This window comes from Urocitellus parryii, chromosome 11, assembly GCF_045843805.1.
Source record: "Urocitellus parryii isolate mUroPar1 chromosome 11, mUroPar1.hap1, whole genome shotgun sequence".
Lineage (NCBI taxonomy): Eukaryota > Metazoa > Chordata > Mammalia > Rodentia > Sciuridae > Urocitellus > Urocitellus parryii.
In genome coordinates, this window is record NC_135541.1 from 42,213,713 (window position 1) to 42,337,499 (window position 123,787).

Here is a 123,787-nt window from a genome sequence, read left to right on the forward strand (position 1 = left end):
TACAGAACAAAGAGAAAATATTAAAAGCTACAAGAGAAAGGAGGCAGATTACATTCAGGGGTAAACCAATTAGGTTAACAACGGATTTTTCATCACAGACGCTGAAAGCAAGAAGGTCATGGAACAATGTTTTTCAAACACTGAAAGACAATGGATGCCAACCAAGAATTCTGTATCCAGCAAAATTAAGCTTCAGGTATGACAACGAAATAAAAATCTTTCATGATAAACAAAAGTTAAAAGAATTTGCAACCAAAAAACCAGCATTGCAAAGCATTTTGAGCAAAACACTACACGAGGAAGAAATGAAAAACAATAACCAAAACCATCAGAGGGAAGTGCCTCGGTAAAGACAGAGGGCGAGGGGAAAGATAATCATGGAGAAACAAACTAAATTTTTTTTAAAAAGGATAAATAATCAAACATGGTTGGAAGTACAAACCATATATCAATAGTAACTCTGAATGTTAATGGCTTAAACTCTCCAATAAAGCGACATAGGCTGGTATCATGGATTAAAAAAACAAATCCAACAATATGCTGCCTCCAGGAGACACATCTGATTGGAAAAGACATACAAAGGCTGAAGGTGAAAGGATGGGAAAAAATATACCACGCACACGGTCCTCGTAAGCAAGCAGGGGTGGCCATCCTCATATCGAATAAAATCGACTTCAGACTAAGTTAATCAAAAGGGATAAAGAAGGACATTATATACTGTTAAAAGGAACCATTCACCAACAAGACATAACAATTATCAATATCTATGCACCAAATAATGGCGCTGCAGCATTCATAAAACAAATAGTCCTCAAGTTCAAGAATCAAATAGACCACAACACAATAATTATGGGTGACTTCAACACACCTCTCTCACCAATGGACAGATCCTCCAAACAAAAGTTGAATAAAGAAACTATAGAACTCAATACCACAATCAATAACCTAGACTTAACTGACATATATAGAGTATATCAACCATCATCAAATGGATATACTTTTTTCTCGGCAGCACATGGATCCTTCTCAAAAATAGACCATATATTATGCCATAGGGCAACCCTCAGTAAATATAAAGGGGTGGAGATAATACCATGCATTTTATCTGATCATAATGGAATGAAACTGGAAATCAATGATAAAAGAAGGAAGGAAAAATCCTACGTCACATGGAAAATGAACAATATGTTACTGAATGATCAATGGGTTACAGAAGACATAAAGGAGGAAATCAAAAAATTCTTAGAGATAAATGAAAATACAGACACAACATATCAAAATCTATGGGACACAATGAAAGCAGTTTTAAGAGGAAAATTCATCGCCTGGTGCTCATTCCTCAAAAAAAGAAAAAACCAACAAATAAATGAGCTCACACTTCATCTCAAAGCCCTAGAAAAGGAAGAGCAAAACAACAGCAAATGTAGCAGAAGGCAAGAAATAATTAAAATCAGAGCAGAAATCAATGAAATTGAAACAAAAGAAACTATTGAAAAAATTAACAAAACTAAAAGTTGGTTCTTCGAAAAAATAAATAAGATCGACAGACCTTTAGCCATGCTAACGAAGAGAAGAAGACAGAGAACTCAAATTACTAACATACGGGATGAAAAAGGCAATATCACAACAGATGCTACAGAAATACAGAAGACAATTAGAAATTATTTTGAAAACCTATATTCCAATAAAATAGAAGATAGTGAAGACATCGATAAATTTCTTAAGTCTTATGATTTGCCCAGACTGAGTCAGGAGGATACACACAATTTGAACAGACCAATATCAATGGATGAAATTGAAGAAGCCATCAAAAGACTACCAACCAAGAAAAGCCCAGGACCGGATGGGTATAAAGCGGAATTTTACAAAACCTTTAAAGAAGAATTAATACCAATACTTTTCAAGTTATTTCAGGAAATAGAAAAAGAGGGAGCTCTTCCAAATTCATTCTATGAGGCCAACATCACCCTGATTCCGAAACCAGACAAAGACACCTCAAAGAAAGAAAACTACAGACCAATATCTCTAATGAACCTAGATGCAAAAATCCTCAATAAAATTCTGGCAAATTGAATACAAAAACACATCAAAAAAATTGTGCACCATGATCAAGTAGGATTCATCCCTGGGATGCAAGGCTGGTTCAATATACGGAAATCAATAAATGTTATTCACCACATCAATAGACTTAAAGATAAGAACCATGTGATCATCTCGATAGATGCAGAGAAAGCATTCGACAAAGTACAGCATCCCTTTATGTTCAAAACATTAGAAAAACTAGGGATAACAGGAACTTACCTTGACATTGTAAAAGCTATCTATGCTAAGCCTCAGGCTAGCATCATTCTGAATGGACAAAAGTTCAAGGCATTCCCTATAAAATCTGGAACAAGACAGGGATGCCCTCTATCACCACTTCTATTCAATATAGTTCTCGAAATACTGGCCAGAGCAATTAGACAAAAGAAATTAAAGGCATAAAAATAGGAAAAGAAGAACTTAAATTATCACTATTTGCAGATGACATGATTCTATACCTAGAAAACCCAAAAGGGTCTACAAAGAAACTACTAGAACTAATAAATGAATTCAGCAAAGTGGCAGGATATAAAATCAACACCCATAAATCAAAGGCATTTCTGTATATCAGCGACAAAACTTCTGAAACGGAAATGAGGAAAAACACTCCATTCACAATATCCTCCAAAAAAATAAAATACTTGGGAATCAACCTAACAAAAGAGGTGAAAGATTTATAAAATGAAAACTACAGAACCCTAAAAAGAGAAATAGAAGAAGACCTTAGAAGATGGAAAAATATACCCTGTTCATGGATAGTAAGAACTAACATCATCAAAATGGCGATATTACCCAAGTTCTCTATAGGTTTAATGCAGCGCCAATCAAAATCCCAAGGGCATTTCTTGTAGAAATAGATAAAGCAATTATGAAATTCATATGGAAAAACAAAAGACCCAGAATAGCAAAAGCAATTCTAAGCAGGAAGTGTGAATCAGGTGATATAGCCATACCAGATTTCAAACTATATTACAGAGCAATAGTGACAAAAACAGCATGGTACTGGTACCAAAACAGGCGGGTGGACCAATGGTATAGAATAGAGGACACAGAGACTAATCCACAAAGTTACAACTATCTTATATTTGATAAAGGGGCTAAAAGCATGCAATGGAGGAAGGATAGCATCTTCAACAAATGGTGTTGGGAAAACTGGAAATCCATATGCAACAAAATGAAACTGAATCCCTTTCTCTCGCCATGCACAAAAGTTAACTCAAAGTGGATCAAGGAGCTTGATATCAAATCAGAGACTCTGCGCCTGATAGAAGAAAAAGTTGGCTCCGATCTACATATTGTGGGGTCAGGCTCCAAATTCCTTAATAGGACACCCATAGCACAAGAGTTAACAACAAGAATCAACAAATGGGACCTACTTAAACTAAAAAGTTTTTTCTCAGCAAGAGAAACAATAAGAGAGGTAAATAGGGAGCCTACATCCTGGGAACAAATCTTTACTCCTCACACTTCAGATAGAGCCCTAATATCCAGAGTATACAAAGAACTCAAAAAATTAGACAATAAGATAACAAATAACCCAATCAACAAATGGGCCAAGGACCTGAACAGACACTTCTCAGAGGAGGACATACAATCAATCAACAAGTACATGAAAAAATGCTCACCATCTCTAGCAGTCAGAGAAATGCAAATCAAAACCACCCTAAGATACCATCTCACTCCAGTAAGATTGGCAGCCACTATGAAGTCAAACAACAACAAGTGCTGGAGAGGATGTGGAGAAAAGGGTATTCTTGTACATTGCTGGTGGGACTGCAAATTGGTGCGGCCAATTCGGAAAGCAGTTTGGAGATTCCTGGGAAAGCTGGGAATGGAACCACCATTTGACCCTGCTATTGCCCTTCTTGGACTATTCCCTGAAGACCTTAAAAGAGCATGCTACAGGGATGCTGCCACATCGATGTTCATAGCAGCACAATTCACAATAGCTAGACTGTGGAACCAACCCAGATGCCCTTCAATAGATGAATGGATAAAAAAAAATGTGGCATCTATACACAATGGAGTACTATGCAGCAATAAAAAATGACAAAATCATAGAATTTGCAGGGAAATGGATGGCACTAGAGCAGATTATGCTTAGTGAAGCTAGTCAATACCTAAAAAACAAATACCAAATGTCTTCTTTGATATAATGAGAGCAACTATGAACAGAGAGGGAGGAAGAGCAGGAAGAAAAGATTAACATTAAACAGAGACATGAGATTGGAGGGAAAGGGAGAGAAAAGGGAAATTGCATGGAAATGAAGGGAGACCCTCATTGCTATACAAAATTACATATAAGAGGTTGTGAGGGGAATGGGAAAATAAACAAGGAGAGAAATGAATTACAGTAGATGGGGTAGAGAGAGAAGATGGGAGGGGAGGGGAGGGGGGATAGTAGGGGGATAGGAAAGGTAGCAGAATACAACAATTACTAATTGGGCATTATGTAAAATTGTGGATGTGTAACTGACGTGATTCTGCAATCTGCATTTGGGGTAAAATTGGGAGTTCATAACCCACTTCAATCCAATGTATGAAATATGATATGTCAAGAGCTTTGTAATGTTGTGAACAACCAATAAAAATTAAAAAAAGAAAGAAAAAAAAGAAAAACGTAAAGAAAACTATCCTAAGACATCATAACCAAATTTCTGAGGAGTAATATTAAAAATCTTTGAAACAACTATAAGACAAAAGACCTTCAATGAACAAAGGAACCAAGGGATAAATAACTGAAACTTTCATCAGAGATAATGAAAACCAGAAAACAATGGGAAACCATCTTCACAGTGCTAAAAAGAGGGGAGAAAAACTTGTTAAAATAGACTTTTATATCTGAATAAATTTTCAAAAATTAAGGCAATATAAGACATTTCAAAACAAAAGAAGCGGGAAAGGATAAAAAGGAAGAGGTGGAGGAGGAATTGGAAAAAATGTGGCTAGAATTCAAGGCACAATGTACTGAACTGGCTTATGAGGTAAGCAGGTTTGCAGAAGTCAACCTGGGGGACTTCATCAACACATGTCTCTCAGCCTCAAGACTGTTAGACTGTGATGGAAATGATGAAAAATGTTGTGGAACAATATATACTTAATTTTTTTCTTTTGGTATCATTCTCATGTAGAGACCATTAACACCAAATGATTTGTGTGTTTATAATCCCCGATTCCCCCTTCCACCAGTAATAACCTATGAGCTCTGAAAGGGAATGGCCCCATACTATTTATTTGATTTATAGTGTATCTTCAATAAATATTTGAACTGACCTGAGACTACTATTAAGGTGAGGTTTTGTTTCAAAAACAGCTTTATCTACTCTTTCAAGTAGAAGAAGTATGCTAAGTAAGGGTTGGTCTTTCTGCATTTAGGGTGACACAGCCAGCATGTTTGGGTATTGGGGAAAGTAAAGCAACTTCACCAAATGAAAAAAAAAGTTAACTTAGTAACCATATTGAAGGATGCTGTCATATGTTCAAATCTATTCACAATAAAACAGCATCTTCCATTACAAATATATAGAATTTTACTTTCAGATATTTAATGATCTCCCTTGAGATCTGAACACATACAAATGGTATCTGATCATGTGACCAACTTCAATAATAATCCTGTTTCTTCGGTTTAGTCAAAATTGATGTTTCCACTTATTTCCATCCAGGTATCCCCTCAGCATGCTCCCACTATAAATGCCCACTTGTTCAGGCTCTATTTAGAATGGAGCCTAGTTCTATTCTGAGGTCTTTTTCCTAATTTTTCTTGAATGAAATATTTCTGACACTTTTACTCCTCTTCAGCTCTTGTTTTCTTTGATAAGAAGGTCCTACTCACTTTCCACATATCTCCTATGAAATGGAGGAGAAGCTAACTTTTCCTTCTCCTGGCGAGAGGTTTCAAGCCTACAGGAATTCTTTGTTTTTGTAAAGTCTCTTGGTACCACAAATCAATGCCACATTGAGGCTTGAAACTTCCTGTAGGCAAGAGGCTGAGTAAGGCTGACAGTGATGGGCAAGAAGGGCGGACTGTCTTGAAGGAATACTGCACTGCCCCTCATGGTGTGGCATGGGTGTGGGATTTTATATGAATCTGAGAATGCCGACAGCTTGAGGTCCCAGCGGGGATCTGTTTGGAGGGATACTGTAACCTGAAGAGGAGCTGAACTGGCAAATTCCCAGAAGAGGGAAAGGGATGTCAAACTGAAGACAAGATACCTTCCACATCAAGGGCAATGCACATGGTGGGCCCTGGTGGCACTGCAGTGGGTGGGAGCGTGAAATGTTGGTGGAGTCACAAGGCAATAGCCCATGGTATGTAGAGAGTTCATTGAACCTCTGCCAGCCTGCCTGGAAACCTACCAATTATAGAGGAACATAGCTTGCAGTTTGAAATGTCTTGCTCAAAGTTACAGTAGGAGGTTGAGTGACCAACCTGCATGTCCTTGGGCACTGTTCCCCAGCATCCCCCACCTTTCCCTTTTGGTAGCTTAGCAACAAACAACACACACATGGGAAAACTGACTCAGTTTGCTTGGGCAAGCTTAAGAGAACAGCTGGGGGCTGGGGTTGTAGCTCAGTAGTGAACTGTGAGGCACTGGGTTTGATCCTCAGGGCCACATAAAAATAAATAAGTAAAGATTGTGTCCATCTACAACTAAAAACAATTTTAAAAGAAAAGATTAAACCAATCTAGTTGACAATGTTCTTTAGGAAGGAAGGGAGGGAGGGAGGAAAAGAAAGCAAGCAGCAGTTCACCAAAGCTTGAGCTATGGAGTCCCCTCCATTAGGTCAGGACAAGTCTCCAGGAGTTTTATATTTATTCCACAAGTAGTTGGTGTATGCCTACCCATCAAGAATTATGGGCAGTGTACAGCAGGGCAGGAATACAATACAGAAATGACTTCAACAGAGTCCCTTATAGTATAGATGAGGAAACTGAGAAATGTAAAGATTTCGACCAATTTCCCATGGATCTCCTACTTGATCTAACCAGAATAAGAAAGGGGAAAATAGATGGTAGACAGATCCCAGATGAGAGGAAGTAAAAGCCTGATTTGACTGGTCTTGGACTATCTCTTGCCCTGTTTTCTAGAGATTTGCCTTAAAAGGGCTTAAAAAGGAATTATGAGCAAGTGGCTTCTCTCTCCCATTCTTTCTTTACCAGGCAGGAGAGACTGAAGCCTCCTCCCCACATTGAAAATGCAACCATTTCTTCCAGATAGTCTCAGCTATCTTAGTCAAGCTCAAGCCAACACTGCCCCCTTCTGTCCCTTTCTCTGTTTCCTTTCTTCCTGGTGGCAGGAGAATGGACTTTTCCTGAATTCTTTTTTTTTTTAATTTTTTTTTTAATTTTTTTTTATTGATTGTTCAAAACATTACAGAGCTCATGATATATCATCTTTCATACATTTGACTCAATTGGGTTTTCAACTCCCTTTTTTACCCCAAATACAGATTGCAGAATCACATCTGTTACATACTCACATTTTTACATAATGGCATATTAGTGACTGTTGTATTCTGCTACCTTTCCTATCTCCTACTATCCCCACTCCCCTCCCCTCCCCTCCCTCTCTACCTCCTCTGCTGTTGTTCAATTCTCTCCCTTTTCCCCCCTCCCCCTTGCCCCTCATAACCTCTTATAATTTTGTGTATCATTGAAGGTCTCCTACCATTTCCATATGCTTTCCATTCTCTCTCCCTTTCTCTCCCCCCATTCGTCTTTGTTTACTGTTAGTCTTTTCCTCATGCTCTTCCTTCCTGTTCTGTTCTTAGTGGCTCTCTTTATATCAAAGAAGACATTTGGCATTTGTTTTTTAGGGATTGGCTAACTTCACTTAGCATAATCTGCTCTAATGCCATCCATTTCCCTGCAAATTCAATGATTTTGTGATTTCTTAGTGCTGCATAATACTCCATTGTGTATAGATGCCACATTTTTTTTATCCATTCATCTCTTGAAGGGCATCTAGGTTGATTCCACAGTCTAGCTATTGTGAATTGTGCCGCTATAATCATTGCTGTGGCCATATCCCTATAGTGTGCTCTTTTAAGGTTCTCAGGGAATAGTCCGAGGAGGGCGATAGCTGGGTCAAATGGTGGATCCATTCCCAGCTTTCCCAGGAATCTCCATACTGCTTTCCAAATTGGCCTCACCATTTTGCAGTCCCACCAGCAGTGTACCCTTTTCCCCACATCCTCGCCAACACTTATTGTTGTTTGACTTCATAATGGCTGCCAATCTTACTGGAGTGAGATGCTCACCATCTCTAGCAATCAGAGAAATGCAAATCAAAACCACCCTAAGATACCATCTCACTTTTCCTGCATTCTAAGCATCACGTGGGAAAAACCCAAGACCTCCTGGCTGTTTTGTTTGTGTCCCGAAAGGGGACGAAGACCAGCTTCTCTGGAAGGTTCTTTCTGCCCAGGGGAATCCAAGCCACCCTAAAACTACAATCTCAGATAATTAGCAAATAACAAAACACAAAAACTCAGAAATATATTTACACAAGATGAAGCCTCTGATAGATCTAGTCCACATGGGTTCTGGAACTAGACAAAGGGAAAATACCTCTGGTAGTTTATTTAAGGGGATACATCAAAGGCAGGGATGGAGTTTCAAGGGCTTAGTTTTGCTTCATGATGTCCTGCAGTCAGCAGGTTGATTGACATTTTGGCAGATAACACCCATCTCAGGTGCTGTGTGGGCCCCGCAGAGTGGGAAAGAAATTTACATTATCCCTGGGCAACTGACCAGAGTAAATGTCCACTGGCCATTCACAGATGTCTCTATCCATGAGGCTACCATGCCCTGTGACCCACATACAACCCACAAACAGCTGGTGACAGTTATGAGCTATTAAATTACCTAGATCTAGCCACTTTAAGAAATCTTTGGAGAAAGAAAGCGGGAGGGAGGGAGGGAGAGAGACGGAGAGAGAGGGAGAGAAAAAAGGAAGGAAAGGAGGAAGGTCAGACCTTTGGATGAAGTTAAGTCCAGTTTACCAGGCTGGTTGGTAGGTCTGCTCTGGGGTTGGGGCTAAAACTTCTTGGACAGTCTCTGATCCTCTATTTTGTGGCAGGATTCTGGCATTTCTGATATTCTGCTATAAAATGCTCTACCAGACTATAGGGTGGAATATTAGCCAACAAAAGCTTACAGTTAAATCCAATGTGAAACATTATGGGAATCAGTGTCTGATGGAGGACTCAAAACAGAGGTACTATAAGACAAACTCTTTTCACTTTTATTCTCCAAACCTGATTTCCAGGTTGAGTTCATTGTGGTCACACCCTATTGGGCCTCCTTCTAACGCCAAGGTGGTGCTCCCTTGTGCAAATCATAGAAACTGTTGCTTCCACTTCCTGTGAATAGACTCATCCCTTGGTCACTAGCCAGGGGACCTTTCTAAGACCAAAACAAGATAAAGCCGACACAAATGAGAGAGACTTTATAGTCTGTCTCCATGGTTGCCCCCAGAATTCCACTTTGAATCTCATTGCCTGTCTTGCACCACTTCAACCTGAGCTATGTCAACCAGCTAGAAGCAGATACATGGCCAAGGAAGGAGGCGGGAAGTAGGCAGGACTGTAGTCATTATTCTTAGGATATGTTTTTATGGTGTAGGAATCACTTAGAATCCATTGTTTCCTTTAATTCTTACAGGACCTTTTTTTTTTTTTTTTGAAGGGAAATCATTTTTCACCTCCTGGATGAGAAGGTAAATCAATGAACACACAAGTGATTTTTCCAGGGCTATAGGGGGAGATGGCAGAACCAGGGTTTGGATCCAGCTTCCTTTTAGTCCAGCTTCTTTCCTCTTTCCCTGGCATCACTTTCATTCTGTTCCAAACATCTGAGCAGGCACCAGCAGCTCCAAAGCACCTGCAGTTATTTTTTTTCCCCCTGTCTTTCCTTTTCCTTCTCCAACAGCATCATCCCCTAGGGATAGCGCAGATGTGGTGGCTGACAGGGGAGACAGTGAGGCCCATTCTGAACTCCAGGCTCAACTTCTCATTGTCTGGGGGCTTGAAGGTAAATTTTTGTAAAAGGGAAGTGAAAAAAATAAATAGCTCGGTCTTAGCCAACTGTTCTCCAAGGCATCCGCGTTTTCCTGAAAGACAAACACAGAAGAGGAGTTGTCTTCTCAGCTGACATGGTTCCAAACAGGGGCTACTTGCCTCTCCCTCCTGAGCAGACCTGGGCTTTATGCCCAGCACCTTTTTAAAGTCTGACCACGCTCTGGGTTCACCAAAGAACAGAATGCAGAGTCTAGGACCACATTTGCTTTGGGAGGAGGGAAACAGTTTTAGGCAGTTCTGGGGTGAAGGTGAACTGAAACTGACTTCCTCTGAAATGAAGGGCAACATCCTGATAACTTGATTTTCTGCAGCATTTGAAACAGATTGCCTTTTGAAATTAAAGCTCCAAATTCCTTTAGCTTCTGTATTTCCTCAGAATGAGAAAATGAAAACTACTGAGGAAACACTTCCAAGGAGCTGAAACTGATAGGTTCTCTGGATCACTAAATCTGCCTTTGTATTTTACTGTCTTGTGTTTCACTTTTCTTATAAACGTCTCTCTAATGAAAGCTTTCCTCACCCCTGAGCACCCAGAAGATGGAGAATTGAAACCAGAAAAAAACAAAAAACAGCCAAAAATATCAGGTTCCTTAAACCTGAAAAAATCTGTTCTCCTTATCATTCTGCCTCTTGAATTTTTTTCTGTGAATAAAGATGCATGTTAAAGCCATTCCCCCGGGTAACACAGAGTATGGGTAACTGTGGCCCAGGTTCATGTAGTTGCCACTCACTCAAGGGTAAGCTGTTGACACAAGGAAAAAGATTTGAAAAGAAAGCAAGCCAGTCAAGAAGATGGAGGCCATGCCAACAAGACCATCTCAACCCAGCCTAGGTGTAAGCAACTTTAATCCCCAGGGGAGGGGGGAAGAAAGACAGCCAAGGAAAGGGAAGGACTGACAACTGGGGACTTCTAGGTTCCACTCTGGTGGCCTGTAAGAGTTGGTGATTGGTGATCCTGATGTCTGTAATTTCAATAATATCTTAGTTACTCTTATCTTGTTGTCTTCAGCCTTGAAAGGGGAAGAGACAGATTAGGTAAAGTTAGGACTAATCAACTTTGCAACACTGATTCCAGACACACACTCCTTACCATATGACTCAACAGTAAATCTGACTCAATGGTTAAAGTAGCAAAGGAGGCAGATGCAATGTGAAGGCAGAGATGCATGCTTTTCTATCCCAAATTTCGTCACCCATCAGATATCTGCATGTCCAAAGGAAGAGTTCATACTTTTCACAAATGTGGCCTTTAAAGTCCTTGGAAAGCAGCCCAGACAACCAGAATCATCATGACCACCAGTCACAGGTGTTGTCTGCAGCAAAGCTAGTGGGAAACTGAAAATACATGGCTCAGCTGCGTGACCTCCAAAATGAGCATATTTTAAAGTCAACTGAAAGCAAGTGAAGCTGGAGGGTTTATTCAGGCTTTCCTTTGGTTACAACAAAGCAGAAGTGGGAGGACAGGGCTGGCCAAGAAAGCAGATGTCTAGCCTAAAAGGCTTTCAAAACCGATTTAACAAATAATGACAAAATCAGACAACAAAACCGTGTATTGATTTTCAGTTCTTAAAAGAAAGTCCAGAATATAACTAAATAAACTTCAGAGCATTTAAATCACCTTTCTCTTATGCCCAATGTCTCTCTAGAGGGTGGATGGCCCTCTATATAGGCACTGCCCATCACCCCTAGAGTGGGTCTTGATGAAGACCTTTGCTTTCAACATGGAGCCCAGGACTGGAAGCTCTTCTCTCCGTGGCTGACTCTGCACTGCCTTGGCCAGGTCCCACACCCTGTTATGTGTGGAGAAGCGGAGGCAGAAGGACGCAGATCAAGGTCAGTTCCTCTCACTTCCTAGCCATGTGATGGGACAAGTAATTTCTGCATGCAATAATGAAGATTTGCATGTGTGTTTAAGATAAAAACTTTATTTTACATAATTTGATTGGGCTATACACTGAATCCAAATAAGCCCAATATGTTGACAAACTATATAGCATAACAAAGTGTTGTAAAATGTCTCCTGGTTAATAATAAACACTATAGGTGTACAATAGTGCATCATTAAAGGAATCTGATTAATTCTCGAAACATAGTAGAATGCAATTTAAAAGTCAACTTTTAAGTAAAATTTTTTGGTGGTAGTGTTACTCAAGTAGTTTTCCATATAATTCTTTCCATATAATTCTTTTACTGTGATACTTATCATAATGTGCTTTTTATTTTGATATGTTTTTAAATGTATAGAAAACTTACAAAAAAAAACAAAAAGTTCTCCTGAATTTCTTGAAAGTAAATCATCCATATCACCCATGAAAAAATTTAGTGTGTAATTCTTATAAGCAAGAACATCCTCCAAAATAACTGTCAGTGGGGGCTGGGGATGTGACTCAGTGGTGAAAGTGCTTGCCTAGCATGTGTGAGGCCCTGAGTTCAATCCCAGCACCAGCAAACTGTCAGCGGCAGGAAATTAACACTGATGCATGACCATCACTTTAGCCTCAGATCCCATTCAGGTTTTTCCAATTGTTCCAATAATGTCCTTTATTGTAAAAGGGTCCAGTTCAACATCAGGTATTGCATTTTAATGTCCTGTGTGCTTAGAGTCCTTAAGTCTGGAATAACTCCTCAGTCTTTATGTAAGTGTCATGGCCTTGGCATTTTAAAGATTATAGACCCATTTTGGAAATGTCTCTCACGCTTCCTCATAAACAGATTCAGGTTGTGAAGTTCCGCAGTGTTGGTAGGAATATCAAAAAAGTGGTGCTATCTTCTCATTCCATCCTATCAGGTGGTACGTGATTTTGATTCCTGTCATTATTTGTGATAGCTTGATTAAGGTAGTATCTAATAATCTCCCCCTGTGAAATTACTTTTTTTCTTTATGGAGCTAAAAATATTTTGGGATTCCATGAATAAACCAGTCCTCATTAACTTTTCATTCATTAATTTCCATTGTCATATCTTGGCCAAATTATTTATCACAGGTGGCTGCCACATAATGACTTTAAAATTCTCTCATTCCTTCTACACTTACCAGCATTCAAATGCTTGTTATCCTCCCCATTTATTTATCCACTCATTTATTTATATCAGTATGGATTCATGGGTTCCTCTTTTTATTCAAAGGGTCATAATCTGTTGCTCATTGTTAACTCGTGTTGATGCTCAGAATATTCCTGATTTGGCCATCTGATGCCCATGCAAGTTGACATTTCCTGACTTTTTAGGACAACATCATGTTACAGGTTGATTTAATATTTACCCTTCCCCAGCCCTGGAATGAGCCATTCTTCCAGGTGTTCTGGTTGCTTTTACTGGATAATGATATGCAGAAATCAAAAATCAAGGTCTGGGCATTAGACATGCTTGTTGCTTTCTGGTTGTTGTTGTTCTAGGTCATCTCAGTGGACAGCGCAGGGGAATATATATGTGTATATAACATGAGTATTTACTGAATTATGTATATACACACCCATATTTCTGTCCATATCCATTTCTGTATCTATTTATCTACTGAATATCTGAGTTCATATAGGCAGCCTCCAATTCCAATCTAATGCCTGCTCTAGGCTTCTCCTGCTCACTTCCCTGAGTGAACATCCTCTTCAACACACTTAGGCTGCAATGCTCCAAACCAGTAGCTACCACCATCTTTTCTATGTGCACTTTTAATAGCTTACTTTCTTCCTAGTACATATTCATCCAAAAGCGCAATGAACACACACACACACAAATAAAAATACCAAGAAGATAATAAAGGGTGTTTGTAATACCATAAATCAAACCCTACCTCTGTTAACATTTTGATATTTCCTCTTTATCCTAGAGGCAATTCCACTGGGAGCCATAATGGGAATAATTCACTGCTGTTAATCCTATAAGCTGATTTTTACTACTTGTCTTTTTCCTTTGTAATTAAATTTTCTTGAAAATTTGTTAAATTTGTTAAGGCCTTTATTTTGTCCTCACTTACCAGAAAAATGCAGGTTATTGAGGAAATAAAATTAGATCACATGTGCAGAAGTGCTTAGTAAATGTAAATGGCCCCCAATTATGTCATTATTATATTATTTTGTGCCTATTTCCCTCCAGCCTGAGTCTAATTCGTCTCTCTTCCTCACATTTTATCTTACTACCTATCAGAAATAGTATGATTTGATAACAAATTAGTTGTATTATAAATTGCCAAGATTCTCCTAGAAGAATCCATGTATGTATCTTGATAAAATTGGACAATTAAAGAAAAAAACCACAGTTAAAGAACTGGTTCCATCAGCGACCACTGAGTGACTAAACAATCCATCCTCACAAAGCTAAACCTATCTCACTTGCAAAACATGTGAAACATTTGTCTCCTATGTCAAATAGCAGGGCAAAGGTCCCAGGTGGATAATAGGTATGAATTTGTTTTAAAAGGATGAAATCTAGGACTCTTTGATTTCATAGCTTAGATCTGTAGGATGGGTAATTTTGGTGATCAACCTGACTAGACTGAGAAACCTAAAAAGCTGGTGAAGCACAATTCTGGGTTGTATGTGAAATGTTTCCAGAGATATTTGGCACCTGGCTCAGTAAAATGAGAGGAGCAGACCTGCTTTGAATGTAGGTGGCACAGTCCCATGGCTGGGGGCCCAGAAGAAATAGATAGAGGAAGATGGGGAAAGCTTGCCTGAATTTGCCAGCTCAATTCTTCTTGAGCAGCTGGGAATTTTGCTGATACCATCACCTGCCGACACCAGACACCAGCTTCTACAGCCTTTGAAAGTGGACTCACACCAGAGACTCTCCAGAGGGCTTCTGGGCTTTCAGCCTCCTACAGGGGTTGGGTCATTGGTCCCTCCCATTGTAAGATTTTCGGCTTCTTGGACTGATTAGTTACTGATTTCCCCAGTTCTCCAACTTGCAAATGACTACTGTGAGACTATCCTCTGACCATGTAAGTGCATCTAATAAATCTTCTTTCCTAACTGATTCTATTTCTCTAGAGAGCCTTAATACAGATTTGGGTACCAGAAGGAGCTCCAAAGACACAGAACTGTAATGATGAATTTCTTTAATTGGTTTTATGGTATCTGGAAGTGGCTCTCTAATTTGTCTAAACCTAAAGTATCTAAAGACTCTCCTGAAGAAAGTACTGATAGTCTATGGTCTAAATTGTTTCATAAGACAAAAAGGAAACACATTCAATGTGACTGACAGGGAATCCAGCAATTCTATACATGATACTTATAAACATTTTTAAGAAAACCAAGGAATATAATGATGTTGGCTGGTTGTCCCTAGCATCACTGGACATAATAGTAAAGGAAAACAATGTGTTCAGAGATTCAATTTCCCAGTGCCAAATTTACATAAGTAACCTGAACTCTTCCAAGTATGCCCTGAAGGAGAATCTTTTCTCTGGCAGACATAAGGCTGAAGTTGCCAAAACCCAATCCCTCATCATGTAATTGGCTGGATTATAGTACAAATTGAAGTCTCAACTTGGAAGGGTATCTGCAGTTAAAATGAAAGCACTACATGGAAATAATGGCATACTAAAAATTGGAATGGGGACCTGTGGGCAGACTCTGATGAGGATGGGGACACTGAACTCCTAAGTTATGAGGAGTTTATTTTGCCAGAGGAAGTGGTGGCCTCCCCACCCTCAGTGACAGCAGCACCCCCAACTCTTCCCCTATGCTACTGGCCTTTCCACCTCTGCCTGAAGGGACTAATCCAGCATTGCCCAAGGAAACAGAAGTGACCTTCCCTGACACAGTTACTAAGAGGACAATGCTGGTATTCCTCAGGACCCAACCCAACCACCCATTTTTGCCTCTAGACTGGTAATCAGACTTCAGTATCAACAGACACCTAGAGGCAAGGGGCACTGTGTGACTCCTGGGGAGGTGCACTACAGTGCAAATGAACTTCTCAAATTTTCTAATTCATACAAGCAGAGGTCTAGAGCACATGTGTGAAAATGGATTTTAATGATGTGGGCTAATGGCGGAAGGAACATAAAGTTGGTTCAGGCTGAATTTATTGATATGAACCCATTAAGCAGAGCTTCTGCCCTTGATTTATTTGCAGAGTTTAAAAGGGGTGCTAATGGAGCTGGGGATGTGGCTCAAGTGGTAGGGCATTTGCCTAGCATGCGTGAAGCACTGGGTTCAATTCTCAGCTACATAAAAAAAATAAAGATATTGTGTCCACCTAAAATTAAAAAATAAATATTTTCAAAAAGGGGGATGCTAACAGTGTATTTGGTTGGTTGGCTGAAATATGGATCAAAAGATGGCTCATTGTGAATGAGCTAGAAATGTCTAAATTGACTTGGTTTAATGCTGATGCAGGGATTCAGAGGCTCAGAGACACTGGGATGCTGCAGTGGAGTTGCATTGTAAGACCTTCTCCTCCACACTGGGTGGGGAGGGGTCTAGAAGATGTGGCCTGCACTAGTAATTTAAGAATCAAACTTGGGAGTGGAGCACTAGCAATCTTCAGGAACTCCACATTGCTTTTCTCCATATGCCAGACATTACAGTTAGAGCCATGGTCACTCAACTCAGAAACTTAAATGCAATGAGAATGTTTCTCCTGGGCTGGGAAGCTAGGAATCTAGGAAGCATGCAATTTTTTGTTGTTGTTGTTTTTCTTTTTTACCTTTTTTTCAGTGGGTCACAGCTAATAGTTTGTATGAGTCTCAGAAAAGACGTTGGACTTGGCCTATCTAGCAATGCTAGAAAAGTTAATATTTGAGGGACTCTTAGATGAACTGAATGTACTTTGCATTGTGAGATGGACATGAGCTTTTGGAGGCCAGGGACAGAATGATAAGTGTAGATCTTACATGTCCTCTGAAGTCCATGTGCTAAAGGCTTGTCTGTCAGCCTCTGGTGCCATTGGGCGATGGTAGACACTTTAGAAGGTGTATCTACTGGGAGGTCATTGGAGGTGTGTGCCCTTGAAGGGAATATTGAGACCCTAAGCCCCTTCCTCTCTTGGTTCCCCAGCCACCATAAGGTGAGCAAGTTTTCTCTGCCAACTCACTTCCTCTATGGTGTTCAGCTCATTGCGAACTTAAACTCCTTCAGAGTGAGGAAAGAAAACTGTATGTCTAAGATGAAAGTCTGGTAGAAAAACCAGACAGATGAGTTTTAACCATGTTGATTCACTGGATATTTCTAGGTTTCTAGCTGCTGTTAAAGTCAACTGATCCTCATTCTGCCACATCTTCTGTGGGAATCCCCAGGCAAATTGCCTGCACTCTCTGAATTTTAGTCTTCTATCAAAAAGAGAGATGCTGAGAACAAAACACCTCCATTTCTCCCCTGCCTCAGTTCTACATTATTTACAGCATGACTTCATAGCTCATCTAATCAAAGTTCTAGCAATTCTTCGTTCTCTTTAACTGAGGCTGGCCTTGTGACTGGCATCAGCCATTAGAAAGTAGAGGGAGTCAAGGCTTGACAGTTTCCAGCCTGGACCTTAATGGGCCACAATGTGCTTCTATTCTCTCTGGGGACTAATCACCACCATGTGAAAAAACCAGGCTAGCTTGCTAGAGAATGAGAGAAAAGAACACTGTTGTCCCAGCTGAAATCAGTCTTCAGATACTTGACCTGCCAAACATATAAGACAGCCCAGTCAAGAACAGGAAAGCCACATACCTTATCTGTAGACCTGTGAGCAATAACACAACCTTATAAAGCCCCAGGAGTTTTAGATTGTTTGTTTTGCAGCAAAATACTAGCTGATACACGTGGTATAAACTCAATGACTCTTAAAATGGAAAAGTAAGTTACATTCTAGTTGTACTGGAGAGAGCACTAAATTAAAAGTATAAAAACTTGAGTCTTAGGTCCTAGCCTACCAATTTTGGGGCCATCTGATCTCGGAAAGAAACAACTCTCTCAGATTTAGTTTCCTGTGTAAGTATTAATAACTAGTTTGCTGTAAGGATTGCTTGAGATAATACACTTGCAAATGAAGCCTGTGATGAAGAGGGTGTAATATAATTCTCAGTAGCAAAGCACCAGAGAGTCACTGTGTGCTGCTCTTTTTATCCTTTTGCTAACACAGAAGGAAGACTGTTTTAAAACAGAAGAAGACATGAAACAACTATGAGTAAGAGGTTTTGGCAATATGAAGGGAAGGAATCTATCTGGGTATCAGAAGGTCAAGAGAATCCATCTTTCTCTTAAAGCCATCTCTATTATGATTCCTCTCATCACAGTTGCAGTAAACAGCAGGTGAAACAATTGTGTAATGCTAAAGGGTCAGATTTCTAGTATTGCAACATTTTATGAATCCAAGATGCAAGAAGCAAGAAGGATCACAGTAATTGAAACATACACTTGAAACTTTGTGCTGTAATACAAAGTTTGAAACTACAGCAGACAGGAAGACTGGCAGACATTCCTATATCTTATACCACCTTTTCACATTAGCGGTGACTTGTCCAATGTGAGCAAAGGTGAGGGTAGAACCAGATGAGCAAGACAAAGAAGTTCTAATCAGATCAACCCAGACACACCTAGGGCAGTGCAGCATAGTGGGAAAGAAAAGGAATTGGAAACTCAGGGCCATGAAAGAGAGTTCTTCCTTTCTAAGCTTTTACTGTTATCAGTAGTCAAAACATACTGTCTCATAAAGTCAATGCATATTTTAAATGAATAATAAGCAAATTATCATGTATTCTACAGTGTGTTTTCACTGTAGCATTTAGTTATTTTCAGAAGATGGTGTTAGGAGGAACATAAATTTTAACTTTTGATAAATCTGGTTGACATTTATTTAGCCTTAGGTCTGCTTCATGAGTTTTATGAATTCATTATCACATGTGTTTGGGCCTAAATTTCATACCTCTAAAGTGGTGATAAATTTGAACCTTCTAAGGTTGCAGTATGACTTATGCTCTCTGAGGGCATCTGTTTGTCTTCTGTTTCATTCATCATTATGAAATGGACTGAATATCTGACATAATTGAGATATTTATAAAATAAAGGAATTGAGAAATCATTTGAAATAATTTATGTAACATATCAAACTCATTATCTGGACTAAAACATGTAATTATTGATTTTACAAGGCTATAAGTTTGAAATATTCTTTGGGAACGGGCTGGCTAGAAAATAGGAGTGGGGGATGGGAGAGAGAGAGATGGGGGGTTTCATTGTTTCATTGTATCCACTTTACGGCTGCATATCATACAGATGTATTAACTACATTTTGAAAAGGAAACTAAACTTACAAAGGACAAAAGGACATTTTCAGGAAGCGCTTACAGAGCAGAGCCCAACCTAGCCAAGCTGGGAGCATTTAGAGTCACTGTCTACTACCCAGGACAGTGAATCAAGAGCTTCCCTCCTTTGCTGCCACCCCACCAGTACCAGATCTATTTCTTTGGGAGAGGAAAACACTTAAAAAGAAATTGTGACAATTAAAAACTTTATAAAAAGGGAAGATATCCAACTTTGTGACCAAGAGGCAAGGTCTGAGTCTCTGCCCTCAGCATTCTGGAAAACAGAACTAAGAGAGGCTGAAATCTCCACCAGCAGCCAGGAGGGCTTGGGAAGTAAAGACGGTCTGAGGCCAGGCCTGGACCAGAGGATGTTGAACTTTGAACAATAGTGAGATGGAGTCACCCTAGGCAGGACCCTCTGGAGACTCCCCAACAAGAGCAAAGGATTGCAGACAGGAGAGGAAGGAAGGGCTGAGGGAGGAACTCTGCCCTCCCCAACTCCTGTTCATCCAAACTCACCCATTGAGAAAGGCAGGAAGCATTCCTTTTTCTTAAACTGTCCATTCTCCAGAAAATGCTCAGGATTGAATGTGTCAGGGGTGGCCCACTCGTTGGGGTCCTTGTGCAAAGCAGTCAAATTGGTCAGGATCATGGTCCCCTAGAGAAGGCAGTGAAGAGTCAGGCAGGACTTGACCCACACCACACATCTAGGCAAAGGTAGGTAGTTCTCAGCGCCCCATGCTGGGGTCTGAGCACATTCTATAAGCTTCCCCACTCTCCCAACCCACCATCTGCTGAGCTCAACCTTCCAGGACCCATCTCTTTGTGTGGGAGAACTTAGAAGGATAAATTAGAATTGTCTTTTGAGAATTTTACCCGGGAGTTTTGGCTACTCTTGAATGCATAATGAAGCTACTCTGCAGGAAAAAAGTCAGTGTAGGTCTGGGGAAGGGACCTATAAGCATCCATGAGAGAATTATGTGACAGCTTCTGGGTCCACACAGTAATTAAATCAACCCAGCTAGTCAGTGAAGTGATAAGGAAGGCAGCTCTACAAAGGGGGGGAAATGCATCTTTCACCTCTGCTTCTGCATTCTCTTCCCTCCAGTGTGTTGAAGGCTGTGCCCAGTCCCAAAAGCTATTTGAGTAGTAGAAGCAGATATCCAGGGAAAAGAATCCCTGTCCATCAAGATATATGACAAGAAACCCTGGAGTCACTAGAGTGAGCCTCCTCTCACTACCTCATCCAACCCATCAGTCATGCTTGACACTTCTTTCAATGCCCCCTGATTCCCTCACCTCCATTAGGGAATGTCCACCACCACCTTAGTTCAAGCTTCCACCTTGGTCATCCAGATTCTTGTAATCACTTTCTACCTATGCCCCACATCCTCTGTTGCCCTTTTCAATTCGCTCCACACCCTGAAAGCAGAGTGTGCTTTGAATAGGGCTTAAATCTATGACAACCCCCACCCACTCAGACCTCAAACTTGGTATTCAATAGCTTCCCACACTCCTAGTCACAGATCCATTGCCTAACCTCTCAGGGCTTCTCCTTTTCTTCTTGAGCTCCCACTACAGTGACCTATAACACAGGTCAAGTTTCCATTCATTTCAATGACTTTTTAAATACTGCTCACCTTGCCTGGAAATGTTCTCTTCCCCCACTTTGCCATCAACCACTCCCAGCAATCCTTTAATCCTCAGCTCCAGCATTACTTCCTTCAGAGGCAAGCTTCCCCAGATCCTTCCAGCACCTGTTCCTCACGCCCCCTGGGAAATGCTGGAAGCATCTTTACAGAGGCAGTGAGTATTTTCCTTGGGACAGTTAGCATGGTTGGTATATTTTGTAAGCATGACTATTTTTCTCAGAGTTATTTTTCTAGATCTAAGTACTTCAGATACTTAATGAATATTTGCCAAATAACTGTTACTTTGAGTACGAGGCTCAGCATGTAGGGTCCCATTTTACTTCACGTGGATCCTATAGGGTGGGCTCAAATGCATTTTGCAGATGAAGAAATTGCAGCTGTGAGTGGTTAAATAATGTGCTCAGAGCCACGTGTTGGTGGGGAGAGGTAGAGTCATGTGAACTAGGTCTATCTGATGTCAAAGCCATGGCTCCTAGCCTCCATTGCATGTAATCAATTATATTTCTCAGAGCCCAGGAGGATTGTTAAAGTTGATGTGAAAAACCAGTGGTAGAATTCATCTAGTGAGATTGGCTGATTCTCTGGAGTGAAATGAATGGCTAGAAAAATGCAAACAGCACCTGGTTGGGAACTCAGGCCTCAGCCTTCATCCATGAGAAGTTTCATCAGGAAGAAAATAGTTCTTATAGCAGCTGCATTTCCTGGCTCTGCAGTGACAGTCACCAAGGAGTCACTGGGAATCTCTTCTATTCTAACTCTGAACAACTCTTGTTGTTCCCAAGTACAACAAATGTGGAGGGACTTGGACAAACTAGAATAGATCCAGTAGCAAGGAAGGAACTGTAAGTGTGCATCATAGAGAAAGAACCCTGGGGGACCCAGGAGAGCCCTCTGCAGAGATCTTAAAAGTGGTGGGTGGAGTGTGATCTGAATTCTGTTAGTGAAGCCAGGGGATTTAATAGAGACCTGTAGGGAAAAATTAAAAGGAGTTTTTTGTTTTTGTTTTTGTTTAAGTCAAAGCAAAACAGTCCTGTGGAGGGAGCATCAAGTCATACAAATAATTAGAACAGCTCTGGTTCTAGATCCAGCTATTGTCACTTCATAGTTGAGATGTCATGCAAGCTTAATTTCCCTGAGACTCAACTTCCCAATCTATAAGATGGGAATAATGGTTGTCCTGAGAACTAAGATATTTTGAAAGAGGCTAGTCCATGACATGTAATCATGCCTGAATAAATATTCGTTCCTTGCTCTCCCGTTCTAATCATGAACAATGTACAACTGGAGTAGCTTCTTTTATGAAATGGAGAGTTCCCCGTCATGGGGCTGTAGGTAAAAGCTGGAAAAATACCTGTGGGGACATGATATTAGAAACATCAGCATTAATGTGGTTTGGGACCAGGTAATCTCAAATGTCCTTCCACATTTTCCAAAGTCTGGAAGGTCCCTAGTTCTGAGAGATGCTCTCCAAGGTAAAGAACAGGACTGTGGCAAAATCTGACAGAGACTTTGCTGCCTGCTGTGTGCCATCATGAGCCACAGTGCACATCACAGAGTGAGAACACTGAGAAGTCCCACAACAAGCAAAACAAAACTAGTCTTGGCTTAAACACATTTGAGTTAGGAATCTTTCCTCCTCTATTCCCCTTAATACCTATATCTGGTAAAATCCATGGAAAAAAAGTTAGTATTATATCAAGTATAATGTATCTCCCCATCTAGGTGATTCTTTGGGATAGGAACATATTTGACTTTTCAAATATAAATGCAAGTTCTATGATGGTCTCAAAGACAGGCTTGAATTCTGGGGCTGGGTGTGCTTCATTACCTTTGGCAGGTAGTATCCAGCCAAAGTGGTATCAACCACCACTTCCCTGGGGACATTCAGAGGGATGATGTTGCCCATTCTCTGCACCTCATGGATGACAGCATTGATATAGGGCATGAACTCTCTGGCAGCCATGCTTGGCTGCTGCCACTGGCCAAGCACTCTGTCAATCTCAGCATGCACTTTTTCTGGAAGAGAAGAGGGAGATTCTATTATTTTTTGAACCTTTAATAGTTTCTTCCAATGATGTAGGGTTGTTCTATCAGATCTCACCTGTGGTATTTCAAATAGTGGCCAGGATGCAAAGAAATAAAATGTTCCTTAACCCTTCAAAGGGCTTAATCAGAAAATTGTCAACTCAGTCACTTTCCTTGAGTCTAAGGAATGAAATGCCCAGGATCAGTGTGGCTAAGCTCATAGTAGGGTCTTTTCTTATTCAGGCTTCTATGATAAAGTGCCATAAGTAGAGTGGCTTAAAAACAACAGAAATTTATTTCTCATAGATCTGGATCCTGGGCTGTCTAAGATCAAAGCACCAGCATATTTGGTTCCTGGGGAGGACCCACTTTCTGGTTCAGAGGTGGCACCTAGTTGCTGTGTCCTCACATGTTGCAAGGAACAAGGCAGCTTGCTGGGAATATTTCATAGGGGCACTAATGCCATACATGAAGGCTCATCACCTCCCAATACCACCACTCTGATAATTAGGTTTCCACACAGGGATTTATTGAGGAAGACACAAATATTTGGATCCTAGCAACTCTGAAGACTCTCACTTCTCAAGGGTAGCATGGGAGTAGATAGTGAATAGCAGACTCTTTCTCTACAACGTTATGGCTGCAAGGTACTCAGATCCTTTGAGCCTCATTTTTTTCATCTGATTAGTGAGGCTAAGTCAACTTTCATGTGAATTATGTTTTCAGAATTACATGAACTCATTTAGGTAAGTATTAAACAGGATCAGGATCAGCATGGCTCAGCTCATGGAAACTGCTAGCTGTCTTCAAATATATTTGCCTCCTTTTCTACAGTCATAGAGATTTGAGCTGGCTACCTGACTGTCCAGTTAAAGGTACTTTTCTGGGATCAAGTGTGGCTATATGTATGTATGTATGTGTGTGTGTATACACACACACACACACGCATACACACACATATAAAGCATGCATTTGTAAATTATTATGTGAGATAAGTAATGTTTTATTAACAAATATATCCTTAGTAGATGGCAAGCACTTCAGTCTGCTCTATTTTTATTTTGGGGGAGTAGGGACATTGACCTTGATCTACTCAATTGATCTTATGACTCATTAATAAATTGTAACCCACAGTTCGAGAAACCATGCCATGACTGTTTCCACCCTCCACCTGTCCAAACTTTTCTAGAACCTGGAGAAATAAAAATGTTGGGAATAGCCATTGAGTTGAAGAAATAACAGTCTGTGGGGGAATCTATATATATAATGTGCTCTAAGCATGGCAATAGAGGTGTCCTGATCATCTCTAGAAATGACCAGGAATGAAGAAACATCTTAGGTAGTAGTATTAGAAGAATTCTTTTAGAAGAGTTGGAGATTCACCATGTGGAGAAACTCAGAAAGCATATTCTTTACAGAAGGAAGACCAGATATGGTGACTTAGAGGCATCAAGAAAATGACACAGAATTCAGTGAAAACACCAATGCAGGATGGGTGTGGCTGAGGCAGGACAGGCAGAAAATGGCATATCAGAGGGCATTATTACCAGACTAATGAGTCTAGACAGGCTGGGGATATGGCTCTGTGGGGTGGCAGACAGCTTGCCTTGCATGCATGTGGCCCTGGGATTGAAGCTTAACACTGGAAAAAAGAAAAAGAAAACAGTACCAAAAATGTGTCTGGGCATTAACAGGGGGAAAGAGGAAGGGATTGCTTAAAAGAATGGAAGAATCAATTTTTTGAAAATGGCGGCGAATGGAGTGCATCACCCCCCGTGTACCGCGTCACTGCGCGGGTGAATGACAAGTTAGAACGGTCAAAAGCTATCTTGTTAGGCATTTCTAGCAAAATTGAGATGCTCCGAAACCTAGAAGAAGGATTTCCATCGCCCGAGGTTCAGTTACTGGGGCTCAAACGCGAGTGAACTGTCTGCCCGGAGATTCAAGCTGTTTATTCAGCGGCCCGCCCCACTGCTAGAGACTGCGGCATGCTGGGAAACGGAGTCCCTACAAACGGCGAGTTAGCAACGCAGAGAAATGGCGCTGCAGATTCTGTGGGCTCCTGCCGGCTGTCCCCTCACTGTGCCCCGGGCTGAGTTCTGGGTTTGAGACGGGGAAGGATGCAGTCCAGTTCTGTCATCCACACCAGTCAGCCCATCAAGGAAGCCAGCAGCCACCATCTTGGAGAGTCACCCTCACCAGTTTTCGACAGATTGCGGCTCATTCAGCGATAGAACAGGTCTGTGTCGTTTAGACCATCCCCCATATAGCGGGGAAGTCACATAAAATCTCTCCCCGGCTTTCTGGGAGCGCGAACAGAGGCATGGGGAAAGGTAAAGGCACCTGACCCCAACTCCCCCCTCCCACGAGCCGCGAAAACGAAACCTGTCTCCCCAGCTCTCGGAGGAGGGGCTATCGAAGTGAATCAAAACAATAAGGTGCCGGTTCCCAAAAGCCGCACTCCACGTCCAGGAAACTGCAGGCCCAGAGTGTAGCTTGAACTGCTGAGAGATATCACACTGGGAAAGGCCTGGCTGACAGGAAAAGCCAGGGGACTAGAAACCAGGAATAAACCTAAGCTAACAGGTTTTGAGAGGGGGGGGGGCTGGGGGGGTCAGAGGAGGGAGCGGCCTCACACGGATTGTTTCCTACAGCCAGAGGGCAAAATCTTGTCCCAGAAGGCACAGCACCACCTACTGGAAGCGAAGAAAATAGAAGCCTAACAGTGTCCCTTTATTCTTTTTTTTTAATTAATTTTTTTAACTTTTTAATTTTAATTTTTCTTTTCTATAATTATATTATTATTGTTTTAATGTAATTTTTATTTTACTGCATTTTATTATTGTTTTTTTATTATCATTTCTTGTTCTTTTCTATTCTTTTCTCTTTCTTTCCTCTCTCCCTCTCTCTTTCTTGGTTTGCTTCCTTACCTTTTCCCCATCATTCCTCTTAAGCATGACCACCCAGACTACATACAACTTACTAAATGCAAATAGATGAATACTACGAATCGGTCCATAGTCCGCCTAAGCCCTTAAATACCCCCAAGTACTCCTGTCTATTCTCTTGTTAATATCCGCCTGCATTTGAGCAACCCCCCAAAGAAGCTAACATATACTAACCGCCATGCCATCAAATCGCCTGACCTCAACATAAAATCCTAAGTTCAAACCTCAATTCTATACATGCCATCAAATTCTGTAGGCCTTTAATGAAACTAATGAATTTACCTTAAATCACAATTAAATCCAACATCTCTAAACATTGCCTCCCAACACAAAGGAGAGATATTGGAACTACAAAAACCAAAACAAATTTAAAGAAGAAAACAGAAACACAGCAGTCAAACAGAGTTGAAAAGTAACGTGAGCACCATGAAAAAACAAGGGAAAAAAAGGATTACAAACAATGCAGGACAATTAAATTCACAGGAGAACTTAGAGGCATCAGAAAAATGGACAGAGAAAGAACTCAAGGCATACCTAACTCAGATGGAACGGAATCTTAGAGAAGACATTAGACAGCAAGTCCAAATGATGAAAGTATACTTTGAAAATGAATTACATAGGCAAATTCAAATGGCAAAGAACGAGCTCTACCAGGAGATAGAGATTTAAAAAATAATCAAACAGTAATCCTAGAAATACAGGAAACCATAAACCAAATTAAAAACTCAAACGAGAATATTACAAATAGACTAGATCAAATAGAAGTCAGAACATTAGATAATGAAGACAAAGTTTATCAACTCAAAAAGCATATAGTCAACACAGAAAGGATGATAAGAAATCACCAGCAATCTATCCAAGAGATATGGGATGTCATAAAAAAAAACAAACTTGAGAGTCATCGGGATAGAAGAAGGTATAGAGGTTCAAATCAAAGGAATGAACAATCTATTGAATGAAATAATCCTAGAAAACTTCCCAGATATGAAAGATGGAATGGATTGCCAAATCCTGGAAGCCTACAGGACCCCAAACATACAAAACCATAATAGACCAACTCCAAGACACATAATTATGAAGATATCCAACATACAGAACAAGGAGAGAATATTAAAAGCTACGAGAGAAAGAAGGCAGATTACATTCATGGGTAAACCAATTAGGTTAACATCTGATTTTTCATCACAGATGTTGAAAGCGAGAAGATCCTAGAACATCGTATTTCAAACGCAGAAAAATAATGGATTCCAACCAAGAATACTGTATACAGCAAAATTAAGATTCAGATTTGACAATGAAATTAAAATAATTCATGATAAACAAAAGTTAAAAGAATTTGCAGCCAGAAAACCAGCACTGCAAGGCATTTTGAGCAAAACACTACAAGAAGAGGAATTGGAAAACAGCACCGAAAACTAACAGTGGGAAGTAACTCGGTAAAGGGAAGAAAAAAAAATAACCAAAAAGGAAAAACGAGCTATATTAAAATAAATAAATAAATAAGCATGACTGGAAGTACAAACAATATATTAATAATAACCTAAACGTTAATGGCTTAAATTCACCAATCAAGAGACAAAGGCTAGTAAACTGGATTAAAAAAATAAATCCAACAATATGCTGCCTTCAGGAGACTCATATGATAGGAAAAGACATACACAGATTGAAAGTGAAAGGTTGGGTAAAATCATACTACTCACATGGTCCTCGGAAGCAAGCAGGAGTGGCCATACTCATATCGAATAAAATCAACTTCAAACCTAAGTTAATCAAAAGGGATAAAGAAGGACACTATATACTGTTAAAAGGAACCATTCACCAACAAGACATAACAATTATCAATATGTATGCCCCAAAAAATGGTGCTACAATGTTCATAAAACAAACTCTCCTCAAGTTCAAGAATCAAATAGACCACAACACAATAATTATGGGTGACTTCAACACACCGCTCTCTCCATTGGATAGATCCACCAGACAAAAGCTGAATAAAGAAAATATAGAACTCAATAACATAATCAATAACCTAGACTTAACCGACATATATAGAATACATCAACCATCATCAAGTGGACACACGTTCTTCTCAGCAGCACATGGATCCTTCTCAAAGATAGACCATATATTATGCCATAGGGCAACTCTTAGTAAATATAAAGGTGTGGAGATAATACCATGCATCTTATCTGATCATAATGGAATGAAACTGGAAATCAATGATAAAAGAAGGAAGGAAAAATCCTGCATCACCTGGAAAATGAACAATATGTTACTGAATGATCAATGGGTTACAGAAGAAATAAAGGAGGAAATCAAAAAATTCTTAGAGATAAATGAAAATACAGACACAACATATCGAAATCTATGGGACACAATGAAAGCAGTTTTAAGAGGAAAATTCATTGCCTGGATTTCATTCTTCAATTAAAGAAAAAACCAACAAATAAATGAACTCACACTTCATCTCAAAAACATAGAAAAGGAAGAGCAAAACAACAGCAAATGTAGTAGAAGGCAAGAAATAATTAAAATCAGAGCAGAAATCAACGATATTGAAACAAAAAAAAATTGAAAAAATTGATAAAACTAAAAGTTGGTTCTTTGAAAAAATAAATAAGATCGACAGACCCTTAGCCATGCTAACGAAGAGAAGAAGAGAGATAACTCAAATTACTAACATACGGGATGAAAAAGGTAATATCACAACGGACACTTCAGAAATACAGAAGATAATTAGAAATTATTTTGAAACCCTATATTCCAATAAAATAGAAGATAGTGAAGATATTGAAATATTTCTTAAGTCATATGATTTGCCCAGATTGAGTCAGGAAGATACACACAATTTAAACAGACCTATAACAAAGCAGGAAATAGAAGAAGCCATCAAAAGACTACCAACTAAGAAAAGCCCTGGACCGGATGGATACAACAGAGTTTTACAAAACCTTCAAAGAAGAATTAATACCAATACTTTTCAAGTTATTTCAAGAAATAGAAAAAGAAGGAGATCTTCCAAATTCATTCTATGATCCCGAAACCAGACAAAGACACTTCAAAGAAAGAAAACTAGAGACCAATACCTCTAATGAACTTAGATGCAAAAATCCTCAATAAAATCCTGGCGAATCGAATACAAAAGCATATCAAAAAAAATTGTGCACCATGATCAAGTAGGATTCATCCCTGGGATGCAAGGCTGGTTCAATATACGGAAATCAATAAATGTTATTCACTACATCAATAGACTTAACGATAAGAACCACATGATCATCTCGATAGATGCAGAAAAAGCATTCGACAAAGTACAACATTCCTTTATGTTCAAAACACTAGAAAAACTAGGGATAACAGGAACTTACCTCAACATCGTAAAAGCTATATATGCTAAGCCTCAGGCTAGCATCATTCTGAATGGAGAAAAACTGAAGGCATTCCCTCTAAAATCTGGAACAAGACAGGGATGCCCTCTCTCACCACTTCTATTCAATTTAGTTCTTGAAATACTAGCCAGAGCAGTTAGACAGACAAAAGAAATTAAAGGCATAAAATAGGAAAAGAAGAACTTAAATTATCACTATTTGAGAATGATATGATACTATCTCTAACAGACCCAAAAGGGTCTACAAAGAAACTACTAGAACTAATAAATGAATTCAGCAAAGTGGCAGGATATAAAATCAACACCCATAAATCAAAGGCATTCCTGTATATCAGTGACAAAACTTCTGAAATGGAAATGAGGACAACCACCTCATTCACAATATCCTCAAAAAAATAAAATAAAATACTTGGGAATCAACCTAACAAAAGAGGTGAAAGATTTATAAAATGAAAACTACAGAACCCTAAAGAGAGAAATAGAAGAAGACCTTAGTAGATGGAAAAATATACCCTGTTCATGGATAGTAAGAACTAACATCATCAAAATGGCGATATTACCCAAGTTCTCTATAGGTTTAATGCAGCGCCAATCAAAATCCCAAGGACATTTCTTGTAGAAATAGATAAAGCAATTATGAAATTCATATGGAAAAACAAAAGACCCAGAATAGCAAAAGCAATTCTAAGCAGGAAGTGTGAATCAGGTGGTATAGTGATACCAGATTTCAAACTATACTACAGAGCAATAGTAACAAAAACAGCATGGTACTGGTACCAAAACAGGTGGGTGGAACAATGGTACAGAATAGAGGACACAGAGACCAATCCACAAAATTACAACTTTCTTATATTTGATAAAGGGGCTAAAAGCATGCAATGGAGGAAGGATAGTATCTTCAACAAATTGTGCTGGAAAATTGGAAATCCATATGCAACAAAATGAAACTGAATCCCTTTCTCTCGCCATGCACAAAAGTTAACTCAAAATGGATCAAAGAGCTTGATATCAAATCAGAGACTCTGTGTCTGATAGAAGAAAAGGTTGGCTCCGATCTACATATTGTTGGGTCGGGCCCCAAATTCCTTAATAGGATGCCCTTAGCACAAGAGTTAATAACAAGAATAAACAAATGGGACTTACTCAAATTAAAAAGTTTTTTCTCAGCAAGAGAAACAATAAGAGAGGTAAATAGGGAGACTACATCCTGGGAACAAATTTTTACTCCTCATAATTCAGATAGAGCCCTAATATCCAGGGTATACAAAGAACTCAAAAAATTAAACAATAAGAAAACAAATAACCCAATCAACAAATGGGCCAAAGACCTGAACAGACACTTCTCAGAGGAGGACATACAATCAATCAACAAGTACATGAAAAAATGCTCACCATCTCTAGCAGTCAGAGAAATGCAAATCAAAACCACCCTAAGATACCATCTCACTCCAGTAAGATTGGCAGTCATTATGAAGTCAAACAACAACAAGTGCTGGCGAGGATGTGGGGAAAAGGGTACTCTTGTACATTGCTAGTGGGACTGCAAATTGGTGCGGCCAATTTGGAAAGCAGTATGGAGATTCCTGGGAAAGCTGGGAATGGAACCACCATGTGACCCAGCTATTGCCCTTCTCGGACTATTTCCTGAAGACCTTAAAAGAGCGTACTACAGGGATACTGCCACATGGATGTTCATAGCAGCACAATTCACAATAGCTAGACTGTGGAACCAACCCAGATGCCCTTCAATAGATGAAAGGATAAAAAAATATGGCATTTATACACAATGGAGTATTAAGCAGCACTAAAAAATGACAAAATCATGGAATTTGCAGGGAAATGGATGGTATTAGAGCAGATTATACTAAGTGAAGCAAGCCAATCCCTAAAAAACAAATGCCAAATGTCTTCTTTGATATAATGAGAGCAACTAAGAACAGAGTAGGGAGGAAAAGCAGGAGGAAAAGATTAACATTAAAGAGACACAGGAGGTGGGAGGGAAAGGGAGAGAAAAGGGAATGGAAATGTAAGGAGACCCTCATTGTTATACAAAATTACATATAAGAAGTTGTGAGGGGAATGGGGAAAAAAACAAGGAGAGAAATGAATTACAGTACATGGGGTAGAGAGAGAAGATGAGAGGGGAGGGGAGGGGGATAGTAGAGGATAGGAAAGGTAGCAGAATACAATAGTCATTAATATGGCATCATATAAAAGTGTGGATGTGTAACCGATGTGATTCTGCAATCTTTATTTGGGGTAAAAATGGGAGTTCATAACCCCCTTGAATATAATGTATGAAATATGATATGTCAAGAGCTTTGTAATGTTTTGAACAACCAATAAAAAAAAAGAATGGAAGAATAAATACACATATGACATTGTAACTCTTTGCTGGACCCCATTACAAAATCAGTTGGCCTCATTGTTTTCCCCTAGACCTAGAGCTTCATGCACACATGGAGTTTAACACTTATCCTACCTGTACTCCTCATATTCCTCTCTAAAAAGTAACAAATGTGTGCATGCTCAAGACTGAACCACCTCCCAGCGATTTCTATCTTTCCCTGCTCACCCAGCCAGCTTCTCCTCAACCCTGAGCCATGTGGCCAGGAGGCACCATGTGTCCTGGGCCAGGCACACTAGCTGCCATTCTCACCTTGGACTTCTGGGTAGAGGGCCATGTAAAGCAGACCCCAGCGCAGTGTTGTAGAAGTTGTCTCAGTTCCAGCAAAGAAGAGGTCCAGGGTACTGCAGATGAGGTTCTCTTCATCGAAACTTGAAGCATTCTTGTCTGTGTACTAGAAGGACAGTTATTTGTTGATTTATTCAGAGGACTTGTGGTTGCCAAAAAACACTGGGGTTTCATTCAAAGGAAAGAATTGGAAGGAAAAGTCCTCAGAAGAAATGACTTTCTCCTAAGGGGAAAGTCCCTCCTTAGAGGGCCGCAGTATCATTAACATTGTCTGCAATGGGGCCTGAGAGAAGGGGTAGGTACCTGGAAGTGCTGGAAACTTTTTAGATAGTAGTGGATAAAAATCAAAACAACCACATTTTTTATGCCTGTAATTCAAGAGAAGCTATTAGTACAGTGGAAAGAGAATGGCTATGAATGAGACAGACTTGGCTTCCAATATCAACCCCATCACTCATTAGATCACTTATTAGCTATATGACCTAGGATAAGTTATTTAACATCTCTGTACTTCCGTTTCCTGCTTTATCAAATGGGAGTAAGAAGCATGCCTTAAGATGGCATAATAATTATGTGGTATGCAAAAGGGATATAGCAAATACTCAATGAATGTTTGTGCCGATACCAGAAAGTATAAACTGAATTGCACATTTATCATATCTTGACATTCGGCTTTTGTAGTTTAAACCTCATAGATTCCATCAACTGTTCCTTATAACACTCCATCATCTTTTCTACCTTCTTCTTGAAAGCTTGTTTTTCAACATTGCTGTTAATGTCAATGGTCACACACCTGTACACCATCTAGCAGATAAAGTCTCCTCCTCTACGGAAGAGATGGGGTACATCTCTTTTATTTGTTTATGCTTAAGCTGAGGAGTCATCCTTGACTTTTCCTTTCTCTCTAGCCACTCTGGCAGGCATTCAAATTTTAATTCCAAAATTAAAATTAATATTAATTTTATGAATATTTTCCCAATAAGGTGAAATAAGAGCTAAGATGGAAAGAAATTCACCATTCTGCCCCCTCCAGATATAGGAATACATGATCTGATTAGTCAAAGATTATAACATTGATTCAGTGATGTACATTAGCCACAGGACCACCACGTTCAAGGCCTGTATCCACTTAGGGTTTTTTTCCTGATTCTTGTCAGAAAAGTTGGAAAGTGGGTGAGAAGAGGAGGGAGTAGGAGCCCCACTCAGACCTTAAGGTTAAAATCTGGTATCCAGTTCAGCTTTACTTGTATTCTCTGCAGAGACAGCTGAGAGGAGGAGTAGGTTACTGGCCAGATCATCTAAAACAGAGCTTTGAAGCTCAATTTCTCTTTTCCCTTGTGTATATAGCTCCTTCAGGTACAGGTAGGGGAAGGTGATGGGGATGAAAAGGGAGTATTGGGGCATTTTCAGGGCCTAAAACCAAACGCCATTAAACTTCTGTCTTTATTTCAAAGTGCGTCATCATCCTGAGTAATTTTTACTCACCTATGATGAGGTCACAGGGACCAACTGTGTAGGGCTTATAGGCCAGAGAAATTATGCCAGATTTTATCAAGGATAGTGGAAAGCCATTGAAGGATTGAAAGGTAAGGAATCAAACTGTTAAATGATACCCCAGCAGCTCTGTGGAAAATAGGCTGGGAATAGGGTTAAGAGTGGAATAGGGTTAAGATTAAATGATACCCCAGGGATTAATCAAGGATTAATGCATCCATATAAAATTGAACCATCATTGAACCATTATTGAACCATGATTGAATCATGATCCCAAAAGATGACAACATATAGCAAAAGGGACTTTGCAGATGTGATTTAACCTAAGGGTTTTGAGTTAGGAATATTGTCCTGTATTACCCTTACACGATGGAGAGAAGAAGATCAAAGTCAGAGAGAGAAAGTGTAAAGATAGAAGCAGGGAGACAAGAGAGGAGAGATGATGCTACCCTGGTGCTAAACATGCAGGAAGGAAGCACAAACCAAAGCCTCTGGAAGCTGGGCAAGCCATGGAAAACAAGTCTTAGAGACTACATAGGATCTAAGCTGGCCAACACCTTGACTTTAGCCCAGTGAAACTGCAGTTTGACTTCTGTCATTCAGAACTGGACTTTTAGCATTCAGAACAGTAAGAAAACAAACAACACATCTGTACCATCTTAAGCCACTGAATTTGTGGTAACTTCTTATAGCTGCTATTGGAAACTAATATACAGTTATTTGTTCTTTAAGAAAAAAAATCAAAGGAGACAAATTCGTTTTCCTCACCTTCACAATTTCCTTGAGGTAAGCATCGATAAAGTCTCTTGACTCATCAGGATTCCAGTCTTTCCTGTGTTTTTCAACTTCATGAGAAACAAACAATTTCAGCTTTTCCCAGTTCCTGAAGACAGTTTGATGAGGTCCAGGGAGGAATTTCATTATCCATGGAAAGACATTGTAGAGCTAATGGCAAAAAAACAGAATGATCATGGAGACAGCATGGGGCCACTTTTGCACTTTTGGGGACAGTCTTCTCTTTCCATCTCTTTTATTTGCTTATGCTTAAGCTGAGGAGTCATCCTTGTCTTCTCCTTTCTCTCTAGCCAGTCTGGTAGGCATTCAACCCTCCACACACTTTTCATCAGTCCAAGTACTTGCCATCCCACAAGAAACCACCACTGTTCTCCTACCCAAATGCTGCCATAGCTTTCAGCAATTTCCTTATTCCACTCTTAACCCTGTTCCCAGACTATTTTTCACAGAGCTGCTAGAGTATCATTTAACAGTTGGATTCCTTACCTTTCAATCCTCCAATGGCTTTCCACTATCCTTGATAAAGTCTGGCATAATTTCTCTGGCCTATAAGCCCTACACAGTTGGTCCCTGCGACCTCACCACCTCCTTTCTATCCCTCCCTGCCACTTTCTACTGGACAGTCCAACCACAGAGGATTAATGCATCCATACAAAATGCTTCCAGAGAAAAGGAAAAAGTAGTTTTGAAGAAATAGCAAACACATTTCTAGCTGACTCTCCCTGGCACCAGTGCAAACCTAGAGGATGCTGAAATAATATTTTGAGTATATAAAGAGAAAAGAGTCAAACTTCTTTAAATATTTAATTTAAGAAAAATAAAGTATCATAAGTTTGTTTAATACACTTGCTGCCTTGGCACTCATTCAATTTGACATGAGTCACATAAAACCTCATTTTACCACAGCCTTTGGCCTAGTTAAACTTCTCCTTCCTTTGTGATAATAATACATTTTGCTTATTCTTCATATCACTGGTCCCATGGCAACACATCCCATAGCTGCTGACCATGAAATAAACATAATGGTTAATACTGGAGTCATTTAAAATGCTTCCATCTAGAGCCTAAGAGTGTTTTCTTTAAGCTAGCAATTGACCACCCCCAGGAAAGCTTGAGAGACCACCAAGGCCTTTAATGAAGGCTTGGTCTCACAGGTTCTGTCTCTGTCTCTCTCTCTATCTCTCCACCCACTGGTTGAGACCCTCCCATTCCCAGAGCTCCCATCTGTCTTTGTGGGCCCTCTCACTCTCAGGATTTAGGAGTAGTATCTTGCTTCTTTTATTTCATGAGCCTGCTATACTTTGTCTTACCTGATCAGCCCTAAACCTAACTCTCCTGCTGGTCAGGGTTCTCCTAGGAAAGGGTTGTCTTGGCTCATGGTCATTCTCTTGATAGAAATCTCAAGACCAAGATAGAGGAAATCACAGTGTAAAGATCTTTTTGAATCCAAAAGAATTTACCATCAATTGATCTCCACTAAATGAAATACAGGAGGGGGCTTTAAATCCAAGATAGGATGATAAAAATAGAAACTGATAAATATATAGGTAAATATAAGCAGACATTGCATGAAACAATAATGATCATGTACTCTCCAGTTAAAAAAAGAACAAACTAAAATACATGATGACAGTGACCTAAAGGAGTGACAAGAGGTGTGTTCTGAAGATCATGTATTATTTCGGCAGAGCACAAAGATATTAATCTCAGATGCAGGCAGTTAATTGTGCTTATTAAAAATTTTAGGGTAATGAGTAATATAATAATATTAAAAATTTTAAGGCAAAGACTAAAGAAATAGAAAAAATCTTAATCTTCTAAATGAATATAGGAAAAAGTAAAATATATTTAATAATAATGAGTCAAAACAGAAGAAAAATAGAAGCCATAAAGAGATGAATTAGTTTTCATTTGACAATAAATTTGAAAAAAGAAACTAAGTGCTTCAATAAAAAGAAAAATATTGTCGAATTGGGTACAAAATTTATATTCATTGTTATGCTGTTTAAAAAGAAAACATCTAAAATATAAGGGCCTAGAGAAGTAGAATATACTATATAGTATATACTGTATACTATATATATATATATATATATATATATAGTATCCATATATATAGTATATATATATATATACTATATATATATATATATATATATATATATATATATATATATAGTATCAAGTGCTGATGGTTATGTAAATAGTGTGAAATCTTTAGTTATCTTTTATGCCCAGATACATATTCAAGACAAATGAGTGAGTGTGTCCACATGAACACTAGTAAAAGAATATTGGTTGCAGCTCTATTCATAATATGAAAGTTGGAAAATGCTCAAATTTGTTCAAAAATAGCAAATAGATTAACAAACAGGGGCACATTCAATACAAGGCAAAGCTAGTCTGCATTAAAAAAAAAAAAAAGAAGAAGAAGAAGAAGAAAAAGAAAAGCAACCAAATCAGGCGAATCTTAAAACAACACACCAGGAGAGAAACTGCACTCAGAAGGGTGCTTGAGGCAGGAAGGAAATGGATATTTTGGAAGTAACATGGACAGGAGAGATTCAAAGGCAAGGGCAATGGCAATGTGTTCTCTTGAAAAAGAACAACATAGGTGCGTAAGTGTGTGTCTTGTATAATTTTGAACTCTGCAGGAATCTTAGAAATGTTTCTTGCATTTAGTAAATTTTCAACATTATTAAAGACACTAAAGCCAAAAAGCTGATTTCAAATAAATCAAATAAATTTTTGTTAAATTAATTTTAAAATGTTACATTTCAATTAAAAAACAAAAAGAAGAAGAATCTATGTGTATACGAGATCAGCCCCAATGGCCTTAACCAGCATATAGAAGATGACTGCTTACTTGACAGAATCTCGAAGCTTCCAGAAACGTGACCTCATCCAGTAACTTCAGCAGCTCCTGGAACTGAGCATTCTGGTACTCAAAGCGCTCCCCAAAGGTGATAGAGCAAATGATGTTTGAAACTGCATTGTTGATCTTGAAGTGAGGGTTGAAAGGCTGTCCTGGAGGTAGAGAAAGGTAGAGAGTTCTTCAAAATCATTGGTTTCTTCCTGTTTTCTACAGGAGTCTATTCTAGCTGACACAGATATACCTACTAGAGAATCCTAGAGGAGGTGCTGGCCACAGCCCCCTATATGGGGTCTGTGACACAGCAAGGATACAGTCAATGCCAGGAGGGTTGAACTGATAACCAGGACTTAAATACCATTATATGTTTAATGCTTGTCTTTGCGCACTGAATTCTAGCACTCCTTGAAAGAAGTGTCTTGGTATTTGTTTCCTATTGTATCCTCAGAGCCTAGGACAGTGCTGGTCATAGGGCAAGCATTTAGGCACTTAAAAAGTATCTATCCAGTGAATGCATAGGCCACAGGCTCCTGTAATGCTCTTGTGAAATGCTCACCATTCTCCTCTTTGATTGCCTCAACAAGGTGGTAGGCCTCCTCCTGGATACGTTCCTCCAGGCTCTTCCTTCCTAAACCAAAGTTCCTTAATGTTGTCAGAGTGAACCTTCTTTGTTCCTTCCATATTTGGCCATTAGACATGATCAATCCTAGGGGAAAAAAGCCAATATTATGGTATTCTGATTCTACTATGCAAATATCTGGCAAATTGTATGGAAATGTGTATCAGATGGAAAAGAGGAGGGACATTAAGACACCTGAATATTATTCAGAGAAATAAGACCTAAAGTAATGAACACAATGGCTAACATTTATTGATTACTTACAACATCAGGTACTTTAGTGTTTTTATGTATTAGTAATTTAACACTCATAGAAGCTCTATGGGTTAGATACAATTATTGCCCTCCCCTCCTCTGCCCTCCCCTGAATTTTTCTGAATGGGAATAAGGGATAAAGTCAATTTTGCAAGGTCATATAGTAATCAGTTAACCAGGTTCTCAAATTCAAGTCTCCCTGATTCTAAAACTCATGCTTTAATCAGTAGCCACATAAGTACAGTTCAGTAGTTATGGCAAGCTAAGTACCAAGAATGCACTCAGAGATAAGTCAAAGTCCATAATTATTAGAAGGCAAAGAAAGGAAGTGTGACCTTAAAAGATGAAGGAATCATTCAACAAAGCAAGAGACCAGTGAGTATTCCACACAGAAAGAACAGCATAGGAGAAGGGGCAAAAACATCCTGTTGTGTGCAAAAGACCACCATCCATTTCACTATACAGGCAATGCCATGCGCCCTTCCACTTCCCCATGGCTACTCCTCAACTTCTTGTGATACCTGGCTTTGGCTCTGTTGTGGGAAACAAGACTGGTGGAGAAGCAGCAAGCAATACTCAGAGAGGAGAACTCCAAACTCTATTTTATGTTGGTGTGTCCAGAGGAAAACAAAACTCCAAATTCTGAGCCCTGATCCACAGTTTCTCATAACATTTATTCATGATTTCATGTCTTCTTAGACCTATCCTATCATTGGGGCTTTTTTCTCTTAAAATTTTTCCTAATCTACTCTGCTAAAGGACCTGTGCAGGGTTTCTAACATGCTCACAGAAACAGGTAGGAAAAAAGGGCTCTTTTGATAGGGGGTAGTCAGATCCCTAGGGCAGTTATTTACAATTCAAAAGGTTAATCAACCCATGGTGAATTAGGCTTCCAAGAGAAAGGCTGAGAGAGGGGAGAGCAACTGACCCTTCCCCAGTCATAGTTTTCTTACCATAACATTTTAAAAAATATATTTTAGATGTGTAGACCTTTATTATTTTATTCATTTACTTATACGTAGTGCTGAGAATTGAACCCAGTGCCTCACACATTCTGAGCCACAGCCTCAGCCCCTCTTAGCATAACATTTTTATAATTAAGTTCACAACCAGGTCTGGTTTTGCCATCACAGCTTCACCAACCTAATGAAATGTCCATCCTTGCCGTCAGTCCAGGACTATTTTTCAACCTCATTTCACTTGATCTTTTAGCAGCATGAGATGCTTATTTAATTGCACACTCATTTCTGGTGGAGTCCAGGGTATACGCTTCCATATTTTCTTCTTAATACCCTTCAAGAAACTTCTTATATCTTTTTCTGTTTCATCTTCTATCAAATCTTTTTTTTTAATTTATTTATTTATTTATTTATTTATTTTATTTTTTTTTATTGTTGGTCGTTCAAAACATTACATAGTTCTTAATACATCATATTTCACAATTTGATTCAAGTGGGTTATGAACTCCCAATTATACCCCATATACAGATTGCTGAATCACATCAGTTACCCTTCCATTGATTGACAAATTGCCTTTCTAGTGTCTGATGTATTCTGCTGTCTGTCCTATTCTCTACTATCCCCCCTCCCCTCCCCTCCCCTCCCCTCCCTTCCCCTCCCCTTTTCTCTCTCTACCCCTTCTACTGTAAATCATTTCTTCGACTTGTATTATCTTGTCTTACCCCTCCTTTCCTCTTATATGTCCTTATGTATAACCCTGAGGATCGCCTTCCATTTCCATGCGATTTCCCTTCTCAATCCCTTTCCCTCCCACCTCTCATCCTTGTTTAATGTACAACTTCTTCTCAAGCTCTTCGTCCCTACCCTGTCCTTGTTTACTCCCCTTATATCAAAGGGGTCATTTGGTATTTGTTTTTAAAAGATTGACTAGCTTCACTTAGCATAATCTGCTCTAATGCCATCCATTTCCCTCCAAATTCTATGATTTTGTCATTTTTTAATGCAGAGTAATACTCCATTGTGTATAAATGCCACATTTTTTTTTATCCATTCATCTATTGAAGGGCATCTAGGCTGATTCCACAATCTTGCTATCGTGAATTGTGCTGCTATGAACATCGATGTAGCAGTGTCCCTGTAGCATGCTCTTATTAGGTCTTTAGGGAATAGACCGAGAAGGGGAATAAGAGAATAAGAGCTAGGTCAAATGGTGGTTCCATTCCCAGCTTTCCGAGAAATCTCCATACTGCTTTCCAAATTGGCTGCACCAATTTGCAGTCCCACCAGCAATGAACAAGAGTGCCCTTTTCCCCGCATCCTCTCCAGCACTTATTGTTGTTTGACTTCCTAATGGCTGCCAATCTTACTGGAGTGAGATGGTATCTTAGGGTAGTTTTGATTTGCATTTCTCTGACTGCTAGAGATGGTGAGCATTTTTTCATGTACTTATTGATTGATTGCATGTCCTCCTCTGAGAAGTGTCTGTTCAGGTCCTTGGCCCATTTATTGATTGGGTTATTTGTAATCTTATTGTCTAATTTTTTGAGTTCTTTGTATATTCTGGTTATTAGGGCTCTATCTGAAGTGTGTGGAGTAAAGATTTGTTCCCAGGATGTAGGCTCCCTGTTTATCTCTCTTATTGTTTCTTTTGCTGAGAAAAAACTTTTTAGTTTGAGTAAGTCCCATTTGTTGATTCTAGTTGTTAACTCTTGCGCTATGGGTGTCCTATTGAGGAATTTGGGGCCCGATCCCACAGTATGTAGATCATAACCAACTTTTTTTTCTATCAGATGCCGTGTCTCTGATGTAATATCAAGCTCCTTGATCCATTTTGAGTTAACTTTTGTGCATGGTGAGAGATAGGGATTCAGCTTCTTTTTGATGCAAATGGATTTCCAGTTTTCCCAGCACCATTTGTTGAAGATGCTATCCTTCCTCCATTGCCTGCTTTTAGCCCCTTTATCAAATATAAGATAGTTGTAGTTTTGTGGATTGGTTACTGTGTCCTCTATTCTGTACCATTGGTCCACCCGCCTGTTTTGGTACCAGTACCATGCTGTTTTTGTAACTATTGCTCTGTAGTATAGTTTGAAGTCTGGAATCGCTATACTGCCCGATTCACACTTCCTGCTTAGCATTGTTTTTGCTATTCTGGGTCTTTTATTATTCCATATGAATTTCATGATTCTTTTATCTATTTCTACAAGAAATGCTGTTGGGATTTTGATTGGCATTGCATTGAACTTATAGAGAACTTTTGGTAATATCGCCATTTTGATGATGTTGGTTCTGCCTATCCATGAGCAGGGTATATTTTTCCATCTTCTAAGGTCTTCTTCTATATCTTTCTTTAGTGTTCTGTAATTTTCATTGTATAAATCTTTCACCCCTTTTGTTAGGTTGATTCCCAAGTATTTTATTTTTGGGGGGGATATTGTGAACGGAGTAGTTTTCCTCATTTCCGTTTCAGAGGATTTGTCGCTGATATACAAAAATGCCTTTGATTTATGTGTGTTGATTTTATATCCTGCCACTTTGCTGAATTCATTTATTAGCTCTAATAGCTTCTTTGTAGACCCTTTTGCGTCTGCTAGGTATAGAATCATATCATCTGCAAACAGTGATAATTTAAGTTCTTCTTTTCCTATTTTTATGCCTTTAATTTCTTTCGTCTGTCTAATTGCTCTGGCCAGTGTTTCGAGGACTATGTTGAACAGAAGTGGTGAGAGAGGGCATCCCTGTCTTGTACCAGATCTTAGAGGGAATGCCTTCAATTTTTCTCCATTCAGAATGATGCTGGCCTGTGGCTTATCATAGATTGCTTTTACAATGTTGAGGTATGATCCTGTTATCCCTAATTTTTCTAGAGTTTTGAACATAAGGGGATGCTGTACTTTGTCGAATGCTTTTTCTGCATCTATTGAGATGATCATATGGTTTTTATTTTTAAGTCTATTGATGTGGTGAATAACATTTATTATTTTCCGTATATTGAACCAGCCTTGCATCCCAGGGATGAATCCTACTTGATCATGGTGTATAATTTTTTTGATATGTATTTGAATCCGATTCGCCAGAATTTTGTTGAGGATTTTTGCGTCAAGGTTCATTAGAGATATTGGTCTGTAGTTTTCTTTCTTTGAAGTGTCTTTGTCTGGTTTCGGAATCAAGGTGATGTTGGCCTCATAGAATGAATTTAGAAGTTCTCCCTCTTTTTCTATTTCCTGAAATAGCTTGAAAAGTATTGGTGTTAGTTCCTCTTTAAAGGTTTTGTAAAACTCTGCTGTATACCCATCCGGTCCTGGGCTTTTCTTAGTTGGTAGTCTTTTGATGGTTTCTTCTATTTCCTCTATTGTTATTGGTCTGTTTAGGTTGTCAATATCCTCCTGACTCAATCTGGGCAGATCATAAGACTTAAGGAATTTATCTATGCCTTCACTATCTTCTATTTTATTGGAGTATAAGGATTCAAAATAATTTCTGATTATCTTCTGTATTTCTGAAGTGTCTGTTGTGATATTGCATTTTTCATCCCGTATGCTAGTAATTTGGGTTCTCTCTCTTCTTCTCTTCGTTAGCATGGCTAAGGGTCTGTCAATTTTATTTATTTTTTCAAAGAATCAGCTTTTAGTTTTGTCAATTTTTTCAATTGTTTCTTTTGTTTCAATTTCATTAATTTCAGCTCTGATTTTAATTATTTCTTGCCTTCTACTTCTTTTGCTGTTGTTTTGCTCTTCTTTTTCTAGGATTTTGAGATGAAGTATGAGATCATTTATTTGTTGGTTTTTTCTTTTTTTGAGGAATGAACTCCAAGCAATGAATTTTCCTCTTAGAACTGCTTTCAATGTGTCCCATAGATTCCGATATGTTGTGTCTGTGTTTTCATTTAACTCCAGGAAGTTTTTAATTTCCTCCTTAATGTCTTCTAAAACCCATTGATCACTCAGCAACCTATTGTTCATTCTCCAAGTGATGCTTGATTTTTCCTTCCTTCTTGTATCATTGATTTTCAGTTTCATTCCATTATGATCAGATAAGATGCATGGTATTATCTCTACCCCTTTATATTGTCTAAGAGTTGCCCTGTGACATAATATATGGTCTATTTTTGAGAAGGTTCCATGTGCTGCTGAGAAAAAAGTGTAACTACTTGATGTTGGGTGGTATAGTCTATATATGTCAATTAAGTCTAGGTTGTTAATTGTGTTATTGAGTTCTATAGTTTCCTTATTTAACTTTTGTTTGGAAGATCTGTCCAGTGGTGAGAGAGGTGTGTTGAAGTCTCCCATGATTATTGTATGGTGGTCTATTAGACTCTTGAACTTGAGAAGAGTTTGCTTGATGAACACAGCTGCACCATTATTTGGGGCATATATATTTATGATTGTTATGTCTTGTTGGTGTATGGTTCCCTTGAGCAGTATGAAGTGTCCTTCTTTGTCCCTTTTGATTAACTTTGGCTTGAAATCTATTTTAGTAGATATGAGTATGGACACTCCTGCTTGTTTCCGCAGTCCATATGAGTGATATGATTTTTCCCAACCTTTCACCTTCAGTCTATGAATATCTTTTCCTATCAGATGCGTCTCCTGTAGACAGCATATTGTTGGGTCTTGTTTTGTGATCCATTCTACTAGCCTGTGTCTCTTAATTGGTGAGTTTAAGCAATTAACATTTAGGGTTATTATTGAGATATGGTTTGTTCTTCTATCCATATTTGTTTATTGATGTTACTAAACCTGATTTGTTATCCTCTTTGACTACTTTCCCCCCTTTACTGTCCTACCTCCCATTGTTGGTTTTCAATGTTATTTTCCATTTCCTCTTCCTGTAATGTTTTGCCAAGGATTTTTTGAAGAGATGGTTTTCTAGCTGCGAATTCTTTTAACTTTTGTTTATCGTGGAAGGTTTTAATTTCATCTTCTAATCTGAAGCTTAATTTCGCCGGATACACGATTCTTGGTTGGAACCCATTTTCTTTCAGTGTTTGAAATATGTTATTCCAGGATCTTCTAGCTTTCAGAGTCTGTGTTGAGAGATCAGCTGTTATCCTGATTGGTTTACCCCTAAATGTAATCTGCTTTCTTTCTCTTGCAGCTTTTAAAATTCTCTCCTTATTCTGTATGTTGGACATTTTCATTATAATGTGTCTAGGTGTGGATCTCTTATGATTTTGCACATTCGGCGTCCTGTAGGCTTCTAGGATTTGGGAATCTGTCTCATTCTTCAAGTCTGGGAAGTTTTCTCGTATTATTTCACTGAATAGACTTTTTATTCCTTTGGTTTGGAGCTCTGTGCCTTCCTGTATCCCAATGACTCTTAAATTTGGTCTTTTGATATTATCCCATAATTCTTGGATGTTCTGCTCATGGTTTCTTAGCAGACTTGCTGAGCTGTCTATGTTCTTTTCCAGTTGAAATACTTTGTCTTCATTGTCTGATGTTCTCTCTTCTAAGTGATCTACTCTGCTGGTAGTATTCTCAATTGAGTTTTTAAGTTGGTTTATTGTTTCCTGCATTTCTAGAATTTCTATTTGTTTGTTTTTTATTACCTCTATCTCCCTGTGAAATTGATCTTTTACTTCCTGGATTTGTTTGTCAATGTGATCTTTCATTGTCTGATTTTGCTGTCTCATGTCTTCCTTGAGACTCCAGATCATCTGAAGCATATAAATCCTGATCTCTTTATCTGACATTCCATCTGTTGCAGCTATTACCTCTTCTAAAGTTGAGTTGACCTGCATTGCTTGTGGTCCATTCTTTCCTTGTCTTTTCATACTGCTCGCGTTTCTTTCTGCTTGGTGCAACTGTTGTGTTTTTGAAATTTACCCCCTATTTCTTTATGTTGCTCTTGTATAGTTGGGAAGTCTCCCTTGCAGGGCGGGTATTGGCTGTGCTCCTCCTCTAATTATGGTGGTCTGTCTACCCCGCTGATCGGTCGCAGGTCTGCCCCCACTGCGGGCACGGGTGGTGGCTTTGCTCTGCTCCCACTCCAATTGTGGTAACGTAACTACCATGCCCTGGGGTCGTTGGTCCTGATCTGGATGTGGGTGGTGGCTCTGCTGGGCCCCCACTCCAATTGGTGTGACGAGTCTACCGTGCTGGCAGACCTCTAGGCCGGTGGGTCGTAGTTCTGCACAGCCCCCACTCCCAATGGGGGTACCTGACTACCTCTCCAACGGGTCGCTGAGCCCCCTCCGGACCCGGGCGGCGACCCTGCTCCACCCCCACTCCAACCAGTGTGACGCGACTGCCTCAGTGTTACGTGTCCACCACGCTGGCAAGCTACCTGGCCTGTCTTGCCAGTTGGCGGCAGGTCTGCCTGCCCTGCTTGCTCGGATGTCAGCTCTGCACAGCCTCTACTCCAAATGAGGTTACTTGGCTACCGCGCCGCGGAATCGCTGGTCCTATTCTAGGCGTGGGCGGCTGCTCTCTTCAGCCCCAGCTGCGTTTGGGGTGTCATGGTACCATGCCGGCGGGTCACTTGGCCTGCTCTGGGCGCAGGTGAAAGCTCCACTCTGCCCCTCCAGCACCCCGCCGGACCCTGATTGAGAAACAGTCACTGCCGGTTCCCTAGCCTTGGGCCAAAGCATCTTAGGTAGCCGGAACCCTGCCTCTCCGATCCTGATACACTCTCCGCTGGGAGCTGGCTCCAGGGAGCGACCCCACGGGTTCACCAGCCCCAGGCCAAAACTGTTCCGGGAGTCAGAACCCAGTCGCCCCAAGCTCAGCGCACGCTCCACTTGGAGCTGGCCTCCAATGGCAGTCTCCGCAGTTTCCTCAGACCTGGGCCAGGTTAGCCCCGGGAACCAGAAACCAGCTGCTCAGTGCCCGGCGCATGCCTTGCCCAGCACGCGCCTCTAGGAGTATTCTCCACAAGAACCCCCGCCCCGAGCCTGAGCAAGAAATCTGTCTGCTAGACGCAGGCAAATACCAGCCTGATATCACCTGTTCCGTAGTTGAATGGGCTGAGATCAGTAGAACACGGGGATGATTACATCATCTCTCCAAAATGGCTGTCCTCCACTGTGGTCCGACCGGTGTCTGGAACCAAACTGGGCCGCTTCTCTCCTCTGTTTCAAAGCCGGAACTCAGCACTAAGGGCTCCGATGTACCACTAGCGGGAGCCCCCCGGATCCGTATCGCTGTTCCCCCGCTCCGGCACCCTGCCGCTCCCCGGCACGCGCCACAGACTCCAGCCTGTCAGGCTATGCGACCCTCCGTGCGGGGAAATGGAGCTCTCAGAGCCGAACTTCTCACGATAGAAATCTGTCCACTAGATCCTGGAGCACCTCAATTTCACTGGAACTTCCCAAAGATATCCTTCAGCTGTTTTGCATCGTCTTTCTCCCACTTAGTGACGCGGCGCCCTGGGATGATGCACTCCCTTCGCTGCCATCTTCCTATTCTCCTTGAGTTATCTGTGCTCCACAGGAAGGAAGATCACTTTGATTTTTTCTGCTTGCTCCTCCCCCAGCGCTGGCTAGCCAGGTTTCGTTTTGGCTGCTACTGGGAGGAGGGATTGGAAGTCAGGTGTCTCTAGTTTCCCCCTAGTCTTTATGGAGGCTCAGCTTGATACTCCCTCTCCCGGCAAGCCTAGGAGAGATTTTATGCGAATTCCCGATGTCTGGGGGGTGAGCTGATTGACACAAACCTGTTTTGATGCTGCACTCTGTGGGAGAGTGGCGGTGTATCCTTCCGCTTTACCGGATGGTGGCCGCTGACTGCCTCGGTGGAGTGTCCGCTGTGGGGGATGGGATTGTACCGCTTCCTTCCCCTTCTGAGATCCTGTGCTCAGCCCAAGGATCAGTGTGGGCTTGGCTGGCGGGATTCCACCTAATGGCAGTCTCTAATCTCCCTGCTTGCTAATTAATCACTTCTCTGCGGCGCCACGCCTTCTGTAGCCTCGGGGCAGGCCGCACGAGTCAGTCGGCCTGGATCTCCAGGGTCCTGCTGCTGGCTGTTGGGATCCCCGGCACCCATCTTCTATCAAATCTTGAAATGGCAGAGTTCTTTCAAGATTAGGTCTGAAGCTTTTTCACACACTGCCTCCTCCTCTGCTATAAATAGATGATATGGTTACTTCATTATCAAAGCATCCAGAGTTTGTGCAGAACATGTGGTTTCTCCAAAATCTCTATCAGGACCCATCAAGACAAATCTTTAAAAGGAGATGTTTTCAACCAGGAAATGTGGGCATTTGGCTTCTTATAAGGGCAGGCATTTCATAATGAGGTTAATTTCTGGGAGTGTCAGAAAATTATAGGTATAGAGGCATGGTGAAGAGACCATAGCATTTCAAATGCACACCTTACAGTCATCAATAAACTTACCATTTTTCCTAAAGATACGTTCTCGGAGAGGCGTTACAGGGCGGTGCACGAAGGACTGGTCTGTCTGGGAAAGAACTTCTTTGATTAAGGGCAGTCCAGTTATGAGCACTGAAGACAGGTTACCAAAATCCAGGCTAAGAACATTCCCATATTTCTTCACCAACTGAAAAACAGTTATAGTCACAGTTGAACATGCACTTGTCTGTGTGTCTGGGGACACAGGCATGTGTGAAGCTAAAGGGCTCACATTGAGGGAAGCGTGTGTGTGGACACACACCTTGGTCTGATAGGAAGAGTTTGAACTTTTTCTCCTCAACTAAACTCAAATTTAGTTCACGGAGGGATTGGAAGTTTCCTTATGAACATATATTCATATATTCAACCAGTATGAATAGAGTGAGTATCTACCATGTGTCACTAAAAGAAGGCATAAAATAAACAAGGTTCCTAACCTGAGGCATCCTAGAGTTTAGTGAAAGCAGAAAATGCAGCACATTTGAAAATTTGCTGGATATGTTTTTTTTTTCTTTTTTCTTTTTCTTATGGGGAGAGGAAATCTTGTTGTTTTAAAATATGATTTTATGGGTTATCAGTATCCATTTTCAGTTTAGTGGGTTTTAATTTAGAATTTTAACAACTTTTATTAATTTATATAAATAATCTTTCTCTATCTAAAGATATTAAATAGCCCTTAAGATTTTGTTTTTCCTATATACATTTTTTGTGTCTTCATATTATATTATTTTGTCTTTCAGTTTTATGTTGGGTATGTTTAATGTAAGTCTGGTGTAGCAAATATGGAATTTAGAAAGTTAAATTTTTTTTTTCTTTTGTTAGGTTGTAGCTGGCAATGAGCAGTAAAATGCAGGCAAGGTCACAGGTGTTCTTTAACTTATGTTAGTGTCTTCTTTAAACTATTTCAAAAGTAAAGAAGAAAGAAAAGTGTGATAATTTGTAGGGAAAAAAAACAGAAACAAAAGGAGCTAATCAAGAAATATGTCAAGAGAAAAGAATTAATGAGACTAACTCTTGATAGGGTCCTTTGATGTTGACCTGAAGCTATGAATTATGGCTAAAAGTATCTCCTAAAAGTACCTCCATTTATCTAGGGAGGAAGATTCCTTTTTTAGTGCAGGCGCACTAAGGTACTTCTGACCACCAATTGACCCAAGTGCCGACATTAACATGGGATTGTGAAAGATTGAACAAGATTTGTTGTAGCTGGAGAAAATGCCCGTTTATTGAAGAACAGCTCTGCATATTTATAGAGCCGGGGGTGGTTTGCCAGTTATGTCAGTTTAAAGGTTGAACAGTTTGACAGTTGGCATGAGGTGCTTTCTGATTGGTGGGTAAGATCATGTGAGCCAGCAGGGCTAGTCTGATTGGTGGGTAAGGATCATGTGAGCCAGCAGGGCTCACCATTGGATGGCTCTTCTCGGGGGAAGACAGAGGGTTTGAGAAGCCAGGACATCCTGCAGCTAATTTTGTTTGCCATGCCCTGCACACCAGCCTGTCCTGCCCCTAACACCCTCAATTCCACTCTTCATTCCTAGTCCAATCTAGCTCCCTCCCCCTCTCTATTAAGGCTGCTCTTCAAACTCTCTCCTACCTGGGTGTCTCTGAAACCAGCTTGCTTCTCTCTTTACCTTTCTTGAAATATCCCAGCTTTCCAAACCAGCTTGCTTCTCTCACTTATCACTGTTCCCAGCTTTCCCTAGTCACATCCAAGAAAGTACGGGCTTTGAAATAAAGAAGGCAGCTTCTCCCACACTGAATGAAGGCGGCCATGGGAGGATGATGGCCCATTGTTACCAGATTCCCCTTTGAGAGCAGTCAGATCTCTCCAGGTTTTATGTGAAACACCTCAAGCTTAAATACTGACATTTGAAATTCTTACGAAACTGGGACGGTAAACAAAACACACATATTCCTCCTTAGGCCCAGAAGGCAACTGATGAAGTGGTCTCTTATGATCACACTTATTCAGGGGTCACCATGCTCTGGACACCTAAGTTGTTTGTTAGAAGGACAACACACAATGGTCCCACTACCAGCCAGATCCAAGCAAGTAGGGGGTCTGTGAGGAGGAGAAGGGGGTCTGGCTGGAGGGGGCCCTTAGGGTCACTTGCTTTGAATCTCCAGACACAGGGAGAAGAGAAGACCCAAGAGGGGCCAGAAATGAGGGGGGGTGGGAATTGACAAGAGTACTTAATGACAGGTGACGATCTTGGCTCTCCTGATGAAGGGGTAGGAGCGCTGGGCTTAAGCCTGGAAATATAAATCCACTGGGTAAGTTGGTTATTAGATAGCTTGAGTTTGGCCACCAAGGGAGTGCACATAATCACCTGAGCAGCACCCTCCCATTTTGGTTTTAGAGGGGGCTTTTACCCCGGTGGGCAATAGTAAACTAGTTGACCAGGTGTTAAGGAGGTAGGGTTTTGAAAGAGACTGGGGTCAGGAAGGAGCCAGTCTTGATAGCGCCAGAGTTCAGAGCATAGATGGAAGAGGAGGGGCAGGGCATCTGTAGGCAATATGGGAGGAACGAGGGGATGGCCATACATGACTTCGAAAGGTGAGAGATTAGAAGGCTTCTTTGGCAAGGTCCTAATGTGCAATAAAGCCAAGGGAGCACCTTTACCCTGTCCAGGCTTAAATCCATGGTGAGCTTGGTGAGGGTCTCTTTAAGGGACCAATTGGTCCTTTCAACCTTTCCAGAAGCCTGGGGGTGGCAAGGGCAATGGAAATGCCAAGGGAGTGATAGCGCATGAGCCAGTCCCTGAGTTATCTTCGAGGTGAATTCTGGGCCATTGTCTGATTGGATAGAAGTGGCCTCAAAAGAGGCCCGTTTGTTAGAAGTGGGAAAGGCTTTAACCCATCCCCCAAAAAGTATATGACCGTGGGCCTGATGAGAAGGGAAAAGTTTAGGTTTTATTGGTTCTCTGGCAGATCTAACAAGTGGAAGTGATCTGTTGTAGGAGGGTTTTATCACGTGGGGAAAGGGTGAAAAAGGAGTGAAGGAAAGTAGTGAGACCCTGTGGACTAGAATGGAATAGAGAGTAAAGAAACTGGAAGAGTTGTTGGGGATCTTTGGGCCGATCCCCGGTGGTAACGAAGAGTAGCCGAGAGGAGGTAAAGCTCTGGAGGGCGGCTGATCAAGCCGCTTGATTGGCCTTGGGATTCCCCATAGTAGTAAGGGAGGAGTCAGTTTGGTGGGCCTTGCAATGGATTATTCCCAGTTAGGAAGGCAGCCTGGAGGCTTGTAGTAGACCAGAAATAAATGTGGAATTAATGACTGCTCTCCCTCTGGTGGTCAATACCCCCTTTCTTCCCAAATGGCTGCGTGGGAGATCAGGATATGGAAGTCGTATTATATAGGGAGAGGGCTTTTCCCTCCGCTAGCTCGAATGCTCTTATGGCAGCTATGAATTCAGCTTGTTGGTTGGTGGTATTGGGTGGGAAAGGTTTTGCCTCTATGATGGATGAGATGGAAATGACAGCATACCCTGCCACTTTAACCCCTTTGTGTATAAAGGAGCTACCATCTGAGAACCAGAGGGAGTCTGAAGAGAACAGGTGGTAGGGCAGGGTAAAATTGTACCTTCCAGCATTTGTGGATGGGATCTTGCGGGGGAGAAGATGGGAGGAGGGAGGCAGGGTTTAATGGAGAGCAGGGCTGAAAAGAGATGGAGGGATTTTCAAGGAGAGACAAAGAGGGATAGAACCCTGGAAGGAGGAAGTGACTGTAGCCCCTTGTAAGTGAGGAAATCCTTTAGATGGTGAGGAGATGAGATGGTTAGCAGGGAGCCAAAGGTAAGCTTGTGTGCTTCTTTCTGGAGGTCATGGGCTGCTGCTAGGGCTCTGAGGCATGGGGGCCAGCCCTGACGGTGAGGTTGGATAGGTAGGCCACTGGTGCAAATGTGGGGCCATATTCCTGACCCAGAAAGCCCAGACTTTGTCCCTGTTTCTCATATTCATAGAGGGTGAAGGGTCGGGAGAGGTCAGGGAGATGCAGGGCGGGTGCCTGGAGGAGGGCCTTTTTAAAGGGCTTTCCTACCACTGAGGGGGGAAGGGGGCCCTTGGCCAGATTATATAGCGGCCTGGAGAGGAGGGAGAATCCAGGCCCTGAAGTACCCAGCCAAACCCAAGAAGGAGGAGAGTATGTCATCTTTGGTCTTTGGTGTAGGTATAGACACAATAAGCTGTTTTCTGTCTACTGAAATGGCCTTTTTCCCTTGAGAGATATGTGACCCCTTAACATGCTATTTGGGCCTTTTGTAAAGAGGCCTGATATCCCTTTAAGGCCAAGAAAGTAGGAGAACTGTGTCATCTGATGAGCGCCCTTTGGACGGGCTAGAAGAATTTGTAGAGGTTTGCAAGAGATGCAGAGAGCAGGATTGGATCGGAGCAAGGAGAAAGCCTGGACATAAGCGATCTCTACCCATTTTTTTTTTGAACGCTCACAGTAATTGTAGAGATCCCTTGGAGGGATCCAGGGACCCAAAAAGGGGCCATCAACTTTGGTTGTCTAAGGGATAAGTTGGCCAGGCCTGGGTGCTATATTTGATCCAAGAGGCATTGTAGGGGAGAGTTGACCGGCAGAGAGGACGCATTACCCATGTAAGGAGGAGGGAAGAGGACGCAGAGAAGGAGGAAACTGATTTATTGGCAAAAGGGGCGTCCCTGCTAGAGCCAAAAAATCAGGAGTGCCTAAGTGGCAGGTTCAAGCTGCAGAGATTGGTCATCACCAAATCCTGACAGTCGAAGCTTTCATCTTGGATGGAGCTGGAGCCATGGGAGACCTTGGCCAAGGCTTTTTGGGACCCCTCCTGGAGAGGCCGGATACTCCCAGGGCCAAAAGAGGAGAGAGGCGGGACAAGAGAGTGGAAGGGAAGGGTAAACGTCTCTCTAACGGCCGAGTCTTAAAAGTGAGAGGACCAGGACTTTAGAAATCTGCCCAAGGAAGGAGTCCCTGAGGGCCACCGTAGCCTTAAAGGCTGTGGTGGAGTGCTATCTTCCCCGCAGGTGAGTAAAGAGATTTGCCGGACGGTAATCAACATATTGCAAAAGGAGGTTAGGGGCACTGAGGGTGAAAAGATTGGAGGTCGGAGGTCAAGGTTTGTCCAAAGAGGTGTGGACTATCTCGAAATCCCTGAGGAAGGACAGTCCAGGTTAGTTGTGGAGAATGTCTGGTGGTGGGATCTGTCCAGGTAAAGGCAAAAAGATCTTGTGATTCGGGAGCAAGGGGAATGGAGAAGAAAGCATCCTTTAAATCTATGACCGAGAAGTGGGTGGCAGTGTGGGGGATCTGAGACAGCAGGGTGAATGGCTTGGGAACCAAAGGATGTATGGGCCTAACGGAGGTGTTGATGAGTCGTAGGTCTTGAACTAAGTGATAGGACCCGTTGGGCTTTTTTACCGCTAGTATTGTAAGGGGAATGAGCAGGACAGAGGTACCCCTTGCTAAGAAGGTCCTGAATAATAGGTTGTAGGCCCAGAAGAGCTTTTGTGGACAGGAGGTTGAGCCTGATTGGGATCTTTACTAGTGGGCAGGAAATGGTGGAGGGGGTGTGGGTATCCCATACATTCGGGTCAACCAGGTTCGTAGGTAAGGGGTAGTGATCCTTTTTAGTATGGTGTTCTGCCAAAAGGGCCAGAAAAGATGAACAGGCCAATTCTGGGGCCTGACTGATGACAGGAGCCCAGATGTTGATTGTTGTATTGAATTTAGAGAGAATATCTCAGTCGAGCAAAGGAACTGGACATTGGGGCATAACTAGGAATATCTGAGAGAATGGGAAGTTGTCTACAGAACAGAGTAATAGGGGAGTCTTTCTTGGATAGATGGTCTTTCCTCCTACCCCAACAACAGGAGAGGTGGACAGCACTGTTTGCCCCCAGAATTCTGTCAGAACAGAGAAGGTAGCCCCGGTGTCAAGAAGAAAATCAACCTTGTGTCCATCCACCTGAATCCGCACCCTGGGTTGCTGTCTATTGATAGTTTCAGCTAGGGAAAAGGACCCAAGGCACTGTCAATTGATTGCCATGCCCAGAAGGTTGGAGGGTTCCCTGGCCATAGGCCTCCTATGGGATCTAGGACAGTCAGAGCCCCAATGACATTGTTGTTGACATTTAGGGCATGGGATACACGGAGTGTGTGGTACAGGGCATGCCCTGGCCCACCTGGCCCAATGTCCCTCCTTGCCACACTTGAAGCAGGTGTGGGGGTGGGGGGGCGGGTTTCGGTGATGGGCGGCAACACATGGAAGCACCCTGCAGGGCCTGGGCGAGCATCTGAAATTTCTCAGTCTGGGGGGTGGCAGGACCTTGCTCGAGCTTTTTTAATTTGGCCCGGAGGTCGGGGTAGCTCTGTGAGAGGAAATATGTCATAAGGACATGATGGCCATCTGGGGTTTTGGGATCTAGGTTACTGCTGAAGGGCTTTCATAAGCCGATCCAGAAATTCCAATGGGGTCTCTTGTAATTTTTGGAAATTGACAGCTTTACATGCCGCTTTTTTGAGCCCAGCAATAATATATGCAGAGAATCGGTCCCTACTCTGTATGCCAGTTTGTGTATAATCCCAGTTGGGAGTTTAATCTGGGGCAGCAAGTGGCCCCAGAGTGTGATTGGGAATAACTCAGTGAGTTTCATCGTCATGGGCTCTGGCAAGTTCCCAGACTCTGGTATGTTCCTCAAGAAGGAGAGTATTAGCCAATAACATATAATTGAGGCTATAAGCCTGGAGGACCCATTGAAACTCTCTTCTGTTGTGAATGAGCCCAACCTTTGCTCGAGTTGTGTAAGGTCATTCATAGAGAATGGGACATGTACCGGATAATGCCCTCAGGTCCAGCAACCTCTCTTAAGGTGGCCATGGTTTGTGGGACTAGGGAGCGGGATCTAGTTTGGGGGAAACTAAAGGTGTTGGCTGAGTCAGGGGGAGCACCTGAGGGACTGGACAGAGCCCTCAGGGGAGGTCGGTAGGAGGGGGTTCATCTGCCAGATAGGTCAGAGTGAGAGCAAAGAAGAGAAAAAGCCTCAACATAGGGGATCTCCTTCCACATTTTCAAGCGCTTACAGAAGTTAAACAGATCTCTGAGAATTGTGGGATCTAGGGATCCTCCTGGGGGCCATTGTCTTTGATTGTCTAATTGATAGTAAGACCAATCTTGTGTGCAGAATTTAATAAGGGGGAGTCTGTAGGGAGGGAAGAAGAGGCCCCCCATAGGTCAGGAGAGGGACAAGGGTGATTGAGAAAGAGAGAGAGAGAGAGAGAGAGAGAGAGAGAGAGAGAGAGAGAGAGAGGAGTGCCTGTTCTTCCACCCCTCAGGACCTCCTGCTCATGAACCAGGTTCCAGAGAGTCCACCATGACTGTGAAGGTCGTGGTGGGGTGTGTTCTCTCCTCCAGATTGGGCGTCAGAGGTTGGCCAGACGATCAAGGTCAAAGCCCCTGCATATAGCCCGTCTGAAGTTGGATACCTGATAGGGGAACTCACCTACTGAAGAGCCAGTGTTGTGTGAGTAGTAGCAGTGCTCGAAACAGTGGACGAGGACGGCAAGCCTTGAGAGAAGGGGCCTACGAGCAGCGAGGCATTCCTCCTCCCTGGTTTGGGCACCAATGAAAGAACGAACAAGGCGTGTCATCCTCGGAGAAAATGCCCATTTATTGAAGAACAGCTCTGCATATTTGTAGAGCCGGGGGTGGTTTGACAGTTATGACAGTTTAATGGTTGAAGGGTTTGAGAGTTGGCATGGGTGCTTTCTGATTGGTGGGTAAGGATCATGTGAGCCAGCAGGGCTAGTCTCATGGGTGGGTGAGGATCATGTGAGCCAGCAGGTCTAATCTGATTGGTGGGTAAGCATCATGTGAGCCAGCAGGGCTGACCATTAAACAGCTCTTCTCCGGGGATGGGGAAGTTAGTCTTTGAAGCCGGGGCGACTCTCAACATTGACTGACTTATAGATGAAGCCCCCCTAAATAGAATAGCCACCATGACAATTCTGGAGAGGACCAACTAAGGTCTAAAACTCCTCCACCTGACGTGAAGGAAGAGTTGAACTCCTAATTGGCAAAGAGTACAGAAGGTGGTCCTCAGGTCTCCTGGTAAACATCAAATAGGAATGAAATTGGGGGTAGCATTGTTTACTTTGTCATTCTCTGCTTGGAGATGACCCATTCTCTCCATTGAGAATGCTTTTTGCTAATCCCTCACTTTCTTTTTTTTTTGGTTTTTTTTTTTTCTTTTCACCTCACTTTCTCTTCTAATAAAGTTCTCTTGTCTGACTTTTGGTGTCTGCCTTTAAATATTCTTTCATCAGAACACAAGAACTGAAGTTTGGAGTTTCAGCTCCCTGCTTTCCTGTGACACTTTTATTAAGATAAATCAAAATATCAGTAACCAGAGGAGAAAGCCTCTTCCTCACCATCTGCCAGATAACAAGAAGTGCTTTACAGGGTGCAGGCCACATATGGAGAGACTGTTCCAGCTCTGGAGCTATGGGAGGATCTTGGCTCTGGGGTTCACCAACTGTGGGCTCTTGGGAAAGTTTCTTCATTTTTTTGAGCCTCAGCTTCCCTATTATAAAAGAGAAAATTAACTCTCCCCCCTAAAGTTCTGTGAGGAAGAATGAGAGCAGCGAGATGAAAAGCACTTTGTTTTCTGGTTCCAGGCACACAGCCACCCAGAGAGTCTCCATGGAATGAATGAGTTCTGTGTTCAAAGGAATGTGGATGCACCCACAGGGTGACAGTGAGGACAGGAGCACACTAAAATGCAGGAGGAAGGTGCTTGTGGTCAGAAACAGCTGTGTTCCCTGGGTGCCATGGTGGGCATCTTTCATGCTTTATCTCACTAATCTAATGGTCACTCTGTGTAGTAAGGACTTTACTCATCTAGTAGCAGAGAAAAATGGTGGTAGCTGAAGTGATATAGCAAGGTGACAAAGCTATTTAGTAGTAGAGGGAACATGCCAAACATTTTGTAAGATTTGAGGCTACAGATGTGAATTTGGGATGGCTCTAGGAACTTAAAGTTTAGTGAGAATAAGAAAGTGAAAGTGAGAAGGAAAGGGAGGGTGAGAGACATGGTGTAAGGGAAAGAGATATTAGATTGGGATGAATATGCACAAGTGTGCAAGTTTGTGCCAATATGAGTTGGAAAATAGCATATGATCATTAATCAAAATTCCTTTCAACCTTTCTATTCAAGAATGATCCCTAAGTAGACCTTCCCTCTGTTTTTTGTCTGCCTGGATCTGGTCCAGCTGTAGCAGTTGTACCAGACAGAAAGGCTCAATTCCTGCAATTATCTGTGGCCTCCCTCCCCAGCTCCATCCCCACACACTTAACATTCCACCATGATGCTCTTAGAGCCCTGGACCTAACATTGGTTCCATCAGAGCAGACTCAATGAATGCATTCTCATCCCACCATCCTGTATTCATCTTAAAGACAAAGCCTGAGCTTAGTTCTTCCATTTTTCTTTCGATCCAGAGTCCTGGGTTAATCTCCATTCATTTTTAGGAGTCTACCCTGTCTTGCTAGCAAGGGAAAAGCCAAAACTTACAAGTCATTTCTTCTAAGAAATGGTAGTAATGGTCCACACATGTAAAATTTGTTTTCTTCTTGATGAAAGCCTGGATAACATTTTTAACCCTTACAAGAATTCACTGGATAATTTAGAACTTCAATTAAGAGTTTTTTTTTTAATTTAGCTGAAAATCTCAAGTTAAGTGACTCGTAATGGGGAATGCATATAATCTAGAATCTAACTTTTATTTGGAAGGATTCAGACCTTCAACACTATTTACTGAAATGAACTACAATATTCCATCTTTACGTGTTCTCTGCCCATGTGTATTTTTGTTCATCAGAACTGAATCAAAACCTTTTATGGAATTATTAAGTATGTAAACATGGATAGGTTAAATGACCTCCTAGAGCTGTAGAAGTGATCATTGCAGCGTTCAGCAATTCTTAAATGAACCTGGTCTCTCAGCCAATTCAATATATGGATTGAATGATCCAGAGTGCATCAGAGATTTCATAAGGCAGAGAAAACTTTTCAATAGATAACATCAAACAAGTCATTTAAAAAAATTTAAACAGAGAGTAAAGGAAGAAAAGAGGTTAAAATTTATGAGATAGTTCAGAAGGCTAAAATAGGCTTAAGATGAGAAATGAAAATAAAAAAAGAAAAAAGATTGACATAGAAGTTATAAAAGGCAAACAAAAAGAAATGGGGATGGCAAATTCAATAGTGGGAATAAAAACTCCAACTGTAGGATTAAGCATTTGAAAAACAAGGTGTAATTAAATGAATGTTTAGAATAAATAAAATTAAAGTGAAAGGTTAGTGAGACAAGAGATTGAATTACTATGACCAAAAGATTCTAATTTAATCTAAGTTCTTATAAGAGACAGCAGAACAAAGACACTAAAAGAGAGGAAAAGAAAGAAAAGGACCAGGGTACCAATTCACACTTCATGGTAAGAGGTTTTGTTTTTCAGTTGTCACTAGCACTAAACCATACATGTGTGCATGTGTGTGTGTGTGTGTGTGTGTGTGTGTATCATCCAAAAATTCATGCTGCTTTTGTTTTTTTTTCTCAGATTTAACATTTTTCCTTCTATCTACATGTTGTATTTTTCAATCACCTGTTTATGTCTTTCAAACATTTTTGTATGGGGTGTTCAACATTTTTCCTATTGATACACAGAACCCCTAGTAAAAAGTCACTAATATAATTTTATCTTTATTATGGACAAATCTAGAAATATATACTAATGTCCTATAGAGGTATTGATGAGTGTCTGTGTGAGTGTATGTGAATGTGTGTGTGTATGTGAAGAGGTGGCAGGGTAGGCACAAGGAGAGGTAAGATTCTCTCTCCTGCTAAGTGGATCAAGGACCTAGGAATTAAACAAGAGACTCTATGTCTAATAGAAGAAAAAGTAGGCCCAAATATCCATCATATAGGATTAGGCCCCTACTTCCTTAATAAGACTCCTATAGCTCAAGAATTAAAATCAAGAATTAATAAATGGAATGGATTCAAACTAAAAAGCTTCCTTTCAGCAAAAGAAACAATTAGGGAGGTGAATAGAGAGCCTACAGCTTGGGAGCAAATTTTTACAATAGGCACATCAGATAGACCACTAATCTCTAGCGTATATAAAGAACTCAAAAAACTAAACACCAAAAAAACAAATAACCCAATCAATAAATGGGCCAAGGTCCTGAACAGACATTTCTCAGAAGGTAATATACAATCAATCAACAAATATATATATATATATATATATATATATATAGTACAACATCTCTAGCAATTAGAGAAATGCAAATCAAAACTACTCTTAAGATTTCTTCTTACTCCAGTAAGAATGGAAGCTATTAAGAATACAAATAACAATAAGTGTTGGCAAAGGATGTGGGCGAAAAGGCACACTCTTACATTGCTGGTGGGACTGCAAAATGGTGCAGCCAATATGGAAAGCAGTATGCTGATTCCTTGGGAAACCGGGAATGGAACCACCTTTGACCCAGCTATCCCACTCCTTGGTCTATACTCAAAGAACTTAAAAACCGCATACTATAGGGACATGGCCACATCAATGTTTATTGCAGCACAATTCACAATAGCTAAACTGTGAAACCAACCTAGATGCCCTTCAGTAGATGAATGGATAAACAAAATGTGGAATAGATACACAATGGAATATTACTCAGCAATACAATAGAACAAAATCATGACATTTGCAGGTAAATGGATGGAGTTGGAGAATATAATGCTAAGTGAAGTTAGCCAATCCCAAAACACCAAATGCCAAATGTTTTCTCTGATATAAGGAGGCTGATTCATAGTGGGGTTGGGAGGGGAAGCATGGAAAGATTAGACAAACTCTAGATAGGGAAAAGGGGAGGGAGGGGCAAGTGGTGTAAAAAATATGGAGGAATGAGATGGACATCATTATCCTAAGTACATGTATGAAGACACACACAAATACATACACACAATATTCTCTCAATGTGTATGTGTTGCTTTTATAATTAAAAAGCATTTTTATCCCACAAAGAAAAAGAAATGAAGTTTTATAACAGTGGTTCTTATCTTTTTGAGTATGGAATCTTTGAAAATCTAGTATATGTCATGGATCTGCTCTCCAGTAAAACCTTATACAACTAAATACAGTTGTGCATGACTGTATATACTCTTGCTAAGCATAATGGTCTCACTGGTCACCTCTTGAGAAAGAGCAACTGTACATAAAAAAAGTGCAATGCATAGCACATGACATATGCTGTAATGCTGGCAGAAAGGGGTATAAAGTATTGCAGGAGGAGATGAATTTCCACCACAGATATGAGAGAATACTTGAGCCAGATATTGAAAATTGTATTTGAGCCAGATCTTAAATGAAGGCAAGGATATCAGCAAAAGGGCATTCATTATGAAGACAGAGACACTTTGTGGGCACTGCACATACAAATGCAAAGGCAGAAAATGTGGGTGTCTGGGAAAAAAGGACTCACTCTAACTGGAGTGAAAGGTTCATTGAAGAACATGACCTATGCTGAAGGTCTAGGCCCAGGTCTGGGGGATTCAATAAATCCTTAAATTCAAGAAGCTCACAACCTAACGGAGCATACAGATAAGTTCTTATTGTTACTATTCCATCCTTAAGTTGTTTGATGTGGGAAAGTATAGAAGCACACAGAGAAAAGAGTTTCTTCTCAGGTGCCAAGGAAGATGGGTGACAGTGCTGATGTGGTAATCTTTAGACACAGGAGTGAAATATTTGGATCTTACTTCGTAACAGATAATAGAGCCTGGAAATATCTGAGTAGGAGAGGTGAAGTGTGCTAATAGTCTGGACTTAGGAGTCACACAACCTGTCTGAATTCAGGTCTGCTTCTTACTTCATGTGTAATTTAGCAATAAATTATTTATTTTTGGTTTTGGTTTCAGTTTCTAATTTTGGTTTTGGTTTCTAATTCTATAAAATAGGGAATATTACTAGTTCCTATTTTAGGATTATTGTGATAAGTAACCATAATAATAAAATTAATAATGAAACTATTACCACTAATATTTCAGGGGGTATAATTTAGGAAGAGGGCTCTGATAATGGCAGCATCTAAGGAATGCAGGGACAGAGACCAGAGAGGGGGCTGATGGGACTCATCCAGCAACCAGGACACATAAAAGATGCCCAGCCTGTAACCAACAACTAGCTTTTCTATAAGCTGTTACAGAAAAGGGAAGAATAAAAAATATAGAAATATAGAAATAAGCACATCTACATGCTAGGCATCCTGGCAATCACTTGATATTCATAAACTTATATTATACTTATAATAATCCCACAAAGTATACCTAGTTTTCAGAAAAAAGAGGCACAGAGATTTAGCACATAGCTAGTGGAAATAAAGTTTGGGCTCTTTACAGTCCCCTCTATAGGTCTCATCCTTCATTGAAGGGATAAAGATATTTTCTTTCTGTTCCTCTGAGTGATGGAGCTGCCTAGGTTTTAGCTGGCATCATAATTATATCTCCCAGCCTCTCTAGGTGTAACCAGTGGGATGTGAGTAGTGGTTATGTGTGCATCTTCTGGGTAAAAGCCTTAAATGAAAGCTGATTGCTCACCACCCCCATTTCCCCTTCTCATGAGCCAGAACCCACACATAATGGTGTTGGTGAAGGACCAGAGCAATATCATAAGGAACTGGAGAATTTGGATGACACTGTGGTACAGAACAGCCTCTCTATCCTGGACTTCCTGCCTATATCTGAACTGTTTTGTCAGAGAGAAAGAAATTTCAATACAGTTGACACCATTGTATTTTGGGTCTCTTTGTTATAAGCAGCTTGCTGTGCATGCTAACTAATAAATTGACCCATCTTATGTACAGTTCTTCCACTTAGCCCAATAAGACTTTCTTTCATTTAAATACAGGTTACTATAATAAGCCATCTAGCAGTGATGGGGAAAGTTTACAAAGTCTGAGGGGGAGGGAAAGCAAAGTCTCCCACATGCCACCCACACAAGCCAGTTTCTTTCTGGTCTCTTCACTGTGTTTTAGTTCATGCCACATCCCCATTTAAAATATCCTATCATAAAAAATCCATTCACCTGCCTGAAATTCCTTTAAAATTCAATCCAATTAATTCCAACATTCCACAAAAGGTTATCTTCAGGATTTCCCATCCATTGTGATCCCATTTCCTAGTATCCATTTGGGTTATGGGAGTTTGTAAAACTCTCTTCATCAGGCACTGTCTTGGGCAGTGCCTGGCATGGTAAGTACTTAATAAATGTTTGTTGAAGAAATACATATACAAATAAATAGCTCATAACTATGTCATGAAAAATCAATTATTCTCTACTAACATCATGCAGAGTCAAGTAGTATAGGAGACAATAAATTTTAAGTCAAATATTCTTGGATTCAAGACCTTGCTTTGCCATTATCCTCTGAATAACCTGGGAAAATCACAATACATTTGTTCTCAGTTTTCTCAGTGGTAAAATGGAAATGCCACTAGATGATACCTAAAATTTGTACCTATCATAAAGGTTAAACAAGAGGAACATAAAAATTCTGATACAAGACCTATCAGGTTCTATTATATATACAACTATATAATCTATCAATAAAAAATGTGGAAAAAAGACCTTAATATTTAATGTTTCCCAAGTGCATGAAGATAAATTTGATAGTATTATTACTAAATTATGCCATTTAATTTTATTTCCTTTACATCAGAAATATAAAAATGCAAACCTAAATAAAATAAAAACTAAATTGAGATTTAAAAAATCTTTGGACTGGGAATAAGATCCTAGTCTCAATTTCATCAACTGGCTAGAGTTTTGGTTTGGTTTTGGTTTGGTTTTGTGAGTCACAGAGGAATTATACCACTGTGACACATCTCCATCCCTTTTTATATTTTATTTTGAGACAGAGTCTCACTAAAGTTGCCCAGGTTGGCCTCAAACTTGCAATCCTTCTGCCTCAGACTTATGAGTAGGTGGGATTACAGCTCATAATTAGCCAGCTTTGTGACATTAGGATAATCATTAACTTCTCTAGTCCCATTTATCCTAATAGAAAAAGAGGGACATAGATCATACTTCTTAATCTAGACCAATTATCACAGACAAAACTCCAAGAAAATCCTACTAATTTTAGCCAAAAGACTAGAAAAAGAGGAGCCCAACAGGACAGAAACATTTGAGTCTTCTAATTCTGTGTCCTGGAGGCAAACATCATGAAGATGTGGCCTTCCTTTCCCCTGAAGAGTGCAGCTGCAGTGGAAAGTATGGTACAACCTCATCTTTCACCTTCTCCTTATGTCCTATCTCTGCAGAATTGTGACTTTCACCCCTGAACTGCGCTAAAGACTCCCTAGAGGACATAGTACTAATCTCCACCTTCTCATTCAATGACAAGGAATTATTCTTCCCTATGGTACAGATGTGGGAAGTCCTCTGATTTCTACCTTTGAAGAAAGGCAGAAGTTATCTTATTCCTGGGGTACCTCCCTTCTGCTTCTATTTTCCAAGAAACCTGTTCCTCCAAGAAACTCTCAACCTAGAATTCTAGGTCCAAAGAAAATAGACTTCAGAAAGAAAGGTGAAATAAACATATTTTGAGATGAAGGAAAGTTAAGAGAATTATTTGCCAGCAACCCAGCTCTGAAAGAATAGCTAAGGAAAGTTCTTCACATCATAAAGGAAATTATAAGCTTGGAACCAGGGAAATGAAGAAAAAGCAACAAATTGTGTAAATAAATGGATAAGTACAATAGACAGTTCTTGCTTTTTGTAAATTGCATCTGACATTTAAAAGCAAAATTATAGTATTGTGGTTCTAAGTGCATTAGATATAATGTTTAAAACATTTATAAAGTGTGAAGGTCAAGGGTCCTAAATTGTTATGTCTATCTTTCACGAAGTGGAAATTTCTTGCACTGGTGGACTCCGTTAAACTACTAATATAGCTCATAATATTTAGAGCAACCACATTTAAAAAGAGATATGCTTCAAAACACTACAGATGAATAAAAATTGACTTATAAGAGAAGTGTCCAAGTAGTTCCCAGAAACACAGGAAAGGGAAACAGGAATGAAAAACAGAGCAACAAACAAACAACCGAGGGAAAGAATAATAAATGGTAGACTTAAACACTAACACAGCAATGAATACATTAAGTAGAAATGTCCTACCTTCACCTATTTAAGGACAGAGATAGGCATAATTTTTAAAAAATCAACCAAGTATATGTTGTTTACAAGAATTCATTTCAAAGATGATTATAAAAGTGGGTTAAATGTAAGACAATAAAGAAGCAAATACTACTCACATAATAATCAAAAGACAGTGATATTGCTATATTATATCAAATAAAGTTAGGTCAAAGAAAATTACCAGGGATAAAGAAGGACATTACAAGAAAAAAAGAATCTCAATAATGTTTAAGAAGAAAACAAATGAGTTAAGAATGGTAACCTAGGTAGCACACTTAAAAAGTAAACATTTAAATCTGCTGCGCCACTAGAAAGGGCAGGTAGGTAGAATGATGCCACATGTCTGGTAAGGTAAACAAAGCTCAAAGTGGGACTTAGCAGGTTAGCAGCATGAGCTGCCCAGCCACCCATCCTCTTGCCCAGGGTCCCCAGAAAGTCCCTTGTCCTGCAAGTCAGGGTTAGCATATGGACGCAGTCAAGCACCTTCGCCCCTTCCTACCTTTTGAACATCCAAGTGTGAATTCTCAAAGTTCACTTGAAAGAAGTTGCCAAACAAGGGTAGAGGCCAGGGCCCTGGTGGGTAATTCTTTGGGCGCCGCCTTTTGAAGTCAGCAAACAACAGAAAAACGACAGCACCCACCAGCAAAGTCCTGGCATGGAGCCCTGCCCAGAAGGCGGTCGCCAGAGAGACCACCTCTGTTAGCATGGCTCTGAAAGCAGCTGGCTTTCTAGAAAACAAACAAACTCTTCTGCTCCAGTCCTCTCCTGCTGTCACTGTAGACGGCCCCGCCCCTATGTCCGCCCCGCGCCCTCCCCTATGCCCGCCCCGCCCCTATGTCCGCCCCGCGCCCCGCCCATATGTCCGCCTCCGCGCCCTCCCCTATGCCCGCCCCGCGCCCCGCTCACGCTCCGCCCTACGCCCCGCCTCTCTGCCTTCCGCCAGGCCCCTCCTTCCCAGGGCCCCTCCTTCTGGCTCTTCTCCAGACCTAAGTCAAGCCATGGTCCATAATTCCCTCAGCCTCTTACCCAGCCCTGTTCTTGGCAATGAAAATGTGAGCTAAGATTCTTGAGATGCAACCTAATTGACAAATACTTGGCTAGGACCGGTTTCTTTTCGATTTAGAAAGTCCTCCTTTCTCCGATACCGTTGAGATTCTTAGGTTATGATTCTCTCAGGTTATGCATCTCAGAGAGCGCCACAAACATTGGAGCTGCTGTTTTCCAAACACCCTCTCACCCTGTGACCAGAACCATGTCTAGTAAACAGAAGTGACAGCAGCATCCAACATTTCTTGGCTTCTTAATACACGCCATAAAGCACACTTAACTCTTTACATAAATCACTTTGCTTCGACAGATCTTGTTAGTTCTATCTTGCAGTTGAGGAAACAGGTTAAGTACTAAGAACATGGGGTGAATAAGACAATCTATAGGTCTAAAACACATCTAAGAAGGTCCTGTATTTGAAAGTGTTCTAAAGATTCAAAAGCATTACATCAAAGCTCTTAGCACTGAGTATCATCCACAGTAGGAGCTTAATTAACATTTGTTTAGAAATGTCTTAGTCCTGATTCTTTTTGGTCTACCCTGTGAAGATCCCTCAGAAGCCCCAAGAGTGTTAGGATTCCAGGAACCAACCTTCCATGTCATCCAATGGTGCCTACCTGTGTCTCACCATTTGTGAGATATTCAAAACCTGCAGCATGATTCTGGAATACTAATCGTGTACTAAATGTAAAAATACACATTCTATTTTTTTTCTTAAAAAATAAAGGAGAATTTCCTATCTTTCCAATATGGAGGAGATGGGCTGGTAGTTAGAGCTTACTTTGTATCCTCCCAGTCCAAGATTTCCTGTTTTAATACAGTTACTATATATCCATATGTTGTTTCTATATTTACATATGTTGGAAGAAATTTTCTAAAACTGTTTTTAAAAATTAAGCTCTGTATTATGTATGTATTATTATCCTGAATGCTTAACATTTGAAATTAATTCATTCAAAAGAATCCAAAGAATCAATAAAATAAATACACAAGAGTTTTCAGATACTGGAAAAGTGGAACTGCAGGACTGTGATTCCCAAAAGAAAGGACAAATGAAGTGAACTCCACCATCTCTGACTTTCTCCCTGGAGGCATTTACTGGACCCCATTACAAGAAGGAGAGGGGACAATCAGATCACAGTAGTCTTTATTAGATGAGAAAATATAGTTTGGAGTGACTGACATGACTGGAATTTGTAAGGCAGAGAAAGGAACAAGCTCTGCCAAGAAGGAGCTCCATAAATCTTCAAGGAGAATAGCTGAACTCTGTAGGTATGTCAAGACTCCAAGAGGCTGGGCAAAGAGCATCTAGTGGGGACAAAATAACTAACTGCCAAAAAGCTATAAGCTTAATGGTTGCCATAGCTTTTACTGGGTGGGAATTATTAAACACTGAGCAAAGTAGAGAAACCACATTAAACATCTCAGGTGATCAGTAGGGACCCCAGAAAAGTCACCTCAAGGACTCCCAGAATGCAGGCTACTTTAGACCCACTTTAACAAAGTTTTTAAACTCAAAAAACAAAACAAAGGTGTTTTACAGGTAAATTAACTGCCTACCTAAACAAAGCTCAACACTCTTTAGAAGGAGACAAAAGATAATCCAAACACTCAAGAATGAAAAATATGTATCTAATTAATAATTACTGGACATTTGAAGAAGCAAGAATATGTGACCTATAATCAGAAGAAAAATCAGTAGAACAAATGCTAGAAATATGGAATTATCAGTGGATAGTATAGAGGATTTAAAGAAAAACATGCAAATAATTGAGAAATAAACTATAAACTTAGAAGAATCAATTCATTCCAGAGTGGAAAAATAAAATGTATTATGTTAAAAAATTAATGAGTTGCTTAATGGCAAATGAGACCCTGATGAAGAAAAAAAAATGAACTTTAAAACTGAGCTGTAGAAACTATCCCAACTGAGCACACAGAGAAATAAAAGTGAAAAAAAAAAAATAACAGAACTTCAGTAACCAGTCAGTCAACATTAATAGGTCTAACATTTATATGACTCAATTCCAGAAATATGGAGCAGGAGGTCAGTTCAGAAAAGCAACATTTGAAGAAATAATAACCAAAGTTTTTCCAAATTTTCTTAAAGTGATAACCTCACAGATTTAAGGAACTCAACTTTAATCAAGAAAAATATAAAGAAAACCATACTAAGAAACATTATAACCAAATTGCTGAGGACTAATATTAAAAATCTTTAAAACAACCATAAGACAAAAGACCTTCAATGAACAAAGGAACCAAGGGATAAATAACTGAAATTTCATCAGAGATAATGAAAACCAGAAAACAATGGGAAACCATCTTCACAGTGCTAAAAAGAGGGGAGAAAAACTTGTTAAAATAGACTTTTATATCTGAACAATTTTTCAAAAATTAAGGCAATATAAGACATTTCAAAAAAAAGAAGAGGGAAAGGAGATAAAGGAGGAAGAGGTGGAGGAGGAATTGGAAAAAATGTGGCTAGAATTCAAGGCACAATGTACTGCACTGGCTTATGAGGTAAGCAGCTGGGGAGAAGTCAACACACATTGGGACTTCATCAACAAATGTCTTTCAGCCTCAAGACTGTTAGACTGTGATGGAAATGATGAAAAATGTTATGAAACTATATATACTTAATTTTTTTCTTTTGGTATCCATTCTCATGTAGAGACAATTAACACCAAATGATTTGTGTATTTATAATCCCCCATTCCCCCTTCCACCAGTAATAACCTATGAGCTCTGAAATGGAATGGCCCCATACTATTTATTTGATTTATAGTGTATCTTCAATAAATATTTGAACTGACCTGAGACTACTATTAAGGTGAGGTTTTGTTTCAAAAACAGCTTTATCTACTCTTTCAAGTAGAAATATGCTAAGGTTTGGTCTTTCTGCATTTAGGGTGACACAGCCAGCATGTTTGGGTATTGGGGAAAGTAAAGCAACTTCACCAAATGAAAAAAAAAGTTAACTTAGTAACCATATTGAAGGATGCTGTCATATGTTCAAATCTATTCACAATAAAACAGCATCTTCCATTACAAATATATAGAATTTTACTTTCAGATATTCAATGATCTCCCTTGAGATCTGAACACATACAAATGGTATCTGATCATGTGACCAACTTCAATAATAATCCTGTTTCTTCGGTTTAGTCAAAATTGATGTTTCCACTTATTTCCATCCAGGTATCCCCTCAGCATGCTCCCACTATAAATGCCCACTTGTTCAGGCTGTATTTAGAATGGAGCCTAGTTCTATTCTGAGGTCTTTTTCCTAATTTTTCTTGAATGAAATATTTCTGACACTTTTACTCCTCTTCAGCTCTTGTTTTCTTTGATAAGAAGGTCCTCCTCACTTTCCACATATCTCCTATGAAATGGAGGAGAAGCTAACTTTTCCTTCTCCTGGCGAGAGGTTTCAAGCCTACAGGAATTATTTGTTTTTGTAAAGTCTCTTGGTACCACAAATCAATGCCACATTGAGGCTTGAAACTTCCTGTAGGCAAGAGGCTGAGTAAGGCTGACAGTGATGGGCAAGAAGGGCGGACTGTCTTGAAGGAATACTGCACTGCCCCTCATGGTGTGGCATGGGTGTGGGATTTTATATGAATCTGAGAATGCCGACAGCTTGAGGTCCCAGCGGGGATCTGTTTGGAGGGATACTGTAACCTGAAGAGGAGCTGAACTGGCAAATTCCCAGAAGAGGGAAAGGGATGTCAAACTGAAGACAAGATACCTTCCACATCAAGGGCAATGCACATGGTGGGCCCTGGTGGCACTGCAGTGGGTGGGAGCGTGAAATGTTGGTGGAGTCACAAGGCAATAGCCCATGGTATGTAGAGAGTTCATTGAACCTCTGCCAGCCTGCCTGGAAACCTACCAATTATAGAGGAACATAGCTTGCAGTTTGAAATGTCTTGCTCAAAGTTACAGTAGGAGGTTGAGTGACCAACCTGCATGTCCTTGGGCACTGTTCCCCAGCATCCCCCACCTTTCCCTTTTGGTAGCTTAGCAACAAACACCACACACATGGGAAAACTGATTCAGTTTGCTTGGGCAAGCTTAAGAGAACAGCTGGGGGCTGGGGTTGTAGCTCAGTAGTGAACTGTGAGGCACTGGGTTTGATCCTCAGGGCCACATAAAAATAAATAAGTAAAGATTGTGTCCATCTACAACTAAAAACAATTTAAAAAGAAAAGATTAAACCAATCTAGTTGACAGTGTTCTTTAGGAAGGAAGGGAGGGAGGGAGGAAAAGAAAGCAAGCAGCAGTTCACCAAAGCTTGAGCTATGGAGTCCCCTGTTCTAGCACAGTTCCTTGCTTACTCAGGTGGTCATCCATGCTACTTAGGCACCTGGCCAGCCCTTGCTTCCTGTCTGAACATTTAGGGCAGTGAGGGACCTCCCCCTGGTGCTTGCAGTCTTGCTATGCCTGACCCAGGTCCATTGCCACCAGACTCTTCTCTGCTGTAAGTCCCTTGACCTCCAGCCTGATTTTACATTTATAATTCACTGCCCATGTTTGCATCTCTTTGTAGCAGAGTTGTGGAGAGAAGATTCACACCCTTGGCTGACTTTGGTTGCCTCATCCACAATGTGGCAGATAATATCAGATTACTGGCACACTAGGTTTCAGGTACAAAGGAAGGGAGTAAGTAGTCCTGAAGTTTCCCAAATAAAGGAGAAATAGGAGACTTACAAGAGTACATTTAACAAAATCCTTGTGTGATGCTTGGATGGGAAGAGGACTCGTGTATTTTAATGTCTCCACAAATTTTGAGCAAAAAGATGACACACTTTTTATGCACATGTAAAATTCAATTAGTAGTCACAGTCATCTCTTCTCCAATGTTTCTGATTCATTGTGGTGACACTTCACTGGCCCTGGGTCCCAATGCATCCATTAGGTCAGGACGAGTCTTCAGGAGTTTTATATTTATTCCACAAGTAGTTGGTGTATGCCTACCCATCAAGAATTATGGGCAGTGTACTGCAGGGCAGGAATACAATACAGAAATGACTTCAACAGAGTCCCTTATAGTATAGATGAGGAAACTGAGAAATGTAAAGATTTCGACCAATTTCCCATGGATCTCCTACTTGATCTAACCAGAATAAGAAAGGGGAAAATAGATGGTAGACAGATCCCAGATGAGAGGAAGTAAAAGCCTGATTTGACTGGTCTTGGACTATCTCTTGCCCTGTTTTCTAGAGATTTGCCTTAAAGGGGTTTACAAAGGAATTATGAACAACTGGCTTCTCTCTCCCATTCTTTCTTTACCAGGCAGGGGAGACTGAAGCCTCCTCCCCACATTGAAAATGCAACCATTTCTTCCAGATAGTCTCAGCTGTCTTAGTCTAGCTCAAGCCAACACTGCCCCCTTCTGTCCCTTTCTCTGTTTCCTTTCTTCCTGGTGGCAGTAGAATGGGCTTTTCTCTGAATTCTAAGCCTCAGGTGGGAAAAACCCAAGGCCTTCTGGCAGTTTTGTTTGTGTCCCGAAAGGGGACAAAGGCCAGCATCTCTGCAGGGTTCTTTCTGCCCAGGGGAATCCAAGCCACCCTAAAACTACAATCTCAGATAATTAGCAAATAACAAAACACAAAAACTCAGAAATATATTTACACAAGATGAAGCCTCTGATAGATCTAGTCCACATGGGTTCTGGAACTAGACAAAGGGAAAATACCTCTGGTGGTTTATTTAAGGGGATACATCAAAGGCAGGGATGAAGTTTCAAGGGCTTAGTCTTGCTTCATGATGTCCTGCAGTCAGCAGGTTGATTGACATTTTGGCAGGTAACATCCATCTCAGGTGCTATGTGGGCCCAGCAGAGTGGGAAAGAAATTTACATTATCCCTGGGCAACTGACCAGAGTAAATGTCCACTGGCCATTCACAGATGTCTCTATCCATGAGGCTACCATGCCCTGTGACCCACATATAACCCACAAACAGCTGGTGACAGTTATGAGCTACTAAATTACCTAGATCTAGCCACTTTAAGAAAAGAAATCTTTGGAGAAAGAAAGAGGGAGGGAGGGACAAAGTGAGAAAGAGAGGAAGGAAGAAAGGAAGGAAAGGAGGAAGGACAGACCTTTGGATGAGGTTAAGTCCAGTTACCAGGCTGGTTGGTAGGTCTGCTCTGGGGTTGGGGCTAAAACTTCTTGGACAGTCTCTGGTCCTCTATTTTGTGGCAGGATTCTGGCATTTCTGATATTCTGCTATAAAATGCTCTACCAGACTATAGGGTGGAATATTAGCCAACAAAAGCTTACAGTTAAATCCAATGTGAAACATTATGGGAATCAGTGTCTGATGGAGGACTCAAAACAGAGGTACTATAAGACAAACTCTTTTCACTTTTATTCTCCAAACCTGATTTCCAGGTTGGGTTCACTGTGATCACACCCTATTGGGCCTCCTTCTAAGGCCAAGGTAGTGCTCCCTTGTGCAAATCATAGAAACTGTTGCTTCCACTTCCTGTGAATAGATTCATCCCTTGGTCACTAGCCAGGGGACCATTCTAAGGTCAAAACAGATAAAGCCGACACAAATGAGAGAGACTTCATAGTCTGTCTCCATGGTTGCCCCCAGGATTCCACTTTGAATCTCATTGCCTGTCTTGCACCACTTCAACCTGAGCTATGTCAACCAGCTAGAAGCAGATACATGGCCAAGGAAGTAGGCAGGACTATAGTCATTATTCTTAGGATATGTTTTTATGGTGTAGGAATCACTTAAAATCCATTGTTTCCTTTAATTCTTACAGGAACTATTTTTTTTGAAGGGAAATCATTTTTCACCTCCTGGATGAGAAGGTAAATCAATGAACACACAAGTGATTTTTCCAGGGCTATAGGGGGAGATGGCAGAACCAGGGTTTGGATCCAGCTTCCTTTTAGTCCAGCTTCTTTCCTCTTTCCCTGGCATCACTTTCATTCTGTTCCAAACATCTGAGCAGGCACCAGCAGCTCCAAAGCACCTGCAGTTATTTTTTTTTCCCGTCTTTCCTTTTCCTTCTCCAACAGCATCATCCCCTAGGGATAGCGCAGATGTGGTGGCTGACAGGGGAGACAGTGAGGCCCATTCTGAACTTCAAGCTCAACTTCTCATTGTCTGGGGGCTTGAAGGTAAATTTTTGTAAAAGGGAAGTGAAAAAAATAAATAGCTCGGTCTTAGCCAACTGTTCTCCAAGGCATCCGCGTTTTCCTGAAAGACAAACACAGAAGAGGAGTTATCTTCTCAGCTGACATGGTTCCAAACAGGGGCTACTTGCCTCTCCCTCCTGAGCAGACCTGGGCTTTATGCCCAGCACCTTTTTAAAGTCTGACCACGCTCTGGGTTCACCAAAGAACAGAATGCAGAGTCTAGGACCACATTTGCTTTGGGTAGAGGAGGGCAGTGTCAGGCAGTTCTGGGGTGAAGGTGAAGTGAAACTGACTTCCTCTGAAATGAAGGGCAACATCCTGATAACTTGCTTTTATGCAGGATTTGAAACAGATTGCCTTTTGAAATTAAAGCTACAAATTCCTTTAGTTTCTGAATTTCCTCAGAATGAGAATAAAAACTACTGAGGAAACACTTCCAAGGAGCTGAGACTGGTAGGTTCTCTGAATCACTAAATCTGTGTTTGTATTTTTACTTATAAACGTCTCTCTAATGAAAGCTTTCCTCACGCCTGAGTACCCAAAAGACGGAGAAATGAAACCAGAAAAAAACAAAAAACAGCCAAAATTACCAGGTTCCTTAAACCTGAAAAAAATCTGTTCTCCTTATCATTCTGCCTCTTGAATTTTTTTCTGTGAATAAGGATGCATGTTAAAGCCATTCCCCAGGGTAACACAGAATATGGGTAACTGTACCCAGGTTCATGTAGTTGCCACTCACTCAAGGGTGAGCTGTTGACACAAGGAAAAAGATTTGGAAAGAAAGCAAGCCAGTCAAGAAGATGGAGGCCATGCCAACAAGACCATCTCAACCCAGCCTAGGTGTAAGCAACTTTAATCCCCAGGGGAGGGGGAAAGAAAGACAGCCAAGGAAAGGGAAGGACTGACAACTGGGGACTTAGGTTCCACTCTGGTGGCCTGTAAGAGTTGGTGATTGGTGATCCTGATGTCTGTAATTTCAATAATATCTTAGTTACTCTTATCTTGTTGTCTTTAGCCTTGAAAGGGGAAGAGACAGATTAGGTAAAGTTGGGACTAATCAACTTTGCAACACTGATTCCAGACACACACTCCTTACCATATGACTCAACAGTAAATCTGACTCAATGGTTAAGGTAGCAAAGGAGGCAGATGCAATGTGAAGGCAGAGATGCCAAGTTTTTCTAACCCAAATTCCGTCACCCATCAGAGTTCAACATCAAGCATTGCATTTGCCCTGTGTACTTAGAGTCCTTAAGTCTGGAAAAACTCCTCAGTCTTTACATAAGTGTCATGGCCTTGGCATTTTAAAGATTATAGACCCATTTTGGAAATGTCTCTCATGTTTCCTCATGAACAGATTCAGGTTGTGAAGTTCCGCAGGTTTGGTAGGAGTATCAATGAAGTGGTGCTGTCTTCTCATTCCATCCTATCAGGTGGTACATGATTTTGATTCCTGTCATTATTTCTAATAGCTTGATTAAGGTGGTATCTAATAAATCACCTCCTGTTAAATTATTTTTTATGTTGCTAAAAATACTTAGGGATTCCATGAATAAACCAGTCCTCATTAACTTTTCATTCATTACTTTGCATTGTCATTTCTTGGCCAAATTATTTATCACAGGTGGCTGCCACATAATGACTTTAAAATTCTCTCATTCCTTCTACACTTACCAGCATTCAAATGCTTGTTATCCTCCCCATTTATTTATCCAATCATTTATTTATATCAGTATGGATTCATGTGTTCCTCTTTTTATTCAAAGGGTTATAATCTGTTGCTCATTGTTAACTCATGTTGATGCTCAGAATATTCCTGATTTGGCCATATGATGCCCATGCAAGTTGACATTTCCTGACTTTTTAGGACAACATCATGTTCCAAGTTGATATAATACTTACCCTTCCCCAGCCCTGGAATGAGCCATTCTTCTAGGTGTTCTGGTTGCTTTTACTGGATAATGATATGCAGAAATCAAGAATCAAGGTCTGGGCATTAGACATGCTTGTTGCTTTCTGGTTGTTATTGTTCTAGGTCATCTCAGTGGACAGTGCAGGGGAATATATATGTGTATATAACATGAGTATTTACTGAATTATGTGTATACACACCCATACTTATGTCCATATCCATGTCTGTATCTATTTACCTACTGAATATCTGAGTTCATTTAGGCAGCCTCCAATTCCAGTCTAATACGTGCTCTAGGCTTCTCCTGCTCACTTCTCTGAGTTAACATCCTCTTCAACACACTTAGGCTGCAATGCCCCAAACCAGTTGTTACCACCTCTTTCTTATGTGCACTTTTAATAGCTTACTTTATTCCTAATACATATTAACCCAAAAGGGGAAAGAATACATACACACACAAATAAAAATTCAAAAAAGAAAATAAAGGGTGTGTGTAATACCATAAATCAAACCCTACCTTTGTTAACCTTTTTGATATTTCTTCTCTATCCTAGAGGCAATTCCACTGGGAGCCATAATGGGAATAATTCACTGTTGTTAATCCTATAAGCTGATTTTTACTACTTGGATTTTTCCTTTGTAATTAAATTTTCTTGGAAATCTGTTAAGGCATGTATGCCTCTATTTTGTCCTCACTTACAGGACAAATACAGGTTATTGAGGAAATAAAATTAGATCACATGTGCAGAAGTGCTTAGTAAATGTAAATGGCCCCCAATTATATCATTATTATATTATTTTGTGCCTGTTTCCCTCCAGCCTGTGTCTAATTCATCTCTCTTCCCCTCATTTTTATCTTATTACCTATCAGAAATAGTATGATTTGATACCAAAACAGTTGTATTATAAATTGCCAAGATTCTCCTAGAAGAATCCATGTATCTTGACAAAATTGGGCAAATAAAGTGGAAAATCAGGGTTAAAGAACTGACCACTGAGTGACTAAACGATCCATTCTCACAAAGCTAAACCTATCTCACTTGCAAAACATATGAAACATTTGTCTCCTGTGTCAAAGGGCAGGACAAAGGTCCCAGGTGGATAACAGGTATGAATTTGTTTTAAAAGGATGAAATCTAGGACTGTTTTCATAGCTTAGGTCTGTGTGATGGGTAATTTTGGTGATCAACCTGACTAGACTGAGAAACCTAAAAAGCTGGTGAAGCACAATTCTGGGTTGTATGTGAAATGTTTCCAGAGATATTTGGCACAGGGCTCAGTAAAATGAGAGGAGCAGACCTGCTTTGAATGTAGGTGGCACAGTCCCATGGCTGGGGGCCCAGAAGAAATAGATAGAGGAAGATGGGGAAAATTGCCTGAATTTGCCAGCTCAATTCTTCTTGAGCAGCTGGGAATTTTGCTGATACCATCACCTGCCGACACCAGACACCAGCTTCTACAGTCTTTGAAAGTCGACTCACACCAGAGACTCTCCAGAGGGCTTCTGGGCCTTCAGTCTCCTACAGGGGTTGGGTCATTGGTCCCTCCCATTGTGAGATTTTCGGCTTCTTGGACTGATTAGTTACTGATTTCCCCAGTTCTCCACCTTGCAAATGACTACTGTGAGACTATCCTCTGACCATGTAAGCCCATCTAATAAATCTTCTTTCCTAACTGATTCTGTTTCTCTAGAGAGCCTTAATACAGATTTGGGTACCAGAAGGAGCTCTAAAGACACAGAACTGTAATGATGAATTTCTTCAATTGGTTTTATGGTATCTGGAAGTGGCTCTCTAATTTGTCTAAACCTAAAGTATCTAAAGACTCTCCTGAAGAAGGTACTGATAGTCTATGGTCTAAATTGTTTCATAAGACAAAAAGGAAACACATTCAATGTGCCTGACAGCGAGTCCAGCAATTCTATACATGATACTTATAAACATTTTTAAGAAAACCAAGGAATATAATGATGTTGGCTGGTTGTCCCTAGCATCACTGGACATAATAGTAAAGGAAAACAATGTGTTCAGAGATTCAATTTCCCAGTGCCAAATTTACATAAGTAACCTGAACTCTTCCAAGTATGCCCTGAAGGAGAATCTTTTCTCTGGCAGACATAAGGCTGAAGTTGCCAAAACCCAACCCCTCATCATGCAATTGGCTGGATTATAGTACAAATTTAAGCCTTAACCTGGACGGGTGTCTGCAGTTAAAATGAAAGCGCTACATAGGAAATAATGGCATACTAAAAATTGGAGTGGGGACCTGTGGGCAGACTCTGATGAGGATGGGGACATTGAACTCCTAAGTTATGATAAGTTTATTTTGTGAGAGGAAGTGGCCTCCCCACCCTCAGTGGCAGCAGCACCCCCAACTCTTCCCCTGTGCTCCTGGCCTTTCTACCTTTGCCTGAAGGGACTAATCCTGCCCAAGGAAACAGCAGTGACCATTCCTGCCACAGTTACTAAGTGGACAATGCTGCTACTCCTCAGGACCCACCCCCTCAACCACCATTTTTGCCTCTAGACTGGTAATCAGACTTCAGTATCAACAGACACCTAGAGGCAAAGGGACACTGGGTGACTCCTGGGGAGGTGCACTACAGTGCAAAGGAACTTCTCAAATTTTCTAATTCATACAAGCAGAGGTCTAGAGCACATGTGTGAAAATGGATTTTAATGATGTGGGCTAATGGTGGAAGGAACATAAAGTTGGTTCAGGCTAAATTTATTGATATGAACCCATTAAGCAGAGCTTCTGCCCTTGATTTATTTGCAGAGTTTAAAAGGGGTGCTAATGGAGCTGGGGATGTGGCTCAAGTGGTAGCGCGTTCGCCTAGCATGCGTGAAGCACTGGGTTCGATTCTCAGCACCACGTAAAAAAAAAATAAAGATGTTGTGTCCACCTAAAACTAAAAAAATAAATATTTTAAAAGGGGGGGTGCTAACAGCATATTTGGTTGGTTGGCTGAAATATGGATCAAAAGATGCCTCATTGTGAATGAGCTGGAAATGTCTAAATTGACTTGGTTTAATGTTGATGCAGGGATTCAGAGGCTCAGAGAGACTGGGATGCTGCAGTGGAGTTGCATTGTAAGACCTTCTCCTCCACATTGGTTGGGAGGGGTCTAGAAGATGTGGCCTGCACCAGTACTTTAAGAATCAAACTTGGGAGTAGAGCACTAGCAATCTTCAGGAGCTCCACATTGCTTTTCTACATATGCCAGGCATTACAGTGAGAGCCATGGTCACTCAACTGAGAAACTTAAATGCAATGGGAATATTTATCCTGGTCTAGGAAGCTAGGAATCTAGGAAGCATGCAATTTGTTTTGTTGTTGTTTTTGTTTTTTACTTTTCCTCAGTGGCTCAGAGCTAAGAGTTTGTATGAGTCTCAGAAAAGGCATTGGACTTGGACTATCTAGCAATGCAAGAACAGTTAATATTTGAGAGACTCTTAGAGATGAACTGAATGTACTTTGCATTGTGAGATGGACATGAGCTTTTGGAGGCCAGGGACAGAATGTTAAGTGTAGATTTTAAATGTCCCCTGAAGGCCATGTGCTAAAGGCTTGTCTGTCAGCCTCTGGTGCCATTGGGCGATGGTAGAAACTTTAGAAGGTGTATCTACTGGGAGGTCATTGGAGGTGTGTGTCCTTGAAGGTACTATTGAGACCCTGAGTCCCTTCCTCTCTTGGTTCCCCAGCCACCATAAGGTGAGCAAGTGTTTTCTGCCAACTCACTTCCTCTATGGTGTTCAGCTCATTGCAAGCTTAAATTCCTTCAGAGTGAGGAAAGAAAACTGTATGTCTAAGATGAAAATCTGGTAGAAAAACCAGACAGATGAGTTTTCACCATTATGACTCACTGGATATTTCTAGGTTTCTAGCTCCTGTTAAATTCAACTGATCCTCATTCTGCCACATCTTCTGTGGGAATCCCCAGGCAAATTGCCTGTACTCTCTGAATTTCAGTCTTCTATCAAAAAGAGAGATGCTGAGAACAAAACACCTCCATTTCTCCCCTGCCTCAGTTCTACATTATTTACAGCATGACTTCATAGCTCATCTAATCAAAGTTCTAGCAATTCTTCGTTCTCTTTAACTGAGGCTGGCCTTGTGACTGGCATCAGCCATTAGAAAGTAGAGGGAGTCAAGGCTTGACAGTTTCCAGCCTGGACCTTAATGGGCCACAATGTGCTTCTATTCTCTCTGGGGACTAATCACCACCATGTGAAAAAACCAGGCTAGCTTGCTAGAGAATGAGAGAAAAGAACACTGTTGTCCCAGCTGAAATCAGTCTTCAGATACTTGACCTGCCAAACATATAAGACAGCCCAGTCAAGAACAGGAAAGCCACATACCTTATCTGTAGACCTGTGAGCAATAACACAAGCTTATAAAGCCCCAGGAGTTTTAGATTGTTTGTTTTGCAGCAAAATACTAGCTGATACATGTGGTATAAACGCAATGACCCTTAAAATGGAAAAGTAAGTTACATTCTAGTTGTACTGGAGAGAGCACTAAATTGAAAGTATAAAAACTTGAGTCTTAGGCCCTAGCCTACCAATTTGGGGGCCATATGATCTCGGAAAGAAACAACTCTATCAGTTTTAGTTTGCTTATATTAAGAAATAAGATACCAGTCCATTTCCTGTGTAAGTATTAATAACTAGTTTGCTGTAAGAATTGCTTGATATAATACAGTTGCAAATGAAGCCTGTGATTAAGAGGGTGTAATATAATTCTCGGTAGCAAAGCACCAGAGAGTCACTGTGTGCTGCTCTTTTTATCCTTTTGCTAACACAGAAGGAAGACTGTTTTAAAACAGAAGAAGACATGAAACAACTACGAGTTAGAGACTTTTGCAATATGAAGAGAAGGAATCTATCTGGGTATCAGAAGGCCAAGAGAATCCATCTTCCTCTTAAAGCCATCTCTATTATGATTCCTCTCATCACAGTTGCAGTAAACAGCATGTGAAGCAAATGTGTAATGCTAAATGTTCAGATTTCTAGCATTGCAACATTTTATGCATCCAAGATGCCAGAAGCAAGAAATGTCACAGTAATTGAAACATACACTTGAAACTTTGTGCTGTAATGCAAAATTTGAAACTACAGCAGACAGGAAGACTGGCAGACATTCCTACATCTTATACCACCTCTTCACATGAGAGGTGACTTGTCCAATGTGAGCAAAGGTGAGGGTAGAACGAGATGAGCAAAGACAAAGAAGTTCTAATCAGATCAACCCAGACACACCTAGGGCAGTGCCACATAGTGGGAAAGCAAAGGAACTGGAAACTCAGGGCCATGAAAGAAAGAGAGTTCTTCCCTTTCTAAGCTTTTACTGTTATCAGTAGTCAAAACATACTGTTTCATAAAGTCAATGCATATTTTAAGTGAATGATAAGCAATTATCATGTATTCTACAGTGTGTTTTCTCTATAGCATTTAGTTATTTTCAGAAGATGTTGTTAGGAGGAACAAAAGTTTTAGCTTTTGATAAATCTGATTGATATTTTGCCTTAGCTCTGCAACATGAGTTTCATGACTTCATTACCACATGTGTTTGGGTCTCAGTTTCATAACCCTGCAATGGTGATAAATTTGAACTTTCTAAGGTTGCAGTATGACATATGCTCTCTGAGGGCAGCTTTTTTGTCTTCTGTTTCATTCATCATTATGAAATGGACTGAATATCTGACACAATTGATTCTTGGTCAATATTTATGAAACAAAGGAATTGAGAAATTATTTGAAATAATTTATGTAACATATCAAACTCATTATCTGGACTAAGACATTTTATTATCGATTTTACAAGGCTATAAGTTTGAAATATTCTTTTGGAACTGGCTGGCTAGAAAACACAGGAGTGGGGGAGGAGAGAAAAAGAGATAGAGGGAGGGATTCATTGCTTCATTGTATCCACTTTTTCCAGCTGCATATCATACACATGTACTAACTATATTTTAAAAAGGAAACTAAATTTGCAAAAGGCAAAAGGACCTTTTCAGGAAGAGCTTACAGAGCAAGCCCAACCTAGCCAAGCTGGGAGCATTTAGAGTAACTGTCTGCTACCCAGGACAGTGAATCAAGAGCTTCCCTCCTTTGCTGCCGCCCCATCAGTACCAGATCTATTTATTAGGGAGAGGAAAACACTTAAAAAGAAATTGTGACAATTAAAAACTTTATAAAGAAGGAAGATATCCAACTTTGTGACCAAGAGGCAAGGTCTGAGTCTCTGTCCTCAGCATTCTGGAAAACAGAACTAAGAGAGGCTGAAATCTCCACCAGCAGCCAGGAGGGCTTGGGAAGTAAAGATGGTCTGAGGCCAGGCCTGGACCAGAGGATGTTGAACTTCAAACAATAGTGAGATGGAGTCACCCTAGGCAGGACCCTCTGGAGGCTTCCCAACTAGAGCAAAGGATTGCAGACAGGAGAGGAGGGAAGGGCTGAGGGAGGAACTCTGCCCTCCCCGACTCCTGTTCATCCAAACTCACCCATTGAGAAAGGCAGGAAGCATTCCTTTTTCTTAAACTGTCCATTCTCCAGAAAATGCTCAGGGTTGAATGTGTCAGGGGTGGCCCACTCATTGGGATCCTTGTGCAAAGCAGTCAAATTGGTCAGGATCATGGTCCCCTAGAGAAGGCAGTGAAGAGTCAGGCAGGACTTGACCTACACCACACATCTAGGCAAAGATAGGTGGTGCTCAGAGCCCCATGCTGGGGTCTGACCACATTCTGAGCTTCCCCACTCTCCCAACCCACCACCTGCTGAGCTCAACCTTCTAGGACCCTTCTCTTTGAGTGGGACAACTTAGAAGGATGAATTGGAATTGTATTCTGAGAATTTTACCCGGGATTTTGGCTACTCTTGACTGCATAATAAAGCCTCTCTGGAGGAAAAAAGTCAGTGTAGGACTGGGGAAGGGACCTGTAAGCATCCATGAGAGAATTATGTGACAGCAGGTTGGTCCACACAGTAATTAAATCAACCCAGCTAGTCAGTAAAGTGATAAGGAGGGCAGCTCTACAAAGTGGGGGAAATACATCTTTCACCTCTGCTTCTGCATTCTCTTCCCTCCAGTGTGTCGAAGGCTGTGCCCAGTCCCAAAAGCTATTTGAGTAGCAGAAGCAGATATCCAGGGAAAAGAATCCCTGTCCATCAAGATATATGACAAAAAACCCTGGAGTCACTAGAGTGAGCCTTTCTCTCACTACCTCATCCAACCCATCAGTCATGCTTGACACTTCTTTCAATGCCCCCTGATCCCCTCACCTCCATTAGGGAATGTCCACCACCACCTTAGTTCAAGCTTCCACCTTGCTCATCCAGATTTTGCTTTCACACCCTGAAAGCAGAGTGTGCTTTGAATAGGGCTTAAATCTATGACAGCCCCCACCCACTCAGACCTCAAACTTGGTATTCAATGGCTTCCCACACACCTAGTCACAGATCCATTGCCTAATCTCTCAGGGCTTCTCCTATTCTTCTTGAGCTCCCACTACAGTGACCTGTAACACAGGTCAAGTTTCCATTCATTTCAATGACTTTTTAAATACTGCTCACCTTGCCAGGAAATGTTCTCTTCCCCCACTTTGCCATCAACCACTCCCAGCAATCCTTTAATCCTCAGCTCCAGCATTACTTCCTTCAGAGGCAAGCCTCCCCAGATCCTTCCAGCACCTGTTCCTCACTCCCCCTGGGAGATACTGGAAGCATCTTTAGAGCAGCAGTGAGTATTTTCCTTGGGACAGTTAGTATGGTTGGTATATTTTGTAAGCATGACTATTTTGCTCAGGGTTCTTTTTCTAGATCTAAGTACTTCAGATACTTAATGAATATTTGCCGAATAACTGTTACTTTGAGTACGAGGATCAGCATATAGGGTCCCATTTTACTTCACATGGATCTTGTAGGGTGGGCTCAAATGCATTTTGCAGATGAAGAAATTGCAGCTGTGAGTGGTTAAATAATGTGCTCAGAGCCACGAGGTGGTGGGGAGAGGTAGAGTCACGTGAAATAGGTCTATCTGATGTCATAGCCATGGCTCCTAGTCTCCGTTGCATGTAATCAATTATATTTCTCAGAGCCCAGGAGGATTATTAAAGTTGATGTGAAAAACCAGTGGTAGAATTCATATAGTGAGATTGGCTGATTGTCTGGAGTTAAATGAACGGCTAGAAAAATGCAAACAGCACCTGGTGGGGAACTCAGGCCTCAGCCTTCATCCATGAGAAGTTTCATCAGGAAGAAAATAGTTCTTATAGCAGCTGCATTTCCTGGCTCTGCAGTGACAGTCACCAAGGAGTCACTGGGATTCTCTTCTATTCTAACTCTGGAGATTGTTCCCATATACAACATATGTGTAGGAACTTGGAGAAACTAGAATAGATCCAGGTAGCAAGGAAGGAACTATAAGTATGCATCATAGAGAAAGAACCCTGGGGGACCCAGGAGAGCCCTCTGCAGAGATCTGAAAAGTGGTGGGTGGAGTGTGATCTGAATTCTGTTAGTGAAGCCAGGGGATTTAACAGAGACCAGTAGGGAAAAATTAAAAGGAGTTTTTTGGTTTTGTTTTTGTTTAAGTCAAAGCAAACAAGTCCTATGGAGGGAGCATCACATCATACAAATAATTAGAATAGCTCTGGTTCTAGATCCAGCTATTGTCACTTCGTAGTTGAGATCTCATGCAAACTTAATTTCCTGGAGACTCAACTTCCCAATCTGTAAGGTGGGAATAATACTTATCCTGAGAACTAAGATATTTTGAAAGAGGCTAGTCCATGACATGTAATCATGGCTGAGTAAATATTCATTCCTTGTTATCCCGTTCTAATCATGAACATTGCACAACCGGAGTGGCTTCTTTTATGAAATGGAGAGTTCCCCATCATGGGGCTGTAGGTAAAAGCTGGAAAAATACCTGTGGGGACATGATATTAGAAACATCGTTATTAATGTGGTTTGGGACCAGGTAATCTCAAATGTCCTTCCACATTTTCCAAAGTCTGGAAGGTCCCTGGTTCTGAGAGATGCTCTCCAAGGTAAAGAACAGGACTCTGTGGCAAAATCTGACAGGGACTTTGCTGCCTGCTGTGTGCCATCATGAGCCATAGTGCACATCACAGAGTGAGAACACTGAGAAGTCCCACAGTAAGCAAAACAAAACTAGTCTTGGCTTAAACACATTTGAGTTAGGAATCTTTCCTCCTCTATTCCCCTTAATACCTATATCTGGTAAAATCCATGGAAAAAAAGTTAGTATTATATCAAGTATAATGTATCTCCCATCTAGGTGATTCTTTGGGATAGGAATATATGTGACTTTTCAAATACAAATGCAAGTTCTCTGATGGTCTCAAAGACAGGCTTGAAGTCTGGGGCTGGGTGTGCTTCATTACCTTTGGCAGGTAGTATCCAGCCAAAGTGGTATCAACCACCACTTCCCTGGGGACATTCAGGGGGATGATGTTGCCCATTCTCTGCACCTCATGGATGACAGCATTGGTGTAGGGCATGAACTCTCTGGCGGCCATGCTTGGCTGCTGCCACTGGCCAAGCACTCTGTCAATCTCAGCATGCACTTTTTCTGGAAGAGAAGAGGGAGATTCTATTATTTTTTGAAACTTTTATACTTTCTTGTAATTATGTAGGGTTGTTCTATCAGATCTCACCTGTGGTATTTCAAATAGTGGCCGGGATGCAAAGAAATAAAATGTTTCTTAACCCTTCAAAGGGCTTAATCAGAAAATTGTCAACTCAGTCACTTTCCTTGAGTCTAATTAGGCCAAGGAATGGAATACCAAGGATCAATGTGGCGAAGCTTCTAGTAGGGTCTTTTCTTATTCAGGCTTCTATGATAAAGTGCCATAAGTAGAGTGGCTTAAAAACAACAGAAATTTATTTCTCATAGATCTGGAGCCTGGGCTGTCTAAGACCAAAGCACCAGCATATCTGGTTCCTGGGGAGGACCCAATTTCTGGTTCAGAGGTGGCTCCTAGTTGCTGTGTCCTCACATGTTACAAGGAACAAGGCAGCTTGCTGGGAATGTTTCATAGGGGCACTAATGCCATACATGAAGACTCATCAATTCCCAATACCACCACTCTGATAATTAGGTTTCCACACAGGGATTTGGTGAGGAAGACACAAATATTTGGATCCTAGCAGATCTGAAGACTCTCATTTCTCAAGGGTGGCATGGGAGTAGAAAGTGAATAGCAGACTCCTGATCTATAACATTATGGCTGCAAGGTACTCAGATCCTTTGAGCCTCACTTTTTTCATGTGATTAGTGAAGCTAAGTCAACTTTCATGTGAAAGATGTTCTGAGAATTACATGAACTCATTTAGGTAAGCATTAAACATGGCTCAGCTCATGGAAACTGCTAGCTGTCTTCAAATATATTTGCCTCCTTTTCTACAGTCATAGAGATTTGAGCTGGCTACCTGACTGTCCAGCTAAAGCTACTTTTCCTAGATTCTTCTGGGACCAAATGTGGCTGTATGTATGTATGTATGTATGTACACACACACACACACACACACACACATAAAGCCTGCATTTGTAAATTAATATGTGAGAGAAGTAAAGTTTTATTATCAAATATATCCTTAGTAGATGGCAAGAACTTCAGTCTTCTCTATTTTTATTTTGGGGGAGTGGGGGCATTGACCTTGATCTACTCAATTGATCTTATGCCTCATTAATAAATTGTTACGCACAGTTCGAGAAACGGTTCCATGACTGTTTCCACACTCCACCTGCCCAAACTGTTCTAGAACCTGGAGAAAAATGTTGGGAATAGCCATTGTTCTTGAAAGGATGGCAGTCTGTGGGGAATCCATATATAATGTGCACAGCAATAGAGGTGCCCTGGGGATCTCTGGAGGAAGGAAATGGCAAACAGTTCTAAGCTAGCAATTTTGTGCAGGAATGAAGACACATCTTAGGTAGTAACTTTGGAAGAATTCTTTTAGAAGAATTGGGGATTCAGCATGTGGAGAAACTCAGAAAGCATGTTCTTGACAGAGGGAAGACCAAATATTGTGATTCAGACACTTAGGACAGTGTCAAGAAAATGACACAGAATTCAGTGAAATCACCAATGCAGGATGGGTGAAGCTGAGGCAGGACAGGCAGAAAATGGCACATCAGAGGGCATTATTACCAGACTAAGGAGTCTAGAAAGGGATGGGGATGTGGCTCTGTGGGGTGGCAGACAGCTTGCCTTGCAAGCATGAGGCCCTGGGTTTGAGGCTCAACACTGGAAAAAAAGAAAAAGGAAACAGTAACAAATATGTGTCTGGGCATTATCAGGGGGAAAGAGGAAGGGATTGCTGATAAGAATGGAAGAATAAATACTCATATATATGAGATTGTAACTCTTTGCTGGACCCCATTACAAAGTCAGTTGGCCTCATTGATTTCTCCTAGACCTTGAGCTTCGCGCCCACAGGGAGTTTAACACTTATCCTACCTGGACCCCTCACATTCCTGTCTATAAAGTGATGGATGTGTGCACGCTCAAGACTGCACCACCTCCTGACTATTGTGTCTTTCCCTACTCACCCAGCCAGCTTCTGCCCAACCTTGAGCCATATGGCCAGGAGGTGCCATGTGGCCAGGAGGTACCATGTGTCCTGGGCCAGGCACATTCGCTGTGACTCTCACCTTGGACTTCTGGGTAGAGGGCCATGTAAAGCAGACCCCAGCGCAGTGTTGTAGAAGTTGTCTCAGTTCCAGCAAAGAAGAGGTCCAGGGTGCTGCAGATAAGGTTCTCTTCATTGAAACTTGAAGCAAATCTTGTCTGTGTACTAGAAGGACAGTTATTTGTTGATTTATTCAGAGGACTTGTGGTTGCCAAAAAAAAAAAAAAAAAAAAAAAAAAAAAAAACCACTGGGGTTTCATTCAAAGGAAAGAACTTGGAAGGAAAAGTCCTCAGAAGAAATGACTTTCTCCTAAGGGGAAAGTCCCTCCTTAGAGGGCAGCGATATCATTAACATTGTCTGTAATGGGGCCTGAGAAAAGGGGTAGGTAACAGGAAGTGCTGGAAACTTTTTAGATCGTAGTGGATAAAAATCAAAACAACCACTTTTTTTTTTATGCCTGTAATTCAGGAGAAGCTATTAGTACAGTGGAAAGAGAATGGCTATGAATGAGATAACTTGGCTTCCAATATCAACCCCATCATTCATTAGATCAACTTAGCTATATGACCTAGGATAAGTTATTTAACATCTCTGTAATTCCATTTCCTGCTTTATCAAATGGGAGTAAGAAGCATGCCTTAAGATGGCATAATAATTTATGTGGTATGCAAAAGGGATATAGCAAATACTCAATGAATGTTTGTGCCGATACCAGAAAGTATAAACTGAAATGCACATTTATCATATCTCCCCATACAGCTTTTGTAGTTTAAACCTCATAGATTCCATCAACTATTCCTCATAACACTCCATCATCTTTTCTACCTTCTTGAAAGCTTGTTTTTCAACATTGCTATTAATGTCAATGGTCACACACCTGTACACCATCTAGCAAATAAAGTCTCCTCCTCTAAGTAGAAAATTAATATTAATTTTATGAATATTTTGCCAATAAGGTGAAATAAGAGCTAACATGAAAAGATATTCACCATTCTGCCCCCTCCAGATATAGGAAAACATGACTGATGAGTCAAAGATTATAACATTGATTCAGTGATGTACATTAGCCACAGGACCACCACGTTCAAGGCCTGTATCCACTTAGGGTTTTTTTCCTGATTCTTGTCAGAAAAGTTGGAAAGTGGGTGAGAAGAGGAGGGAGTAGGAGCCCCACTCAGACCTTAAGGTTAAAATCTGGTATCCAGTTCAGCTTTACTTGTATTCTCTGCAGTGACAGCTGAGAGGAGGAGTAGGTTACTGGCCAGATCATCTAAAACAGAGCTTTGAAGCTCAATTTCTCTTTTCCCTTGTGTATATAGCTTCTTCAGGTACAGGTAGGTAGGAGAAGGTGATGGGGATGAAAAGGGAGTATTGGGGCATTTTCAGGGCCTAAAACCAAATGCCATTAAACTTTTGTCTTTATTTCAAAGTGCCTCAGCATCCTGAGTAATTTTTAGTCACCTATAGGAATTGAACCATTATCTAAAAAGATGACCACACGCAAACCCCTGGAACCCATGTAAGTTAAGTTATATAGCAAAAGAGACTTTGCAGATGTGATTAAACCTAAGGGTTTTGAGTTAGGAATATTGTCCTGTATTACCCTTACAAGATAGAGGGAAGAAGATCAAAGTCAGAGAGAGAAAGTGTAAAGATGAAAGCAGGGAGACAAGAGAAGAGAGATGATGCTACCCTGGTGCTAAAGATGGAGGAAGAACCACAAACCAAAGCCTCTGGAAGCTGGGCAAGCCATGGAAAACAAGTCTTAGAGACTTCATAGGATCTAAGCTGGCCAACACCTTGACTTTAGCCCAGTGAAACTGCAGTTTGACTTCTGTCATTCAGAACTGGACTTTTGTCATTCAGAACAGTAAGAAAACAAACAACACATCTGTACCATCTTAAGCCAATGAATTTGTGGTAACTTGTTACAGCTGCTATTGGAAACTAATATACAGCTATTTGTTCTTTAAGAAAAAACAACAAAGGAGACAAATTCGTTTTCCTCACCTTCACAATTTCCTTGAGGTAAGCATCAATAAAGTCTCTTGACTCATCAGGATTCCAGTCTTTCCTGTGTTTTTCAACTTCATGAGAAACAAACAATTTCAGCTTTTCCCAGTTCCTGAAGACAGTTTGATGAGGTCCAGGGAGGAATTTCATTATCCATGGAAAGACATTGTAGAGCTAATGGCAAAAAAACAGAATGATCATGGAGACAGCATGGGGCCACTTTTGCACTTTTGGGGACAGTCTTCTCTTTCCATCTCTTTTATTTGCTTATGCTTAAGCTGAGGAGTCATCCTTGTCTTCTCCTTTCTCTCTAGCCACTCTGGCAGGCATTCAACCCTCCACATACTTCTCATCAGTCCAAGTACTTGCCATCCCACAAGAAACCACCACTGTCTCCTACCCAAATGCTGCCATAGCTTTCAGCAATTTCCTTATTCCACTCTTAACCCTGTTCCCAGACTATTTTCCACAGAGCTGCTGGAGTATCATTTAACAGTTTGATTCCTTACCTTTCAATCCTCCAATGGCTTTCCACTATCCTTGATAAAGTCTGGCATAATTTCTCTGACCTATAAGCCCTACAGAGTTGGTCCCTTCAACCTCACCACCTCCTTTCTATCCCTCCCTGCCACATTCCACTGGACAGTCCAACCACAGAGGATTAATGCATCCATATAAAATGCTTCCAGAGAAAAGGAAAAAGTAGTTTTGATGAAATAGCAGTCACATTTCTAGCTGACTCTCTCTGGCACCAGTGCAAACCTAGAGGATGCTGAAAGAATATTTTCATTATGCAAAAGAGAAGAGTCAAATTTTTTTAATATTTATTTTTCAGGGGCTGTGGATGTGGCTCAAGCAGTAACACGCTCACCGGGAATGCATGGGACACTGGGTTCGATCCTCAGCACCACATAAAATAAAGATGTTGTGTCCACTGAAAAATAAATATTAAAAAATTCTCTCTCTCTCTCTCTCTCTCTCTTTAAAAAGTATTTATTTTTCAGTTTTAGGTGGATACAATCTCTCTCTCTTTTTTAAAAATTTTTATGTGGTGCTGAGAATTGAACCCCATGCCTCACGCATGCTAGGCCAGCGCACTACCACTTGAGCCATATCCCCAGCCCAAGTCAAAATTTTTTAAATATTTAATTTAAGCAAAATAAAGTATCGTAAGTTTGTTTAATACACTTGCTGCCTTGGCACCCATTCAATTTGACGTGAGTCACGTAAAAACTCATTGTACCATAGACTTTGGTCTAGTTAAACTTCTCCTTCCTTTGTGATAATAATACAGTTTGCTTATCCTTCATATTACCGGCCCCATGGCAACACATCCCACAGATGCTGACCATGAAATACACATAATGGTTAATAGTGGAGTCATTTGAACATGTTTCCATCTTAAGCCCAAGAGTGTTTTCTTTAAGCTAGCAATTGACCACCCCCAGGGAAAGCCTGAGAGACCACCATGGCCTTTAATGAAGGCTTGGACTCACAGGTTCTGTCCCTCTGCCTCTCTCTCTCTCCACCCATTGGTTGAGACCCTCCCATTCCCAGATCTCCCATTGGTCCTTGTGGGCCTCTCACTCTCAGGATTTAGGAGTAGTATCTTGCTTGGGTTATTTCATGAGCTTCTATACTGTGTTTTACCTAATCAGCCCTAATCCTAACCCTCCTGCTGGTCAGGGCTCTCCTAGGAAATGGTTAACTTGGCTCATGGTCATTCTCTTGATAGAAATCTCTAGACAGATTTCCTGTGTTAGAGTAAATCACAGTGTAAAGATCTTTTTGAATTCAAAAGAATTTACCATCAATTGATCTCCACTAAATGAAATTCAGGAGGGGGCTTTAACATCCAAGATAGGATGATAAAAATAGAAACTGATAAATATATAGGTAAATATAAGCAGACATTGGATGAAACAATAATGATCACGTACTCTCCAGTTAAAAAAAAGAACAAACTAAAATACGTGATGACAGTGACCTAAAGGAGTGACAAGAGGTGTGTTCTGAAGATCATGTATTATTTCGGCAGACCACAAAGGTATTAATCTCAGATGCAGGCAGTTAATTGTGCATATTAAAAAATTTAGGGTAAAGACTAATATAATAATAATAATAATAATTTTAAGGCAAAGACTAAAGAAATAGAAAAATCTTAATCTTCTAAATGAATATAGGAAAAAATAAAATAAATTTAATAATAATGAGTCAAAACATAGTAAAAATAGAAGCCACAAAGTGATCATGAATTAGTTTTCATTTGTCAGTAAATTTGATAGAAGAAACTAAGTGCTCCAATAAAAAGAAAAATAATGTCAAATTTGGTACAAAGTTTATATTCATTTTAATGCTGTTTACAAAGAAAACATCTAAAATATAAGGGCCTAGAGAAGTAGAATATAGTATATAGTATATGGTACATACTATATATATATATAGTATCAAGTGCTGATGGTTATGTAAATAGTGTAACTAGTTCTGAAATCTTTAGTTATGTTTTATGCCCAGATATATATTCAAGACAAATGACTGTGTCCACATGAATACTAGTAAAAGAATATTGGTGGCAGCTCTATTCATAACATAAAAGCTGGATAAGCTTTTGTCCAAAAATTTGTCCAAAATTTTTCCAAAAATAGCAAATAGGTTAACAAAGAGGGGCATGTTCATACAAGACAAAGCTAGTCTGCATTAAAAAAAAAAAAAAAAAAAAGAAGAAGAGCAACCAAAACAGGCGAATCTTAAAACAACATACCAGGAGAGAAATTGCACTCAGAAGGGTGTTTGAGACAGGAAGGAAATGGATATTTTAAAAGTAACATGTAGAGGAGAGATTCAAAGGCAAGGGCAATGGCAATATGTTCTTTTGAAAAAGAACAACACAGGTACGTAAGTGTATGTCTTGTATAATTTTGTACTCTATAGGAATCTTAGAAATGTTTTTTGCATTTGGTAAATTTTCAACATTATTAAAAACACTAAAGTCAAAAAGCTGATTTCAAGTAAGTTTTTGTTAAATTAATTTAAAAATATTACATTTCAATTAAAAGAAGCAGCAGCAGCAGCAGCTATGTGTATATGAGATCAGCCCCAATGGCCTTAACCAGCATATAGAAGATGACTGCTTACTTGACAGAATCTCGAAGCTTCCAGAAATGTGACCTCATCCAGTAACTTCAGCAGCTCCTGGAACTGAGCATCCTGGTACTCAAAGCGCTCCCCAAAGGTGATAGAGCAAATAATGTTTGAAACTGCATTGTTGATCTTGAAGTGAGGGTTGAAAGGCTGTCCTGGAGGTAGAGAAAGGTAGAGAATTCTTCAAAACATATGGGGTCTGTGATACAGCAAGGATACAGTCAATGCCAGGAGGGTTGAATTGATAGCCAGGACTTAAATACCATAATATGTTTAATGCTTGTCTTTGTGCACTGAATTCTAGTACTCCTTGAGAGAAGTGTCATGGTATTTGTTTCCTATTGTATCCTCAGAGCCTAGGACAGTGCTGGTCATAGGGCAAGCATTTAGGCACTTAAAAAGAATCTATCCAGTGAATGCATAGGCCACAGGCTCCTGTAATGCTTTTGTGAAATACTCACCATTCTCCTCTTTGATTGCCTCAACAAGGTGGTAGGCCTCCTCCTGGATACGTTCCTCCAGGCTCTTCCTTCCTAAACCAAAGTTCCTTAATGTTGTCAGAGTGAACCTTCTTTGTTCCTTCCATATTTGGCCATTAGACATGATCAATCCTAGGGGGAAAAAGCCAATATTATGGTATTCTGATTCTACTATGCAAATATCTGGCAAATTGTATGGAAATGTGTATCAGATGGAAAAGAGGAGGGACATTAAGGCACCTGAATATTATTCAGAGAAATACGACCTAAAACAATGAACACAATGGCTAACATTTATTGATTACTTACAACATCAGGTACTTTAGTGTTTTTTATGTATTATGTAATTTAACACTCATAGAAGCTCTATGGGATAGATACAATTATTGCCCTCCCCTCCTCTGCCCTCCCCTGAATTTTACTGAATGGGAATAAGGGATAAAGTCAATTTTGCAAGGTCATATAGTAATCAGTTAACCAGGTTCTCAAATTCAAGTCTCCCTGATTCCAAAACTCATGCTTTAATCAGTAGCCACATAAGTACAGTTCAGTAGTTATGGCAAACTAAGTACCAAGAATGCACTCAGAGATAAGTCAAAGTCCATCATTATTAGAAGGCAAAGAAAGGAAGTGTGACCTTAAAAGATGAAGGAATCATTCAACAAAGCAAGAGACCAGTGAGTATTCCACAACAGAAAGAACAGCATAGGAGAAGGAGGGGAAACATCCTGTTGTGTGCAAAAGACCACCATCCATTTCACTACACAGGCAATGCCATGCGCCCTTCCACTTCCCCATGGCTACTCCTCAACTTCTTGTGATACCTGGCTTTGGCTCTGTTGTGGGAAACAAGACTGGTGGAGAAGCAGCAAGCAATACTCAGAGAGGAGAACTCCAAACTCTTATTTTATGCTGGTGCGCCTGGAGGAAAACAAAACTCCAAATTCTGAGCCCTGATCCACAGTTTCTCACAACATTTATTCATGATTTCATGTCATCTTAGACCTGTCCTATCATTGGGGCTTTTTTCTCTTAAAATTATTCCTAATCTACTCTGCTAAAGGCCCTGTGCAGGGTCTCTAACATGCTCACAGAAACAGGTAGGAAAAAAGGGCTCTTTCAAGAGGGGGGTGGGTAGTCAGATCCCTAGAGCAGTTATTTACAATTCAAAAGGTTATTCAACCCATGGTTAATTAAGCTTCCAAGAGAAAGTCTGAGAGAGGGGAGGACAACTGAACCTTCCCCAGACATAGTTTTCTTACCATAACATTTTTTAAAAATATGTTTTAGATAGATGTGTGATGAGAATTAAGCACAGTGCCTCACATGTGGTAGCAAGCACTCTACCACTGGGCCACAGCCTCAGTCCCTCTTACCATAACATTTTTATAATTAAGTTCACAACCAGGTCTGGTTTTGCCATCACAGCTCCACCAACCCAGTGAAATGTCCCTCCTTGCAGTCAGTCCAGGGGTATCTTTCAACCTCGTTTCACTTGGTCTTTTAGCAGCAGCATGAGATGCATTTTTCTTGCACACTCATTTCTGGTGGAATTCAGGGTATTCACTTCCATATTTTCTTCTTAATCCCTTCCAGAAACTTCTTATATCCTTTTCTGTTTCATCTGCTGTCAAATCTTGAAATGGCAGAGTTCTTTGAAGATTAGGTCTGAAGCTTCATCACACACTGTCTCGTCCTCTGTTATAATTAGGTGATGTGGTTACTTCATTATCAAAGCATCCAGAGTTTGTGCAGGACATGTGGTTTCTCCAAAATCTCTATCAGGAACCACTCAGACAAATGTTTAGAAGGAGATGTTTTCAACCAGGAAATGTGGGCATTTGGCTTCTTATAATGGAAGGCATTTATTTCATAATGAGGTTAACTTCTGGAAGTGTCAGAAAATTATAGGCATAGAGACATGGTGAAGAGACCATAGCATTTCAATGCACACCTTATTGTCATCAATAAACTTACCATTTTCCCTAAAGACACATTCTCGGACAGGCGTTACAGGGCGGTGCATGAAGGACTGGTCTGTCTGAGAAAGAACTTCTTTGATTAAGGGCAGTCCAGTTACGAGCACTGAAGACACGTTACCAAAATGCAGGCCAAAAACATTCCCATATTTCTTCACCAACTGAAAAACAGTTTTAGTCACAGTTGAACATGCACTTGTCTGTGTGTCTGGGGACACAAAGCATGTGTGAAGCTAAAGGGGCTCACACTGAGGGAAGTGTGTGTGATAGGAATAGTTCTGAACTTTTTCTCCTCAACTAAACTCAAATTTAGTTCCCGGAGGTTTGGAAGTTTCCTTATGAATATATATTCATATATTCAACCAGTATGAATAGAGTGAGCATCTACCATGTGTCACTAAAAGAAGGCATAAAGATATAACCAACTAAAATAAACAAGGTCCCTAACCTGAGGCATCCTAGAGTTTAGTGAAAGCAGAAAATACAACACATCTGAACTCCAAAATTTGCTGGGTATGCTTTTTTTTTCTTTTTCTTTTTCTTATGGGGAGGGGGAATCTTATTTTTTTAATATGATTTTCTGGGTTATCAATATCCATTTTCAATATAGTTGACTTTTAATTTTAGAATTTAACAACTTTCATTAATTTATATAAATAATCTTTATCTAAAGATATTAGATAAAACAAAGCCCTTAAGAATTTGTTTTTCTTATAAATATTTTTCTGTCTTCATATTATATTATTTTGTCTATAAGGTTTATGTTGAGTATGTTTAATGTAAGTCTGGTGTAGCAAATATGGAATTTAAGAAGTTAAATCTGTTTTTTTCTTTTGTTAGGTTGTAGCTTTAACTTACGTTAGTGTCTTCTTTATTTCAAAAGTAAAGAAGACAATAAAATGTGATAATTTGTAGAAAAATACAGAAGTGAAATGAGCTTATCAGGAAATATGTCAAGAGAAAAGGATTAAAGGTACTAACTCTAGATACAGTCCATTGATGTTGACATGAAGCTAGGAATTATGGCTAAAAGTATCTCCTAAAAGTACCTCCATTTATCTAGGGAGGAAGATCCCTTTAGTAGTGCAGGTGCACTAAGGTAACTTCTGACCACCAATTGACCCCAGTGCTGACATTAACTTATAGATTGATTGATTGACTTATAGATGACATTAACGTATAGATTGATTGATTGACTTATAGTTGATTGAATTATAGATGAAGCCCACCATGACAGTTCTGGAGAGGACCAACTAAGGTCTAAAACTCCACCGCCTGATGTTAAGGAAGAGTTGAACACCTGATTGGCTAAGTGTACAGAAGGTGGTCCTCAGTTCTCCTGGTAAACATCAAATAGGAATGAAATTGGGGGTAGCATTGTTTCCTTTGTCATTCTTTATTGGAGATGGCCCATTCTCTCCCTTGAGAGTGCTTTTTGCTTATCCATCACTTTTCTTTTACTTTTTTTTTTCTTTTCACCGCACTTTCACTTCTAATAAATTTCTCTTATCTGACTTTAAATCTTCTTTCATCAGAACACAAGAACCAAAGTTTGGAGTTTCAGCTCCCTGCTTTCCTGTGGCACTTTTATTAAGATAAATCAAAATATCAGTAACCAGAGGAGAAAGCCTCTTCCTCACCATCTGCCAGATAACAAGAAGTGCTTTACAGGGTGCAGGCCACATATGGAGAGACTATTCCAGCTCTGGAGCTATGGGAGGATCTTGGCTCTGGGGTTCACCAACTGTGGGCTCTAGGGAAAGTTCCTTCATTTTTTTGAGCCTCAGCTTCCCCATTATAAAAGAGAAAATTAACTCTCCCCCCTAAAGTTCTGTGAGGAAGAATGAGAGCAGCGAGATGAAAAGCACTTTGTTTTCTGGTTCCAGGCACACAGCCACCCAGAGAGTCTCCATGAAATGAATGAGTTCTGTGTGCAAAGGAATGTGGATGCACCCACAGGGTGACAGTGAGGATAGGAGCACACTAAAATGCAGGAGGAAGGTGCTAGTGGTCAGAAACAGCTGTGTTCCCTGGGTGCCATGGTGGGCATTTTTCATGCTTTATCTCACTAATCTAATGGTCACTCTGTGTAGTAAGGACTTTACTCATCTAGTAGCAGAAAAAAAATGGTGGTAGCTGAAGTGATATAACACAGTGACAAAGCTATTTAGTAGTAGAGGGAACTTGCCAAACATTTTGTAAGATTTGAGGCTAGAGATGTGAATTTGGGATGGCTCTAGGAACTTAAAGTTTACTGGGAATAAGAAAGTGAAAGTGAGAAGGAAAGGGAGGGTGAGAGACATGGTGTAAGGGATGATAGGGAAAGAGATATTAGATTGGGATGAATTGTGCAACTATGGATTGGACAATAGCATATGAGTATTATTCAAAATTCTTTTCAACCTTTCTATTCAAGAATGATCCCTAAGTAGACCCGCCCTCTGCTTTTTGTCTGCATGGATAGGGTCAAGCTGTAGCAGTTGTACCAGACAGAAAGGCTTAATTCCTGCAATTATCTGTGGCCTCCCTCCCCAGCTCCATCCCCACACACTTAACATTCCACCATGATGCTCTTAGAGCCCTGGACCTAACATTGGTTCCATCAGAGCAGACTCAATGGATGCAGTCTCATCCCACCATCCTGTATTCACCTTAAAGACAAAGCCTGAGCTTAGTTCTTCCATTTTTCTTTTGATCCAGAATCCTGGGTTAATCTCAATTCATTTCTAGAAGTCTACCCTGTCTTGCTAGCAAGGGAAAAGCCAAAACTTACAAGTCATTTCTTCTAAGAAATGGTAGTAATGGTCCACACATGTAAAATTTGTTATTTCATCTTGATGAAAGCCTGTACAACGTTTTTAAGCCTTATAAGAATTCACTGACTAATTTAGAACTTCAATTAAGAGGTTTTTTTTTTTTATTTAGCTGAAAATCTCAAGTTAAGTGACTCGTAATGGGGAATGCATATAATCTAGAATCTAACTTTTTTTGGAAGGATTCAGACCTTCAACACTATTTACTGAAATGATCTACAATATTCCATCTTTATGAGTTCTCTGCCCATGTGTATTTTTGTTCATCAGAACTGGATCAAAACCTTTTATGGAATTATCAAGTATGTAAACATGGATAGGTTAAATAACCTCCTGGAGCTCTAGAACTGATTATTGCAGTGTTCAGTAATTGTTAAATGTACCCAGTCTCTCAACCAATTCAATATTGATTGAATGATCCAGAGTGCATGAGATTTCATAAGGCAGAGCAAACTTTTCAATAGATATCATCAAACAAGTCATTTTTTAAAAAATTTAAACAGAGAGTAAAGGAAGAAAAGAGGTTAAAATTTATGAGATGGTTCAGAAGGCTAAAATAGGCTTAAGATGAGTAATGAAAATAGAAAAAGGATTGAAATAGAAGTTACAAAAGGCAAACAAAAAGAAATGGGGACAGGAAATTCAATAGTGGGAATAAAAACTCCAACTGTAGGATTAAGCTTACAAAACAAAGTGTAGTTAAATGAATGTTTCGAATAAACAAAATTAAAGTGAAACGTTAGTGAGACAAGAGATTGAACTACTATGACCAAAAGATTCTAATTTAATCTAAGTTCTTATAAGAGACAGCAGAACAAAGACAATAAAAGACAGGAAGAGAAAGAAAAGGACCAGGGTACCAATTCACACTTCAAGCAGCAGAAGGTAAAAGGTTTTATTTTTAAATTGCCACTAGCACTGAGCCATACATGTGTGCACGTGTGTTGTGTATGTGTGTGTGTGTGTGTGTGTGTGTGTATCATCCAAAAATGCATGCTGCTTTTGTATTTTTCTCAGATTTAACATTTTTCCTTCTATCTACATGTTGTATTTTTCAATCATCTGTTTATATCTTTCAAACATTTTTGTATGTGGTGTTCAACATTTTTCCTATTGATACATAGAACCCCTAGTAAAAAATCACTAATATAATTTTATCTTTATTATGTACAAATCTAGAAATATAATCTAATGTCCTATAGAGGGCAATAATTGTATCTATCCCATAGAGGTTCTATGAGTGTCAAATTACATAATACATAAACACTAAAGTACTTGATGTTGTAAATAATCCATAAATGTTAGTCATTGTGTTCAATGCTTTAGGTCTTATTTCTCTGAATAATATTCAGAATGGCAGGTATTAAGAATACAAATAACAATAAGTGTTGGCAAGGATGTGGGGGAAAAGGCACACTCATACATTGCTGGTGTGACTGCAAAATGGTGCAGCCAATATGGAAAGCAGTATGGAGATTCCTTGGAAAACTGGTAATGGAACTACCTTAGACCCAGCTATCCCACTCCTTGGTCTATACCCAAAGGACTTAAAAACCGAATGCTACAGGGACACGGGCACATCAATGTTTATTGTAGCACAATTCACAATAGCTAAACCGTGCCAACCTAGATGCCCTTCAGTAGTTGAATGGATAAACAAAATGTGGGATATATACATAATGGAATATTACTCAGCAATACAATAGAACAAAATCATGACATTTCCAGGTAAATGGATGGAGTTGGAAAATATAATGCTAAGTGAAGTTAGCCAATCCCAAAAACCAAATGCCGAATGTTTTCTCTGATATAAGGAGGCTGATTCATAGTGGGGTTGGGAAGGGGAGTATGGGAAGATTAGATAAACTCTAGATAGGGAAAAGGGGAGGGAGAGGGAGGGAGGGGGAAAGGGGTATAAAAAAGGTGGAGGAATGAGATGGATATCATTACCCTAAGTAATGTATGAACACACACACACACACTCACATACACACACACAATATTCTCTCAATGTGTATGTGTTGCCTTTATAACTGAAAAGCATTTTTATCCCATAAACAAAATGAGAAACCTAGAGAAACAAGAAATGAAGTTTTATAACAGTGGTTCTTATCTTTTTGAGTATGGAATCTTTGAAAATCTAGTATATGTCATGGATCTGCTCTCCAGTAAAACCTTATACAACTAAATACAGTTGTGCATGACTGTATATACTCTTGCTAAGCATAATGGTCTCACAGGTTACCTCTTGAGAAAGAGCGACCAAACAGAAAAAAAGTGCAATGCATAGCACATGACATATGCTGTAATGCTGGCAGAAAGGGGTATAAAGTATTGCAGGAGGAGATGAATTTCCACCACAGATATGAGAGAATACTTGAGCCAGATATTGAAAATTGTATTTGAGCCAGATCTTAAATGAAGGCAAGGATATCAGCAAAAGGGCATTCATTATGAAGACAGAGACACTTTCCATTGTGGGCACTGCACATACAAATGCAAAGGCAGAAAATGTGGGTGTCTGGGTAAAAAGGACTCACTCTATCTGACTGGAGTGAAAGGTTCATTGAAGAGCATGACCAATGCTGAAGGTCTAGGCCCAGGTCTGGGGGATTCAATAAATCCTTAACTTCAAGAAGCTCACAATCTAATGGAGCATACAGATAAGTTCTTATTGTTACTATTCCATCCTTAAGTTGTTTGATGTGGGAAAGTATAGAAGCACACAGAGAAAATAGTTTCTTCTCAGGTTCCAAGGAAGATGGGTGACAGTGCTGATGTGGTAATCTTTAGACACAGGAGTGAAATATTTGGATCTTACTTCGTAACAGATAATAGAGCCTGGAAATACCTGAGTAGGACAGGTGAAGTGTGCTTAGAGTCACACAACCTGTTTGAATCCAGGTCTGCTTCTTATTTCATGTGTAATTTGGGGATAAATTGTTTAACTTTTCTGTGTTTTGGTTTCTATTTCTATAAAATAGGGAACATTACTAGTTCCTATCTTTAGGATTATTGTGATAAGTAACCATAATAATAAAATTACTAATGAAACTATTACTACTAATATTTCAGGGAGTATAATTTAGGAAGAGGGCTCTGATAATGGCAACATCTAAGGAATGGAGGTACAGAGACCAGAGAGGGGGCTGATAGACTCATCCAGCAACCAGGACACATAAACGATGCCCAGCCTGTAACCATCAACTGGCTTTTCTATAAGCTATTTCAGAAAAGGGAAGAATAAAAAATATAGAAATATAGAAATAAGCACATCTACATGCTAGGCATCCTGGCAAAACTTGATATTCATAAACTTATTTTATATTTATAATAATCTCACAAATATACCTAGTTTTCAGAAAAAAGAGGCACAGAGATTTAGCACATAGCTAGTGGAAATGAAGTTTGGGCTCTTTACAGTCCCCTCTGTAGGCTTCATCCTTCATTGAAGGGATAAAGATATTTTCTTTCTGTTCCTCTGAGTGATGGAGCTGCCTAGGTTTTAGCTGGCATCATAATTCTATCTCTCAGCCTCTCTAGGTGTAACCAGTGGGATGTGAGTAGTGGTTATGTGTGCATCTTCTGGGTGAAAGCCTTAAATGAAAGCTGCTTGCTCACCACCTCCATTTCCCCTTCTCATGAGCCAGAACCCACACATGATGGTGTTGGTGAAGGACCAGAGCAATATCATAAGGAACTGGAGAATTTGGATGACACTGTGGTACAGAACAGCCTCTCTATCCTGGACTTCCTGCCTATATCTGAACTCTTTTGTGAGAGAGAAAGAAATTTCAATCCTGTTGACGCCATTGTATTTTGGTTTTTTTTGTTAAAAGTAGCTTCCTGTGAATGCTAACTAATAAATTGACCCATCTTATGTACAGTTCTTCCACTTAGCCCAATAAGACTTTCTTTCATTTAAGTACAGTTTCCTATAAGAAGCCATCTAGCAGTGATGGGGAAAGTTTACAAAGTGTGAGAGGGAGGGAAAGCAAAGTTCCCCACATGCCACACACACAAGCCAGTTTCTTTCTGGTCTCTTCACTGTGTTTTAGTTCATGCCACATCCCCATTTAAAATATCCTATCATTTTAATCCATTCACCTGCCAGATATTCCTTTAAAATTCAATCCAATTAATTCCAACATTCCACAAAAGATTATCTTCAGGATTTCCCATCCATAGTGATCCTATTTCCTAGTATCCATTTGGGTTCCTGGAGTTTGTAAAACTCTCTTCATCAGACACTGTCTTGGGCAGTGCCTGGCATGGTAAGTACTTAATAAATGTTTGTTGAAGAAATACATATACAAATAAATAGCTTATAATTATGTCATGAAAAGTCAATTATTCTTACTAACATCATGCAGAGACAAGTAGCATAGGAGATAATAAATTTAAAGTCAAATATTTTTGGATTCAAGCCCTTGTTTTGACATTATCCTCTTAATAACCTGGGAAAATCACATTACATTTGTTCTCAGTTTTCTCAGTGGTAAAATGGAAATGCCACCAGATGGTATCTAAAATTTATACCTATCATGAAGGTTAAATGAAGAGGAACATAAAAATTCTGACACAAGACCTATCAGGTTCTATTATATATACAACTATATAATCTATCAGTAAAAATGTGGAAAAAAAGACCTTAATACTTAATGTTTCCCAATTTCATTAAGATAAATTTAATAGTATTATTACTAAATTATGTCATTTTTTTATTTGCTTTACATCAGAAATATAAAAATGAAAACCTAAATAAAATAAAAACTAAATTGTGATTAAAAATATCATTGGACTGGGAATAAGATCCTAGTCTCAGTTTCATCAACTGGCTAGAGTTTTGGTTTGGTTTTGTGGTACTGAGAATTTATCAAAGAGGAACTCTACCATTGTGCCACATCTCCATCCTTTTTTATATTTTATTTTGAGACAGAGTCACACGAAAATTGCCCAGGTTGGCCTCAAACTTGCAATCCTTCTTATGAGTAGGTGGGATTACAGCTCATCACTAGCCAGTTCTGTGATATTAGGATAATCATTAAAATTCTCTAGTCCTTGGGGCTGGGGATGTGGCTCAAGCGGTAGCACGCTCGCCTGGCATGCGTGCGACCCGGATTTGATCCTCAGCACCACATACAAACAAAGATGTTGTGTCCGCCGAGAACTAAAAAATAAATATTAAAAATTCTCTCTCTCTCTCTCTCTCTCTCTCTCTCTCTCTCTCTCTCTCTCCTCTCTCACTCTCTCTTTAAAAAAAAAAATTCTCTAGTCCCATCTATGCTAATAGAAAAAGAAGGACATAGATCAAACTTCTTAATCTAGAACAATTATCACAGACAAAACTCCAAGAAAATCTTACTACCTTTAGCCAAAAGACTAGGAAAAGAGGAGCCCAACAGGACAGAAACATTTGAGTCTTCTAATTCTGTGTCCTGGAGGCAAACATCATGAAGATGTGGCCTTCCTTGCCCCTGAAGGGTGTAGCTGCAGTGGAAATCATGGTATAACTTCATCTTTCACCTTCTCCTTATGTCCTATCTCTGCAGAATTGTGACTTTCACCCCTGAACTGCGCTAAAGACTCCCTAGGGGACATAGTTCTAATCTCCACCTTCTCCTTCAGTGATAAGGAATTATTCTTCCCTATGGTACAGATGTGGGAAGTCCTCTGACTTCTACCTCTGCAGAAAGGCAGAGGTTATCTTATTTCTGGGGTACCTCCCTTCTGCCTCTATTTTCCAAGAAACCTATTCCTCTAAGAAACTCCCAACCTAGAATTCTAGGTCCCGTGAAAAAATAGACTTCAGAAAGGAAGGTGAAATAAACATATTTTGAGATGAAAGAAAGTTAAGAGAATTATTTGCCAGCAACCCAGATCTGAAAGAATAGCTAAGGAAAGTTCTTCACATCATAAAGGAAATTATAAACTTGGAACAAGAGAAATGAAGAAAAAGCAATAAATTGTATAAATAAATGGATAAGTACAATAGACTGTTCTTGCTTTTTTAAAATTGCATCTGACATTTTAAAAGCAAAATTATAATATTGTGGTTCTCAGTGCATGTAGATATAATGTTTAATACAATTATAAAGTGTGAAGTTCAAGGGTCCTAAATTGTTATGTCTGTCTTTCACTTGAAGTGGAAAATTCTTGCACTGGTGGATTCCGTTAAGCTACTAATGTAGCTCATAATATTTAGAGCAACCACATTTAAAAAAAGATATGCTTCAAAACACTACAGATGAATAAAAATTGACTTATAAGAGAAGTTCCAAGTAGCTCACAGAAAGGCAGGAAAGGGAAAACAAGAATGAAAAACAGAGCAAAAAACAAACAACCCTGGAAAAAAATAAATGGTATACTTAAACACTAACACAGCAATGAATACATTAAATAGAAATGTCCTACCTTGACCTATTTAAGGATAGAGATAGGCATAATTTTTTAAAAAATCAACCAAGTATATGTTGTTTACAAGAATTCATTTCAAATATGATTATAAAGTGGGTTAAAAGTAAGACAGTAAAGAAGCAAATACTACTCACATAATAATCAAAAGACAGCTGATATGGCTCTAATATATCAAATAAAGTTAGGTCAAAGAAAATTATCAGGGATAAGGACATTACAAGAAAAAAAGAATTTCAATAATGTTTAAGAAGAAAACAAATGAGTTAAGAAGAAAGGTAACCTAGGTAACACACTTCAAAAGTAAACACTTAAATCTGCTGCGCCAGTGGAAAGGGCAGGTAGGTAGAATGATGCCACATGTCTGGTAAGGTAAACAAAGCTCAAAGTGGGACTTAGCAGGTTAGCAGCATGAGCTGCCCAGCCACCCATCCTCTTGCCCAGGGTCCCCAGAAAGTCCCTTGTCCTGCAAGTCAGGGTTAGCATATGGACACAGTCAAGCACCTTTGCCCCTTCCTACCTTTTGAACATCCAAGTGCGAATTCTCAAAGTTCACTTGAAAGAAGTTGCCAAACACGGGTAGAGGCCAGGGCCCCGGTGGGTAGTTCTTTGGGCGCCGCCTTTTGAAGACAGCAAACAACAGAAAGACGACAGCACCCACCAGCAAAGTCCTGGCATGGAGCCCTGCCCAGAAGGCGGTCGCCAGAGAGACCACATCCGCGAGCATGGCTCAGAAAGCTGCTGGCTCTTCTAGAATCCAAACTATTCTGCTCCAGTTGTCTCCTGCTGTCAGTGTAGCCCCTTGCTCCCACGCCCCGCCCCGCGCCCCGCCCTATGCCCCGCCTCTGCCCTGCCTTCCGCCAGGCCCCTCCTTCCCAGGGCCCCTCCTTCTGGCTCTTCTCCAGAGCTCCGCCAAGTCAAGCCACGCCCCCTGACTCCCTCAGCCTCTTACCCAGCCCAGTTCTTGGCAGCGAAAATGCCTGGAGCTGAGATTCTTGGGCGGCAACACAATTGACAAATACTTGCCTAGGACCGGTTTCTTTTCGATTTGGAAAGTCCTCCTTTCTCCGATACCATTGAGATTCTTAGATTATGATTCTCTCAGGTTATGCATCTCAGAGAGCGCCACAAACATTGGAGCTGCTGTTTTCCAAACACCCTCTCACCCTGTGACCAGAACCATGTCTAGTAAACAGAAGTGACAGCAGCATCCAACATTTCTTGGCTTCTTAATATACGCCATAAAGCACACTTAACTCTTTACATAAATCACTTTGCTTCGACAGATCTTGTTAGTTCTATCTTGCAGTTGAGGAAACAGTAAGTACTAAGGTTAAGTACTAAGAACATGGGGTGAATAAGACAATCTATAGGTCTAAAACACATCTAAGAAGGTCCTGTATTTGAAAGTGTTCTAAAGATTCAAAAGCATTACATCAAAGCTCTTAGCACTGAGTATCATCCACAGTAGGAGCTTAATTAACATTTGTTTAGGAATGTCTTAGTCCTGATTCTTTTTGGTCTGCCCTGTGAAGATTCCTCAGAAGCCCCAAGAGTGTTAGGATTCCAGGAACCAACCTTCCATGTCATCCAATGGTGCCTGTGTCTCACCATTTGTGAGATATTCAAAACCTGCAGCATGATTCTGGAATACTAATTGTGTACTAAATGTAAAAATACACATTCTATTTTTTTTCTTAAAAAATAAAGGAGAATTTCCTATCTTTCCAATATGGAGGAGATGGGCTGGTAGTTAGAGCTTACTTTGTATCCTCCCAGTCCAAAATTTCCTGTTTTAATACAGTTACTATATATCCATATGTTGTTTCTATATTTACATATGTTGGAAGAAATTTTCTAAAACTGTTTTTTTTAAAAATTAAGCTCTGTATTATGTAATATTATCCTGAATGCTTTACATATGAAATTAATTCATTCAATTTGAATAGAAGTTTTCCAGAGTCAATCAGGGGAAAACCCAGGCAATCTTCAGTTACCACCTCACAATTTCTTTACTTATTATTTCCATATCAATGGATATTTAAGTTTGTTATTCATTTCTTCCTTTTTAATTTTTTTTTTTTTTTGCATTACAAATAATGCTACAGGGGAATAACTGCATAATGTCACCCTGAGGAGCTCCCCTGACCCTCTTCTTATGGAAAAATCATAATAGCTAAAAAAATTATTTATAAAATCCCAACCACTTTAAGTTTTTGAACATTAATTTAAGGGCATAGAACAAATTAAGAAACTTATTTTTTTAATCTACTAAATCTTGGTAAAAAGCAGCCAGAGTCTAAATCATTTTCCTTTTCAAGTCCCCAGGTCAGTGGGCCAGAAGCTCTGTTCTAGGCATGTGAAGCCAAGAGCACTGTCCCTAAATCCCAGTTGAAAGACACAGTATCTCGAGGGGGAAAGTCTATCAGTTCTTCTCATACTCTTCCCCAAAACTCCATGCTACAGAAGCTCTATTCTAGGCAAGAGTGACGGAGAAGTCTGCGAATATCCTTCTCCTTCTGGCCCCCACTTGTAGGGCAGGAATTTTTTTTCTCAAAAGGATGAGAATACTGAGCCAGATTGGCTTCATCCCAGCTGGTTTATAGAACAAAGTTCCAACTCTGGGAAAGATTAACCTCAAAGATCATGAATGCCCTACACAACAGAGTTGGAGGTGGCAAGCAATTAAGAGGAGACTGTATCTCCATGAAAACAATCGCTAAACTGCTGGCTAGCTAGAAGTTTTCCAGGGTCAATCAGGAGGAAAAGACAGCTAAAAAGAGCCTTCTCAAGGACAAACAAAATTCAAGGACTGGCCTGAGAAGGGCTGGGAACTTAACTGGGTCAGACTGTCCTACAATTTGTTCCCCAGGGCATTGTTGAAAATAATAGAACAATCAGTCCTTAAAGACTCCTTACTTTTTACCCTCTGCTTCCTATGTCCACTTTTTATTTTATTTAACAAGTGTTACCTTCATGTTCCTTTTTTTTTTTTTTACCCAGATTAAATGTAATGAATCCTTTACTTTTTTAGTTTAATACATCAATAAACTCAAGTATATTGGGACAGGGTAGAGTGTGGCTTACTCTCAGGAAGGTGAAGGATAGGATTACTATCCAATTGACCTTTGGTCACCACCCAGTTTATTGTGTTCCTTTTTGGTCTCTTATCTCCTGGGCCCTTGCTTGTTTGTGAACAGGCAATAAATCTCTGACCTTGCTCAATGAATCACTCTTGCACAATATTCTTTTTTTTTTCTTTTTTGTTATTTGTGCATATTTATGGTGCATTATTATTATAATAGTGGAATTTATTATCATTTATTTATAAATGCACAAAATATAAAATATAATTTGGTTAATTTTGTTCCCCAGTACCTCCACTTTCCCTCTTTTTCTCCCCTTGGGTTGCCTTCCTCTACTCTGCTTTTTTTTCTTCTATTTTTACGAGACTCCCTCATTCCCTCTTTATTCTCTCTAGTTTCCACCTATGAAAGAAAACACACAAATCTTGACTTTCTAAGTTTGGCTTATTTCACTTAACATGATGCTCTCAAGTTCCACCTGTTTTCCTGCAAATGATATAATTTCATTTTTTAAATTTAATTTGTTCTTTTTAGATATACATGGTAGGTAGTAGAGCGTATTTTGGCAAATTATACATACATGTAGTATAACTTATTCTATTCAGGATTCTTCACTCTTGTGGTTGTACATGATGTGGTGTTACCCTGACTAGTTCTCTTCCCTTTATTCCCCCCTTTCTAATCCAATGGGCTTCTATTCTTCCCCTCCTCACACTCCCTTGTTGTGGGTTAGCATCCACATATCAAAGAGAACATTTGGCCTTTGGTTTTTTGGGACTGGCTTATTTCACTTAGCATGATATTCTCCAGTTCCATCCATTTACCAGCAAATGCCATAATTTCATTCTTCTTTATGGCTGAGCAATATTCCATTGTGTGTGTGTGTGTGTGTGTGTGTGTGTATATATATATATATATATATATATATATATATATATATATAACATTTTCTTTATCTATTCATCTGTTGAAGGACACCTACACTAGTTCCATAGCTTGGCTATTGTGAATTGAGCTGCTATAAACAATGATGTGACTGGATCAATGTAGGATGCTGATTTTAAGTCCTTTGGGTTTAGACCAAGGGTGAGAAAACTGATCAAATCATGGTTGCATTCCAAGTTTTCTGAGGAATCTCCATACTGCATCTCCAAACTGCTTTCCATAGTTGCTGCAACAGCAATGTATGAGAGTAACTTTCTCCCCATATCCTTACCAACATTTATTGTTACTTGTATTCTTGATAATCAGAATTCTGACTAGAGTGAGATGGAATGTCAGTGTAGTTTTAATTTGTATTTCTCTAATGGCTAGAGATGTTGAACTTTTTTTAACATAGTTTTGACCATTTGTATTTCTTCTTCTATGAAGTGTCTATTCAGTTCCTTTGCCCATTTATTGATTAGGTTATTTGTCTTATTTATTTATTTATCTGGTGTCTTTTTTTTTCTTTTTTTAGTTCTTTGTATATCTTGGAGATTAATGCTGAATCTGAGGTGCTGGTGGTAAAGATTTTCTCCCTTTCTGTAGGCTCTCTGTTCATGTTCTTGATATTTTTCTTTGCAGTGAAAAAGTTTTTTAGTTTAATTGATTCTTTATTTTATTTCTTGCACTTTAGGAGTCTTATTGAAGAAGTCATTTCCTAAGCCAATATGATGAAGAGTTGGGCCTATTTTTTTCTTCTAGTAAGCACAGGGTAAATCTGTCTAATGCTCCTTGATCCACTCTGAGTTGAGTTTTGTGCTGGGTGAGAGATAGGGGCTCAGTTTCATTCTACTACATATGGATTTCCAGTTTTCCCAGCACCAATTCTTGAAGAGGCTCTCTTTTCTTCAATATATGTTTATGATGCCTTTTCTAGTATGAAATAACTGTATTTATGTGGGTTACCTCTGTGTCTTCTATAAAATTCCATTGTGTTTATATATAGCATTTTCTTTACCCAGACTCTATTTTGGGGGGAGTACCAGGGATTAAACCCAGGGGTGCTTAACTACCTGATCATATCCCATATTTCTACGATGTGACAGATCCTGGACTAGCAAATGAGACACAGTGGTGAGCAAAAATAGGTAAGTCCCTGTTTTTCTTGGAGGTTGCATAAGTAAGCTTCAAAGAACAGGAGTTCCTAGATCCAAGATTGGTCCATCTTCCTAAAGTTCTCTGAGAGCTCCTGTTGTCTCCAAGGTAGTCATAGCTGAAAATCTAGTCTAGATTGGCCATTTTATTCACTAATCTCAATTATTCTATAATGTCAGTCATTACACTGTCACCTTCTGGGGATAGAGGAGGGTGTTTCCATGGTGATGTAGATATCTATGGGAAAAAATCCTCACCAACGTGTCTTACTTGGTTTTGAAACTAGTTAGAGTCAGGGGGCCAGTCATGAAGCAAACTCTTTCCCTTTTCCAATTTATATATGACATGCCAGTCTTTTTAAAAATAGTGTTATTGAAGTATAATTGATATTCAACAAACTGACAGAGTTATAATTCACAATTTGATAAGCTCTCAGGAGAAAATAGAGCAATTAAAAGGAGAGCAACAAAAACCTAAGGCAAGTAGAAGAAAGAAAGAATAACAATTAGAGTAGCAATCAATGCAACTGAAAATAGGAAAATGGTGAAGAAAATCAACAAAGTCAATAGCTGGTTCTTTGAAAAGATCAATAATTTTGATAATCTTTAGCTGGGATAACCAAGAATAAGAGAGAAGACAAATTACTAATACCACAACTGAATGAAGGACCATCCTATTGATTCCATGGTCATATGAATAATAAAGAAATATTATAAACAGGTCTATGTCTATAAATGTGATAACTTGAATGAAATAGAACAATCTTTCAAAGATATCATTTGTCTAGGGACTGGGGTTGTGGCTCAGCAGTAGAGTACTCACTTAGCATGTGTGAGGCCCTGGGTTCGACCCTCAGCACCATGTAAAAATAAATGAAATAAAGGTATTGTGTCCAACTACAACTAAAAGAATAAATATTAAAAAGATATCATTTGTCTAAACTTACAAGAAAAAATAGATAATGTGAACTGGTTCATTTTTTAAAAGAAATTAAATCAATATTTAATAACTTGCAAAACAGGAGGCACCAGACTTAGATGTTTTCACTGGTGTATTCTACCAAATGTTTAAAGAAAATATACCCATTTTCTATAATCTCTTCCATAAAATAGGAACAGAGGGAACTTTTTCTAACTTACTTTATGATACTAACATCACTCTAATACAAAAGAAGAGATAAGAAAGGGAAACCCAAGACGAATACCTTTCATGGATATAGATACAAAAGTCTTCAACACAGTATTAACAGGTCAATTGCAACAACATATACAAAAAATTACATATGATGACCAAGTGGAATTTCTCCTAAATGTGCACAGCCACAATATTTGAAAATCAATTGATGACTATATGCATATATAACATACTACTATACACACATACATTGTATATACATACACATATGTCCATATGTATATATATGTCCACTATATATATGTCCATATTACATCATACAATGTCAAAAATATTTGAAAGTGACAAGAATCGAAACAAGAAGAATGGAAATGGATAAAATAGAAAAGCAGGCTAATGGGTGGGTGCTGATAGAGGACTGTATCAGTGTTTGTTGTGTTTTACCATATTGTTCAGATTAAAAGGCTGCAGTGGCAACTCATTACAGTCCTCGTGAGGAAGTGCTAAGGCTCTTTTGACTTTGCCCTGGTTCAGTGTGGCCAGTGGGGCTGTAGCTGATAAGAAGAGAATTTGTTCATTCATTGCCCTTACAGCACTAACTGAGTATCACTCAAGCTGTCTTCTAGACACTGAAGATATAGCAGGGAAGGAGACAAAGCCCCAGCTTTTGTGAAATTTTCACTCTGGTTGGAGACAGCTCATAAAGAACTATTTAAAAAACAATCAGTCAGGCATGGGGGCTCACATCTGTAATCCCAGAAGCTTGGGTGGCAGAGGCAGGTGGACCATGAGTTCAAAGCCAGCCTCAGCAACTTAGTGAGGCCCTAAGCAACTTACCAAGACCCTGTCTCAAAATAAAAGATAGAACAGGCTGGGGATATGGTTCAGTGCTTAAGTACCTCTGTGTTCAATATCTGGTACCAACAAACAGACAAACAAACAAACAAAGAACTATCAGATAGTCCTAAGCACTATTTAGAAAAAATAGAGTAATGTGACAGCTAGAGACAGGTGACCCCTTGAAATTTGGCGGCCTAGGAGTGTCTCCCTGTACAGGAACAGTAATTTATATCTGAATGCTAAGAAGTACCCAGAAATGCCCGTCACAGTTGAGGGAAGAGGGAAGAATTCCTCATGGAAGAACTAGATAGTGTGAAGACCTAAAATGGGAGGACTCTTGGCATGGTCACATGACCAGGCTGAATGGGTGAAGGTGAGGGAGGACCAGGGTGATATTTGGCAGTTGGAGGGCAGAGAACAGCAGGGCAAGGGATTTTTCAAATTAGAGTGAGTGTATCTATTACTCAACTGAAGTACTTTGATCAACCTCTCCCTCTCCCTTCCACGCCACTGCTCTGCCAGCATCCAGTAGCCACCATTGTGCTCTTGATTTCTATGAGATCAACTTTATTTAGACTCCATGTATGAGTAAGACCATGTAGTATTTTTCTGAATTTGAGTTTTATTTGGTTTGATTAGAAGTCACTGAAGATCTTTTTTTTTTCTAATCAAAGATTGAGATAATCTTTTTTTTTTTTTCAGTTAACTTTCCCCATCTTCCTTGAAGACTATGGATTGTAACTAGAAGAGAGGAAGTCAGGGAGACTGGTTAGGAGGTCCTCATAGTGGACAGGCTGATATATGACAGGGGCTTAGATCAGTGATGTTAGAGAACAAGGAGAACAGATGGAATTTAAAGTTGAGTTGTTGAAATAAGCTGCTTAATGAGAAGAGACAAATAAAAAAGAGATGATTGAAATGATGATAATATCTTTTGAGAGTTGACTTTGTGGGCACATGGTAACTCAGTCTGCTTAACCATACCCTGGGGTGGGCACTACTAGAATCCCATTTTACAAATGAAGAAATTGAAAGGTGAACTAAACTTTAACAACTAAGTAAAAATTGGGTAATATTTCAATTTTGGGTTCTGCTGTTTGTCAAAATGAGGAAAAATCAAGGAAGAACAGGTTTGGGTGGAAAATAAATATTTTTTTGGAGACATTAAATTTGATGCTCTTGTTAGATATATTAACTCTCCAAGTGGACATGTTGAGCAGATAAATGAACATTAATGTTTGGTGTTTTGGGAAGTGGTTATCACCTAGCAAGAGGAGTCGTAGAGGATAAAGACATCCTAGGGGAATCTTGGATATAACAAAGCCTAGAAGTCTGTCCTGAGTAAGCTATGCCATTAATATGGACCAAACATATTCTGTCTTTTCATAGTGTCATAATTTACTGAATAACAACAAATTGATAAGCTACATCACTTTCATCAGTTGCTATTCAATGAGTACTTGTGGGTCAACTGGTAGTCCTAAACTGGGCAATCACAAGTTCTTTTATTCCAGTCTTAACCACTACTATGTATAACACTCAAGTCACACAATCACACTTTACACATTAAACATAAATATAAATATATATTATATGCACATTAAATATATATATTTGTATTATATGTGTGTATATATATATACATATATATATATATAATATATATATTTTTTTGCAGAAAAGCTAAGAAAGAGTCACTGTCAGTATCAGATAGGACTATAATCCAGCTGAAGAACTTATTCAGGTGTAGAGTTACCAGAGCATAGAGCTTTTTTCGAGACAGGCATCTGGATTACAGGCAGTTTCTGAATGGACCACATCAAGCAGGGAGATGGAGCTGAGCTAAAACCCAAGAACAGAGTTGGAAGTTCATTGCCTGTTGATCTTTTGTCTGGTCATGATGTCACACATGGACCTTACATCAGATTGGGTTGGTGTTGCCGCCCTATCCAGTCTTGGAGTGCTCCTCTTTTCACAGGTCTCAGGTAAGGGGGTTGTTTCATTCTGAGATCTGATGTATTTAATAAGCTCCTAGCCCTGGCTTTTCTCACATGGGGTTGACACACCCTTGTATCCATGTGCTTCAGATTAATTCAGTAATTCACAGGTGTCATTTTTATTATACAATTGATATATTTATCAATTTGTACCTTAAGGTTGTTCTAGGCAGATGGTGGTTGTTGACTTGTACAAACAAAAGGTAGAGTCATTCTGCCTTAGCACTTAATCTCAAAATAAAGTAACTCATGGCAAACGACTGCTTTGTAAAATGGAGTAACTCAGGCTTAGGCACACACTGAAAACTAGCTCTTCTATTCATCATGACATAGCTCAGAGCAGGGCACAGCCTGCTTTCCATAAAGTCAAAAAGAGGAGAAGGAGCCAACCAGAGTTCTGAATTAAAGACTAGTCCAATGGAAAACAAGGAGGGAGATCTTCATAGGTATCAAGAGGACAGAGATTCCCACCCCTGGTGACTAACATGCATTATGTTGCATGGATTGAGTATGAGAAGTTAGGGATGGAGGGACAGGAATGTGTGCTTGGGGCTATGCAGATGTTCAAAAGAGTTCTCAGACACTGAGAGCTTAAAGGTCAAGTCCTGGAGAGTACATACTGAAGTTGAAAATATAGCAAGGAAGCAGATCATTGTTAGCAAATCTGAGCAAGTCCATAGCATGACTGGGGCAGGCAAGAGAGCCTGCAAAAGTGGTAAAATAAAGATAATAAGACTTTTTTTTTCCTCCCTCAAGGTGTAGGAGATAAAAAAGGAAAGTCTGGCATCACAAAAGACATAGGAAAACAGATTTCCAATTAGGATGGAGGGGTTGGAGAGTTGGATTTGTGGAGGTAGAAGCAGATAAGACCAGAGAAAGGACAGCTGGAGTTGTCAGTGTGGAAGTCCTGGTGTCCTGGTGATCTCCAAGTACCCGGCTCCGAGGCCAGAGAGGAGGCTGACTGTGCTGCATTGGGAGAATAGAAGCTGGAGAGGAGACGGCCACTGAGAACTTAATGGAGTTCCAGCTGCGTTCAGATTTGTGGTGTTTTTCTTTGAAGGTACGTATTGTTTCTTGCTAACGCCATGGTTCTAAACCAAGCCATTTTCAATAAGTAAAATGTCTCAGCAATCATTTAAGTAGGTATAGACTGGCTCTGTTTTTGTAAATGACTACAGATAATACCTCATCCGGTGAGCATTGATGTCGTGTTTAGTTGTCCAATATTACAAACAATGTTCCAGAGGAGGTGTTGTATTTACATTCTCAAAAATTCTTGTATGTTTTCAGGACAAATTCATAAAAGTAGAACATTTAGGTGGAATGGCATTTTCTTCTCTTTCTTTTTTTTTAATGTACTGATAAATGTGACTCAATTTCTCTGCCCAGAGTCCCTGCTGCCTGTTCACCAGGACTTCTGTTCCCTTGTTTGCCAATTCCAAGCTTGTGATCATTTTTGCCAGGTGAACAGGTGAAAAATGATGGCCTTGACTTCAATTTTTTAATCGCATTATTTTAGATCACAACAGCGATGTTGTGATTTTTTTAAAAGCTACTTGCATTTTTTTCCCCTAAATCATGTCTATCACCCAGATTTTTTTTTTCTATAGGGTAGTTGGCTCTTGTCAACTCATACATGCCCACACATTAAGGGAAGGGGGTGTCTGTATAGCAGTTATGTTGCTAGGATTTCTCTCATCTTTCCCCTTATCTTTTGATTTCAAGTATAGTATTTTTATCATGTAGAAGTGTTTGTTTTTAAAAATGTAGTCAGAATTCTCAATTTGTTTTCCCAAGGGTTCACAGCTTTGTATCATGTCTACATTGTCTTTGAATTCTTTTCTGGTTGAATTTTTGCTTTCATAGTTTTGACTATCTGATGCTTATTTTGCTATGAGAAAGAAATAGACAGAGATCTAACTTCATTTCCCCCGTAGCTATCCCATTTGCTAACTAATCTACCTTCCTATTGAACTGAAATACAAACTTTATTAGTAAAATCCTCTATCGTCTATTATCTATCTAATTATATTATGATATTGGGCCCTCTTGTGGTTCTGTTAATCTACATTTTTGAAACTTCAGAAGCTTAACTATTACCTTCAATAAATTTTAGCCCAAGTCCCCCTACTCCCTACCTTTTCTTTTTTCACATTTTTCCTGGCTATTCTATTTTTATTTTTATTGATTGATTGATTGATTGGTGCTGGGGATTGAACCCAGGGCCTTGTGCATACAAGGCAAGAACTGTACCAACTGAACTATATCACCAGCCCATATAGCTCTTCTTTTAATTTTAGTTTTCATTATAATTGTGGGAATCAACTGGCCTAGCCAATTATAACAAAAAGTTCTGGTGGTAACTTGGTTAGGATCATATCAAACCTGCTCCTCTCAGTCTTCCATATCCCAGAGATGAGAAGACCATCCTTCTAACTTCCCTGACTAAGAACTTGTGAATCATCCTTGTTTCCTTTATTTCTTACGCTTTAAAAGTAAATCAGCAAATCCAGTTGAGTCTACCTTTGAAACATTCAAAGTCTAATCATTTCTCACTGTCTCCACAGCTAATATACTTTCACAACTCACCCTGACCTCTCAGATGTATTGTTGCAAAATCCAGGTCTACCTGCTTCTGTGATTGCCCTATGAACATTCATGCACATCCCTGCCAGAGCAGTTCTTAAAAACAAAATCAGATCATATCATAAATTGCTCAGATGGCTGCCTACTGGCCTCTCTTCTCTTAGTAAAAGTCCCAATCCTGAAAGGCCTCCATAACCTTTTGCAATCTCTCTGATCTTGTCTGGGCTCTCATCCTTTTTCAGTCTCCTATAGTCATGTTTCCGCCTCCAGTGTGCCAGGCTCACATCTGACTCAGGGTCTTTGCACCTGCTCTCCTTTGCCTATAAAGCTCCACCCCAAGACATCTATATGACTTGCTGCCTGCTCTCCTTTGGCTCTTTGCTCAAAAAGTATCTCTCAGTGAGGATTTCTACAGTTTCCCTGTGTAAACCTCAATTCCTCCCCTTCCTGCTTTAGTTTTCCTCTAGAGCAGAAATTCCCATGCAGTGTATGACTTGTTCTAATCCTTCTTTCTTCCTCTTCTCCCCTTTAGTGGGTTAACTCTAGCAGGGCAGGGTATCTGCTCTGGTTCACTGTTGAATTGTCAATAATTAGCATGTAGTAAAACCAAGTAATATTTGTTGCTTGAGTCAGTGAATTAAAAAAAAACACAAAAAAAACAAGAAAAATTTTCACTGTAAGAAGCAATGGGGGAGGGGGAGGGGGTAGGGGTGACAATTAGAGCAATCTGAAAGAGACATTAAGGTAAGTATGTCAAATATTTAAAAAGATAAAGGAGTAGATTTCTTAAGGTAAAATGGAATAATTTACACATAACAAAAAAACCTTATATTTACAATAGCACCAGCACAATTTCTAAATATAAAAATATAATCTTTGAAATTATAATGATAACATCTAATGATGTGGCTCTTATTGATTACTGGAAAGCTTTGAAACATTTTAAAAGCATTTTTTGAAACTAGTTTAATTTGAGAAAGGTGAGAGGGGAAACTGAGGCACAGGGGTAAAGGGTCTTGCTCCCAAATTATTCATGAATCGAGTGGTGCAGACAGGATTCTAACCTAGCAGTCAGTTTCCTGGTCACTATGCTGTTCCAACTCTCTAGCTACTTTTGTTTCCCAACTATACTAGTTTTTTTCTTGCCATGCCCCTCCTTAGGGCTTATTTTTCTTATCTGTAAAATGGAAGGCATGGGGTTAGGCTACATGGTATGCTGAATTTTGTAAAAGAAATGGTGTTTACAGGGTCTGTCAGTAGTTGCCCTGCCAACTCCTGGATAATGTCATCTATGTAGTTTGAAAACTAAAAAAAAATAAAATAATAAAAATAAAAAAAAATAACAGAGTAGAAGTTGATTTGGGGAATCTCAAAGACTATTTAGTGGAAACCTATAAAACACCATAATTTTCTATAAAAAGTCCTTTCTCCCAAAGAGGCAACACAGAACAGCAATCTAGTTCAGTGATTGACAGCTCAGAGGTAAATAGGTTGAAGTTCTGAGCAGAGCCCAGGAGCTTCTGGGATTCGATGGGTTGCTATCGCCCCTATGTGGTGATAATTTGTAACTACAGAAGTAAAACAATGCTCTGGCATTTGTTTGTGGAAAACACTCATTGATTAAACTGATAAGGATACAAGATAAGGTGCAAATTCCTTAGAAAGCACAGTATTCCTAGTCCTTTGTGGTCTGGGGCCTGCTAATCTTCCTATCCTGAGGGCATTATTCCTTCCTGTACACTCTAAGTGTGCTCATCCTTTTGGCTTCTGCATGATCTCATGGTCTGGAATGCCTTTTGCCTCCTTCTATAATTGAAGAAATCTACATAAGCTTTGAAAACCCATCTAAAATCTTTTGTGTGTCTCTGTATCTCTATTACCAAGAGCCTGAGTTATTTTGGGGGAGGAATATCGTACTTCCTTTGGCTTTGCATGTGTACAGTTTAAAAACTGAAACCCCTAGGAATGTGTAACCCACTAGAAAGCTGGTACCCCTTGCTTTCAAATATTCTAAATTACATTTTATCCCAAGAGTTCTGAACAACTGAAAACAACCAGTTTGCTCACCCCCTTTTTCCAAATTGACTACTGAAATGTGTTTCTTGTTTCTGTTCTTTTATTCTTCTGTGATTATTCTGTGATGTCCTGTGTCTGGAAGCCTTTTTTTGTTCTTCCTTTTCAGGGGTCTTCTTTTTAATGTCCTGCCTCAGGGCCTCAGTTCCACTGCTGCTATTGTCTGCCCTATGACTTTCAGGTGAAAAAGGAAGGAAATACCCCGCTGACAGTGTTAGATATTTTGTATTTTTTTGTTTGTTTTTTAAACCCTGTTATTATTCTCTAACATCTGATTTTACTTGATTTTCTAGGGTGGAAAGGGATGTGGTCCAATTCAAAGTCTTAATTAAGAGTTGATTTTAACAATCAATGAATTGCACCTTGGCTGAATGGTCTGTTGTCAACTCAGCATCCCTAGCTCTAAGGGCTCTAAGGAACCATGGACTCCATTTCCCAGGATCCCATTTCCATATGGTTTTGAGTTACAACTTGCCAATAGCAGCACTAGGAGGACATTTGGGAAGCAGAAGGGCAGATGCAGAATTCCCAGAGGGTTCCCTGCAACTCTCAAAACCATTTGCTTTGCTGCTATATATCAGCACCACTGGCAGGAGCTTCTCAGAGTTCTCCATGGTTTGTCAGCCCATGATGAGCTCCTTAGAGCCCAGGTCCATTCCCCAGGCTGTCTTCAGTTTTAGCTTCTCTGACGTTTACTCCCTAAGCCTCTCCAGGGGCATGTAAGTCCCTTACACCTGGATACACATGGAGTTTTTCTGTTGTGCTAACCAAACTCCGCCACCTCTTGTGGTAGTGATGTTTATAGAATGAACTTGATACTTGGGCTATTCACCAATTGTAGCCAGTATCTAAATCACCCCAAACTTATTGGTTTAAAACAACAGTCATTTCACTTTTCCCAATCCAACAGGTTAGGATTTGGGGTAGAGCCTGGCAAGAGTGCTCATCTCAGGTCTTTGATGTACAATCTTGTGTCTCATCTGAGATGGGGAGATCCAAGTGGGTCTCCTTGGTGCTGGCTGTCTGCTGCTGCTCCTCAGTTCTCCTCCAACTATCTCCCTGTCCCCATGGCTGTCCACCATTGAGGTGTCTAGCTGGAGTGCCTCCCTCTGCAGCTGGTTTCTTAGAGGGCAGAAGGGAGTGGAAGCTGTGAGGCTTCCTAACACAGGAGCCTGGACTGGTACAGCATTGCTGCCACATTCTATTGCTCAAAGCAAGTGACCAGCCCAAACTGCAGGAGGGAACTGGATTTCTCCTCTTGAAGAAGGGAATAGAGCCATTGCTTTGTAAGGAGTCTAGGAGCCACTGTGATAGCTGCTTTTGAAAATGATCCCCAAAACTGGCTAAGTTACTTGCCCAGTTGCTAAGTAGCAGGGTCAACAGCTGACCAGGTTCATTTCAGTTGCCACAGGTGGGTACTCTCCACTATACTATCTTGCTTTGCCACTTCCTCTTTGTTTATTGCTAATATTTCCCTGACTACACGTCTGTGTGTCTGACTACTGCATGGCACCCAGGCCTAGAAAAATGCCACTTTTCCTATTAGTTAAGTTCAAAATGAATAGTCCTCCAACTCAACCTTCCAAAGCATTTCTCTTAAGGTTCTTAACATGAAGAAAATAAAGCAAAAAAGCAAACACCAAACCAAAACATAACAAGATAATTAAAACAGAACTTTCTTTGTGTGTCTTAATACCTCATTGTATGTGCTTCTTATCTTTCACATCTGCCTATAAGAGCCCTACAACTGGGCTTTGGTCTCTTTATGCATCTATTTCAGATCGCATGCTGTAAGATACAGTGCATGGTAGTCAATTGACAAATACTAAAGGAATACTCAGTCCTATGAACTAGTCTGTCTTGTATCTGAAAAAAAAAAGAAAAACATTCGGCACAAGGAAATGTAAGTTCATTAAAAGGAAACTCCCAGAATCTTAGTCTTGTTACCCAGAACCCTTCTGGCTTCTCTCCTGACTTGCTATTTCCCCATTCCATTTCAAGCTAACTTTGATTCTTTAGCTTATTATCAGCGCTTTGGCTCATCTTTTAAGTGTTGATTCTGACATTCTTGATTTTGACCCTTCCTGCCCTCTGAGAAAGACTTTTGATTGAATTTCCTTCTTTGCTTTCCTTTTTAACCATGGCTTTGACCACTCTATTATAATCACCATAAAAAGAGTGACACTCTCTGTTTTGCTCACCATTGATTATTCAACACAAAGTTCAGTAAATAGTATATGGTCTGAATTGAACTGACACCTTGAACCAAGATCACCCTGGTCCTCAGTGAGTCTGTGACTCAGATGTCCTGACATGGATAGTAGTGATGTCTTGACAGAAGTAATGAAGTTCTGTGGGGCAGGAGCATGAGGACAGGCTTTCTCAGAAGGTCTCTCCTGAGCCAATAAACTGAGTGATCCTGAAGGAAGCGTGCCTACCATCACCATAATGAACCCCGTGTTACAGGAGCAAACCAATTGCCAATTCTCTGTGCATATGGTGTCTTCCCCCCTCCCCCCAAACTTCCCTGGAGCTCCTTTGCTTATTTAACTTTCCTTAATAACCAGCAGATGGCTTCTGTCTGGGCAATCATCAGCTGGTGCTTAGCAATGGCAGATTCAAGAGGAGGCATGGGACTTGTTAGGGGTGGGGAATCCAGATGCCAACTTGCAGAATGCCAGGTGAAGTTACCAGGCATCCACTAACTGGTGTTGGAGGCAGTGAGGACAGCTGAGAGGGGTATTAGGATGATCCTTCCTGATGTGGGAGACTGCTGCTTAGCAACTCAGGCAGAACGAGAGAAGGCAAAAACAGTGGGAATCAGAAGCAACTCTAGACTGGAGACAGCTCATTTTCTGAGTCCTCAATGTCTTGCAAGATGTATTAGGAAAATAGATTCTCAGTCTATATATACCAAATATAAGTCAGGATCTACCCCTTCCTTCATGTATTCATTCATCCAGTAAATCTGTTGAGCCACAATGGTACATCAGGCCACATCCAATGCACAGAGGCACTTGGAATATAGTAATGAACATGACATAGTCCCTCCTGCTTTTAAAAAGTATGTCTTTATTAACTTTCATTTTATTTTATTTAAAATTTGTATTAATATTACTTTGATAGACAAATCATTATAGTATCTTTTATAGGGTATGTGTGATATTTTGATATATGTACACAAAATGTCATTTCATAGAAATGATTAAGTGCATTCGTGCAGTAAAATAAGCAAACAAATGTTCACCTACAGAGAGGTTCAGGTAGACTTTGAACCCAGCACAAAAAAAGGATGTTTATCACCTTGCAGAGAGTAAAACTCAAAGTTTGTACAGTCAGAGAGTTGAGAGGAATAAGAGTGTAGAATTAGAGAAAAACCTAGAAGGTTCAGGCACAGTGCTCCTGTAGCCTGCTCAGCTGTTCTTCCTGATGGGAGAGTACAGGTGAGATAAAATGTAATAGGTGAAGAAGGTCAAACCATTTGTGACTGTCAGAGTCCAGATAAGTACTCTAGGTGTAAGCTCACCAAGCTCTCAGTACCTGTCCAGGTGGGGCTTGTGGTCTGGAAATGAGTGTGAGAAGCATCCATCATGCATTCAATACATTTTTCTTGAGAGCCTCCTCTGTGCTAGACATTGTTTTAGGCCCTAGGGCTGCAGTGGTGAATTATAAAGATACCATAACAAACTACCTTCATTCTGGAGGGAAAAGGCAAAGGTAAAGGTAACAGATGAATATGTGAAAAAAATTTTTAGGGCATTGAAAATTGCTATAAAAGACAATTATGTAGAAAAAGTAAACAGAAAAAGGCAGCAGAGTGCATGTTGTGTGTGTGGGGGGGCGTACATTGCCAGAGACAGCCCCTTTGAGGAAGTGGTACCTGAATGAAGGCCTAAATACACAGTCCTTAGGCTATACTAAGGACTTGGAGAAAGCATTCCAGGTGGGGGAAGCCCTGCAAAGTGTTCTTGTTGTGGTAAACAGCTCTAAGTTAGAAAAACAGCTGGAGTGCAGTCCAAGGGAGAGAGTGCTAGGTGGATCCCCAGCAATGGGCAAGACCATCTTGTGCAGAGATCTTGGCCAAAGTAAGGAAGTCAGGTTTTATTTTAGGAGGTCACTGAGGGCTTGGGACCAGGAATATTGCTGTAGCCCAGAGTTCTGTTCAGGAATGTTCTGACTGTCCTCTGGTCACATGGTAGGATTATACTTTCCAGTCTACTTTTAAGTTAAATGTGGCTAGCGGGGTGTGAGGAGTGGCATGTGTCCCAGTCAAGTAAAAGCTTTGGGAATCAGTGTCTTATTTATCACATTCCCTTTTCCCTAGATTGTCACTTGTGAAAGTGTGTGTTGTCTTGGTTTCTCCATCATTCTCAATCTCTGAGTCACTGTAATGACCTAGCTGATCCACATGGCACATGTACAGAGACTGAGAAAAAACAAACAAGACTAAGTTTGAAATGTTGGAATTCTTGGAGCACAACTAAGCTTATTCTGACAAATACAAATTTAATTTGATTTATATGTTTAAAAATTACCTAGGTTCAGTTAATTTGGTAGATAATTATCTATCCACCTATCTATCTTAATATCTCCCCAAACTTCACTAAGGTGAGAGTAAAGTTATAAAAATAGACATGAGAGAGGAGAAGATAGCAGATAATAGATGACAAGGGGTAAAAAAGGGTAAACGAAGGCGTCACCTTATTTAAAAAGAATAAAATAATCATGCTGAAGAGGGAAAATAATTCACTTAAGTAATGCAAGAACACAATAGTTGATTGTGTACCATCAGTCTTGCATAGGGTCGAGTGGGAGGGGAAATGCAAAACCAATTCTAAACTCTAATTAGTAGATTCGTTTTTTTTTTTTTTTTTTTTTGCAGAGGTATGGGCAAAGCACTTCTTGAAATACTTTAAAGGTATTATAGGATCAAGCCTTGATTTGGGGGTAAACCAAGATTCTCACTGTGAAAGAAGCGATATGGAAATATAAAAACAAAGGAATTCATGAAAGCCCCCTGGAGAAGGGCTAGAATTAGAGGTATCAGTTTTGTCTTATGATTTCTAATATATATATATATACATATACACACAGTAGTGTGTATGTATATATATATAGCTTATGTATATCTACATGTGTATGTATGTGCTCAGACATATATGAAGATAAGGAAGTGCTCTTGCTTACAGTAGAATGCTAATGGGAGGGAAGGATGGACTCCAAAATTCATCATTTTACGACATTATGAAAATAAAGACTGGTTCAGGCAAGAATCATGAATGGTTCAAGCAAGAATCTTTAATGGATGCTAAATCTAAGGGGACAAGGTGATGAGCAGGGTATTTGCATAATCTTAAAGTGTCTCTCCACTAATTGCTTTTCACTTGCATAGAAAAAAATACCAACCACACTGTAGACAGTAAGCAACCCCTGGGCTGTGCGATAAAATAAACATCATCAATGAGGGGCACGTTCCTAGGCCTTTGATTTTAATACCCAGAAAATGATCCAACATTACTGATGTAGTATTATGGTCTAGACTATATAAACTTAATCTACATTTGAGGGAATATCAGATACATTTGAAATGAGGAAGTTTTATTTAAAAAAAAAAACAATGGAGAAGGGTTTGGCTTTAGTCTTCAAAATGTTAATGGTTTAAAAGAGAAAGAAAGGCTGGGGAAATGTTCCCGTTTAAAGAAAACTAAACAGATGTCACATGGAAAAACATTATAAAGGACATTGTATGTATGTGTCTGTGTGTTTCATGAGGGATTTGAGAGAGAGGTGCATATGTTATATATACAACCTTATGCAATTTTATTAGCATTTGATTTAGAAAAAATATCATGCACATATACAGATATATGTACATAGATACAGATATTATATATGGATGCATACTATCTACCTAGCTGTATACATATAAGGAGAGAGAGAGAGTACCCTCAAATGATAAAACAAATGGCAAATTAGTCAAAATGGTAATAAAGAGTATACGTATGTTCTATGTATTATTTTTATCTTACAACTTTATTCTAAGTTAGAAATAATCTTCAAATAAAAGATAAAAAGAAAAAAAATGATCCAAATCTCTTCAGAGTCATTGTATGTATTGGTGCTGGTGACGAACATGAGAAAGTTAACACTGAATGGCCCATCTGAATTTGAAATTATTTTGTGCTCCTGAATGCAATAAACTCTGGCATTTTAAAAATCGGATTCTACACTTGAGCTTATGTGTTCGAATATAGTATTTTAGACAAAGCAGGGGACTGATTTTAGAATGTTGAAGTGTTTGGCTATGTTTTTGTCTTTGTGCACAAAATAATTTTAATAGATGAAGCAATTTGCAAGGAACAACAGGAATTTCCTCACATTGGTGTGATACCGCATTCAGGTTTTCTAAATGCTAATTAATTCCAACTGTAACTAGTTTACCTGCTGTTTCAAAGGCTGGCAGCTTACATTCATGCTCTGAATGACAGCAGTTTCTAACCTCTTCTTCTTGAAAAAAACACAAAAAGTAAAAAATAATTCTAAAGGGCATGCAGCAGTTCAATCATGCTGGGAACTACCCATCTCTCCTGTAGTAAGAGGTGGAGTATCCATGCCTCCTCCCCTGGAATCCGGTAAATGGTAGAACAAATTAAAAGCTGGTAGGTGAAGTAGCATTTGGTGACTCTGAAGCTGGGTCACAGGAGGCCTGTAGCTTCTGCTTAGCTCTTAGAACATTACCCACCATGAAAGAGGCTTTACCACCTTGGGCCACCAAAGGTGACCCGTGTGGAGAGAGCACATGGAGAAGTCCTAAGATGCGTGGAGAGAGATGCCTGGCTTTCCCCATCGTTTCTGCTCTAACACTGTTGGACTAAAACTGCATGAAAGACCCTACCTGAGTGCTTCCAGAAATTTTGGCCTATAGAACCCATGAGAGAAAAGAAAATAGTTGTTTTTGTTCTAAACTACCAAGTTTTGGAACGGTTTGTTCAACATGACAATAGATAACTGGTCTGTGGAGGGAAAAACAAGAAAGGTATTAACAGAGGCAAGGGCTGAACACCAGCACCTGCAGAAGGGAAATGACAGCAAAAAGAAATTCAATTCATACTGCAGCACCTTGGAAAGAGGTAGAAATTGAAGGATCAGCTGCCAGGGGTGGGGGCGGTAAGGCATGAAGCTAAAAAGAATGTCATGTTCTTTCTACTTCTATGTAACCACACCTTTCTAGTGTCCTTTGCCATCAAGTAGCTATCCTTCCTTTCCTCTTCCAAGAAGTAGCATGTGTGTTCTGTGGAGAAGCTGAATCATAAAGCCTCCAAAGTTGAGACCACCTGGCAGAACTGTCGTGAGAGCGGGGAGCCATGTTGAAATGAGGAGGGTTTAATCAAAGTCTGGAGTGACACCCTCCATTCCCTTCTACCCAGGCACCCAGATCTTCCAGCAATTTTCAAATGCATCCTTTTTAATCACAATGGAAATTCCCTATAATAAAGATTTACACACACACACACACACACACACACATACACTATAGGCTTACTGAGTATCTAGCACAAGGGTCGAAAAGATCTACATGGTGGCACGTTATTTTACAATTTCAGAACATCATGGTAAACAAATGACCCTAAAATACTCCATAAGTAATACTCAAAGAATCAGATAAAACAATGGCATCAGCCTTCTGGAA

The 123,787-nt window shown here is 40.0% G+C and overlaps 2 protein-coding genes across 4 annotated transcripts; both read right to left on the minus strand.

The window, feature by feature from the left end:
* Nucleotides 1–9,682: 9,682 nt before the first annotated feature.
* LOC113178324 (cytochrome P450 2J2-like) lies at nucleotides 9,683–64,433 on the minus strand. Of its 3 annotated transcripts, XM_077803713.1 has the most exons (9): nucleotides 64,181–64,433; nucleotides 47,426–47,588; nucleotides 37,816–37,965; nucleotides 37,254–37,414; nucleotides 34,361–34,537; nucleotides 32,063–32,204; nucleotides 22,877–23,064; nucleotides 19,916–20,054; nucleotides 9,683–10,199 (listed from the first exon to the last, which is right to left on the minus strand). In XM_077803713.1, exons 1-9 carry the CDS (start codon nucleotides 64,385–64,387, stop codon nucleotides 10,021–10,023), a joined length of 1,506 nt encoding a protein of 501 aa, XP_077659839.1. In that variant the 5' UTR covers nucleotides 64,388–64,433; the 3' UTR covers nucleotides 9,683–10,020. The 3 variants fall into 3 exon arrangements, with proteins under 3 accessions (XP_077659839.1, XP_077659840.1, XP_077659841.1); XM_077803714.1 differs by lacking the exon at nucleotides 47,426–47,588 and having other exon boundaries at nucleotides 64,181–64,264; XM_077803715.1 differs by lacking the exons at nucleotides 47,426–47,588; nucleotides 64,181–64,433 and adding an exon at nucleotides 38,655–38,697.
* Nucleotides 64,434–69,787: 5,354 nt separating this feature from the next.
* On the minus strand, nucleotides 69,788–103,074 carry LOC113195620 (cytochrome P450 2J2). Its single transcript, XM_077803716.1, has 9 exons — nucleotides 102,823–103,074; nucleotides 93,074–93,236; nucleotides 91,079–91,228; nucleotides 90,612–90,772; nucleotides 87,457–87,650; nucleotides 85,485–85,615; nucleotides 83,212–83,399; nucleotides 80,308–80,446; nucleotides 69,788–71,951 (listed from the first exon to the last, which is right to left on the minus strand). The coding sequence occupies exons 1-9, from the start codon at nucleotides 103,027–103,029 to the stop codon at nucleotides 71,773–71,775; spliced, it is 1,512 nt and encodes a 503-aa protein (XP_077659842.1). The 5' UTR covers nucleotides 103,030–103,074; the 3' UTR covers nucleotides 69,788–71,772.
* Nucleotides 103,075–123,787: the final 20,713 nt, after the last annotated feature.

Coding starts and splice junctions, on each gene's coding strand:
- LOC113178324 (XM_077803713.1), bottom strand. CDS start 64,387: ATGCTAACAGAGGTGGTCTCTCTGGCGACCGCCTTCTGGGCAGGGCTC. Junction 23,065..32,062: donor CCTCTACCCAGAAGTCCAAG/GTGAGAATGGCA, acceptor CTTCTCTTCCAG/AAAAAGTGCATGCTGAGATT. Junction 20,055..22,876: donor CTGGATACTACCTGCCAAAG/GTAATGAAGCAC, acceptor TGCCTTCTCTAG/GGGACCATGATCCTGACCAA.
- LOC113195620 (XM_077803716.1), bottom strand. CDS start 103,029: ATGCTCGCGGATGTGGTCTCTCTGGCGACCGCCTTCTGGGCAGGGCTC. Junction 93,237..102,822: donor CGCACTTGGATGTTCAAAAG/GTAGGAAGGGGC, acceptor ACTGTTTTTCAG/TTGGTGAAGAAATATGGGAA. Junction 85,616..87,456: donor AAGGTGAGGAAAACGAATTT/GTCTCCTTTGTT, acceptor TACACAGACAAG/ATTTGCTTCAAGTTTCAATG.